The sequence below is a fragment of the Erythrolamprus reginae genome, chromosome 3, assembly GCF_031021105.1.
Source record: "Erythrolamprus reginae isolate rEryReg1 chromosome 3, rEryReg1.hap1, whole genome shotgun sequence".
In the NCBI taxonomy this organism is placed as follows: Eukaryota; Metazoa; Chordata; class Lepidosauria; order Squamata; family Dipsadidae; genus Erythrolamprus; species Erythrolamprus reginae.
The window spans coordinates 258,981,908-259,117,534 of record NC_091952.1 but is presented as its reverse complement, the minus strand read 5'-3'; the positions used below and the strand labels follow the sequence as shown (position 1 = coordinate 259,117,534).

General features: G+C 50.0%; 4 protein-coding genes and 1 long non-coding RNA gene across 24 annotated transcripts in view; 1 reads left to right on the top strand and 4 right to left on the bottom strand.

Moving 5' to 3' along the window:
• Positions 1-14,943: 14,943 nt before the first annotated feature.
• MAPK15 (mitogen-activated protein kinase 15) lies at positions 14,944-20,637 on the bottom strand. Its single transcript, XM_070748712.1, has 7 exons — positions 20,462-20,637; positions 20,283-20,381; positions 20,122-20,151; positions 18,552-18,642; positions 17,213-17,343; positions 15,396-15,559; positions 14,944-14,977 (listed from the first exon to the last, which is right to left on the bottom strand). Exons 1-7 carry the CDS (start codon positions 20,534-20,536, stop codon positions 14,944-14,946), a joined length of 624 nt encoding a protein of 207 aa, XP_070604813.1. The 5' UTR covers positions 20,537-20,637.
• A 622-nt stretch (positions 20,638-21,259) lies between these two features.
• Positions 21,260-56,535, bottom strand: FAM83H (family with sequence similarity 83 member H). Of its 2 annotated transcripts, none has more exons than XR_011558770.1 (6): positions 55,850-56,535; positions 44,758-45,227; positions 29,494-29,658; positions 28,535-28,659; positions 24,909-28,030; positions 21,260-21,962 (listed from the first exon to the last, which is right to left on the bottom strand). XR_011558770.1 is itself a non-coding variant. In XM_070748501.1 (6 exons), the coding sequence occupies exons 2-5, from the start codon at positions 45,211-45,213 to the stop codon at positions 25,411-25,413; spliced, it is 3,366 nt and encodes a 1,121-aa protein (XP_070604602.1). In that variant the 5' UTR covers positions 45,214-45,227; positions 55,850-56,534; the 3' UTR covers positions 21,260-21,962; positions 25,368-25,410. The 2 variants fall into 2 exon arrangements, 1 of the variants encoding a protein (XP_070604602.1); XM_070748501.1 differs by having other exon boundaries at positions 25,368-28,030; positions 55,850-56,534.
• Positions 56,536-60,648: 4,113 nt separating this feature from the next.
• Positions 60,649-63,045, bottom strand: LOC139165303 (uncharacterized). Its single transcript, XR_011558771.1, has 3 exons — positions 62,282-63,045; positions 61,239-61,417; positions 60,649-61,047 (listed from the first exon to the last, which is right to left on the bottom strand). It is a non-coding gene; the product is annotated as an uncharacterized lncRNA (long non-coding RNA).
• A 1,988-nt stretch (positions 63,046-65,033) lies between these two features.
• On the top strand, positions 65,034-112,445 carry IQANK1 (IQ motif and ankyrin repeat containing 1). Of its 3 annotated transcripts, none has more exons than XM_070748497.1 (16): positions 65,034-65,080; positions 65,595-65,680; positions 68,031-68,111; positions 73,025-73,158; positions 73,789-73,953; positions 76,760-76,951; positions 81,594-81,719; positions 97,370-97,509; positions 99,031-99,085; positions 99,248-99,340; positions 99,819-99,927; positions 100,315-100,411; positions 100,505-100,639; positions 100,890-101,018; positions 111,952-112,125; positions 112,303-112,445. In XM_070748497.1, exons 2-16 carry the CDS (start codon positions 65,602-65,604, stop codon positions 112,364-112,366), a joined length of 1,773 nt encoding a protein of 590 aa, XP_070604598.1. In that variant the 5' UTR covers positions 65,034-65,080; positions 65,595-65,601; the 3' UTR covers positions 112,367-112,445. The 3 variants fall into 3 exon arrangements, with proteins under 3 accessions (XP_070604598.1, XP_070604600.1, XP_070604601.1); XM_070748499.1 differs by having other exon boundaries at positions 111,952-112,169; XM_070748500.1 differs by lacking the exon at positions 68,031-68,111.
• Positions 112,446-119,749: 7,304 nt separating this feature from the next.
• SCRIB (scribble planar cell polarity protein) overlaps positions 119,750-135,627 on the bottom strand; it is a 37,875-nt gene continuing 21,997 nt past the window's right edge. For 5 of the 17 annotated variants that reach the window (XM_070748479.1, XM_070748488.1, XM_070748492.1 and 2 more), the window contains 12 exons: positions 125,707-125,763; positions 125,178-125,270; positions 124,898-125,038; positions 124,773-124,823; positions 124,524-124,689; positions 124,037-124,196; positions 123,406-123,594; positions 123,153-123,295; positions 123,005-123,042; positions 122,655-122,729; positions 121,056-121,110; positions 119,750-120,769 (listed from right to left, as the gene is read on the bottom strand). In XM_070748479.1, the coding sequence (XP_070604580.1) occupies positions 120,630-120,769; positions 121,056-121,110; positions 122,655-122,729; positions 123,005-123,042; positions 123,153-123,295; positions 123,406-123,594; positions 124,037-124,196; positions 124,524-124,689; positions 124,773-124,823; positions 124,898-125,038; positions 125,178-125,270; positions 125,707-125,763 (1,308 nt within the window). In that variant the 3' untranslated portion in view covers positions 119,750-120,629. The remainder of the gene's footprint in view (positions 120,770-121,055; positions 121,111-122,654; positions 122,730-123,004; positions 123,043-123,152; positions 123,296-123,405; positions 123,595-124,036; positions 124,197-124,523; positions 124,690-124,772; positions 124,824-124,897; positions 125,039-125,177; positions 125,271-125,706; positions 125,764-135,627) is intronic. The other 12 variants (XM_070748490.1, XM_070748496.1, XM_070748493.1 and 9 more) reach the window with 8 other exon arrangements.

Here is a 135,627-nt window from a genome sequence, read left to right as displayed (position 1 = left end):
CCTAATAAGAAGCATTGTGGAGTTTTTCCCTTGGTGAAGCTGCAGGGGAGGAAGAGAAGAGGCAGCTGGGTTCAAGCTAGCGCGCGTACACACACACACACACACACAACCTCATAGGTAGGAAAGCGAGGACAAATCAAGGGAAACATTTCTTCTTCACCCAGAGGGTCCTTGAGGGTTTAGTTTTTTATTATTTATTTATTTATTTTGTCCAATACACCAGGGGTCGACAAAGTTGTTCAGAATCTAGGAGCCAGCCAAAAAATTTAGGAGCCAGAATTTTTTTTAAGCAAACTTGGTTTTTTGCCGAGTCTCCACCTGACATCGCTTTCACCCCCTCTGTCTCCTCCTTCCTCTCTCATCTCTTTCCTTCCTCTCCCTCCCTTTCTCTCTTTCCTTTCTCTCCCTTTCTGTCTATCCTTTCTATCTCTCACCCCTTCTCCCTCTTTCATTCCCTTTCTCTCCCTCCCTTTCTCTCTCATTCCCTTTCTCTCCCTCTTTCCTTCCTATCTCTCTTTCTTTTTTCTCCCTCCTTCAAATCTTCTTTCTCTCCCCCTTCCTCCCTCTTTCCTTTCTCCCCCTCCCTTTCTCTTCCTTTTTCTCTATCCTTTCTGCTTCTTACTCTTTCTTTCTCTCCCTCCTTCATTCAAATCTATTCTCTCCTCCCTCCCTTTCTCTCCCTTTCTCTCTCTTTCCTTTCTCTCCCTCCCTTTCTCTTCCTTTTTCTCTATCCTTTCTACTTCTTACTCCTTTCTTTCTCTCCCTCCTTCATTCAATTTTCTCTCCCCCCCTTCCTCCCCTCTTTCCTTTCTCCCCCTCCCTTTCTCTTCCTTTTTCTCTATCCTTTCTGCTTCTTACTCTTTCTTTCTCCTCCCTCCTTCATTCAATTTTCTCTCCCTCCCTTACTCTCTCTTTCCTTTCTCTCCCTCCCTTGTTCTCCCCTGGGGCTGCCTGTGCCTGCCCTGCACCACCCAACACGGACGGGACAGCCCCCGGTCGTCGGTTCGTCGCCCCCCACCCCCCCACGGAGGGAGATCAGGCTGGCGAGGGCGGTAGAACTACGTCACCAGCCACTGGAGGGAGATTGGGCTGGCGGGGGCGGGCGAATCCACCTCCCCAGCCGCGCGGAGGGAAATCCGGTAGGCGGGCGGGTGGCCGCGGCTCCCTGCGCGCCCCTGGAAAAGCGTACAGGGAACGGTGCCCGGGGCCGCTTTAGCCGCCCCCCGCCCCCCCCCGCCATCTCCCCGCGACTGCCTGTGCCGCTGCAGCCGCGGCCCCCCCCCCCCCGCTCCCACCGCCAGTGCCCTCCCGCCGGGCTCCAAAGGACACTTGCCGATGACGACAGGGAACCTTCAGCTGGGCGGGCGCTGCCGTGCCGGTGCCTCCGACCTCCCGGTTCCTGCTCGATGCCGCGGTTTCTGGCGCTCTCCTGCTGGGCTCCAAAGAAGGAAGGCGGGAAAAAGGCGCGAAGAATGGAGCTCTCCTTCCTGCCTGCCTTCTTTGGGACCCAGCAGGAGAGCGCCAGAAACCGCGGCATCGGGCAGGAGCGGAGAGGTCAGAGGCACCGCAGCGCCCTGCCCAGGCGGCACACCGGTTGGGAAACGCTGACATACAGTACAGCAGGCAACATTTTCTAGGCGCCAGACAACATTTTCTAGGCGCCACTGGCGACCAGGCGCCTGGGTTTGTCGAACCTTGCAATACACAATACATATTGAAGAGAATAGACATGAAGAAAAGGATAGAAAAAAAGATATAAAAATAGAGGAGAAGATATATGAAAGGAAGAAAAGGTATATGATATATAAGGAGAGACAATTGGGCAGGGGACGGAAGGCACACTGGTGCACTTATGCTCGCCCCTTACTGACCTCTTAGGAACCTGGAGAGGTCAATCGTGGAGAGTCTAAGGGAGAAGTGTTGGGGATTAGGGGTTGACACTATTGAGTCCGGTAATGAGTTCCACGCTTCGACAACTCGATTGCTAAAGTCATATTTTTTACAGTCAAGTTTGGAGTGATTAATATTAAGTTTGAATCTGTTGCGTGCTCTTGTGTTGTTGCGGTTGAAGCTGAAGTAGTCATTGACAGGCAGGACATTGCAGCATATGATCTTGATGGGATTCCCTTCCAGAGGAGGCCATGACAGCTGTCAGCCTGGAGAGCTTCAAGGCAGGATGAGGCAGATTCAGGGATGCCGTGATGGTGATTGAAACGCATGTCCAAGTGCCGCCTCTATGTTGGTTGAGGCAGGCAGGGTTCCCTCGGGTCCCATTTGTTGGAGGTCCAGGGGAAGGGAGGGTTCTGCCTTCTCTTTCTGCTCAAGACCCCCAAGCAGGGCTGCCATCAGGAATTTTGGGGCCCCATACAGCCTAAGTGTCTGGGGCCCCCCCCTCCCCGCCATTTTAAAACTACTTTATTTTGCGACATACCAATTATGTATGAAATTTACCTTCTTTGGGGAGGGGTGAAAGGGGAGAGTAAGAGAGGAAGGAGTGAAAGAAGGGAATGAGGGAGGAAGGAGAAGAAAAGCAAGAAATGGAGGGAGGGAAGGAAGGAAAGAAAGAAAGGGGGAAGGGACAGGAACAGAGGAAGGAAGCAAGGAAACTTATGAAAGGGGAGAGTAAGAGAGGAAGGACTGAAGGAAGGGAGGGAGGGAAGAAGGTGGGAAGGAGAAAGAAAAGAAGAAATAGAGGAAGGGAAGGTAAAAGAGAGAAAGAAAAAGAGCAAGAAAGAAAGAAAGAAAGAAAGGGGGAAGGGACAGGAACAGAGGAAGGAAGCAAGGAAACTTATGAAAGGGGAGAGTAAGAGAGGAAGGACTGAAGGGAGGGAGGGATGGAAGAAGGTGGGAAGGAGAAAGAAAAGAAGAAATAGAGCAAGGGAAGGTAAAAGAGAGAAAGAAAAAGAGCAAGAAAGAAAGAAAGAAAGAAAGAAAGGGGGAAGGGACAGGAACAGAGGAAGGAAGCAAGGAAACTTATGAAAGGGGAGAGTAAGAGAGGAAGGACTGAAGGGAGGGAGGGATGGAAGAAGGTGGGAAGGAGAAAGAAAAGAAGAAATAGAGCAAGGGAAGGTAAAAGAGAGAAAGAAAAAGAGCAAGAAAGAAAGAAAGAAAATGAAAGAGAAATACAAATAGAGGGGGAATGAAAGAAATGGAAGGAGGGAAGGAAGGAGAGAAAGCAAAAGAAAGAAAGCAATAGAAAGAAAAAAGAATGAAAGAGCAAGAGAGCAAGAGAAAGAAAGAGAGAAAGAAAGAAAGAAAGAAAGAAAGGCAACTTCAAATAAAGGCTCACTGAGCATCTCTCCCTCTTTCTATCCCTCTTTCTTTCTCTCTCTTCCTTTCTATCTCTCCTCTTCCTTTATCTCCTCTCTCTCTCTCCCTCTCTCTCTCTTTCCCCCCTCTCTCCCCCCTCTTTCCCTCTCTCCCTCTCTTGCTATCTCTTCCCCCTCTCCCTCTCTCTTTCTCTCTCTCCCTCTCTTTCTCCCCCCTCTCTTTCTCCCTCTCCCTCTCCCTCTCTTTCTCTCTCTCCCCCTCTCACTTTCTCCCTCTCCCTCTCTCTCTCCCCCTCCTCTCTCCCTCTCTCTTTCTCTCTCTCCCTCTCTTGCTATCTCTTTCTCTCCCCCCTCTCTCCCTCTCTCTTTCTCTCTCTCCCTCTATCTCCCTCCTCTCTCCCTCTCTCTTTCTCTCTCCCTCTCTTGCTATCTCTTTCTCTCCCCCCTCTCTCCCTCTCTCTCTCTCCCTCCTCTCTCTTTCTCTCTCTCCCTCTCTTGCTATCTCTTTCTCTCCCCCCTCTCTCCCTCTCTCTTTCTCTCTCCCTCCTCTCTCCTCTCTCTTTCTCTCTCTCCCTCTCTTGCTATCTCTTTCTCTCCCCCCTCTCTCCCTCTCTCTTTCTCCCTCTCCCTCTCTCTTTCTCCCTCTCCCTCTCTCTCTCTCCCTCTCTCTTTCTCTCTCTCCCTCTCTTGCTATCTCTTTCTCTCCCCCCTCTCTCCCTCTCTCTTTCTCTCTCTCCCTCTCTTGCTATCTCTTTCTCTCCCCCCTCTCTCCCTCTCTCTTTCTCTCGGCGGCGGCAAGGTCGTCAGCTGTGAGGCGGAGCTCCGGAACGGAGCACTGACAGCGGCGGCTAGACATGTTGCTAGACGCCGTAAATGCTGTCCAGCCGCCGCGGTCAGTGCCTCTGTTCCAGAGCTCAGTCTCCGCCTCACAGCTGACCACTCTGTCACTGCCCCACGGCTACTACCCGCTGCCTGCGACTGCTGAGAGAAAGAGAGAGGGAGAGGGGCCTACTACTTGCTGCGGCTGTCGCTGCCGCCGCCATCACCCTCCCGCTGCGCGCCGCCCTTCCGCTGCTGCTACCCTCCCACCAGCCCCAAATCGGAGGAGGGGAGGGGAGGGAAAGGAGGAGCCACCCCGCCGTAGCGGCTTGTAGTAGAGGGGGGCAGCGGCGCGCCCAGCCGATCGGGCAGGTGTGTGTGTGTGTGTGAGTGAGTTGCGAGGAAGGGGCTGGAGCAGCGGCTGCATCGCCCAATGCCGCCGCCCCGGGAAAAGGTAGAGCCGCGTTAAGGTCCCGCAAAGCAGGGCCGAAGCGGCAGCCCAGAAGCCGGCATGTAGAAGCCCACGGAGAAATCCCACAACTTCCGCATTGACGCTCTCCTGGCTGAGGAGCCGGCGCGGCTGGTGCCCAGCGTCTCCCCGGAGAGCTCCGCCAGCAGCCCCGGCGCCTGCCTGCGCACCAAGACGCCTTCGCCCTGCGCCCCGCCGGGCTTGGTCCCCCTGCCTGCCGCCGCCTTTGTCCCCAAGCCCGGCTTGCTCAACCTGCCCCCGCCGGCCTCCCACGGCGGCTTGCCAGCCATCTACCCGCCTCTGCTTTATCCAATCCCGGCTCTGGCCGGCCAGCACGCCGCCTTCGCCTACCCCACGAGCCCCAAAGCTCACCTGCTGCAGCCGCCAGGGAAGCTCCAGCCGGGCGGGGCGCTGCAGTTGCCGGAAAACTTGAAAGGCGCTAAGAAGGAAGCTCAGCTTCCTCTTCTCACAACTTTTTGAACAATTAGGGCCCCCGGCCTTCTGGCGCCAAATTTGCACATGCGCAAAAGGGCCCGGTCTTGCGGGCCCTCTAATTGGTCAATTTCACCGGGCCCGGTACGGGGCTCCCAGTAATACCCATCTATCGGTGGCCCTGCCCCCAAGGGGGACAATCGGGGGGCCACTGTGGGACACAGAATGCTGGACTCGATGGGCTTTGGCCCAATTCAGCATGGCTCTTCTCACGTTCTTAAGTTCACCTGGCACTGATCATGGGAAGAGGGCCTGGCTTGGAAAGGAGCCCAAGAGCTCACCAGGAGTGACTAACGTGGGGAAAACCGCCGCTTCAGTTGTGGGGAAGGACTCTGCCACCAGGTCCCCCTGCCAGCCTCGTTAAGGGCACAGAGAGACGTCCTGGAGCTCACCATGCATAGAAACATAGAAACATAGAAGACTGACGGCAGAAAAAGACCTCCTGGTCCATCTCGTCTGCCCTTATACTATTTCCTGTATTTTATCTTAGGATGGATCTATGTTTATCCCAGGCAGGTTTCAATTCAGTTACTGTGGATTTACCAACCACGTCTGCTGGAAGTTTGTTCCAAGGATCTACTCCTCTTTCAGTCAAATAATATTTTCTCACGTTGCTTTTGATCTTTCCCCCAACTAACTTCAGATTGTGTCCCCTTGTTCTTGTGTTCACTTTCCTATTAAAAACACTTCCCTCCTGGACCTTATTTAACCCTTTAATATATTTAAATGTTTCGATCATGTCCCCCCTTTTCCTTCTGTCCTCCAGACTATACAGATTGAGTTCATTAAGTCTTTCCTGATACGTTTTATGCTTAAGACCTTCCACCATTCTTGTAGCCCGTCTTTGGACCCGTTCAATTTTGTCAATATCTTTTTGTAGGTGAGGTCTCCAGAACTGAACACAGTATTCCAAATGTGGTCTCACCAGCATTCTATATAGCAGGATCACAATCTCCCTCTTCCTGCTTGTTATACCTCTAGCTATGCAGCCAAGCATCCTACTTGCTTTTCCTACCGCCCGACCACACTGCTCACCCATTTTGAGACTGTCAGAAATCACTACCCCTAAATCCTTCTCTTCTGAAGTTTTTGCTAACACAGAACTGCCAATGCAATACTCAGATTTAGGATTCCTTTTTCCCCAAGTGCATTATTTTACATTTGGAAACATTAAACTGCAGTTTCCATTGCTTTGACCATTTATCTAGTAAAGCTAAATCATTCACCATATTACAGACCCCTCCAGGAATATCAACCTTATTGCACACTTTAGAGACATCAGCAAATAGGCAAACCTTCCCTACCAAACCTTCCCCTATGTCACTCATAAACATATTAAAAAGAATAGGACCCAGAACGGACCCTTGTGGCACACCGCTTGTAACCTGTCTCTGCTCAGAATACTCGCCATTAACAATAACTCTTTGATGTCTATGCTTCAGCCAGCTTGAAATCCACTGAACTATCCAGGGATTAAGTCCAATCTTCACTAATTTATCTATCAGCTCTTTATGTGGAACCGTATCAAAGGCTTTGCTGAAGTCCAGATAGGCAATATCCACGGCACCACCTTGATCCAACACCTTTGTGACATAGTGAAAGAAATCAATGAGATTAGTCTGACATGATTTGCCTTCAGTAAAGCCATGCTGATTTGGGTCCAATAAGTTATTTTTTTAAGGTGCTGATGTATCCTCTTTTTGAGTAGAGTCTCCATCATTTTAACTACAACTGATGTCAAGCTAACTGGCCTGTAGTTACCAGCTTCTTCTCTACTGCCCTTCTTGTGGATAGGCACAACACTGGCCATTCTCCAATCCTCAGGAACATCTCCTGTTAACAGGGATTGGTTAAAACAACTCAGACAGATCTGAGTTCTTTAAGAACTCTGGGGTGGATGCCATCTGGACCCATTGCCTTATTTATCTTTAATCGTTCAAGTTCTTCTAAGACATCGGCTTCTAAGATCACTGGAGCTGAATCCGTACAGCTGGAAGCAATGCTATATCCCTCTATAGTATTATTTTGTAAGGTGTCTTTTGAGAAAACTGAACAGAAGTAGCTATTGAAATGGTCAGCAATCTCCTTATTCCCATCAATGCATGTATTATTCCCGGTACTAAGCTTCGTGATGCTGCAGTTTTTCTTCTTCCTATCACTAATATATCTGAAGAAGGTTTTATCCCCCTTCTTTACAGATTTGGCAATTTCTTCCTCTTTTGAGGCTTTAGCAGCATATATTATCTGTTTCGCCTCCTTCTGTCTCATTTTATACACCTCCCTATCAGCTATACTTCCAGACTCTTTATACCTCCTATAGGCAGCCTTTTTTTCATTGACTATAGCCCTTACATCATTGCTAAACCATAGCGGTTTCTTCTTCCTTTTACCTTTAGTTATTTGCCTTACATACAGTCCAGTGGCTTTTAAGATGGCCTTTTTTAATACAGTCCACTGGGTGCTCGCTCCTGCCATTTTATCCCTCCCCTTTAATTCATTATTTAAATATTCCCCCATTGCATTAAAATTTGTTTTTCTGAAATCCAATACTTTGGTTGCAGTATAGGATTGCTCACAATCAGTTTTTACAGCAAACCGCAAACATAGATGGTCACTGCAACCTAAATTTTCTCCCACCTTGACCTCTGAAACCCAATTCCCATTCGTAAAAACTAAATCTAGAATATTCTCCCCTCTAGTTGGTGTCTTAACCAGCTGTGCCAGAGCTGCTCCTGTAAAGGCCTCTACTATATTCTTACTTTTGCATGTAAGGGCACTGGGGATATTCCAGTCAACATCAGGCATGTTGAAATCACCCATAACCACAATGTCTCCCTTTACTGCCATTTGGGTAATTTCATCCACCATCTTGTTGTCATATTCCTCAGATTGCCCTGGAGGCCTATAGACCACCCCAATTCTAATGACAGAACCGTCTTTATTTTGCATGCAAACCCAGAGGGTCTCCAGATCTTTACATGTGTTTTGAATTAGTATTGTTTTTAGATTTTCCTTAACATAAATGGCTACTCCACCTCCCCTTCTCTCTATTCTATCCTTCCTGTACAGTGTATATCCTGGTATGGATATTTCCCATTCATTAGAATCCTTAAACCATGTCTCAGTTATGGCAACCAGATCCAAATTATCTCTAGATATTATGGCCATTAACTCACAGAGCTTGTTGCTCAAGCTTCGAGCATTCGTGCACATTGCCCAAAGAACATTATTTTCATTATTAGTTTGCCCTTTATCATCAACAACTACATCTATTCTATTTACAGCTCCCTTTTCATAAGCTTCCAGAAACTGATTTATCCTCATTGGTCGGGGACAGAAATCCTCCACATCTGGTACATCTCTGTCCCCTTTACCTAGTTTAAATGCCTGTCCAAAAAAGTTCTGAATTCCTCACCGAGCACCTCGGTACCTCTGTATGATGGATGCAAACCATCCCTCTTAAACAACTCCCTATTAGACCACCTACTGACATCATGACTTACATAGCCAAAACCTTCAGCATTACACCACTGCCTTAACCACACATTAAACTCTCTGATACAAGTTGTTTTATCCTCCTGGCCACAAACTGGTAACACCTCTGAGAAAGTCACTGAATCAGTTATTTTACCCAGTCCACACTTAGACATTGAAAATCTCTTTTTACGACATTAACATTTCTCTGGCACAAATCAGGCCACATAAAGGAATACAGAGGCCAAATCCAGCCAAGTGCTCAAATAGTCCCAAAAATTGCATCGCACAGTGATTGTGGAGAAGGGGGCGGCGGTGTTGGTCACAAACGGCATAATCCATCCTTCCAAAATGATACAATGACCTGATTTGCTTCCCGGTTCCCAAAATGTTCCCAGCCATTCTAATATGGCTCAAGGCTTATGCGGCTCCCAGACTCTCCTGAATAGCCCACGGCCAGTCTGACCGTTTGGAAGAAGAGAAGAGGGCCTCCTGCTTGCCAGCCACCTGTTCAATGGTCCCCTCGGCAGATTCCCTCCTTTTCAACCCTTCCCTGCACCGCCCGCCCACTGCCCGCCCCTCTCGCTCCGCCTGGTGCGTTTCTGGGAATACGAAGGAAATGTCCAGGTGACTGACTATGAAGGCGCCTTAGCAGAACGGAAGCGACCGCCCACTTCTTCCTAGGGGTCACTGGGAGAGTCCATTCTGTAAATCGCACAGGCAGCTTTTGCTAACAGAAAATGTTGAGGTTTTTTTAATAAACACATACACAAAGGGCTTGCTTCCAATCTGAGCTGTCACTGCTCAGCAGTTATTGCTGCGACCAGGGAGTCATGAATTAACATATAAGCCTTTCGCCTCCCACCCTCCTCACGTGATGTAACCTGCCCATCACAAGAGCCTCACCCGACCCATCACAAGGCCACTGGCCACACAAAGCCCTTATAAGCAGCAGAAAACCACTGACCCTAAACGCTGGCGAAGATGTTACCTAGGCTGCTAAGGAAACATCTGGAAAGCACCCACCCACCTTCCCACAACCTTTGCCCTCATCCTACACCCCAGCTACAGATACCTGGATGGCACTATTGCAAATTAACATACTGTATAGCTAGGAGTCCTGTCACCCAACCTCCAACCCCCGCCGAGGGTTCCCAGGAAGCCTTCCGGTCAGGGGGCTGCTGCCCACCCTTGCTTGAAAACCTCCAGCGATGGAGCTGCCCTCTTTCCAGGAGGCAGCCTGCCCCACTGCGAAAGAGCCCCTTCTCTCTACAGTCCGTGAGGCTCCCACCTGCTGTTCTGCCCTCCCCCCGTCCCCCTGAGACAGACACCCCCCCCACCGGCCCTTGAAAGAAGGCCGCCATGTCTCTTCCCCCTAGCCTTCTCTTCTTTGGACTGCTTGCCTCCAGTTCTCCTGACTTTGACCACAGGTCCAGCCTCTGAGCCCCGAGCCCTCTTCTTGGTCACTCTCCCCCACCCTCCTTCCTTCTAGTTCTCCCGTCCAGGCCGGTCTGACTAGCGGACCTTAGAGTAGGAATACCTCGTCCCACACAGCTCAGGGTTATGCGCCTCTGCTGGTGGCACCTCGCAGGCTCAGGCTTAGTAGGCTGTCCAGAACACCCCCAGGCCCTTTAAAGTGGACATCACCCGAGGCGCTGGGCGGTGCTTGCCTTGCGCCCGCGTGCCTGTGTGTGCTTAGTTGTTCAAGGACGGGGCGTACCTTCACCGAACCGGCCCATTCCCCTCCTAAAACCCCTAAATTGGGGCTCATCCCCACACCCAATGGCAGCAAATTCCAGGACTCCCAACTCCCTTCTATCGGTTCTCGTGGCCTGGCTTCCAATGGTCATGGCTAGGCCCAGGCTATCCATCCCATGAGGGCAGGAGAGGAGAAGCCCAGTGTGGGATCCAAAATGGGCAAACATTAGTGGACATGTCTTGAGTCAGAGCTGGGGTGCGCAACAGCATAAGCTGGAAGACGGGTTGTACAAAACGAAAGTGCTTGGCAGAACAGAGAATGGGGGGTGGGAGACACAGGCCACACAAGAATTAGAATCCAGGAGCTTTTGTTTAAAATGCTGCTCTCTAAAATTCCCAGGAAAAAAGGCCAATGAGAAATAATTACATGAGATCAATGATAAGCTGCTTTTATCTTAAAAATCAAATCATTGTTTGTTCCTAGTAAGGCATTTAGGAAAATGACATGTGTGATTGAAGGATGCATTTCTATGTAATTTTGGGGTTTTTTCCTCTAAAGGAACATTCTGTTCCTACGGGTCATTGTATTTTTTGGAGTATAAGACGCACCCCCCACACACACTAAAAAGAGGGTGGAAATGTCAGTGCATCTTATACACCGAATACAGCATTTTTGGCCTCCTGAAAGTCTGCCCCCACACCCCTCCCCCCCCAAAATGGCCTGGTTTTTTTGCAAAAATGGGTTGCGCAGAGGGTTTGGGAGGTGTGCAGAGTGTCTCTGGAGGCTGGGGGAGACAAAAACACCCCAATTTGGCAAACAAACTGACTTTTTGCCTTCCCCCAGCCCCCAGGAGCACCCTGCAGGCCTCCCAAACCCTCTGCACAAAAAAACAGGTGGAAAACAGACAGATTTTCACCAAAATGGCGGTGTTTTTGCCTTCCCCCAGCCCCCAGGAGCACCCTGCAGGCCTCCCAAACCCTCTGCACAAAAAAACAGGTGGAAAACAGACAGATTTTCACCAAAATGGCGGTGTTTTTGCCTTCCCCCAGCCCCCAGGAACACCCTGCAGGCTTCCCGAACTACCTGCGTCCACCATTTTTTGCAAAACCAGGTGCAAAACCAACCAGGTGTATTGGTTTTTGCCAAAAAGAGGGGTGTGCGGAGGGTTTGGGAGAGTTACAGAGGACTCCTGGGGGCCGGAGAGGACAAAAACCGTTTTTCCTTGCTTGAAATCTTGGTGTGTCTTATAGTCCAAAAAATACGGCAATCAATTTGAAATGTCTGTACATGTTCAGGAAGAGGGAGGTGGTGATCCCGCTGTACAGAGAACTGGCGAGACCCCATTTGGAAGAATACTGTGTCCAGTTCTGGAGACCTCACCTACAAAAAGAGATGGATGAAATTGAACGGGTCCAAAGACGGGCTACGAAAAGGGTGGAAGGTCTGAAGCATCAAACTGATCAGGAAAGACTTCATGGACTCCATCTGTCTAGTCTGGAGGACAGAAGGGAAAGGGGGACACACGATCGATACATCAGGAGGGAAGTGAACCCAAGAACAAGAGGGCACAATCTGACGTGAGTTGGGGGAAAGATCAGAAGCGACGTGAGAAAATATGGTTTGACTGAAAGAGTAGTAGATGCTTGGAACAAACTTCCAGCAGACGTGGTTGGTAAATCCACAGTCTCTCAATTTAAACGCACCTGGGATAAACATAGATCCACCCTGAGATAAAATATACAGGAAAGAGTATAAGGGCAGACGAGATGGGCCAGGGGGTCTTTTTCTGCCGTCCGCCTTCTGTCTTTCTAGGGTTGTGTTACCTGCTGAGTGGCAGGTTCTGGCACCGCAGACAGGATGCCGACCGCCAGAGATCCAACCCGAATCAACCACTCAGTGCTGTTGCCCCTGCAACATCTCCCCCGGGCATATACAATTTATGAATGGTATGTATGTATGTGTGTGTGTTTAGAAATGGGTTTTTTTAAATGTTTTTAGTAGAAATTTAGATTTGTTGTAAATTGTCTTTTGCACTTTGTTGTGAGCCGCCCCGAGTCTGCGGAGAGGGACGGCATACAAATCTAAATAAACATAAACATAACATAAACATAATCGCAGCCCGCTCAAGCACCAACCACGAGGCAGCCTCTGACTGTGGCTCATCAGGGAAGAGAAGGCGGGACTTGCCAGAGAGGCCCCGCCCCGTCATGTTCCGGGCGTGGCAGGGGCAGTGAAAGCAGGCACCGCAGCCGGGGGTCAGCTCCGGGTAGCCCCCTGGGCCAGGCAGCCTCTTTGGTACGAGATGATCTCACAGGCAAGTTGCTGTGTGCACTGAGAGAGTGAACTGCCAAGCTCGACCCAGAGAGGAGCACACCCACCCACCAACGCACACTCACTCACTCGCACACACACACACAGACGCACTCACACCCATTGGACAGCTTGCGGAAACTATCCCGAAGGCTGCTTTTCCGAAAGGCCATTCAACTTCCTTGGCCTTTTTCCTTGAAAACATTTCACTGCTCATAGAAGAAAAGGCTTCACGGCCCGAGTGACGCTTGCTGGAACGGACCCAAAGCCCTTTCGGTCGGAACCGGTTTGGCTTATGTGACTTCCACTGGGACTCAAGAGGGGTGAGCCCAAGGCCCACGCGGCCACTCGAGTGTCGCAGGGACAGGACTCCCCACATGCCAGGCTGCCAATTGGCCACCCATAGGGAGGGGGCAGTGGGGGGAGTTTTGAGTTTTGGTGGAAGGTCTTAAGTATAAAACGTATCAGGAAAGACTTAATGAACTCAATCTGTAGAGTCTGGAGGACAGAAGGAAAAGGGGGGACATGATCGAAACATTTAAATATGTGAAAGGCTTAAATAAGGTCCAGGAGGGAAGTGTTTTTAATAGGAAAGTGAACACAAGAACAAGGGGACACAATCTGAGGTTAGTTGGGGGAAAGATCAAAAGCAACATGAGAAAATATTATTTTACTGAAAGAGTAGTAGATCCTTGGAACAAACTTCCAGCAGACGTGGTAGATAAATCCACAGTAACTGAACTTAAACATGCCTGGGATAAACATATATCCATCCTAAGATAAAATACAGAAAATAGTATAAGGGCAGACTAGATGGACCATGGGGTCTTTTTCTGCCGTCAGACTTCTATGTTTCTAAGGGACATTTTGAGAAAGGTCCATTTGGGAAGCAAACTGGAAGGCAAGGCCACAGGAGACGCGGAGAGGAGGGAGGGGGGGAACCAACCCACGACAAGGGAGAGCAAGGGAACCTTTCCAGGCCACCCCCCCCCCCTGCCAGAAGGCTGTGCTGCTGCCCATCGCCCTCCTCCCCTGGTTTGCTCCAGAGAGCCCGGGAGCAGCTTCCGAGCACCGATCGCTCGCTCAGCGGTTCTGGGTGGCGGCCTGCGATTCCTCTTGTTTTCGTTCAGTCTCTCTCTAGGATTTGGGATTTAGGAAACTGTTCTTTTTTATAGCCATTTAGATTTCTTTACACCTCGCTGCATTTATAAAGTTGTAATAATAATAATAATAATAATTTATTAGGTTTATATGCCGCCTCTCTCAGAATAATAATAATAATAATAATAATAATAATAATAAATAAAATAAAATAAAATCTGCACTTTGAGTTCCTCTTTAAAAGACTGCCATGTTAGAAGGTGGACATAACCAGAACATATCAGATTAATTTGGGAAATTAAAAAGCAGGGGGAAATGGGTGGCCCTCCCTTCAATGACAATCGAGGTACAAAAAGGATGCAGGGTTCCTTCGTGGTGCTTGTATCTTTTTGCATTATATTATATTATTTTGTAAGCCGCCCTGAGTCCTTCGGGATTGGGCGGCACTGAAGTTGAATGAATGAATGAATGAATGAATGAATGAATGAATGAATGAATGAATACAGAAGGAATTAGCATTGAAGTGGGATCCTAACAGTTAGATACACTTCTGACGGGCCCAGAATTCTTTCTACTAGGAATAATTAGAAGGAAATACCCACAAAATATTAAATACTACACATAGCAACAGTGGCCGGATTGCGTACGCACGATACTGGAATATGACTGTGGCAGAATTTTTTTGGGAACGTTAAGGAAAAAGGAGGTGGAGGATGAAGAAGTGGGAGAAGAGAAGCACATCAAAAGCAGAAAATAGACATTGAACCACGTCTGGTCTTGTTTGAGATTTGGAAGTTACTACAAGGGCAAAAAAGAAGGAGCGGGGAGTAAACTACCTGCCAAAGGGAGGAAAGGAAGGAAGGAAGGAAGGAAGGAAGGAAGGAAGGAAGGAAGGAAGGAAGGCAGCACATGCGCGTGCACTGCACAGGCCACAGAAAAAGGGGAACTGGATCTAGGCGAGATGGTTTTTCCTTGGAAATGAAACAGGGATAAGGAGGAAAGGGGAAAACGGGGGGCTTGTGGCGTCTCCTCCGGCCCTCACAAAGCCTCACTCACTCCACAAAACAACCCAAGAGATGGGTGTCGCTCAAGAGCTTGGATCGAAGAAGAAGAGGAGGAGGAGGAGGAAGAAGGGGACTTTTCCCCTGGAATCAGAGTTTGTGGCTTCCTGGATTGACCATTTGAAATTTGTGCAAACCTTGAGCCAATTTGAGGGTACAGCTTAGGAATTAGAGCAGCAAACCCCATAGCGGTTCTCCCCATTTTGGACCAGGAACAACCTGGCTGTTTCCTTGTTTCAAAACATCCCGTTAAGGGAGGAGCTGGTGGATCCATAGGTCACACCTGAAAAAGCGTTTTTAAAAATTAGCATATTTTCCAGGGCTGTGAGGTCTCTCGCTGCTGGAGGTTTTCCTGTTTTTTGAGTTTCCCCATAATTAAAGGATAACTCAGGAGCCGATAAACTCAAATATTAGCAAAATGCAGTTGGAGGCCTTTAAAGGAGTTGTTCAAAGCCCTTTTAAAAAAATTCTTCTTCTGTCATAATCTAACAAGCATTTAACATTATGAAACCGTAACTATAACTTCACTCTGACGCTGCTCCAGCTGGTTTAATCCCCCTTAACCCCTCAAGAAAGCTTGGGACTTTGGGTGTTGCCCTTCCATCCCTGGGGAGAAAGAGCAAAGAGGAAAGGAAACCACTCTCCCTCCTCCTCCTCCTCCTCCTCCTCCTCCTCCGATTCACCTGGATTCTACTCCTTACCATTTCGATGCAAGCAGGATCTCAGGGGCTCGGTACCAGCGAGTAGCAACGTACTCGGTCAGCGCAGGGTTGCCTTCCTCTTTTTCAATCTGGCCCAGGGAGCGAGCCAGTCCAAAGTCACACAACTTCACAAAGCAGTCCCTGTCCAGCAAGATGTTGGAAGGCTGGAAGTGAAGGGGGATGAAAAGAAGAGGGACATATGCAACCACTGACCCACCTGACCCACCCAGCTATGCCCAATTCTACTAAGAGGAGGTGAAAAAGGAACGTTTTGGAATAGCGGAGATCAAACATAAGAGTTTCTCCACAAAAAACTTTCCAGTTAATGAAATAAATGCATTTCAGGACCTCAATGCAGGACGTAGGACGTGTCTTTGGAGGGGAGGGTGGGTGGTACCTCGGAGAGGAGGGAAAAACGTGGCCCCTTTCCCTTGAAATAATAACTCATTGTCCAGTACTGTATATAAAATCTTCTTTTATAAAGCTTGCTTTAAACCTTAATTGCCAAGTGAAAGTTAATTTTCTGGAGTCTCTGCATGTAATGGCGTTGATGTTAGAGGGGAGACTGTCTGACCTTAGCCCCAAAGTATGTTCCTTCCCATTACTGGGCTGCATCCCACCCCCACCCCCATCCCAAAATACTCCCCTGGTGCCCAGGGGCAAAATTTCCTTTGCCCTTCTTGTATCTGTCTAGGATTTAGCCAAGAAAAGGGCCATGAAACCCAAGATCTAGGGCTGATCCTACTAATGAGCTTTCTTAGTCGTCAAACACAAATACAAATACAGTTTAAAGCAGCCTTTGCTGAACACCAGCTGTTAATTCAACTTCATTAACAGCCAGCAGAAGTCCACGAAATAATAACTCAATTCTGAGCAAAGGGTCTTGTGGATAACAGCAATCTTACGGTGGTTGGCGAAATCTTCGGGAAGAAAATGCTGAGAGAGAGAACAAGAGCTGACCAGACGTTTCTGCAGTCAAGATATGAAAGAATATGAAGTTGCTTCCTGCAAATTGGCTCCTTTTGGTTGGCTCACCCCTTAAATAGGCTCCTTCCTTAAACAGGCTAGGGGGAGTGGCCAATTGGCCCCAAGCCTTACTCCCAAGGAGACCTCCTCCTGAGGAGCCCTTGGCTGCATGCCCCTGCATTGACAATAGGCTCCTCCTCTTCGTCCTTGTCCCTGGTGGGGGCTTCTGGAGGCCCCGGCCAAAATCTCCACCTCTGGCACCAAGTCCTCTCCAGCCTCCCCGCTGTCCGACTTGGGTGCCAGCTTCACAGGCCACTGGACATCACCCCATCAGCCTCTTCCCTGTCGGAACCAGCTACCAGCTGCACGGGCTGCTGGCGGGCCATAGAACCAATAGAATTCCATTTTCTGTTCCTCATTCATAAAACTCTTCCTGGCAGAATGTCTGGCTATCTGAAAGGACTGTTTATCTCACCTGCCTGCACAATCAAGCAAACGGGGCATATACACTCTGGGTCCCACTGATTAAACAGGGTCACCTTGGAGTATCCAGGAAATGTACCTACTCTTACGATACTTGTCCTCTGGAACTGTTTCTCTCAGAGATTCTCACAAGATTCTCCACATTATGACTTTTAGGAAATTATTAAAAGCCTTGTTGTTCTCCAGGGCCCTGGGGGCAGTGGGGTTGTGGAGGTCCCTTAGTTGTGGTTGTTTGTGGCTGATGTTCTGTTCTTCTGGTGACCTGTGTGGGTTTTTTTAAGTCCTTTGTCTTTTTATTTTTAAGTGCCTAGAGTCATGAAGGAATTAGAGGGAGGGCTTAAAATTTAATAAATAAATAAAATAAATACCTTCTGGTCCCTGTGAATAACATTTCCTGAGTGGATAAACTTGGTGGCTTTCAAGAGCTGGTACAGGATGTAGCACTTGTGAATGTCTTTCAGCAAATTCCCCTTCTTGATCACTGCATGCAAGTCGGTCTCTGAAACAGGGGACGTAAAAGCAGCAGTGAATGTGTTGTATCGTCCTTGCGATACATAGACATTGTTCTAAGGGCGGCTGCAGGCCAAAACATTTCGCTAGCACCGTTTGTGCAGAACACACCACAAACATTGTGGAATGTGAGATCTGGCTTTGGTTTTCAAGGTTTCCTATTGACAGAGCATAAGTTCCCATTATAAACCCTAATCTGCTAAAAGATTCTTCTATATACTTCTATTGTTAACACATTTTAATTACCCTGAAATAACTGCAAATTGCTGAACAATTTAACCCACTCAAGACCCTGGCTTTGCAAATCATCTACGGAAAGGGGCAGCATACAAATCTAATGAATAATAATAATAATAATAATAATAATAATAATAATAATCTTCACAAGGTTATCTTCCATTCAAACTTTCATTTGAAATAGCATTTAAAGCCCTTCATGGCACTGGACCAGAATATCTCCGAGACCGCCTGCTGCCGCACGAATCCCAGCGACCGATTAGGTCCCACAGAGTGGGCCTTCTCCGGGTCCCGTCAACTAAACAATGTTGGTTGGCGGGCCCCAGGGGAAGAGCCTTCTCTGTGGCAGCCCCGACCCTCTGGAACCAACTCCCCCCGGAGATTAGAACTGCCCCTATTCTCCTTGCCTTTCGTAAGCTCCTTAAGACCCATCTGTGTCGTCAGGCATGGGGGAACTGAGACATCTCCCCCGGGCATATACAATTTATGAATGGTATGTGTGTATGTATGTGTGTTTAGAAAATGGGGTTTCTTTTAAATGTTTTTAGTAGAAATTTAGATTTGTTGTAAACTGTTTTTTCACTTTGTTGTGAGCCGCCCCGAGTCTGCGGAGAGGGGCGGCATACAAATCTAAATAAATAAAAATAAAATAAATAAAATAAATAAAATTTACAAATTTGCTTTTATTCATTTATCTGCTGCCTTTGAGGCAGTGTGGTTTCCTGGCAACTGACTAGCTCCTAGAATTTTATTCATTTATTACAATTATTTTATATCCCTCCTTTCAGGAAACAAGCCTCCCAAAGTGTTTACAACAACACAAATAACTGTAAATGAAAATGCAATAAAAAGTTTAAACAAGCAAACTTCTAGGGCTCGAATCCGGCTGGACAGACTCCTGTGGTGCTGGCTGCCTGCCTGCCTCCCTCCCTCTCTGGTGGGAAGCTGGGAAGAGCTCACCCATGGATTCGAAGACCAGGTAAATGTCCTTGTCATTCTGAGCCCGGATGACGTTCAGGAGCTGAATGATGTTCGGATGCCCTCCAAACTCCTGCAAGACATAAGACCCACACAGCCCTGGCCTAGGCTCCCATAAGACCCTCAGAGGAGCCCTGCTGAATGGGGCCAAGGCCCATCAAGAGCAGCCTTGTCCGTGGGGATCTTGAGCAGGAAGAGGAGGCCAGACCCTCCTTTCCCCAAGTGGGACCCAAGGGTCTCCTGCCTGCCTCAACCAACATAGGGGGGGCGGGGGCGGCGGCACTTGGACATCCCTTTCAATAACCAATCCCATCCTTCTGAGCTGGGGATCAGGGCCACCGTTACAAAGGGGTTCTTCTTCTTTTTCTAAGGCAGGCTCAACCTGGGTTTTGGGGGTGGTGGGGGTGGAGACCAATCACTAGACACCCCATGTAGGGCACCACAGGATTCTACTCTCTTTCTTTTCAACAGCTGGCCTGTTTCCCTCCAAATAAGACACCCCCAATAAAAAGCCCAATCGGGCCAAAGCCTGGAGTGCATGGCTACAAGGTCAAGAGCTTATTTCAGGGTTCAAAAAATATAAGACAGGGTCTTATTTCCTGGGAAACACAGTATCTGGGTCGGGTCACCCGCCGATTTAGAGCTGTACTTTCAATTTTATCTTTTGATTCCAGGCTGGCCAAGGGTGACCATCAGGTTCTGCCCCAGCCATGCTGGTGTGGGGGTGGGTGGGTGGGTGTCTTCCTGGATTGGCAGCTCCTGCCTGAAGAGCAGGCATCCCCAGGAAGGCCTTCACACAACTCTTTTCGTGCAGATGGGCAGGGTGGGCCTCCAGAGGTGCCCTAGCCACATTGCAGCTGGACTGACTGCAGCACACTCTACATGGGGCTGCTTTCCAAGACCAGCCAGAAGCTTTAACTGATTCAAAATATGGTGGCACAAACAATTGTGCCTCAATATGCCCACGGAACACTTCTGCTTTGCCAGGCCTTCGGCAAGGGACACCCCACTAGACTGCACCGTGTTCGCCCTTTATCATCTTTATCTTTTTTTGATTTTACTGAAATTTCATTTGATGCCTGCTGCCCAATTTCATTCAGCAGCAAAGAAGTTTAATTAATGATTGTCCTTATTGCAATCTGCGGCAAATAGGGCGTCTCTCGCTTTTGCAGAATGCAAATAAACAGTTAGCTTGGCCACTTCAACAGTTACCAACCAAGCAAGCCCTTCTAAGTCTTTTTTATATAGACTGTGGCCGACCGTTTATATAAAATCGATTATTTCTTACAAAGCTATAGAAACCCATACACAAATCCAAAAATGCTGATATATAGAACTGGCCAAAACACCTATTTAAAAAGATTGGCTGCTCTCGGGTGTCTGTCTTCTTCAACTATTTTGGGGGGGGGCAGCTTCCCAAGACAAAGGGCGAGGGCTGAGGGGGGACGGGGCGGGAGGGGGAGGCGTCGCCCGGAGCCCCCCTGGCTGACCCCAAAACAAGGCCCTTCCGCCTCCCCCCTCCCCAAACAAGGCCCTCGTGGCGGAGGCTCACCTGGAGGAACAGGATCTCCCGGAAGGTCCTCTGCAAGGCAAGAGCAGCAGAAGGCTCGCGAGGGGGGATTGAGGGAGGCGGGGGGGGTTCCACCGTGGGCCTCCCCAGCCCCTCCGAGCTCCACCCGCCCACCCCTCCTCCCCCCACCCCGCGGGCTCCACCTGGGCGTCGGTCCGGTTGCGGAAGGCGTCGAAGATCTTCTTGACCGCCACGCTGGCTCCCGTTCGGCGGTCCGTCGCCTTCCACACGATCCCGTAGGCCTGTCGGGAGGGGGGCGGGGATCAGCGAGGGGGCGGGGGGGGTTACGAGGGAAGCCCCCCTCTCCTCCCCGGGCGCGCACCCCCTTGCCCAGCCGCCGCTTGATCTCGTAGCGCCGCGCCACCGGCTCCTCCACTTCGGCCGGCGACCTGCTCATCCTCCGGCCCCGTTGCCGCTTGACGCGGTTGCCTTGGCGACGGCCGGTCCGCGCACGCGCCACCCTCCCCTCCCCCGCGGAAGCTCCCCTCCCCGAGGCCCCTCCCCTTCCGCCTTTCGGGTTCCGCCTCCGTCCCTCCCTCTGCCGGTTCCGTGTGGGCCTCCGTCCCCCCCTCCGGGTTTCCAGGCGGGGCCCGCACTCCGGTTTCCCCTCCGGGGGGCAGCCACGAAAGGGGCCCCGCCCCCCGCCCCGCCTTACCTGAGGCTGGAGCTTGGACCAACTGTCTGCCCTTGGTTGCTGTCATGCCCTTGGTTAAAAGGGCATTATAAATAAGCATTTACTATTATTATTAATTATTATTATTATTACTATTATTACTATTACTATTATTATTATTAGTGGTACACCTGGCCCCCTGGCTGGTGCTGATGAAGCAACCTCATGTTTATGCCTTAATCATGCAAACCAGGGAACAAAATCGTCCCAACCTGAGCCTCATGCAAAGGCAGCAATGCCTTGGTGTTTAGAATTTTGAACTAGGAAACAGACAACTGAATGAACTTTATAGATCCCACTGTTCAAAAACCCAGTAATTCACTACTGGTTCGCTATTGTCTGGCTCCACCCACGGCATCCTTTGTTTTCCTCAAGCTTAAAACTTGAAACTCTACCCATGCAAAATAAAACTTCATATACTTGACAATTAAGAAGCAATGACCAGAATTGTATGTACATTTGCATAGTTTATTCCAGTCACAGAATTTATAACTGCTTTAAGCAGAATTATCATCCCTCTAGACAACTGATAAATCCATTTCTCCCACCCACCCCATTTCTTCCCAAATAGTCTTAGATCAATTCTGCCGCCCCCTTTTCAAAGATTTAAGAACTGCCCAATTGAAAGCAGATGTCAAAGTAATGGACATGTTTTATGCGTAATCAGGAAGAAGACTTCAGCGACGGCCTGAGCAAGGGAAGTCTTCAGGTAACTTGTCTCTGGGTCCCGGCTCCTTGGCCGAAACCCCTGACTTTCACTCAGGACTTTAAAAGTCCTTATAACGTGGCAACTTTGTCTGTTACCCAAAGAATCCCAGCCAATAATCAGCACCAGACTGCTGAGACCACCCAGGGTGCCCTGAAACAGGTTGCGCCGGAGGTCCGACATCCTGTCCATGAGAGTCCGCTGATGTTTCTGGAAACTCCGACCAAGGTTCAGGGGACGCACGTGTTGGGCGAGACCTTAGGAAACCCTCGAAACCATTCAGCCCCCCTCGGAAGCCTCTCCAGGAAGGGGCAGGTTGTCTAGGACAGCTTTTCCAGGAAGATCCAGGGCTGGGCCTTCAGTGGCCGGTTCTGGGGGCTCATGGACAGGGTGAACTTCTCAAGGGGTTGAGATCCTCAATGAATTTGTCGTGCCTTCTTTGACCTAGTGTTGAAGTGGAGCAACAAAGGTCATTATAGCATAAAACCTATCACAATTGACTTAATGAACTCAAATCTGCATAGACTCTGGAGGGCAGAAGGGAAAGGGGGGACATGATCGAAACATTTAAATGTGTTAAAGGGTTAAATAAGGTTCAGGAGGGAAGTGAACAGAAGAACAAGGGGGCACAATCTGAGGTCAGTTGGGGGAAAGATCAGAAGCAACGTGAGAAGAAAGTATTATTTTACTGAAAGAGCAGACGTGGTTGGCCAGTCCATAGTCACTGAATGTAAACAGGTCTGGGATAGATCCATCCGAAGATAAAATACAGGAAATGGTATAAGGGCAGACTGGATGGACCAGGAGGTCTTTTTCTGCCGTCAATCTTCTATGTTTCTATGAGATCAGTTGGGGGGGGGGGGGGAGAGAGAAGGGGGAGGGGCGGGGGCAGGGAGAAATAGCAATAACTTAGGTTGCTCCCCATTTGGGAAGGTGGGGACAATGTTCACATGACACACCTCACTTGGAGACTGAATTAACACAGTCTTCTGGTCGGGAACAATGTATTGAACCACACTCTTAAAAACTAGATGTTAAGTCACAACAGAGTGGACAAAGGTGATGCCAGCTAATTTCCCTCGTGGGTCTTGCTAATACCACATGGGTCACTGGCATGAGTCAGATTCACAACTGTTTACCTTGACCACCTCCAGGGCTTTTCCATCCCTGTTTTGGAGACACCCGGGGACTCCTATTCGTGTGCCGAGACTCACTTCTGGCCAGTCCCATGAACTCCAAGGGCCAGCAAAAGAGAGTTAAATGGGTGTTCTTTAACATTCCTTTGCAGGGCTGTGTTCGTTCCTGGCCCTTGACCCTTGACCTAAGGAGAAAGCAGGCTGCGTGCTCTCTCGCCTGCACCAGAGCTCACTGGGAATGAGCCCGTGGGACTCCCCTCCCCAAGGAAGGAAACCGGGGAACCATCTCCCCACGCCCCACGTGGGAGGCTGGGGAGGGAGGTCCTGGGTGCGAGCAGCTCCTCCCATCCCTCCCTCCTCAGAGCTCTTCCTTCGAAGCTCAGCGGTGCTGCCCATCTGTGGACGGACGCTTCAAGGTGCTTTCCCTGCCCGAGGGGACATCCTTCCTCCTCCACCTCCTCAGCAGGACTCCTCTGGGGATGAACCCTCTTCCATCTCCCCCCAAGAAGAGGCGCTACCTGAGCTGGAGCCCTTTGGAGGACTGTGGGTGGTGGCTCGGTCTAGGCTCTAGGTTCTGGCCGAGAAGATGAGCTCCTGGGAGCCAAATGGGGAAAAAAACTCGGAACGCAAGCAGGTGCCCCCCCCCCCCCCTCACCTTCAACCCTTGCTGAGAATTGATGGGCAACAATTGTGGTCGCTACACGCTGGCTGGTGAGACCACATAACAAGGGCAAATGATTTCAGACCAAAATATCCAGAATACGGACAGGTTAGAAGACCTTCGGAGGAGAGTGATGTAACACAGGGAGGAGGAAGAGGAGGAAAAACAGGTGGTCAGGCACACGAAAGGGCATTTCAGGGAAGGCGGCTGGGTGGCTGGGGTGTCCCTTCCCACTTCCAATCCTATGGGTGTCAATAATAGCGGGAGATTTCAATTATCCTGATATCAGTGGGGATTTGCCAAATCAAATCCTGAATAAATCTGAGTAAACTTTTGCCCTGTTTTGCCAAGAGCTTCATTCATCAATCTGGCCCAAGACCCTCATTCACAAGAAAGTGGAGATAACTGAAACTTTAGGCAAAGTTACAAGGTTGTCTTTGAGTTTGTAGTACCTGGAAGAGGAACTGAAAAGATAAATTTTTGGAATGAATTATCCAAATTCCAAGGGAAGATAGTGAGACCCAATTACTTGAAGTCCTGAAGAAGTAAACAATCCAAGAAGGATGAGAAGAATTCTAAGAAATTCTCTAACGGACTGTCAGAATTAAGTCAACCAAAGAGAAACGGGGAAATCTGAGGAAGCCAGAAAGGACGTGCAGGAGTTATTTCAAATGCCAGAGAGAAAAAGAGATTCATACAGAACGTGGAAAGAGGAACAACAGACGTGTCAAAAAATAAAGCCCACCAGGTTGTAGGCCCCTCGTAAAGGGGAGCAGCTGAAAGCACTTTTGGGGGTGCAACCATTCAGCCAACGGTGAGTCCATTTTACAGTAGTTTCCCCCAGCCCTAAAGCTCCAGTGGGGGGGGGGGCAGGGTGGTGGTGGTTGAGGCTCGGAGCTCATTTTATCAAAGGTTTGGAGGAAAGAATTGAGTGGGTAGAAATCTTGGGAGAGAAGATGTGAAAAGATTTAGAGCAACACGAACACTGAGCTGAAATGAAGAGTTTAGAGTGGGAGCATTGCCGAGTTCTGCATCTTGGCGGGAAACACGTACGGCACAATTCTAGGGAAGACTTGATGACCGTACACGTGACCTTGGGGTTCTCATCAACCATACATGAGAAGCTGGGTGCATTTACAGCACCCCAAAAGTCCGAATCCCGAGAAGCAAAGGTCCCGCCCTGGCCAACCCCCTAGGTGGAGTCCTGGCTCCAGGGGGGATGGTGGGAGAGCTGGATAGGAGATGCACGAGGGCAGCCCCCCCCCCCCCCCCGATATCTGAAGGGCTGTCAGAGGGCAGGACCAGGACCAGCCTGCCCAAAGAACAAAGACAGCGGTCAGGGGGAAGCCAGGCTGGCCGGGGAGGCAAATTCTCCTTTACTGGAGGTCTTCCAGCAAGACGGTCATCTAGCCAAAAGATTCCCCCGCAACTTTCCTTCCTTACTCAAAGCCACCTGTCCAGAAGTCCCTTTCGCCCAGTGCGAGAAAACCACCTCAAGTCAACGTAAGAGGCTCGGTTACGGTTGGGTGATGACCTTGGGTGCCATTCACGCCGGTTTGGGCAGCACTCCTGTAATGAATGGGACCTGCTCACCTCTTTTGTTTTTCTCGGGTGGCTTCACCTCCCCTTCTGGATTCCTTAGTCCTGCCTCTCTTTCTTCCGCCCCCCCACCTCAAATTGACCTTCCCCATAAAGAAAGGGTCCAGTGGAATGGTGGGCAGGATGGCTGTCCTGAGCTGGGCCCCCAAGAATTGGGGTCTCAAATGGTACTTGTGGGAAAAGCAGCCGTGGTGACAACTGCCCCCTCTTTGTTCATCTTATTGGTGTGTTTTTCTCCCCTGCCCGGAGGGGGGGCGTGGTTCCTAGTTGTGGGACTAATCTCCAGCCCCTCCAAAAAAAATTATACTCTAGTGGGGTGCTGGCCTCTTAGTTTCCCCCGTGGCCATTTAATCCTGCTTGGTACCCCCCCTTCCCCTCTCCCCCAGCCCAGCTGTCCAGCTGCTAGAATGGGCTTGGGGATGGAAGGTCTGCCGAGGATGGGCAGCCACACACCTGGGTCTCAGGCAGGGCCTCCCCAGCAGCAGCCTCCTCAAAGTCATTTTTTGGTTTTGAAGGACCCCAAGAGTTTTGGCATGAACTTCCCCATCTTCTTGTCCTTGGCGTCTGCCTCGTATTCCTCCTCCCCGCCTTGCTCCTCCTTCTTGCAGAAGACCTCAAAGCGGCTGTAGACGCGCTTCTCCTTCCTCATGCTCTCCATCCTCTTCAGCAGGGAGTCCCGGTCCTCCGACGCCTCCCTCTGCAGGCCCCGCTTGTGGCTCCCAAAGCTTTCGGACCTGCCGATCCCCGTGTTCCTCTCGTCCCCTTTGCGGTCTAGGCTGGTGGTGGACCTGGACACCTCAGGGTTGCTGGCTGCCGGGAGCTGCCTGGCCACCACCTCTGCCCGGTTCTTCTGGCTGTGGGCTGAGATTTGCTCCAGAATGACCTTCGTGTCGTCTCGGAGGTTGCTGCTGTAGAGGACGTTGGCCGCGGAGGAGGGCAGTCGCGGCTGGGGCGCTGGGTTCGGCCGGAGGGCAGGCCCAGGGGCAGGCAGTTTGGGGGATTTCTCCTCTTCTATAACCTCCTGAGAATCGCACCTGGGCGCTCGCTTGAGGGGGGCTCCTGCGCTCAGCTTCTCTGGCTTCCAGCCCTCCAGGCCTGCTTCCTCCTCTGGTTTTTTCTCAGCCTTGGGGCTCAGCAGCTGCTTCAGCTTGAGGGACCCTCTCCTGAAAAACTCTCTGGGACTCTGTTCCTGCTTGCCGCTCTCTTCGTCGGGCTTGCTGAGAGAGCTGTCCGAGCCCTGGTTCCTGGAGGAGAGGGTGCCCACCGGGGCCGGTGCTGGCTTGGGGACTTCGGCTTCAGACCCGTCTCCTCCTCTGGCAGGGACGCTCTCCGTCCTGTCTGCTATGGCACATTTCGGAGTTTCTCCCACAAATATCAAGCTCTCCTTCTCTGGAGGGAGACCGGGTTGGTCAGCTGGGTAGAATCGAGAGGCCAGCTTCTCCGCCTTGTTGCCGCCGTGGAAGCCCGCAGGGTCGGTGGCTGAGGCAGAGGCTCCAAACGGCTCCCCCGACTCCGGGTGCAGCTTGTAAGGGCTGAAGGAGTCTTTGGAGTCCAGCACCCGGCTCTCCAGGATCTTGTACTGCACCGAGGTGGTGCCCTTTCTCCCCGCATTCTGGGACTCTTCCTGGAGAAAGGCAGACACGGCTTTGGTGTGGCTGAGGGTGGTGCTTTGTGAGTCCTTCCCCACCGACTTGTACTTTTCCAGCAGCTCGGCCACTTTGGAGACGGTGCCGGCTTTAATGGTTTCTGCCTCCTTGGTCATTTCGGTGGAGGTCTGCTCTTTGTGCACCATTTGGACCTTCTCAGCAGACGAGTTTGGCTGGTCCAGTTTGGCAGCACTGAAAATGAGAGAAGACCTAAGCCGCGAACTCCTCTGGATCAAGGGATTTATCCTGCTCCTGAAGGGGTCCTGCTTCACCACCGAGGTTTCTTCTGGCAATCTCTCGGTCCCGGAAATGTCTTTGGCATTCGGAAGTGGAAGCGGAGGCTTGAACGTGGGGAGGAGGTCACTGGGATACCTCGCGAGCGGTTCTGGAGGGCCTAGCCCCTCGTTGTGCCCCTCCGACTCCATGGGCATCGGGAGGCCGTCCTCCCCCGGGTCAGACTGGTACCCGCTGAGGTAGGAGGAGATCCTCCAGTTGCGCAGCCCTGCCCTGTTCTCCTGGACCTTCTTGTCCTGCTCCCCGTCGGGGCCCTGGTCATGCAGGAAGAGCCTCTGCTCCGTGCTCTGCTTCTGGGTTGGGGAGGTCTGGCACATGAACTTCTGCCCCATGTTCTGCCTCCGCAGGGACGGGAGGCCAAGGAGACCGTTCCCGCCGGGGTTCAGGTGATCAGAGCCGTGTCGCACCTCTTTGGAAGCGTTGGAAGGCACGTAGTCCAGCCGCAATGGATACCCGTCTTGGGGGAGACCGGATTCCAGTTCTGGACACCTAAATCCGTCTGCGTAATCTTCTGGCTCATTGAATCCCAGCCTGCCTCCTCGGATTCTTTCAAAGAGCCCCTGGGGCCTGTTTGCCCCATGGGGATGTTCAAACTGATACTGATAAAACTGATCTTTTTGAAAATGACTGGACTGAATTTTAAATTCGTCCAAATTGTTCATGTACAACTGCTTAGAAAACTGCTTGGTGGACTGAAAGTTCTCAAAGGTGCCTTCGGCAAAGCTGTGCCTTTTAAAGGAGTCCATTTCCAGCTGCTTGGAACGGAGGTACCCCCGGAGAGGGTCCGCCTGGCAGTTCTCCATCTCCATTTTTTTGGAGTACATGCGCATGGCTGAACCCTCCAAGGTGTGACGCATCATGTCGTCTCTCCTTAAAGACGACAGGAAGTACCTGTCCGGGTCTATCCGGTCCACGAAAGGTGAGAAGAGGCTGTCCTCTCGGGGGAGGAGCAGCTGAGGCTTCTTTGGGAAGAAGGGCATCATGTTGTTGTTGCCAAAGGGGGCCATGCCGTAGGGCCCCACCGGAGTCTCTGTCCTCACCAAGACGTTGGACGGAGGGACCAGCGGGTCGGACTGGGCGAAAAGGATGCGGAATTCCTCGTCGAAGCTGGCCACCAGCTCCCCCTGGAAGATATGAGCGATGCTCCGGTGGATCTTCTCAAAGGACCACATGAAGCTGCGAAGGAAGCAGGAGGAAGAATGAGTCTCTGGCATGAGCAGCCCACCGCGCTTAGCCCTGCCACGCCCTGGACCCCTCCAGGCAGAGACCCCACCCCTGGTTTCCCTGGGCCGTGGGGCCTCGAGGGTCCCAGGCTACATGGCCAGGTCTTACTTTCTTCTGAGGAAAGGGAAGTTGGAGGGCAGCCTTAAACACCCAAAGAGCCACAAAGGTCTAACCGTAGGCACCCCGTCCAATTCTGGAGCCCAGTTCCCCACCACCATCCCCACCGCTACCACAGAGTCCCCTCCTAGAGCGGCACCCTTTCTCCTCTGCTGACCGGAAGTCCGGTCCCCACCACCATAGAGTCTTCCGCTAGTGTGGCGTCCTTTTCCCTCTGCCTGTCCTAACCGAAAGCTCGGGAGCCGCAGCAGTAGGATGGAAGAGCCACGTGCGAGTTGCTGACCCGCTCTGTGTTCTTGTTAGTATGCCCACGATGAGGCCGCGCCCTCCCCCGCTCACCTATAGCTGCCACTCAGCACCACCATGCAGTCCACCAGCAAGAACTTCTCTTTCACGTGGCCCTTGAACGACATCCCCGTACGGCAGTAGTAGGTGGGGCCCGAGACTGTCCTCACGCGCAGGAACTGCAGAGGGAGAAAGAAGAGGTTGGTCAGCAGGTGCCCGACACCACGCTTCCGGTCCCACCTTCCCCCTCTTGGGCCTTCAAGCAGCCGTCCCGACAGCCTCCGACCCGCGCAAAGAGCCTTGAGCAGGGTGGAAGCTGGGTTGAGGGGGGGCTGGGGGGGAACCAGAACAGGATCAGCTGGGTTGAGGGGTGTGTGTGTGTGTGCGTGGAAAAGACCCCCGCCTGTCCCTAGGGGTCTCTCGTGTCAGTCCTTCCAGAGGGCAGCAGACGTTTGTGCTGTTGTTTCTGTGACACAGTTCTTAACCCTTGTATTTCTCCCCCTATGAGAAACTATTCCTGAAACTGGCACACGGCCAGAAAACCCTCTTGCAGGGTGGACGCAGGGTCACAAGGTCCATTGGAATGAGATAAGACGTTGCCCTGTTAACCCTGTGATCTCAAAGCACGCTTTCCTATTTCTATCAAATCACGATCTACTCGATCCAGTCTTCCGGGTTCACACAACACAGTGAACCAAACATTAGACAGAGGTGAGTCAGTGCCGATCGTAGGCTAGGTTGACATGTCATTAGCCGGCCTAGGTTGTACAACATCAGCCGCTGAGAGTCGGTGCTTTATTGCAGCAGGGCCACACAAAGACATCAGCAGCACAACAGGAGAATGAGGAGGGGGCCGCTTGGAGGTCTCCCAATCCATCCTTCTGCTCAAGCGGGACCAGGCTCCCTTGTCCCCATCAAAGAAGCTTCTCCTTTGGCCTTGCAGACCTCCAGTGGGCTGGCACCTTGTCCTGCCCTCTCCAACCCCCCCCCCAGGGACCCATTTGTGTGCTCACTTCCACAAAGTTGAGGTTCACTCTGCACTTGGCAGCCATGTCCAGGAAGAGCTGGGCGTGCATCTCGTCAAGCAGGATGTACACGGGAACTCTGCGCGCAGCCGCCTCCAGCACCTCGCTCAAGAGGTCCACATCGGTGAAAACGTCCATGACAATTGCAATCACCTGAGACAGGAGGAAAAAGCTCAGGTTACGACCCCCGCAGATAGACTGGCCGCCTCCAGGCGTGGCCTCCCCTTGAGTGGCACCCGGCCTCCCGGCCGTCCACTGCTCTCGTCTGAGTCAGTCCGCTTTGGACCAGAGGAGAGCAGCAGCCACACTGCGCGAGCTCCCTTTCCCCAAACCGGGGACCCCGAGTTTCCTCTGGCCGGCTTGTCAACCCACAGCCCCCGAGGATACCAGTTCTCCCTCCGTGGAGGCCCCGGGAATGTCCGTTTGGAGGGTCCAGGGGTGCGGAGGGGAGCCCCCGGCTGTGCCACACCGCCCTGCAGATCACTAAGACGCTCATGGCAGTTTTGCTGGAGAGGACAGTGACAATGCCTTCCAGGAGAAAGTGATCCAGGAGCAACCACAGCAACTGACCGGTATATCGTCCAGGGTCTGGGTATGGAAAGGGGATTAAGCCCTAACAAAATTCATAGGGAGCTAATGTGGATGCCAATGTGAATATTAAATACTTTTAACTTTGCTCAACTTTTACAAAAGAATTTGAGAGTTTTGTAAATGTGAATTTTGTAAATGTTCCAAACATTGTGCTCTATGGAGAATAAGTGTAGATTTTTATGCATAATATCATACTACAGGTAGTCTGCAACTTACAAGGAGAAGTTATATTTAGTGACTGAAACGGGTAGTGACTTATTTTGTGGGCATGGCTTCATGGTCGTGTGACTGGGTGGGCGTGGCCAACCCAATCCCAGCCTCCACATATCTATAATTCTGTAAAAATGTTGTTCACCTTTTTTTCAACTTTATCACCTGCATACTATAGATGAACTTTCATGGACCACTGAAAGGAGGAAGCGGCTCCCATGCTTTGCACAAGAATGAGGGGCAAGAGGCTTTTAAGGGGCTGCCAGAAAGACCGGGGGGGGGGGGGAGAGAGGGATGTATTTTCCAAAGCAAAACAAGAAGCAATGGATGGAAACTGATGAAACCAGCTCGCCCTCAACCGAATGTGCGTGGGTGCAGGGCCACCATTGCTGCCACGCTCCTGGACAGCCATGCTCAGGCTCGCAGGGGAAACTTGCCACTGCCCCCTAGCTTGGGAGCCAGCCAGGTGGGGGGGAGGGGGAGGCGGACAGAGGCTGTGACAACGGCATAGGCTGGCACTCGGGCCATACAGAGCCGCTCTGCCTGGGGGGCGCCGACCAGCAGCCGACCTTTCCCCAGGGAGGGCAGGGTTATCGTGCCCCCAGCTGCACCCTGCGATGCCTCTGCCTCCTCCGGAGGTGCTTCAGGAAGTGCCGGAGAGAGGGAGCCGGGACAGTGGTAACTTCCGCAGCTACGTGGCCGCAACGCTTGCTCCCTACCTTCCCTGCCATGCCCACAATTTTTATACTGAGGCGCTGGTCAGCAGGAAGGGGGAAGCTGGCTGGGCAAGATTTGCAGCCGCATGGCTACAAAGGTTGCTGGGCCAACTCCCTGTCTCCTTGCCGGCCAGCACTTCCTGAAGTGTTTCCTGAGCTGGTGGAGGCATCGCAGGGTGCGGCTGGGAGCATGCCAACCTCGCCCTAACTGAGCATCACCCGCCCGTCACCCATCGGCAGAGGCGCTCTTCGGGAGGCGCTGGCCGGCAGGGAGAGAGGGAGCCGGCCTGCCAACCTCTGTAGCCATGAAGCTGCAAATCTCAGAGGCGCTGGTGGGCAGGGAGAGGGGGAGCCAGGACAGTGGCAATCTCCGCAGCTACGTGGTTGCCAAGCTTGCCGAGCTGTCCCCCCCTTCCTCACAATGGCTGCAATGCCAGCGGCTTCGGGAGGGAGTGGGGAGCCGGCCGGACGGCAACCTTTGTAGCCACATAGCCGCCATGCTCACCGAGCTGCCCATTCCTGCTCCGGTTGCAACATCCGCAGCTTCGAGAGGCGCTGGTGGGTGGGGAGGGGGGGATGAGGCCAGCAGGGGGGGCTTAGCTGCATGTAGGCAGGAGGGCTCTGGGTGCGCGTGGTGAAGGCAAGGTGGGGCAAGTGGGCCTCAGCGGGGGCTGGTTCGGAGGCGTGGCCAGCCAGAGATGGGAGCCATGCCAAGTTTATTTTATTTATTTATTATTTATTTATTTATTTATTTATTACTTAGATTTGTATGCCGCCCCTCTCTGAAGACTTATTTATTTATTTATTCTTTGTCCAATATACAATACATATGGAAGAGAATAGACATTAAGTAATATATATAAAGATAGAAAGTAAAAAAGAAGAGAAGTAGATGGGAGGGAGAGAATATATATGATATAAGAGATAAGGAGAGAATATATATGATATTGTACTGTATATATACTGTATATATTGTACTGTATATATACTGTATATATATATAGATATATATATAGATATAGATATAGATATAGATATAGATAGATAGATAGATAGATAGATAGATAGATAGATAGGGAGAGAATATGTATGATATATAAGATAAGGGAAGACAATTGGACAGGGGACGATAGGCACATCAGTGCACTTCTAGTCACGGTTCTCCCAAACCAGTCCAAGCCGGTAGGAAGTCAGCACTGGTTTGATGGTACAACAGCAAAAAGTGACTCTGGACCATTTTTCGCGCCTACGACCGTCGCAACATCACCAGAGTCACAGGATCAAAATTCAGGCACTTGGCAATTGACTGACATTTGTGACAGCTGCAGGGTCCCAGGTTGTGTGACAAGCAAAGTCAATGGGAAAGCCAGATTCACCTAACAACCAGGTTACTAACTTAACAACTGTAGTGATTCACTTTAAAAGTATTTCACAGAAATTTTGGGGTCAATTGTGGTTGTACGTTGATGACTCCCCTTATAAATCACTGTGTAATTTTTATTCTCAAAATGTTTCTGAAGCACTAGCTAAGAATTCGAAGTCAATTTATGGGGACTGATAGTCCTGATCTTGTAGGCGTTTTTAAAAATATTTTATTTAGGGAAGTCTAAATGAGATGTATTTATAAAAACACAGAAGATTGACGGCAGAAAAAGACCTCCTGGTCCATCTAGTCTGCCCTTACACTATTTCCTGTATTGGGATGGATCTATGTTTATCCCAGGCATGTTTCAATTCAGTTAATAATAATTAATAATAATTTATTAGACTTGTATGCCGCCCCTCTCTGAAGACTTGGAGCGGCTCACAACATGGATTGACCTGGATTCCTGGATATACTTCCATGGATTCCTGTGGATTGGCCAACCACGTCTGCTGGAAGTTTGACCTATAAAGCCCAGAGCACAGAGTGGGTCTTCTCCGGGTCCCGTCAACTAAAGAATGTCGCTTGGCGGGACCCAGGGGAAGAGCCTTCTCTGTGGCGGCCCCGGCCCTCTGGAACCAACTCCCCCCAGAGATTAGAATTGCCCCCACCCTCCTCGCCTTTGTAAGCTCCTTAAAACCCACCTCTGCTGTCAGGCATGGGGGAATTGAGATACCCTTTCCCCCTAGGCCTTTACAATTGTATGCATGGTATGTCTGTATGTATGTTTGGTTTTTTATTATAATGGGTTTTAATTGTTTTTAGTATTGGATTATTGTTATACGCTGTCTTATTATTGCTGTTAGCCGCCCCGAGTCTCCGGAGAGGGGCAGCATACAAATCCAATAAATAAATAAATAAAATCTACTACTCTTTCAGTCAAATAATATTTTCTCATGTTGCTTCTGATCTTTCCCCCAACTAACTTCAGACTGTGCCCCCTTGTTCTTGTGTTCACTTTCCTATTAAAAACACTCCCTCCCGAATCTTATTTATTTGTTTGTTTGTTTGTTTATTAGATTTGTATGCCGCCCCTCTCCATAGACTCTTGAACATTTAACCCTACATTTAACCTTGAACCTATTTAAATGATTCGATCGTGTCCCCCCCTTTTCCCTTATGTCCTCCAGACTATACAGATGGAGTTCATGAAGTCTCTCCTGATACGTTTTATGCTTAATACCTTCCACCGTTTTTTTATTAAACATATTTTTATGCCATTCAACTCCCAAAGGACTTTGGGCGGCTTCCAACAGGTAAAAAATAGATACTAAAACGATAAAAACGTTTATTTAAAAGACACATACTCAAACTGACGTTCCTCATTCATGTCCGGATGACTTAGCCTCAGTGGTCTTCCTGGTCACTGGGAGGTAGGCGGCAGAAGGCCATCCCGGAGATAATCCGGTCTCAAGCCATGTAGGGCTTTATAGGTCATAACCAACACCTTGAATTTGTGTTCGGAAACCGCCCAGCAACCAGTGCAGCTCGTGGAGCATCGGTGTGATATGTGTGTACCTTGCTACTCCCATAATTGCTCCTGTGGCTGTGTTTTGCACCAGCTGAAGTCTCCGAACACTTTTCAAGGGTAGCCCCATGTAGAGCGCATTGCAGTAGTCGAGCCGAGAGGGCATGAGTGAGTGTGCGGAGGGCCTCCTGGTCCAGGTGGGGCTTCAACTGTTGCACAAGGTGAACCTGGGCAAAGGTGCCCCTAGCCAAAGCTGAGAGATGTTGGTTGAGTCTCAGCTGTGTGGATCTAGGTGGACACACAGAGGGGGCTATTGTTTCCCCACCTCCAGGACCAAAGATGGATGGCCGGTGTAGCCCTTTGGAGGCATTACCCATGGTCACTGGGTCTTTGGAGAGGGGCGGCATACAAATCAAATAATAATAATAATAATAATAATAATAATAATAATAATAATATTTGTTTGTTTGTTTATTTATTTAATTGGATTTGTATGCCGCCCCCCTCCGAGGACTCGGGGCATATATAAAAACAACAATAATGTAAATCCAATTAATACTACAATTTAAAAACAATTAAAAGAAAAACTTATCGACCAAACATTCAGCAATCATACTTAAAGCATTCAGTGGTCGGGGGGGGGATCTAAAAGTCCCAAGCCTGGTGGCAAAGATGAGTTTTTAAGCTCTTTCGGAAGGCAAGAACGGTGGGGGCAGTGCAAATCTCTGGGGGGAGTTGATTCCAGAGGGTCGGGGCTCCCACAGAGAAGGCTCTTCCCCTAGGTCCCGCCAGCTGACATTGTTTGGTCGAGGGGACCCTAAGGAGGTCAACTCTGTGGGACCTCACCGGTCTCTGGGATTCGTGCGGCATAAGGCGGTCTCGGAGATAATCTGGCCCTATGCCATGAAGGGCTTTATAGGTCATAACCAACACTTTGAATTGTACCCGGAAATGGATTGGTAGCCAATGCAGTCCGCAGAGTGATGGCGAGATGTGGGCATTTCTTGGTCACGCGGCTGCATTTTGGATGAATTGGAGTTTCCGAACACTCTTCAGAGGTAGCCCCATGTAGAGAGCATTGCAGTAGTCGAGCCTCGAGGTGATGAGGGCATAAGTGACTGTGAGCAAAGACTCCCTGTCCAAATAGGGCCGCAACTGGTGCACCAGGCAAACCTGGGCAAACGCCCTCCTCGCCACAGCCGAAAGATGGTGTTCTAAAGTTGTTGTTGTTATTATTATGATTATTATTATGATTATTATTATTATTGTGATGAAGCTTGAGATGAAGCTGTTAAGGGTTACAGGAAATCAAAACAATTATGAAATAATTTGGTTTTGCAATTGATGAGTACAGAATTAGATTTTTAATTTTATTTTGGTTTTTTACATGTAGCCAGCAATAAAATCCCAAAGGACACTCACTCCATGTGTCGCTATTGAGGCAGGGGGACGCGCGGGAGTGGTAACCTCTTTTTATTTCCTTAAGAGTTTTTCTGGGGTCACTTCCCCTAAAGAGCCTGGCAAGCAGTGGCATTGGCTGGACTTTCAAACTGACTGCAGCCTCTGTCCTCTTCTGTTTTATCTGTACCTGAAAATGTCCTGTATTTTTATTCCCACCCCACCCCTTTCTTGAAATTATAAGGAATATTTTAAACATTTAGGAATCCTACCCCTATCCTGAAAATCTGAGTTTTGTGTCATATGTTTCAATCTTTACAATGCATAAAATAGGGGATATTTGCAAGAGACGAGCTCCCTCGGCTAAGGACGGGAGACGAGCTCCTTGTGGGATGCCTCAGGGGTCGGTCCTCTCCCCCCTGCTATTTAATATCTACATGAAACCCCTGGGTGAGATCATCCGAGGGCATGGGGTCAGGTATCATCAGTATGCTGATGATACTCAGTTATACATTTCCACCCCGTGTCCAGTCAGCTAAGCAGTGGAAGTGATGTGCCAGTGCCTGGAGGCTGTTGGGGCCTGGATGGATATCAACAAGCTCAAACTCAACCCTGACAAGATGGAGTGGCTGTGGGTTCTGCCTCCCAAGGACAATTCCATCTGTCCGTCCATTACCCTGGGGGGAGGATTATTGCCCCCCTCGGAGAGGGTCCGCAACTTGGGCGTCCTCCTCGATTCACAGCTAACATTGGAGAACCATCTTTTGGCTTTCGTGAGGAGGGCAGAATGCGGCCACGAGAGCCATTGTGGGGTTACCTAGGTCCGCCCATGTCTCTCCAATACTCCGTGGCTTGCACTGGCTGCTGATCAGTTTCCGGTCATAATTCAAAGTGTTTTTAATGACCTTTAAAGCCCTACATGGCATCGGACCAGAATACCTCCAGGACCGTCTTCTGCCGCACGAATCCCAGCGGCCGATTAGGTCCCACAGAGTTTGCCTTCTCCGGTTCCTGTCAACTAAACCAGTGTTTCCCAACCTTGGCAACTTGAAGATATTTGGACTTCAACTCCCAGAATTCCCCAGCCAGCAAATGCTGGCTGGGGAATTCTGGGAATTGAAGTCCAGATATCTTCAAATTGCCACGGTTGGGAAACACTGAACTAAACAATGTCATCTGGCGGGCCCCAGGGGAAGAGCCTTCTCTGTGGTGGCCCCGGCCTTCTGGAATCAACTCCCCCCAGAGATTAGAACTGCCCCCACCCTCCTTGTCTTTTACAAACTACTTAAGACCCACCTATATCACCAGGCATGGGGAAATTGAGACATCTCCCCCAGGCTTTTTATAGTTTTATGTATGGAATGCGTGTGTTGAATGGTTTTTTTAAATGAGGGGTTTTAAGATATTTTTTAATATTAGATTTGTTTACATTGTCACACTGTTTTATTATTGTTGTGAGCTGCCCTGAGTCTTCAGAGAGGGGCAGGATACAAATCTAATAAATTATTAATTGTTGTTGTTGTTGTTGTTGTTGTTGTTATTATTATTATTATTATTATTATTATTATTATTCCTAAAAAAGCTCTCTGCAGCCATAGTTGAACCACTAAGCATAATCTCTGAAAAATCATTCCGGACTATGGTCACAAGCAACAGTCACCCCCATATTCAAAAAAAGAAATTCCAGTCTAGTTGAAAACTACAGACCAATCTCACTATGCTATGTCACATGCAAAGTCATGGAATCAATCATAAACCAATCAATTACTCTCCACCTATGTTCTGTTGTGCTCTCTGGTAGAATCCTCCCAAAAATTCACAGGTACAAATTTCACACACACACACATTTGAAAATTCAAAACAATGTTCTTTACAATGAAAATTCACTTAAACCAAGCCCTCTTTTGGTATAGCAAAGAGCCCTCGTCTCCAAACAAACTGGTAATTTATACAAGTCCCTTATCAGTCCTGTGATACTTAGCTTGCAGCTGTGAGGCAATTCACAGTCCTTCTTCTTTCACAAAGTGAAACACACTTTGCTCTGGTTTAGTTTCAAAGCGGGGAAAAATCAGCACACAAAGGTCGAAGTCAGTAAAGCAGTCACAAAACACAACAAACGATCAGATAATCCTCCACAATGGCCAAACCCACAGGCTGCTCTTTATAGCAGCCTCACTAATTACCACAGCCCCACCCAACCACAGGTGGCCTCATTTTCTTTGATAATAATCTCTCAGTTGTAGTTGCCTATGTATTGCTCTCTGCATGCATGGCTGTATCATTAACTCTTGTTCCGAATCCAAGGAGGAGCTAGATAATTGATCTCCTTCTGAGCTGTCTGCCACACTCTCCTCCTCCCTGTCACTCATGTCTTCTTGGTCAGAGGAGCCTTCATCATCAGATTCCACCGGGGGGGCAAAACAGGCCTGCAACATGTGGATGTCTCCCCCACATCCACAGTCCTTGGGGCAGGAGCTGGGCCAGAGCTGACCACAATAACCTAGAAACTAATAACTTACTCTCTAACAAACAATTTGGTTTCAGAAAAATTATCTTGCAACCTGCAACTCCTTCACTGCAAAAATATATGGACTACACATCTCAATCAGGGAAAATCTATAGATGCAATTTATATTGACTTCTGCAAAGCCTTTGACTCAGTGGTTCATAACAAACTACTTCTAAAACAAATTCTACGGCATCTCAGGATCCCTCCATAGTTGGATAACTGCGTTCCTATCAAACAGATAAGAAGTTGTCAAAATAGGGAGCGCCATATCTAACCTTGTTCCGGTTAAGAGCGGTGTCCCCCAAGGCAGCGTACTTGGACCAACACTCTTCATACTCTACATAAATGACCTTTGTGATCACATTACAAGCAATTGTGTTCTCTTCGCCGATGATGTAAAACTTTTGAACACCACCGATAACACAGGTACTGTCCCAAAAGACCTTGACTTTTTTTCCAAATGGTCAAACATCTGTCAACTCCAAACTTCAACCAACAAATGCTCTGTCCTACACATTGGTGAAAAGAATCAGAACACCAAATACAAGCTGAATAAACAAGACCTTACAGACGACCCTCACTCTGTCAAAGGACTTGGAATACTCTTATCCAATGACCTCAGTGCCAAAGCCCACTGCAACAACATCGCCAAAAAGGCTTCAAGAGTTGTGGACCTAATCCTACGAAGCTTCTGCTCCGGCAATCTCACCCTTTTAACCAGAGCATACGAAACTTTCAGCAGAACAATCCTTGAATACAGCTCCTCTGTCTGGAACCCACACTGCATTTCGGACATAAACACTCTAGAAAATGTCCAGAGATCCTTCACCCGAAGAGCCCTCCACTCCTCCACTCCTCCACTCCTCCACCCCTCCACTCCTCCACTCCTCCACTCCTCCACTCGCAACCGAATACCCTACGCAACTAGACTCACAATCCTAAATTTAGAAAACTTAGAACTACGTCGCCTTAAACACGACCTAAGCATAGCCCATACAATCATCTATTACAACATCATTTTTGTCAACGATTACTTCAGCTTCAGCCACAACAACACACAAGCACACAACAGATACAAACTTAATATAAACTGCTCCAAACTTGACTGCAGGGAAATACGATTTTAGTAACCGAGCAGTTGATGCCTGGAACTCACTACCAGACTCTGTAGTATCATCTCCTAACCCCCAAAACTTCACCCTTACACTGTCCGCTGTTGACCTCTCCCGATTCCTAAGAGGTCAGTGAGGGGCGTGCATAAGTGCACCACTGTGCCTTCCGTCCCCTGTCCTCATGTTTCTTTTTTTTTTTTTACTAGCATCATGTATATGAATATTATTGTCTAATGTTTCTTCTTATTTTTTCTTGTTACTAATATCATGTACAGTATATGAATATTATTATATCTTTACATACCTCCAATATGTACTTGACAAAACAAATAAAGTAAATAAAGTAAATAAATAAATAAATAGTTGAGTAGTGATCCATAAATAGAAATCTATTTTCTGGCAAAAGGTTGCAAAAAGACTAATTTTTAGGATATTCAGAGGAATTATTTTCCAAGAAAGAAAAACAAGTGGGATGAAGAGGAAGATGATTCATAAAAACAACGTTGGGAAGATCGTCCACTCCCTCCCAGATTGAGTTTGGTGCTGCCAGAAGACCTCCACCGTCTAGGGAGGCCTGGATGAGTCTCCCGGTTTCACAGCCCTCACTTCCAGGAAATTTATTTTATTTTATTTTATTTTTATTTGCTTGTTTGTTTTGTCCAAAAACACAATAATGCACAATGAAGGTTAGAGAGAACACACTCGAGTAAAATATATCAAGGAAAGAATAGAAGAGAAAATATAGGAATAAACGTACAGTATATCAATGAGGGAATAGAAGAAAAGTTAGAGGGATAGAAGAGAAGATATAGGAGATACGGGATAGACAGTAGGACACGGGACGGAAGGCACTCTGGTGCACTGATGCACACCCCTTACTGACCTCTTAGGAATCTGGAGAGGTCAACCATGGACAGTCTAAGGGTAAAATGTTGGGGGTTAGGGGATGACACCACAGAGTCCGGTAATGAGTTCCATGCTTCGACAACTCGATTACTAAAGTTGTATTTTTTTACAGTCAAGTTTGAAGCAGTTAATATTTAGCCTGAATCTATTGTGAGCTCTTGTGTTGTTTTGGTTGAAGCTGAAGTAGTCCTTGATAGGCAGGACGTTGCAGCATATGATCTTGTGGGCAATACTTAGATCATGTTTGAGATGTCGTAGTTCTAAGCTTTCTAGGCCCAGGATTGAAAGTCTAGTTCCGTAGGGTATAAAGATGAGCTGTATTCGAGGATGGGTCTGGCGAAGGTTTTGTAAGCTCTGGTAAGTAGTGTGAGATTGCCAGAGCAGAAACTGCGTAGGATTAGGTTAACAACTCTTGAAGCCTTCTTGGCAATGTAGTTGCAGTGGGCTTTGGCACTGAGGTCTTTCGTGATTAGTGATTCCTCCCACGCAGATCCTTCAGGGCCTGGGTTATGCTCAGGCTACATCCCGATGGGGCGATTAAGAGTCAAATGACCTGGAATAGTTTCCTGCAGCTTCATCCCCTGGTTTGGTCACAACTTTTGCATCAATAGGGAACCCGCATATTCCTTCTTGGAAACCATTTAGATCTAGAGTCATGGTGGCACATTAGTTAGAGTGAGGTGCTACAGGCAAACTCTGGCCACCGCCTGGAGTTGGTAATGTGAGGCCTTCCACAGGAGACTTTCCTCCAAGAGGACCTTTAGGGATGATCTTGGAGGAAAGTCAGGATGCTTTAACCTTATAAGGTTATGAAAACTTTAACCTTAGACTGTCTACAGTTGACCTCGTCCCATTCCCAGAGGGTCTGCAAGGGGTGTGCGTAAGTGCTCCATCGCGCCTACTCTGTCCGGTTGTCCAGATCTGCCTCTACGCCTACTTGCCTTTGTTTATGTTTATACCATACCTATTATCTTGTACACGTTCTGACAGACAAATGAATAAATAGAAATGTAGTCCACATGACTCATTTTCTAAGCAGAGTATAATATGGAACTTTGTCAGAGGCCTCACTTAAATCAAGAATTGTGATGATTCAGTAAAACGAGGAAGGAAGGAAGGAAATGTCACAGCATTCCAAACAACCACTGTAGAAGATGGTTTGTGACAAATCTATGATTTGGCACAAACCTATAAATTGTGCATGATGCAACAATAAATTGTAGAATACTTTTAAAAACAAAACAAGATTCTCTAGCATTTCACACAATAAAAGAAAAATAAGCTTCTCCAGAAATACAAATGAACTGAAAATCAAAACGAAGAAGCGGCAAGAAACTGTCACATGGAAACATAGAAGTCTGACGGCAGAAAAAGACCCCATGGTCCATCTAGTCTGCCCTTATACTATTTTCTGTATTTTATCTTACAATGGATATATGTTTATCCCAGACATGTTTAAATTCAGTTACTGTGGATTTACCAACCACGTCTGCTGGAAGTTTGTTCCAAGGATCTACTACTCTTTCAGTGAAATAATATTTTCTCATGTTCCTTTTGATCTTTCCCCCAACTAACTTCAGATTGTGTCCCCTTGTTCTTGTGTTCACTTTCCTATTAAAAACACTTCCCTCCTGAACCTTATTTAACCCTTAAATGTTTCGATCATGTCCCCCCTTTTCCTTCTGTCCTCCAGACTATACAGATTGAGTTCATTAAGTCTTTCCTGATACATTTTATGCTTAAGACCTTCCACCATTCTTGTAGCCCGTCTTTGGACCCGTTCAATTTTGTCAATATCTTTTTGTAGGTGAGGTCTCCAGAACTGAACACAGTATTCCAAATGTGGTCTCACCAGCATTCTATATAGCGGGATCACAATCTCCCTCTTCCTGCTTGTTATACCTCTAGCTATGCAGCCAAGCATCCTACTTGATTTTCCTACCGCCTGACCACACTGCTCACCCATTTTGAGACTGTCAGAAATCACTACCCCTAAATCCTTCTCTTCTGAAGCTTTTGCTAATACAGAACTGTCAATACAATACTCTGATTGAGGATTCCTTTTCCCCAAGTGCATTATTTTACATTTGGAAACATTAAACTGCAGTTTCCATTGCTTTGACCATTTATCTAGTAAAACTAAATCATTTAGCATATTACAGACACCTCCAGGAATATCAACCCTATTGCACACTTTAGAGTCATCGGCAAATAGGCAAACCTTCCCTACCAAACCTTCCCCTATGTCACTCATAAACATATTAAAAAGAATAGGACCCAGAACGGACCCTTGTGGCACACCGCTTGTAACCTGTCTCTGCTCAGAATACTCGCCATTAACAATAACTCTTTGATGTCTACGCTTCAGCCAGCTGCAAATCCACTGAACTATCCAGGGATTAAGTCCAATCTTCACTAATTTATCTATCAGTTCTTTATGTGGAACCATATCAAAGGCTTTGCTGAAGTCCAGATAGGCAATATCCACGGCACCACCTTGATCCAACACCTTTGTGACATAGTCAAAGAAATCAATGAGATTAGTCTGACGTGATTTGCCTTCAGTAAAGCCATGCTGATTTGGGTCCAATAAGTTATTGTTTTTTAGGTGCTGATTTATCCTCTTTTTGAGTAGAGTCTCCATCATTTTAACAATAACTGATGTCAAGCTAACTGGCCTGTAGTTACCAGCTTCTTCTCTACTGCCCTTCTTGTGGATAGGCACAACACTGGCCATTCTCCAATCCTCAGGGACATCTCCTGTTAACAGGGATTGGTTAAACAACTCAGTCAGGGGGGTAGCAATGACAGCTCTGAGTTAGAAACATAGAAACATAGAAGTCTGACGGCAGAAAAAGACCTCCTGGTCCATCTAGTCTGCCCTTATACTATTTTCTGTATTTTATCTTAGGATGGATATATGTTCATCCCAGGCATGTTTAAATTCAGTTACTGTGGATTTATCTACCACGTCTGCTGGAAGTTTGTTCCAAGGATCTACTACTCTTTCAGTAAAATAATATTTTCTCATGTTGCTTTTGATCTTTCCCCCAACTAACTTCAGATTGTGACCCCTTGTTCTTGTGTTCACTTTCCTATTAAAAACACTTCCCTCCTGAACCTTATTTAACCCTTTAATATATTTAAATGTTTCGATCATGTACCCCCTTTTCCTTCTGCCCTCCAGACTATACAGATTGAGTTCATTAAGTCTTTCCTGATACGTTTTATGCTTAAGACCTTCCACCATTCTTGTAGCCCGTCTTTGGACCCGTTCAATTTAAGAACTCTGGGGTGGATGCCATTTGGACCCATTGCCTTATTTATCTTTAATCGTTCAAGTTCTTCTAAGACATCGGCTTCTAAGATCACTGGAGCTGAATCCGTACAGCTGGAAGCAATGCTATATTCCTCTATAGTATTATTTTGTAAGGTGTCTTTTGAGAAAACTGAACAGAAGTAGCTATTGAAATGGTCAGCAATCTCCTTATTCCCATCAATGCATGTATTATTCCCAGTACTAAGCTTCGTGATGCTGCAGTTTTTCTTCTTCCTATCACTAATATATCTGAAGAAGGTTTTATCCCCCTTCTTTAAAGATTTGGCAAGTTCTTCCTCTTTTGAGGCTTTAGCAGCATATATTATCTGTTTCGCCTCCTTCTGTCTCATATTATACACCTCTCAATCAGCTATACTTCCAGACTCTTTATACCTCCTATAGGCAGCCTTTTTTTCATTGACTATAGCCCTTACATCATTGCTAAACCATAGCGGTTTCTTCTTCCTTTTACCTTTAGTTATTTGTCTTACATACAGTCCTGTGGCTTTTAAGATGGCCTTTTTTAATACAGTCCACTGGGTGCTCGCTCCTGCCATTTTATCCCTCCCCTTTAATTCATTATTTAAATATTCCCCCATTGCATTAAAATTTGTTTTTCTGAAATCCAATACTTTGGTTGCAGTATAGGATTGCTCACAATGAGTTTTTACATCAAACCACAAGCATAGGTGGTCACTGCAACCTAAATTTTCTCCCACCTTGACCTCTGAAACCCAATTCCCATTCGTAAAAACTAAATCTAGAATATTCTCCCCTCTAGTTGGTGTCTTAACCAGCTGTGCCAGAGCTGCTCCTGTAAAGGCCTCTACTATATTCTTAGTTTTGCATGTCAGGGCACTGGGGATATTCCAGTCAACATCAGGCATGTTGAAATCACCCATAACCACAATATCTCCCTTTACTGCCATTTGGGTAATTTCATCCACCATCTTGTTGTCATATTCCTCAGATTGCCCTGGAGGCCTATAGACCACCCCAATTCTAATGACAGAACCGTCTTTATTTTGCATGCAAACCGAGAGGGTCTCCAGATCTTTACATGTGTTTTGAATTAGTATTGTTTTTAGATTTTCCTTAACATAAATGGCTACTCCACCTCCCCTTCTCTCTATTCTATCCTTCCTGTACAGTGTATATCCTGGTATGGATATTTCCCATTCATTGAAGTCCTTAAACCATGTCTCAGTTATGGCAACCAGATCCAAATTATCTCTAGATATTAAGGTCATTAATTCACAGAGCTTGTTGCTCAAGCTTCGAGCATTCGTGCACATTACTCGAAGAACATTGTTTTCATTATTAGTTGACTTATTAACCATTGACTTATTCTTGCTGGTATCGGAGCCGAGAGCATCCGTGGGAATCAGCAACCTGCCCTCCTGTTACCCTACTGAGGTCGGAATCGATACACAACACACACAAACAATTCTGGGGCCACTGAAATAAAAAGGTCATTATCTGGAGGCCAGAGCCGACTGTCTTGCCCGCTTCTCCTCCTCCCGCCTAGGACCTCTGGCCACCACCGCCTCCCCTGCCTTCCCCAGCCCCAACCGCCCGGCTCTGCCCTCCACTCTCCTACCTGCTGTGCAGCCCGAATCATTCGGCGCGCCTCCTCCTTAATGCTGGGGTTATCTGGGGGTGGGGGCTGCACCAAAGTAGTCACTTCCGTCCCCCGGAAGCCAAAGACCATTGGCCAGCCCAGGTCCAGCTCTGGAACAGCCAGGTCAGAGTTCATGGGCCAGTAAGTGCCCGAGGAGCCGTCCGTGTCTGCCTCTGGCGGGCTGGAGTCCGTGCTGCCCCCTGCCTCCTGACAGGCGTACTGCGGCTTCTGCAGGTGCTGCGTGATGTGCTCGACCTCGGAGGGGCAGAGGAAGTCCGGGGCCGCCTCCTCCGCCAGGAACCGGTGGTAGCTCTCCTGACCTTCCTCCGCCAGCAGGTCCAGCGCCAGGCGGTAGTACTCCTTGTAGTGGGGTGGCAGGTAGTTGGGGTCCAGAGGGTTGTCCCCTTGGGAGGAGCTCTGCGACCGGCGAGCCATGATGGCTGAAGCCTCTGTGGGGGGGGAGGGAAAGGAGAGGCTGGTTGGTTGCATCAGTGCATCCCACCCCCCACCTGCCCCCACCAGAGGGCTGGGCCAAGCAGCATCCCTTCGTCTCCACCCGGTCCCCCTCCCCAGGGACTCTCCCACCCAGGAAGCCCACCGGCAAGAGGCTCCCTCTCTGGTTCTGGGGCAATTTCCGCCCCCCACCAACGCCCCCCACCAACGCCCATCCAGGTGCCTGAAGGGAGGCAGCTCCACCCGGTCCCCCTCCCCAGGGACTCCCCCACCCAGGAAGATCACCGACAAGAGGTTCCCTCTCTGGTTCTGGGGCAATTTCCGCCCCCCACCAACGCCCCCCACCAACGTCCATCCAGGTGCCTGAAGGGAGGCAGCTCCACCCGGTCCCCCTCCCCAGGGACTCCCCCACCCAGGAAGCCCACCGGCAAGAGGTTCCCTCTCTGGTTCTGGGGCAATTTCCGCCCCCCACCAACGCCCCCCACCAACGCCCATCCAGGTGCCTGAAGGGAGGCAGCTCCACCCGGTCCCCCTCCCCAGGGACTCTCCCACCCAGGAAGCCCACTGGCAAGAGGCTCCCTCTCTGGTTCTGGGGCAATTTACGCCCCCCCACCAACGCCCCCCACCAACGCCCATCCAGGTGGCTGAAGGGAGGCAGCTCCACCCGGTCCCCCTCCCCAGGGACTCTCCCACCCAGGAAGCCCACTGGCAAGAGGCTCCCTCTCTGGTTCTGGGGCAATTTCCGCCCCCCACCAACGCCCCCCACCAACGCCCATCCAGGTGGCTGAAGGGAGGCAGCTCCACCCGGTCCCCCTCCCCAGGGACTCTCCCACCCAGGAAGCCCACCGGCAAGAGGTTCCCTCTCTGGTTCTGGGGCAATTTCCGCCCCCCACCAACGCCCATCCAGGTGGCTGAAGGGAGGCAGCTCCACCCGGTCCCCCTCCCCAGGGACTCTCCCACCCAGGAAGCCCACCGGCAAGAGGTTCCCTCTCTGGTTCTGGGGCAATTTCCGCCCCCCACCAACGCCCATCCAGGTGGCTGAAGGGAGGCAGCTCCACCCGGTCCCCCTCCCCAGGGACTCTCCCACCCAGGAAGCCCACTGGCAAGAGGCTCCCTCTCTGGTTCTGGGGCAATTTCCGCCCCCCACCAACGCCCATCCAGGTGCCTGAAGGGAGGCAGCTCCAGCAGGAGCCCCCTCAGAGAGGGAGGAGTGGGACAGTTTAACAATTCTATTTAATCATTTAAAATAAAGAAATAAAGATTTTAATTTTGTCGTGTCCCTGCTTTTGCGTCCTTTCTTTAACGATTCCATTCCACCATTTCTTTTTCCGTTCTTGCCCTGGGGCAAGTCGTCCCAGCAGGGGGGCCAGGGGGAGCTCCCCCAAAGAGAGTTGGCTGCAGCAAATTGCCAGAGACCCCGAGTGGCCAGTTGTGCCCTTCGCACCTGCCTTTCTCTCTCTCCAGTTGCCGGTGGGCGCGTGGAGCAGCCAACCCACCCACCTGCCTGCTGAGGCCCCGGGGTGGCTCTCACCCCCCTGCGGCCCCCTCTTGCACTGGCTGAGCTCAGTGGGCATTCCAACTTTTGAGCCAGGCAATTTTGCTTCCTTTGTGGATCAAACCCTGGAAGCTCCAACTGCCCCAGGAGCTGCTGATCCAGTTCTACAGAGGAATCATTGAGCCTGTCATCTGCACCTCCATCACTGTCTGGTTCGGTTCTGCAACCCAACAGGACCGACACAGAACTTCAGAGGAGAATCAGAACTGCAGAACAAAACAATGGCTGCCAACCTGCCTCCCACTGAGGTCCGTGAACATATATACTGACCCCCCTCGCATCCTGGACACGAACTGTTTTGACTCCCACCCTCAAAATGTCGCTACAGAGCAGTGATGGCGAACCTTTTTTTCCTTGGGTGCCGAAAGTGTGTGCCCACACCTGCAATTCAATGCCTTGGGAGGGTGAAAACAGATTCCCCCACCCCCTCTGGAGGCTGGACATTGCTTGTTTCCCAGTAGGCTCGTGTTTCACCCTCCCCAGACTCCAGAGGCTTCCCTGGAGCCAAGGGAGGGCAAAAAATGCCCTCCCCCACCCCCCTCCCCCGGACATTCTCTGGAAGCCAAAAAATGTCCTCTCAGAGGCTTTGTATGCAGCTGAGCGAGGGCAACGGCTCGTGTGCCAGCAGTGCCATAGCTTCACCATCACTGCTATAAGCACTGCACATCAGAACAACTAGGCAGAAGAACAGATTATTCCCGAACGCCATCACTCTGCTAAACAAATAATCCCCTCAACACTGTCAAACTATTAATCTTCTCATGGTTCCCGTCAGCCGTCTCCTCCCACAAATGACTGTATGAATGTGACTTTGTGGCTTGTATCCTTACAATTTGTATTGACTGGTTCCTAATATTTCATTATTTATTTGTATTTAATGATTGTACCTTATGATTCTTGACAAGTGTCTCTTTTCTTTTATATACACCGAGAGCATCTGCACCAAAGACAAATTGGCCAATATAATAATTCTATTCTATTATTTTGTTCTTTTCTGTGCAGAGGAAGAATATTTATGGGTGAGTGTTGCCGGGAAGGCCTGAATTGGGATAGGCAGATTTATTTATTTATTTATTTATTTGATTTGTATGCCACCCCTCTCTGCGGACCAGGTGAAAATTGCCACTGAGCAAAGAGGGCATTGTGCGGTTTTTGCACCATGGGGATCTCTTAAGTTACTATTTTAAGAGACAAAGGAGGTTCAATTCCAGCAAGCCCCCAAATTGGGAGGCAGCAGGGAAACCCTGGGCAGAAGCAAAGACTGCTACAGCGCCATCTTGAGATAAAAGGAAATGGCAGCTGTCAATCAGGAAGTTGGAGGTGCAGGAGCCCCTCTGACCCTCCCCGCTCCCCATCCGTTTCTCAAGGCAGGGCCTGGCAACGGAGACTTTTCTTCGAATGTGGGGATGGAAACCCAGGACTCTCTTCTGATCAACAGCAGGACGGTGGGTGCTGCCCCCCTCCCCCCAACTCGGGGCTGTTCCTGGAGGGGGGGGGGACTCAGAAATCCCTCTGGGCTGAGCTGTGATTTGAGTGTTTATTCTGACTGCCAGGGGCTCCCTGTGCAAATCCTGTTTAATTAGCATAGGATTCGATCCATGTGATTCAATCCCAGCGACCGGTTAGGTCCCAAAGAGTGGTCTTCTCCGGGTCCCATCAACTAAACAATGCCGCTTGGCGGGACCCAGGGGAAGAGCCTTCTCTGTGGCGGCCCCGGCCCTCTGGAACGAACTCCCTCCAGAGATTAGAATTGCCTCCACCCTCCTTGCCTTTCGTAAGCTCCTTAAAACCCACCTCTGCCGCCAGGCATGGGGGAATTGAGATGCTCTTTCCCCCTGGGCCCTTTACAATTTCATGTATGGTATGTCTGTATGTATGTTTGGTTTTTTATATTAATGGGTTTTTAATCATTTTTAGTATTTATTGGATTATTATTGTACATTGTTTTATTATTGCTGTTAGCCGCCCCGAGTCTCCAGAGAGGGGCGGCATACAAATCCAATCAATCAACCAACCAACCAATCAATCAATCAATCAATGAATGTGTAAACACTGCACCACTAGGCCAGGTGTGCTGTGCGCCTGTCAGGAAACGTCGGTGCCAAAGGACACATCAGCCGCTCCCGGGTTGCACGGGCCACTTTGGGCAGACGACAGCGGCTGAGCACAAGTCAAGCCGGCCCTGCAGATCCTGGGAGACGGGAACCCCTGGCTGGGCAGCCTCCCATCTTACCACAGCTGCGGCACTTACCACAGGTGTGGCATGGGGTAGGTGCCAGAGGCCGCAGGGGAGTGACACACGGGAACGTCTCGGCGGTGCAGAGAAAGCGGGCGTGCCTCCTCACACGCCTAAAATGGGCAGACCAGGGAGGCTGGCAAAGAGCAACGTCAGAAGACCCGGGGGCTGCCCACCCCACCCCCACCCGCCTCCTGTTTGACCCACGAGCCTTTGGTGGAAGCTGGTTCGTCCACTGCTCTCTCTCTCTCTCTGGGAAATGATACTTTCCACTTCCCTCCCGCCAGTTTGAGGTTAAATCCCTGTGGTTGTCGATTCTTGCTGAATATGGTAAATAACGTCTTCTCGACCCTCATTTGCATCCTCAATATATTTAACGGTTTCAGTCCCGTCCCCTTCTGTCCTCCAGGCTGCACGTATTCAGCTTCTCCGACACCTCCTGGTATGTTTTGTCTGCGTCTCTGGGCTCGTCCAGTCTTGCCACTATCTTTTCTGAAGGTGTTTTTCCAGAACTGGACACACGGTATTGCAAAGGAGGTCTCACTAAAGCGCTACACAGCGAGGTGAGGGCCGCCTTCTCCTCCCTGCTGGGAGCCCCCTGGCGTGAGGATGCCTCCCAGAGGTCAGTTGGCCTTCCCAGCTCTCTGCCCAGTTTGGAGTGGCCTGCCGGGAGCCCCTCTTTCCCTTCTGTTGTATCCCCCGAGCCCTGCCGGAGGAGCCTTGTAGTTAGAAACCCTTGCCAAATCATTTTTCATCTTATGAATACCCCTGGGAATAACAATTCTATCACACACCTTTGTGTCTTTGTCAGCCTCATCTGCTTCTGAGAAGACTGAGCACAAGCGTTTGTTTAGGAGGTTTATGGTAGCCGTGGAATCCTCCCCAAGCTCCACGTTTGTTAAATTCAGCTCTCTTAAAGTCTAGCACATTAGCTTGAATTTGTTCTATTGCTTGTATCTGCTGAATTCTATGTTGAGTTCCAATATGACACAGTCACACACACACACAGACAGACAGACTTCTCCCAATTTCAACCCTTTCGGTTATTTTATCCCTGTTAGTAAGATTTAAGCTCAGTATAGCTGACCCTCTAGCGACCTTCTCCTCCTTTTGGGACACAAAGTTGTCTGCTGTGTTTGTCATGAGCCTGTTTGATCTCCCACTAAGTGCAGAGTTTGATGTCAGGAGAGTTTGTTTATTTATTTATTTATTTGAGTTGGAAGGGACCTTGCAGGTCATCTAGTCCAACCCCCGAAAAGCAGGAGTCCCTACACCATTCCAGACAAATGTCCATCCAATCTCCCCCTGTAGGTCACAAGTGTTGGAGCTCTCACCACCTCCATTGGCAAGCTGTTCCACTGGTTGATCGCTGTCACCATCACAAAGTTTCTCCTCACTTCCAGGTTGAAACTCTCCTTGGTCAGTTTCCCTCCTTTACGCCTCACTTGGCTTTCCGGTGCCATAGAGAACAGTCTGTCCTCTGGGGTGTTCGCTACTCCCACCAGCTGGGTAGTAGAAGGCTTGGTAGTAGAAGGCTTGGCTGCCTAGCTAGAGGTAGAACAAGCAGGAAGAGGGATTGTGATCCCACTGTATAGAGCACTGGTAAGACCACATTTGGAATAATCCTGTGTCCAGTTCTGGAGACCTCACCTACAAAAAGAGATGGATCAACTTGAACGGGTCCAAAGACAGGCTACAAGAATGGTGGAAGGTCTTAAGCATAAAACGTATCAGGAAAGACTTAATGAACTCAATCTGTAGAGTCTGGAGGACAGAAGGAAAAGAAGGGGGGGCAATATCGAAACATTTAAATGTGTTAAAGGGTTAAATAAGGTTCAGGCGGGAAGTGTTTTTAATAGGAAAGTGAACACAAGAACAAGGGGACACAATCTGAGGTTAGTTGGGGGAAAGATCAGAAGTAACGTGAAAAAATATTATTTGACTGAAAGGATAGTAGATGCTTGGAACAAACTTCCAGCAGACGTGGTTGGTAAATCCACAGTAACTGAATTAAAACATGCCTGGGATAAACATAGATCCATCCTAAGATAAAATACAGGTAATAGTATAAGGGCAGACGAGATGGACCAGGAGGTCTTTTTCTGCCGTCAATCTTCTATGTTTCTATCCTATCATCTACAAACTTGGTTAGTTCTCCTGCTATTCCCTCATCTTGGTCATTTATGAAGATATTAAAGAGTAGTGGGCCTAGGATGGAACCTTGTTGTACCCCAATGCTTACTTCTCTCCATGTGGACCTGGATCGATTGAGGGCTACTCGCTGGGTACGTTTGTTCAGCCAGTTGTTAATCCATCTGGTTGTGTAGCTGTCTATTCCATTTTTTTCTAGCTTATGCATAGCAATAGCATTTAGACTTATATACCGCTTCTTGGTGCTTTTACAGCCCCCTCTACGCGGTTGACAGAATCAGCCTCTTGCCCCCAAACAATCTGGGTCCTCATTTGACCCACCTGGGAAGGATGAAAGGCCGAGTCAACCTGGAGCCGGTGGTGAGATTTGAACTGCTGAACTACAGCTAGCAGTTAGCTGAAGTAGCCTGCAGTGCTGCACTCTAACCACTGCGTTGCCCTGGCTCTTAATGAAGAAGTCGGTTGTGCTCTACTTTGTCAAATACTTTGCTGAAGTCCAGGTCTATTGTGTTCATTGGGTTTCGCTGGTCTACGAATTTGGTTGCAGTGTTGGAGAATGAAGTGAGGTTGGTTTGGCATAACGTATTCTTGACAAATCTGTGTTGGCTGTTGGTTATTACTTGGTGATGGGAGATCTACCTTTTAATTGATTGTTCCCATATTTTCCCAGGTATTGATGTTAGGCTGATTATAGGTGGAGACCACATCAGCTCTTTCCCAGTCCCCAAGTAGTTCCCCTATGTCCCAGGATTTGTGGATGATAGGATGAGTGGTTCTTTTAGAACTCTGGGGTGTAGTCCATCTGGTCCTGGTGCTTTGTATTTGCAGTATATTTGCCGTATCTGCAAGTATATAGGTGTTGCACTAACAGAGGAATAGAATCAAGATCATGTGCTGTATTAGTATCAGTTTAAAACCACACCTGGAATCCTGCATCCAGTTTTGGTCGCCATATTATAAAAAGGATGTTGGGACTCTGGAAAGAGTGCAGAAAAGAGGAAGAAAGATAATTAGGGGATCGGAAGCTAAAACATATGAAGAATGGTGGCAGGAACTGAGGTTGTCTAGTTCAATGTAAAGGCCGATTAGAGGGTGAAATGACAGCAGCGTTGGAGGGGCTGCCGCAAAGAAGAGAGAGAGGAGGCTCAGCCTGTTTTCCAAAGCACCGTAACGCAAGACAAAAAACAGTGGATGGAAGTTAATTGAGGAAAGAAGCAGCCGAGAACGAAGGAGAAATTTCCTCACAGTGAGAACAAGGAACCAGTGGGACAGAAGTTGCCTCCTGGGGGCTCCGTTCGGGGAGGCCTTCAGAAAGAGAGTGGACAGCCCCTGGTCTGGAATGGTGCAGGGGCTCCTGCCTGTGCAGAGGTCACTAGGAGGCCCCCAAGGTCCCTTCCAACTTTGTTCTTCTGTTGCGCATCCGTTGATGGCCAGAATATCCAGGAATTCTCTGGAGTTTTTGGACTTGGCTTGGGAGTTTCCAAGTTGAGATCATGGCTCCGTCTGTCCTGACGTTGTGGAGCGAAAGAGTTTCCATCCTGTCTTCTGACCGCTTGTTGGGGTCCACGGAGGAGTTCTGGCTGCTGCTTCAACGCAGTGACTGTTGTGGTCTTTATGACACTGAGTGGCAGAGGACTCCTGATGTTCTTCTTTTGGGGCTGCTGGGTATTTTGCTTTACTTGGGATGTTCTGGAAGGTTGTAGCTGGTTTCCGTGCTGAGTCCATGGGATTGTAATTGGTGGTTTCTGATGTGTGGCAGGGTCACCATTTCGGCCACCTTCGTTGCTTGTGCTCAGGCACTCTTTGGTCGGAAGCTGCCTGGAGAGCCGTTGTGTCACGAGGTGTGTAGATGATCTGTTTCCTTTTCCTGCTGTTCAGGGTTGCTGCAAGGTGTTTGTGCTTGTTTAAATAGAGTTCTTCCTTAATGCTTGTGTGTTGGTGTGTTTCTGTTAAGCTCCAGACCAAAATTTCATAGCAATCTCTTCCTATTATCACTTTATCATAAATGTACTGATTCAACGTTGGAGAATTTACATTGGTCCATAACCATAGCCATTGCTCTGCTATACTGCTCAAAAAAAATAAAGAGGGCACTCAAAGAACCCACCCTAGATCTGAATGAATGAAGTATTCTCACGGAATCCTTTGTTCTGTACACAGTTGAATGTGCTGACAACAAAATGAAATTGATTGTCCATCAGTGTTGCTTCCTAAGTGGACAGTTGGATTTCACAGAAGTTTGATCCCTTTATTTTTTTGAGCAGTATATTTTAACCCATAAAATTAATTAATATCTTTTCACATCAGTGATAAGTTATACATCAAAATGTATATAAATGGCCACACCTTTAGTTTCCGTCAAAGCGTCTGTGAGATAAACATGTCCCACCCAATTCTTCATTAGCAGAGATTTATCCCGTAAATAATACTTGCTCTTAAAGATTCCAAATATGCTAAGATTACATTTTTAGATTCTTACAATTAAACTAACTCCATCCATAAATTGTACTTTGGCACACTTCTCAACAATTTCCCAATTGATTTTATGACCTGTAGCATTAGCAAATATATAATAATATTTTATATTTAACTATTATGTTCTGGTATTGTTCACAGATACAGAATCTCCATATTCAAACATCGTTTAATTACATATAGAATCTGTATTTAAAAGAGAAAAAAATCTGCACAAAAATATAAGCAAGTAACATTATTAAGGAAAACCCCCAACACAGAGAATGGGGAAATGTATATATTTAGGTAAACAGAAGAAAAAGAATGAAAGGACTTGACAATGGTCGAAAGGAAACGGCCTGCAATCTCCCCTCTCTAAAGATCACAAGACGGTTTCAAGCACTGAAATAAAAGGGATTCGGTTGCTGTCGCCCAGGCTGGAGAAGGAGCCACAGAAGGCCACGTTGAAGGCCACACAGGGCAGCGTGGAGCCCCTTCGTCTATTTATTTTACTTTTCCAATTTGTAGGCCGCCCAACCCCCGAAGGACTCCCCCCTGAAACTCTCTCCTCCTGCAACAGCCCCCCCCAGGACTGGCCAAGCCCCCCAGCGATGCTCCAGGCTGCTCACAGGGAAGGGCCAAGGATCCTCTTCTGGGGAAGGGCCGGAGGAGATAATTCACCTGGGAAAAGTGCAGGACTAAAAGTGGAAACAGGACCTCAGCCATCTACTCAATGAACAGCAGTTACGGCCCCATTTGTGTTTTGTTTTTTTAAATCCAAGCTCCAGATGTCCACTACATAACAAGGATGACCCTGGTGGCTTTGGCCCTTCTCAAGCTCAGCACTTACTGGGCTGCCCCTCCGTTTCCAGGCCGGCCTGGCCCAGTATCCCCAGGCAGCCACTGTGGCCCCGGGTGGCCCCCGCCTGCCCCCCCCCCGTGCAGCACACCCACACTTCCTGCCCCAGCCCGCCCGGGAGGGCCTGTCGCTGCCTGCTTCTGCCTCAGCAGCCCTCTTCTTCCCAGCCTGCCTGCCTCGCCCGGCTGAACCGGCTCGCCCGCTTCAGCCGCACCCAGCAAAGAGGCCCGCGGAAGCAGCCAAGGAGAAGCCTCCTCTTCCTCCTCCTCCTCCCCTGGCCGGACTCCAGCACCAAAGCCAGAGGGCAGCTGCGCGCCCTCCCGCAAGGGGGCTCCTGGGAGTGGGTGCGAGGAAGGGCTCTGCCAGGCTCCACGTGGGGGCTGCCTGAGAACTGCAGAGATCTGCGGAATTAGCAGGAGTGGGGGGCTCCCCAAAACTCCCAAGCCCCCCCCCCGTCTCCTGCCTTGGGTGGGCTGTGCAGGAACAGGGGCTGACGACAGCCTCTCCCCTCCGCCTGGTCAGCATCGGGGCCACTCGTCCCGCTCTCCCAGGGCCTTGGAAGCAGGGCAGAGCTGCCAACATTCAGCCCCAGGGTTGAAAGCTCCCCCTCCCCCTCTTCTCCTGGGAAACCCTCTGGCTGCCTCTCCCACAGCGCACACCCAAGCCGGGCTCCATTTTGTAGATGGTGTCAGTCCATAGGTCAACCCAGCAGGAGAGTTAACTCAGAACCCAGCGGAAGTTTCCCCAGATGGCATCCAAGCACCAGGCCGGCTCCCTGCCGCGGACTTTCCAGCGGGCTCCCTGAGGTCAGCCCGGCAAGTGGCGCTGGGACTCGCTCCAAGGCCAGAGAGAGGCACCCAGCACTCCCTTGGCAGGCGCGCTTCGCTTCACGAGGCTCCACCAGCGGCTTGCCTGTTGCAGCACGTCCTTCCTGGCTGCTGCCGGCAGAGCGAGCGCTGCGAACGCATGGACGGGGAAGGGGGGGAGAGAAGCAGCCGCTCCCCTGGACCGCCGGCCATCTGCATGGGGCGCTCAGGCCACTCCGGGTCAGCGCCCTCCAGCCGGCCACACCGGGCGGACCAGGAAGCCGGGTCCTGACTCCTGGGGCGCTCGCCCACCGCCCGGCCGAGTTCAGGGGCTTCTGCCCGCCGGCCCCTCCCCGCCCACTTCCGAACTCCGCCAGGCACCACGCTCGCCCAAGTCCCAGCCTCGCCCCCGGCGCCCTCCGGGGTCGTCCGCGCCCAAGGCTCCCTGCCGCGGGAGGAGGGGGATTGGCCAGCCGGACGCGAGGCGAGGCGCTGCGCGGGGGAGGAGCGACCCTATTCGGCTGCCCCTCGATCTAGGCTTGCGAACGCACCCTTACCTTCCTGGGGACTCGGGCCGGCCGGCGGCTGCTCCTGCTAGACAGGTGGCGGGCTGGCCGCTGCTGCTGCTGCCGCCGCGCTGCGAGGCTGTGGGGTTGGCCAGCGCTCGACGGGATCGTCCCCACCTACCCGCGGCGCTCCCGGCGCCTGATTCACCTCGGAGCGAGTGCGAAGCTCCGCCCAGGGCAGCCACGGGGGGGGGGAGGGGGGGAGCGCAGCGGAGCGAACTCGGTCGGCCGGCGGCGAGAAAGCCGGAAGGCGCTCCCGTTCGCTCTCAACATTCCTGGCGCGCCTCCGCCTCCCCCGCCCAGCCCGGCCCACGGCAGCGTCGCGGAGCCCGGCGGCCGCGAAAGTCCACCGGCAGAAGTGGGGGGGGGGGTGTCCTGTCCCGGCGCCCAGCCGGTGGGCGCTCCGAAAGACGGCCGCCCGGACCCTCGCCGCCCCCGACAGAGGCCGAAGGCAGGCGGACGGGGGTCCGGCGGGCGGGCGAGGGGAGCGTGGTGAGGCGCCCCCCCCCTCCGCCCCGCTGTTCGGCGGGCTCCGCGGTCACGACTCCCGGGGCGGCCCGGTGCCGGTGGCGGGAGGCCCCTCCGGAGAGGCAATTGCGCCTGCGGGCTCGGCCACCGGGGGCTGAGAGCAGGGCGGCCTCGGCGGGTTTGCTCGGGGGAGAGGCGGGACAGCCGTAAGGCCCAGCTGGAAGTCTGGGCGGAGGCCCGGCCGCGGCTCCTCCCTTCGCCTTCCTGTCGCACCTGGACTGGCGCGGCAGGCGAGCGGCTCGGAGTCTTCTGACCCGACGGCGGTGGCGCCGGTCTCCCAGTCACCCCGCTTCGTGGTGGTCCGTTTCTATGGCGAGCGAGCCGGATTTCTGAATCCAAGCATGGAGTCACGCGATTGGAAGGGTCCCTAAAGGTCTTCTGGTGACTATGGCAGGAGTCCTCCGTCTTTCTTCTAACTTTCATTGTAGATTTAGCCTCGGACCTCTCACCATCTCCGTCTCTCTCCTCCACCGGTTTTCCCCCCCAGTTCTTCAGCCTTTTTCTGACAGTGTTGCAATCAGGACCAGTTGTATTTGGGCCAGAAACTCACTATCTCCTCCAGCTGTTTATCAGAGCCATCGGCCTGGATTTTAAAGGGTCAAGGGTTAGGTTTGTGCTGCAGGCACACGCTCCACTGCCAATTCTCACTCCAGTTCTGTTTCAACGTGTGTCCTGCCGCAGTAAATAAAGACCTGTTGTCCTGAAGCCACTTCTGTCCGCTTCATCCATTCACCATATCCAACACTGGCAACGAAGGTGGGATTGGAAGTCAGATAGGCCAGAAAAGAGCTGACAACCTCTCAATCCAGCCTGGGACAGTAAGTCTTCGACAAGCGGCCTTTCTAAAGCCCCAATTCAGGCAACGTGATGACACACACCCTGCCGAGTCACTGGGACACCTACACAACTCACTTTGAATGATTCATGGAAGCAAACGGCCTCCTTGGGCTACCAGACAACCGTAAACGAGGTGTGGCACAGAAGTATTTGAGAGGGCCCAGGCACCCACCAAACAGATGCCGGTTCTGACGGTCACCTAGTCCACCCTACAGGCAATGCTCAAGACCCAATTTGTCCTGAAACCCTCCAAATTGGTGTGGTGGCATGCCTTCAATCCGCAGAACCAGAAGGAGGGGGACTCCATTAATGAATATGTTGCTGCACTGGTCAAGGCTGCTGCCCATTGTGAGTTCCACGATCTAGACGAGGCCAGGGCAGCCGAAGCATCTACTAGGTTGAGTGAGGCACCACAGCAGCCAAGCAACCTGAAAGACCCACAAGAGATAGTTGGTGTGCATCTCGAGCATTCGGCACAAGACTTCTCACCTGGCAGCAATGTGGAGTTTTGCCGCCTTTGAGGCAAAAAGCACAAACGCACCCGATGACAGACTTCCACCATGTGCCAGCTGCGGAGGGCACCATCACCACACCAACTGCCAGTAATGTGAGGCCATCTGTCAATGATGCAACCATCGTGGTCATCTAGCAAAACCCTGCTGTACCAAGCTGCCTTCACCACAGGCAACACAAGCACCAGGCAAGCCTGGGGATGCCGAGCAGCCTCAACACAGTGGTTCGCAGCCACGAAGGAGAACCGACTGGGCCAGCGCGACTGAGGTCTGGCAGACAACAATCCGATAAGCAACCCCGCCACACCAAAAGGAGCTGTGAGTCGCCATCATAGAAACATAGAAGTCTAACGGCAGAAAAAGACCTCATGGTCCATCTAGTCTGCCCTTATACTATTTTCTGTATTTTATCTTAGGATGGATATATGTTTATCCCAGGCATGTTTAAATTCAGTTACTGTGGATTTATCTACCACGTCTGCTGGAAGTTTGTTCCAAGGATCTACTACTCTTTCAGTAAAATAATATTTTCTCATGTTGCTTTTGATCTTTCCCCCAACTAACTTCAGATTGTGTCCCCTTGTTCTTGTGTTCACTTTCCTATTAAAAACACTTCCCTCCTGGACCTTATTTAACCCTTTAATATATTTAAATGTTTCGATCATGTCCCCCCTTTTCCTTCTGTCCTCCAGACTATACAGATTGAGTTCATTAAGTCTTTCCTGATACATTTTATGCTTAAGACCTTCCACCATTCTTGTAGCCCGTCTTTGGACCCGTTCAATTTTGTCAATATCTTTTTGTAGGTGAGGTCTCCAGAACTGAACACAGTATTCCAAATGTGGTCTCACCAGCATTCTATATAGCGGGATCACAATCTCCCTCTTCCTGCTTGTTATACCTCTAGCTATGCAGCCAAGCATCCTACTTGATTTTCCTACCGCCTGACCACACTGCTCACCCATTTTGAGACTGTCAGAAATCACTACCCCTAAATCCTTTTCTTTTGAAGTATTTGCTAACACAGAACTGCCAATACAATACTCAGATTGAGGATTCCTTTTCCCCAAGTGCATTATTTTACATTTGGAAACATTAAACTGCAGTTTCCATTGCTTTGACCATTTATCTAGTAAAGCTAAATCATTTACCATATTACAGACGCCTCCAGGAATATCAACCCTATTGCACACTTTAGAGTCATTGGCAAATAGGCAAACCTTCCCTACCAAACTTTCCCCTATGTCACTCACAAACATATTAAAAAGAATAGGACCCAGAACAGACCCTTGTGGCACACCGCTTGTAACCTGACTCTGCTCAGAATACTCGCCATTAACAATACCTCTTTGATGTCTATGCTTCAGCCAGCTGCAAATCCATTGAACTATCCAGGGATTAAGTCCAATCTTCACTAATTTATCTATCAGCTCTTTATGTGGAACCGTATCAAAGGCTTTGCTGAAGTCCAGGTCGGCAATATCCACGGCACCACCTTCATCCAACACCTTTGTGACATAGTCAAAGAAATCAATGAGATTAGTCTGACATGATTTGCCTTCAGTAAAGCCATGCTGATTTGGGTCCAATAAGTTATTGTTTTTTAGGTGCTGATTTATCCTCTTTTTGAGTAGAGTCTCCATCATTTTAACTACAACTTATGTGAAACTAACTGGCCTGTAGTTACCAGCTTCTTCTCTACTGCCCTTCTTGTGGATAGGCACAACACTGGCCATTCTCCAATCCTCAGGAATTTCTCCTGTTAACAAGGATTGGTTAAAAAAATCAGTCAGGGGGGTAGTAATGACAGATCTGAGTTCTTTAAGAACTCTGTGGTGGATGCCATCTGGACCCATTGCCTTATTTATCTTTAATCGATCAAGTTCTTCTAAGACATCGGCTTCTAAGATCACTGGAGCTGAATCCGTACAGCTGGAAGCAATGATATATCCCTCTATAGTATTATTTTGTAAGGTGTCTTTTGAGAAAACTGAACAGAAGTAGCTATTGAAATGGTCAGCGATCTCCTTATTCCCATTAATGCATGTTTTATTCCCGGTACTAAGCTTCGTGATGCCACAGTTTTTCTTCTTCTTATCACTAATATATCTGAAGAAGGTTTTATCCCCCTTCTTTACAGATTTGGCAATTTCTTCCTCTTTTGAGGCTTTAGCAGCATATATTATCTGTTTCGCCTCCTTCTGTCTCATTTTATACACCTCCCTATCAGCTATACTTCCAGACTCTTTATACCTCCTATAGGCAGCCTTTTTTTCATTGACTATAGCCCTTACATCATTGCTAAACCATAGCGGTTTCTTCTTCCTTTTACCTTTAGTTATTTGCCTTACATACAGTACAGTGGCTTTTAAGATGGCCTTTTTTAATACAGTCCACTGGGTGCTCGCTCCTGCCATTTTATCCCTCCCCTTTAATTCATTATCTAAATATTCCCCCATTGCATTAAAATTTGTTTTTCTGAAATCCAATACTTTGGTTGCATTATAGGATTGCTCACAATGAGTTTTTACATCAAACCACAAACATAGATGGTCACTGCAACCTAAATTTTCTCCCACCTTGACATCTGAAACCCAATTCCCATTCGTAAAAACTAAATCTAGAATATTCTACCCTCTAGTTGATGTCTTAACCAGCTGTGTCAGAGCTGCTCCTGTAAAGGCCTCTACTATATTCTTACTTTTGCATGTATGGGCACTGGGGATATTCCAGTCAACATCAGGCATGTTAAAATCACCCATAACCACAATATCTCCCTTTACTGCCATTTGGGTAATTTCATCCACCATCTTGTTGTCATATTCCTCAGATTGCCCTGGAGGCCTATAGACCACCCCAATTCTAATGACAGAACCGTCTTTATTTTGCATGCAAACCCAGAGGGTCTCCAGATCTTTACACGTATTTTGAATTAGTGTTGTTTTTAGACTTTCTTTAACATAAATGGCTACTCCACCTCCCCTTCTCTCTATTCTATCCTTCCTATACAGTGTATATCCTGGTATACAGTGTATATCCTGCACAAGAGGTCACCACGCAGCGTGGAGATCGGCACAGGGTCACTTCTCACCATCCTATCCTGGGCCAAACTGAACAAGCAATCCCAAGGATCCAGAAGTGTACCGTGTCCCTTTCCCAAGAGAGACAGTCCAGTATTAGAGTATTTCCTCGTCCAATCACATTGAGGACTGAGCCTGTCAATCAAAATAGCATGATATACATATCCGGCCACGATGTAATATCTCCAGTTTGAGACGAAGCCGGAAAGACAAGACTCGACGTGGAAGATTCCTGGGAAGAAAGAAAGAAAGAAAGAAAGAAAGAACTCACACCGAGGATATGATAAATGATACACCGACTGCAAAAAATCCCCTGGTGTTTCATTGAATAAAAACGCAGAACTAAAATGAACATGGAACAATAAGAGTAGCATAATTCCTCATAACAACCAAGGGTGGGACTGAAGGCTGACTCCGACTTACCAGAAGGGGCCTTCAGGCAATGACCGTTGAGACAGCCTTCAGACAGGGACATAGCAAAGCTAGTATAAAGTCCCTAGGATGGGGAAGTGTGTATCCCGCTGGACCTCTAGGTGTGATTGTCCCACCTGTTGCAGAACCTGGCGACCAAATGCCGAATCTGCTGAAGTAAAGGTGCCAATCTGTAATGACAAATAAATTGAGTTGGGGAGGCCCAGGTAGCTGCAGATCTAGGGAGGCCTGGGTGGACCACGCTGCTGAAGAGCAGGAGTTGTGGTGACTTTTGCTGAATGTTTGCTGGTTTTGCAAAGTTGCCCTCTGCTCATTCTGCACCCTCCTCCTCGGGGGTTTCAGCTCAGCATGGGTGCCTTGTCTTTTTTTCATATTTATTTAGCATGTTGTTTTGTTGATTGATTGACTGTGTGCCTGTTTTTTATATATACTGTTTTTTATAAGATTATTAATTTAAATTGGAACTGGATGGGTGGGCATTGGATTTGGTATTGTGTACTGTACTGTTTTTTATTATTGTTGTGAGCCGCCCCGAGTTTGCGGAGAGGGGCGGCATATAAATCCAATAAACCTAAACCTAATAAACCTAAACAGGATTATAAAGCTTCCAAACTCAATTGTCTTTCTGGTTTACTCTCAAATATTGCAGAAATTGTACTCCAGCTTTCATTCAGGCTACTTAGAATAAGGAGGTTTTTCTGGCAGGAAAAGTTATTCCTCTTTGCTCTAATTCCAAAAATAGAGGCTGCATATTTGCTAAATGCTCCTCCATTGAATCTCCTGGCTGCAGAGAAGCTCTGAATAGCTTTCTTGATAGTTGTACTTCTTTCTTTCTTTCTTTCTTTCTTTCTTTCTCATTCATTCATTCATTCGATTGATTTTTATGCCGCCCTTCTCCTTAGACTCAGGGCGGCTTACAACATGTTAGCAATAGCACTTTTAAAAAAAACACAGAGCCAGCCTATTGCTCCCCCATTGCCCCCCCCCATTGCCCCCCCCTACACACACACAATGCAGGTCCTCATTTGACCCACCTCGGAAGGATGGAAGGCTGAGTCAACTTTGAGCCGGTGATGAGATTTGAACCGCTGATCTACAGTCAGCTTCAGTGGCCTGCAGTACTGCACGCCACCTGCTGCGCCACCCTGGCTCTTACATGCAGAAACGTTAACATGGGCTGCTCTCAATCTCTGCCAAACGTCTTTTGCAGTTTTCAGATTTGCTGCTGCCATAAATTGCTCATTTTGGAAACTCAAAATAATATATGCCATTGCCTTGTCGTGGTTTTTAATTCTTCTTCAGGATTGAACTGCCTTTAAGTTCAATAGGAGCCAATAGTAGTAAAATTCCTTCTGGAGGAGAGGTAATTACAAAAATCTTGGACTGTGAAGAGATGAATAGATTGACAATGAAAATTAAAAACAAGGAAGATACAGAATATTATAATGAATGGGTGAAATTTTATGATTGGATGGAAAATGAGTATGTATAGAAGTTAGAATGATTAAAGGGGAAGAAAATGAGAATAAAAGGTGATACTCAAGTGACAAAATTTGATTCTGGGGAGGCAGCCTTGGAAAAGCAGTATGTACCTAGGACAGTGATGGCGAACCCATGGCCCGGATGCCACAGGTGGCCCGTGGAGCCATATCTGCTGGCATGCAAGCCGTTGCCCTAGCTCAGCTCCAACGTGCATGTGTGTGCCGGCCGGCTGAATTTTGGCTTGCACAGAGGCTCCGGGAGGGATGTTTTTGGCTTTCAGGGAACCTCCCGGAGGGTGGAGCAGCATGTTTTTACCTCTCCCGGCTCCAGGGAAGCCTTTGGAGGTTGGAGAGAGCGACACACGAGTCTACTGGACCCACCAGAAGTTGGGAAACAGGCCCTTTCCGGCCTCCAGAGGGCATCCTGTTTGCGCCCTCCCCAGGCTCTGAATTCTGGGTGTGGGCACTTGCTCCTGTGCACGCTCTTTTGGCACCCGAGGAAGAAAAGGTTCGTTTGCCAAGTTTAGAAGGGGACACAAGTCCAGAAGGGGAGGGGTCTCTGGCACCAACCCCCTCCGGAGATCCGCACTGGCCCCACCCTCCGGAAAGCCTTGGAAACCTGGCTTTGCCGGCAGGCCTGGAGGGGGCCGTGAGCAATGACAGACCAAAAGTGCAAATGTTTTTACTAGGGGATTTTATGTTGTTTTTATGTGATTTTATTTTTACTGATTGCACGCTGCCCAGAACCCGAAAGGAGTTGGGCGGCTCACAAATCTAATCAATTCAATTAAATTAAGGGACACTGGTAAATAAAAGATGATGGGCATATGTCATCCGTCTGTTAAATATAAGGTGAATGATGGTTAGAATCCCTCGGGTCCAGAGGGAGGAAGAGGAAGGAGAAAGAGGGGGAAGGGAGTGCAAGGAAAGGAGGAAAAACAGACAGAAAAATAGTATAAATAGGTGCAAAAATAGGATATTGTTTTATAATAGATTGGATGGAAATGTACAACTATGTATGTTCTGATGAAATACGCACAGACGTGGAAATTGTGGAGGGGAACAAAATGGATCCTCACGCAGGAGGCACAAAACTCTGCCCAAAGGTTTATTCCGCGGAGGGAGGGACGTTTTAGGGGCGAGTGAAGGAAGCCGCTGTGAACACTGGAAGGAGAGAGTCTACAAGGGGGGGGGAGGCCCAGGTTGGTGCAAAGATCTGGCAGAGGCCTCGGGAGCAGGACAAAAGGCCCCTTGTGGGGTACGTGGAGGGGAACGTGGGGCGTCCAGGAGGCCAGGATGTCCGTGCCCCCCACTTCAACTCCGGGCCTCATCCACAGAGGTGCCTCCAGTCGGGTGACACTTGTGTGCAAGTCCAGAGCCCCCCCCCCCCCCCCCCAACAAGGAAGAGTCTGGAAACAAAGCCCTGGGAGCAACCTATGGAAAACAGGGTGGTTATGGGGCTGGAACGGCTGTCGCCATGGGTCTGGATGGTGGCTGGGCTCCTTCTCTATTGCCCCAGCGGAGGCGGGAGGGAGCGGAGCCTGTGGGGAGGAAGGTCCGTGGAGGGGCAGTGAGTGGGGGGACGCAGCCCACAGGAAAGGCTCCCAGGGACACTCGGGCCTCCCTCCTTGGCTGGAGCCTTGGAAACAGGAGATTCACGTGTCAAGAGACCTTGCACCCCTTGGAGCCAACTTTGAGCGGGGGGGGGGGGGGGGCTGGACTGGATGATCTCGGAGGACCCTCCAATCCTAGGATTCTTTGGTGGGTTCCTAGAGGGAAGTTGGGGGGTGGGAGGAGGAGGAGGGAAGAAAGGAGCTAAAGCCCTGAAGCCTTCAGCTCCTTTCTTGAGAGGGGGGGCGCTTGGAGCCCAGCCAAAACACAGAGCTGGAATGCCGCCCCATGAGACACCCCCCCCCCCAATACTGTAGGCAGCCCCCTCTGGCAGGCAGCGCTCGGGTGGCCGGTTCACAGGAGTCCGCGGAAACTGCTCCGGCTGAAGGCGCGCGCGGCGTGGGTGTCCCCGGCCGGAGGGCTCAGCCGCCTTTCCCGGTCTGTCCGGCGGGCTGCTCGGGTGAGACGGTGGTGCCCGAAGGACCGGCCCCTGCGCTTCGGACTGCGGACCGCTCGGCCAACGCCTTCCCGGCTTTCCCCCACGCGAACTCTTTGCCGCCGGGACCAGGGCGCGCGGAGCCCAACAAGCCCCGAGTGGGAAGCGGCCCCGCTCTGCCTGCAGCCGGGCGGCGCGCTCACTCAGCCCCGCCTGCGGCCAGAGGACGGGCGGGTGGGCGCGCCGGTTGCCGGGCGACGGCGGCAAGCGCGGGCGAGAGCCTGGCCGGCAGGAAGCCTCCCCAGGTGAGTGGCCCTCGAGCGGAGCCGCCGCGCTTTGCCGCCGCGCATCGGGGGCCTTCTCTGGTACAGGCACACACACGCACCCCGCCACAGGCAGAAGAGCCCCCGCCGCCACGCTCGCTGGCTCGGGCTCCGGGACTTGGCAGGAGGCGGAGAGGGAGCCCGTCCCGAGGGAGGGAGGGACCCGTCCCGGCTTCCTCGCAGGAGGCGCCCAAGGCTGCCCTCCGCCTTCCTTCCCTCCCGCCCGCCCCCCCCCCCCCCGCCTGCCTCAGGCTCAGCGGGGCGGGAGGGAGGCCGCCCAAAGCCCCCCGGGCTGAAGGGTGCCAGCGCCGGACTCCGCCCATCCGTCCTGGAAACTGGGTCGCCGGCGGTCCCGGTTGGAGCTGCCCATCAGGCTGGCCGGTAGAGGGCCGGGGCAACGTCCCTTTCAGGAGGCGCGGCTTTCTTCCCCTCCCCACTTGCCTTCTTTCCCTCTCCCCCCCCTCCCTTTCCCCCCCCCCCCGCCGCCCCCGTTTAGGAGCACGATGAGTTCCAAGAAAGCTGCGGGGAGAAATCCGGTGAAAAAGGGATCCAAGCCCTCCGGAGGAGCCTCGGGGAAGCCAGGTAGCAGAGGGGGGGGGGGGGCAGGACGAGGGGGGGGCAGAGAGCTGCAGATACGGGAAAACAGAAGAGGTTATTTATTATTGTTGTTGTTGCTGTTAGTATTATTTAATTATTATTATTATTATTATTATTATTATTATTATTATTATTATTATTATTATTATTATCACCATCATCATTTAAAAGAAAAGGGAAGTGGCCCTGGGCGGAAGTGCTGCCAAGGAGCAAGTCAGCTTTGGCCTCCACCCTCTGACTGGCGGGCGTCTTTGTGGGTGAGAGAGGGGGGGCGGCTTAGCCCTTTGAAGGTTGGGCCTGGGCCTGGAGCTCAGTTAGCGGAGTTCAGCCGCCAGGCCCTCCTCCTCCTCCAGACCAGCTCCAAGGCCGGGCCCCCCGAGAGCCAGCCGACTGGGCCGAAGGTGGCCTTTCCCTCGGAACGCCCCTGAGGCCTGCCCTCCCCTCCCGTCTGCAGCTGGGAAGCAATGCCCGTCGGGGACCTGAGAGTCAGGGCCCCAAAGACCCCGGGGGCCCTTGCCCCCTAGAGTCTGCGTGGCTGGCCAGGTGGCTTCTGGCCGGCAGCCCTCACAACCCCTCGCAGTTTGGGGCCAAGTAGAGGTCGTCCTCAGCTTACGACTGCAGCTCAGCCCCAAATTTCCATCACTGAGCAAGGCAGTTGTTAAGTGAATTTTGCCCCATGATGGTTAAATTAACGTGGCTTCCTCGTCGACTTTGCATGTCAGAAGGTTGGTTGGTTGCCTGGTTTATTGTTTGTTTGTTTGTTTGTTTGTTTAAATTTGTATGCCGCCCCTCTCCGTAGACTCAGGGCGGCTAACAACAATAATAAAAACAGCATATAACAAATCTAATATTTAAAATAACCAAAAAAAAACCCTTATTAAAAACCAAACAAGCACACACACACACAAACATACCATGTATAAATTGTGTAGGCCTAGGGGGAAAGGATATCTCAGTTCCCCCATGCCTGATGACAGAGGTGGGTTTTAAGGAGCTTACAAAGGCGAGGAGGGTGGGGGCAAATCTGATCTCTGGAAGGAGTTGGTTCCAGAGGGACGGGACCGCCACATAGAAGGCTTTTCCCCTGGGTCCCGCCAATCAACATTGTTTAGTTGACGGGACCCGGAGAAGGCCAACAACTCTGTGGGACCTAACTGGTCGCTGGGATTCGTGCGGCAGAAGGCGGTCCTGGAGATATTCTGGTCCGATGCCATGAAGGGCTTTATAGGTCATAACCAACACTTTGAATTGTGACCGGAAACTGATCGGCAACCAATGCAGACTGCGGAGTGTTGGTGTAACATGGGCATACCTTGGGAAGCCCATGATTGCTCTCACAGCTGCATTCTGCACGATCTGAAGTTTCTGAACGCTCTTCAAAGGTAGCCCCATGTAGAGAGCATTACAGTAGTCGAGCCTCAAGGTGATGAGGGCATGAGTGACTGTGAGCAGTGACTCCCGGTACAAATAGGGCCGTAACTGGTGCAACAGGCGAACCTGGGCAAACGCCCCCCCCCCTCGCCACAGCTGAAAGATGTTTCTCTAATGAGAGCTGTGGATCGAGGAGGATGCCAAGGTTGCAAAAGGGACAGACTCAGTTGCCAAGAGCCTGCACTTGTGCCACGTGGCCACGTGGATGCTGTGGTGATCACAATGTGAAAAACAGTTGTGGATCAGTTCTTTCACGGCCACTGTAACTTTGAATGGTCAATAAGTGATTCGTTGCAAGCTGAGAACTGCCTCTAGTTGCTGGCCCCCTCGAGACCTTAAAGATGGAATGACGCCTCTTGGCAGTTTTGTTATTTTTTCTGCGTGTGATTTTATTTTATTTATTAATATAATCTTTATTAGCAGCCTAAAGTTCCATTTAGTAACCTGGCTGACCATTTATAGTGATGTCCAATAACAAAGAACCTAAGAACATAATGTAAGAGCCCTGCTGAATGGGGCCAAAGCCCCTCGAGTCCAGCGCTCTGTGTCCCCCAGTGCGCCCCCCCAATTGTCCCCTTTGGGGATCTTGAGCAGAAAGAGAAGCCATCAAGGGGACCCCAGGGGAACCCTGCCTGCCTCAACCAACACAGAGGCAGCACTTGGACATCCGCTTCAATCGCCACCTGTGATACACTCGCCATCCATGAACCTGTCAAAGAAACAATCAAGAAGTCTGAAGAGTTTGGGGAGATGTGAGAGTTTGGGGAACGACTGCACAGAGACCCACACACACACACCCTATAAGGCCCCCTGAGCCTCCGGTGGCTGGACTCTATTTGTGAGAGTGGCGGGTGATGACGTCCAGTTCACCTTTGGACTTTTTCTCCCCCCGCGACCTTTCCAGACCACCAAACAGGTGGGAAAGAGGCAGCCCAAGCAGACGACACTGTCTACCGCCAGGAGACCCCCAGCAGCCACCCCACAGGTAGGTGGTCTTGCCTTGGCCCCTGTCCCATCCGTATATGGAGATGGAAATGGATGAGATCCGGACAAAATATATATATATATATTTTAAAAGCTCACACTCTCGTAATCTCCAGGTTAGACAACTGCAGTGGGGCTGCCCTTGAAGATTTTTCAGACATTTTCTGAAACTGCAGCAGAATGTGGTGGCGCAGGCGGCAACCAGAGCCAGGTGCCCGGCCCACGTCACCCCACCACGAGCTACAGTGGTTACGGGCATATTTCCAGGTTTTACCACCGACCCAAAGTGCCTGTAAAGGCTCCCTATGAAGCCCTGGATGGCTCGGGTGCCCCGGGAGGGGTCGCCTTTCCCTCCAGGGCTTCTGCCCGTGCGGTGAGGCCAGGCGGGATGGGCCTGCTGACCATCCAAGAACGTCAGAAGGGGAGCGTTGTGGAGCCTCCTCCCTGCGGAGACCAGAATCCTGGGAGCCTTCCGTAGCCACCGGCCTCTACTTCCAAGCCCGGGGTACCACGTGCGCCCAGGGAGTGGGTGGGCCCGTCTTTGGCACCTTCTCCTGGCCAGACCACAGTCCTTAATGGCCGTGACTTTCTCCAGAGTTTCTGCAGCCCCTTGTAGGAGGGCAAGACTTTCTAAGCCGGTTCATCACCAGCCGCTGATGGGCCCAGATTGGTTTCACAAGGAAGTGATGATTGTAACTGCAAACTTCAGAGTGCTGGTCAGTGGCAGTGGCCAGTACTGAGAAGACCATCCTATTATTGCACTCTGAGATTTAAACATTGGCATTGGACCTTTTTAGAACTAAACCAGCTGCTTTTTCTTTTCTTTTGGATCTGTCAGCTAATCAATCATTCCGATGCTATTTTTTCTTCTATGTCTTTATGTTTTATGTTTTAGTTAATCTTAAGGGGGGTAAATTATACATGCCTATGGGTGGTGGAATGAATGGGATTGTTTTATTAGTATTTTAATTAACTTATATTTTAATTAATTATTATTGGGGGGTTAATGATGGATGCTTATGATTATTGGGGTGGATTGAATGGGGGTAGGTGGGATGGATGGGGTGGATGGGATGGGTGGGTGGGATTATGGTATGGATGAGGTGAATGGATACGGTATGAATGAAAGGTTTGGCACACCTGATGCTGGAGAGGCAGGAGGGGAGGGGGCACCTTTCTCTGGGGTGAGAGAGGGTCAGAATATTCCGGTCTTGCTGGGGAGAGGCAGATATGGTGGGAGCCATGGAGCTAGCTGTTCCATAGGAAGGAGGGATCACTGTTTAATAGCAATCCCCTCTTCCAGCTCCGTGAGCTCAACCCAGAGTACTGGTGATGAGTGTAATTCTGGCCATGGGCACAGGCTACTGCTACTCAATGCCAGGTCGGTGGTAAATAAAGCTCTCCTCATCCGGGAATTGATCCTGGATGAGGAGGACGACCTGGCATGTGTGACTGAAACCTGGCTGGGCCCAGAGGGAGAAGTTCCTCTCTCTGAAATTTGCCCAGCCGGGTTTCGGGTATGGCATCAGCCTCGACCCCATGGAAGGGGGGGGAGTGGCTATAATAACCAGGGAGAGTTTTTGGCTGCGTAGACTCACTGCTCCAGAGATTGTGGGTTGTGGGTCCCTCCTGGTGAAGTTGGACTTAGGGGTTCAGGTGGGCTTGTTAATCAAGTACCTGCCTCCCAGCTGTGTGTCAATAGGCCTGCCTGTGCTGCTTGAGGAGGTAGCCGGGCTGGCGGTGTGGTTCTCCAGACTTATTGTCTTGGGGGACTTTAACTTACCGTCGCTCGGCAAAACCTCTGGGCTAGCGCAGGAGTTCATGGCCACCATGAAAGCCATGGACCTGACTCAAGTAGTACAGGGTCCAACTCACAAGGGGGGGGCACGCACCTGACATGGTATTCCTCTCTGAGCAACTGAGCAATGGTCTGAGACTAAGGGGCTTAGAAGTGTTGCCTTTGTCATGGTCAGACCATTTTTTACTGCAGCTTGATTTCCTGGCTCCAATCCTCCCCCGCAGGGAGGTGGAACCGATTAAATGGTTCTGCCCCAGACACCTGATGGATCCAGAGGGCTTTCAGAGGGCGCTTGGGGTTTTAACAGATTCACTCGTCCACAGCTCGGCAGAGTCTCTTGCTGTGGTCTGGAATAGGGCTGCAGCGGAGGCTCTTGACTGAATTGCACTGTTGTGACCTCTTTGTGGCACTAGACCCTGTAGAGCTCCATGGTTCAACGAGGAGCTCCAGGAGTTGAAATGCCAGAAGAGACGTCTAGAGAAGCGATGTAGGAAGAGTAAATCTGAATCCGACCAAACACTTGTAAGAGCTCATATTAAGACTTACAAAGTGGCACTCAAGGAGGCAAGATGCGGGGAAGGATTGGAGCCAGGAAGTCAAGCTGCAATAGAAAATGGTCTGACCATGACAAAGGCAACACTTCTAAGCCCCTTAGTTTCAGACCATTGCTCAGTTGCTCAGTTGGGTGAGATCATCCAAGGACATGGGGTGAGGTATCATCAATATGCCGATGATACCCAGCTTTACATCTCCACCCCATGCCCAGTCAACAAAGCGGTGGAAGTGATGTGCCGGTGCCTGGAGGCTGTTGGGGCCTGGATGGGTGTCAACAGACTCAAGCTCAACCCGGATAAGACGGAGTGGCTGTGGGTTATGCCTCCCAAAGACAATCCCATCTGTCCGTCCATCACCCTGGGGGGGGAATCATTGACCCCCTCAGAGAGGGTCCGCAACTTGGGCGTCCTCCTCGATCCACAGCTCACATTAGAGAACCACCTTTCAGCTGTGGCGAGGGGGGTGTTTGCCCAGGTTCGCCTGGTGCACCAGTTGCGGCCCTATCTGGACCGGGACTCATTGCTCACAGTCACTCATGCCCTCATCACCTCGAGGTTCGACTACTGTAATGCTCTCTACATGGGGCTACCTTTGAAAAGTGTTCGGAAACTTCAGATCGTGCAGAATGCAGCTGCGAGAGCAGTCATGGGCCTACCCAGGTATGCCCATGTTTCACCATCACTCCGCAGTCTGCATTGGCTGCCGATCAGTTTCCGGTCACAATTCAAAGTGTTGGTTATGATCTTTAAAGCCCTTCATGGCACTGGACCAGAATATCTCCGAGACCGCCTTCTGCCGCACGAATCCCAGCGACCGATTCGGTCCCACAGAGTGGGCCTCCTCCGGGTCCCGTCAACTAAACAATGCCGGTTGGCGGGCCCCAGGGGGAGAGCCTTCTCTGTGGCGGCACCGGCCCTCTGGAACCAACTCCCCCCGGAGATCAGAACTGCCCCTACTCTTCCTGCCTTCCGTAAACTCCTCAAAACCCACCTTTGCCGTCAGGCATGGGGAAACTAAACATCTCCCCCTGGGCACGTTGAAGTTATATATGGTATGCCTGTATGTGTGTATGTTAGTATAGGGGATTTTCTTAAACTTATAATATTTTAATTAATTGGATTGTATTGGATTGTTTTTCACTTGTTGTGAGCCGCCCCGAGTCTTCCGAGAGGGGCGGCATACAAATCCAAATAATAAATAAATAATAAATGTCGGGTACGTGCCCCACCCTCATGAGTCGGACCCTGTACTACTTGAGTCAGGTCCATGGCTGAACCCCTAAGTCCAACTTCACCAGGAGGGACTGACAACCCGCAATCTCAGGAGCAATGAGTCTACGTAGGCAGAGGTTCTCCTTGGCTATAATAGCCACTCCTCCCCCCCCTTCCCTGGGGTCGAGGCTGATGTGATACCTGAAACCCGGCTGGGCAAATTTCCGAGAGGAACTCCTCCCTCTGGGCCCAGCCTGGTTTCAGTCACACATGCCAGTTCGGCCTCCTCATCCAGGATCAAATCCCGGATGAGGAGAGCTTTATTTACCACCGACCTGGCATTGAGTAGCAGCAGCTTGAGCCCAGGGCCCCAATTACACTCGTCACCAGTGCCCTGGGTTGAGCTCATGGGACCAGAATAAGGGATCGCTTTAAAGCAGCAATCTCTTCTTCCTCCAGAATGGCTAGTCCCGTGACTCCCGCCATATCTACCTCTCCCCAGCAAGACCGGGATATTCTGGCCCTCTGCCACCCCAGAGATCGGTGCCCCCTTCCCTCCTGCCTCTCCATCGCCAGGTGGGCTAAATTCTCCCTTCATACTGTTCCCATCATTCAAATACATATCATCCCATTCACCCCACTCATTGATTTCATACAAATCAACCCTCCCACCCCAATCTTCCAACCTTGACCCTGCCCCCATCCATTCATTTCATATCTATCATTCCCACCATTCCACCCTTCCCATTCATCCATCCTTAAAAGCCCCACAATAAATTAGTTAAAAATAATTAATTGAAAAAGAATTAATATAAAGCTAATAAACAAACAAACACGAACATAGCCATGTTTCTGAAAACCACTGGCTGGCAAAGAGGGTCTTGTTTTTAGAAGACACCTCCGGAAGGCCTCTTTACCTGCTGCCGAGCTGGGGAGGGGCAGGGCAGGGGTTGTGCCCCAACTGCGAGGCCCCCTTGGCAGAACCCACCCAGGGCAACCCCAGATGTGACTCGCCAAGGCCCAGGCCCTGTCCTCTGGCCAGGCTGCATTTGAGGCTAGGGAGGGAACCCCAAGGCCAGTATTGGCTGAGAGCGCATCGTGGACCTGGATCTCTGTACTCCTTGCCCATAAGTGTGGGGCAGGGGTGCCTGGCCTTGGGACACCCAGTGAGCCCCCCAGTGAGGACCCTCTGGATCCGAAGGCTGACTTTCAGGCGCCCAGTTCAGCCCATTCCCTGAAGCCAGCCCCCTTCCCTAACCTTCCGTGGAGGAAACGAGGGCTAGCGAGGGCCCCCAGCCAGGGACCTCCCTCGATGGCCCTGGGGTCCTCCTTTCTGCCTCTCCCCTCCAGGCCTGAGTCGTGAGGCAAAAGCCGCGATCACTCTGCAGTGCGCCTTCCGTAGGATCCTGGCCTGCCGGGAGAAGGAGCGAAGGCTGAAGGAGCGACGGGAATATGAGGAGCTAATGGAGCGTCTCCAAAAGGAGGTGAGGGGCAGGAGAACCCGTTCTTTCGCAAGTGCTGGCTGGCAGATGGCAGAATTGGAGGTGGGGGGGAGCTACATGACAGAGGGGGGTGGGTGCTGAACCGCAGCCATCTTTGTGGGCTAGGGAGGCAAATTTTATTGGACCCTCTGCCCTGTCCAATTCAATAGCAAGAAAAGTCATGTTTTACATTTAAGCCAGAAAAACCAAATGCACAGGTAGAGAATAGGAGGCACCTGGCTGAACAGGTGTAACTGTGAGAGGCATCTAGGTGTTAAGTGGGCCCAGCCAGGGGTGTCCTGCAGCTGCCCCCCCCCACCACCAACGTGGCCCTGGGATGCACCAACAGAGGGAGAGCAGAGAAATCACCCAAAGGCTTTTGGTTCTGGTCCCCTTCGCCTGGTGAGACCCAGCACCCAGTCCCAGTTGCCGCGATGCAGCGAAAGAGGGCCTAGGCTCTCTGGCCATGGGGACGTGGGGCCTGGAGGCTGAACGGTGGGGTGAAGGGCAGCAGGGACTCCGGGGGTGGGGGTGGTCCAGTCAACAAAGGAAAGAGCGCTGCCCCCTCTCCCAGTGTGGGCCGGGCCTGTGGGCAGCCTGACCTCCTGGCCCTGAAGGGGTTTCCCTCCGCAGGCCTTTGTCGCTCTGGTGAGGAGGGAGCAGGAGGAGGCTGAGCGGGCGCGGAGGAAAGAAGAGGAAGAGAAGAGGAGGCAGCGAGAGGAGCAGCAGCGGAGGAGACGGATGCTGGAGGCCGCCTTCGAAGGAGACGTGGAGGAGATGAAGGCCGTTCTGAAGGAGGTAAAAGAAAAAGGAGCTTGTGGGGGGCCCTGCTGCTGGCTCTGTACCCCAACCAGCAGCAGGTTGGAAGCAGGGGATGATGCCCCTTGCCTGTTTTCTCCCCCTCCCCTTCCGTGTGTGTGTGTGTGTGTGCTCGCCATGCCTGTTTTCTCCCCCTCCCCTTGCCTGTTTTCTCCCCCTCCCCTTGCCTGTTTTCTCCCCCTCCCCTTCCGTGTGTGAGTGTGTGTGTGTGTGTGCTCGCCATGCCTGTTTTCTCCCCCTCCCCTTGCCTGTTTTCTCCCCCTCCCCTTCCGTGTGTGAGTGTGTGTGTGTGTGTGTGTGCCCCTTGCCTGTTTTCTCCCCCTCCCCTTCCGTGTGTGTGTGTGTGTGTGTGTGTGCTCGCCATGCCTGTTTTCTCCCCCTCCCCTTGCCTGTTTTCTCCCCCTCCCCTTCCGTGTGTGAGTGTGTGTGTGTGTGTGTGTGTGTGCCCCTTGCCTGTTTTTGACGTACTTTCAAGCAATAAGCCTCATGTGCCTCAAGAGCCTTTAAAGATTTAACTCCTTATCCATCGCTTCCTGCCAAGCTACCTGGTCCACCTTTGTCGGAAACAGCTTAATTTCGTTTTAGTTAGACGGTTCCACATTAACCTGGCATTCAATGCCTGCTTGACATCTATCAGGTGGAACGGCCTGTCAGCAGAGGCTGTGAATGCCCCAACTCTGGACATTTTCAGGAGGGGGTTGGGCTGCCATCTGGCTGGGGTGCTGTAGGATTTCCTGCTGAGCAAGAGGTTGGACTTGATGGCCTGCAGGGTCCCTTTCAACTCTAATAAACACATAAATAAACAAACTGGCTCATATTTATGAAAGGTGGACGTCTCTCCCTCCTCGACCTCCTGGGCAGTTCGGTACAAGTGGCTGGAGTATCTCCTATGTCATCCGCAGGACTGCGTGTTGATGATTCCTGGACGGAGGATTCTCCCACTGTCCTATCGTCAGTTCTACTCTTACCAGGACCATTAGGAAACATTGGAGCCTCAACAATAACACTACCTTTGTTTTATTTCATTTATCGCTTGTGTTGGAAGGGACCCCGTGGGTCTTCTAGTCCAGCCTCCTGCTGGTGCAAACGATGGCATATCTTTTTTTCCCTCGGGGGCCGAAAGCACATGTCCATGGGCTACTACACACATAACTCACTGCCTGAGCACTGCGAAATGCTCCCCTGCCCTCCTGGAGGCTGTCAGGAGGCCTAAAACAGACAATCCCCCCCCCCCCCGGCCCCAGAGGCAAAAATGCCCTCCCCTATCCCCCCCCTGTAGACTTTCCGGAACTGAAAATACCATCCCAGAGCTTCAGGCAAGCCCAAAATCCGCTGGTCAGCATGCAGATTCACATTGGAGCTGGGCTAGGACAATGGCTCGTGTGCCAGCAGATATAGTTCCACGTGCCACCTGTGGTGCCCATGCCATAGGTTCGCCACCACTGCCCTATACCACCCCAGATATATGGCGGTCCAGTCTCTTCTTGAGGGTCTCCAGTATTGGGGCATTCACGACTTCCGCAGGCAGGCCGTTCCACCGGTTGATCGCTCTCGCCGTCAGAAAGTTGTTCCTTATGTCCAGGTTGAATCTCTCCTTGGTCAGCTTCCATCTGTTGCTCCTGGTCTGGTCCCCTGGTGTTGACCCCTCCTCACTGTGGCGGCCCCTCAAGTATTTGAAGATTGCTATCATGTCCCCCCTGACCCTCCTCTTCACTAGACCATCCATGCCCAGTTCCTGCAACCTCCCCTCGCACATCTTGGTTTCCAGTCCCTTCATCCTTCTGCACTTTCTCTAGAGTTTCAATGTCCTTTTTGTAGCGTGGAGCCCAAAATTGAATGCAGGACTCTAGGTGTGGTCTTGACCAGGGTACCTTATATTCCTGTTCTAGCTTACTCCATCCAACAGGCTCAAAGAATTTAGCAATGGCACTACAATATCCTCTTACGAGGAAGGAAAAGGCCCCAATCCCCTCCACAAGGCCCACCTGGGGATGGAGCTCAAAGGAGAGGCAGTTGGGAGGGGCCTTGGCTGGGAACAAACGCTGAACTCATATAGTGTCGAGAGTTGTGGCCTGCATTCCTGGCATTCCTCCCGAGTGTTTAAGTACCGCCACCGTGCGTCTCTGCGCTGGTCTTTCTGGAATTGTGTCCGTGAGCCATTATCTTGCCCTGCTGGAGTGACCGATTGCAGTTATTCTGCTTGCAGTGTTTGGACTTTATTATGGGTGGCCAGAAACTGCTACAGGTTTCTGCTGCTACAGGGACATTGGGGGCAAAGTTGGGGGACAATGAAGTACTGGCTCTCTTGCTTTTGTGCCACGCCCCGGATCACCCCAGTTGGGTGTTTGGAATTAGAACGCTGGTTCAAACGTTAAGAGAGCCTGCCTCCTCTCCTGAGTCTCACCCCTCACACCGGGGTCTCCTTCACAAGGCCACTGTCACATGGGGGCTCCCCGCTCACTGGTGCCAGGCTCCCCCGGGCACTATCTTTCTGTGTGCGTGTGTTGGTGGTGGGGCCCATGCCAGGATTGCTGGCGCAGAGGACTCGTGGAGCACTGGGGATTCTTGGGGACAGAGACGTGGGGGGGAGGGAGCCTTCCACTGGTGTGACAGTGCCCCCGTGAGGGGGGCTGGGTGGGGGAGTTGGGTGCGGAGAGGGGCGGCATACAAATCTAAGTAATAAATAAATAAATAAATCAGCCGGGGCCAAGACTCCACCGCGCCTTGCGGTGCAGAGCGGTCAGTGTTCTCCTCTGGGACCAACCCGCCTGCTTGCCCTTTCCAGGTGGCGGATCTGGACACCAAGACTGGCATGGGGACAGATGAGAAGGGGAGGGCCGTCCGGCTGCAGCATCTCCTCAACATGGTGGACTGCACCGACGCCAACGGCAACACCCCGCTCTCCGAGGCCTCTGGAGGGGGCCACCCCGAAGCCATCCAGATGCTGATAGAAAATGGAGGCCACCCCAACAGCAGGGTGAGGTGGGGGAGGGGGAGGGGCATGGGATGGGGAGGGGGAGGGGCAGTGCCTCCCCTGGGGGGGTCTGTGACCTCGGTGTTAGAGGGGGAGGGGCTGCTTCTGGGAAGAGAAAAGGGCCTCGGGCGTGAGGAAGAAAGGGACTCTCCCTGGGGGTGGATTATTGACCCCCTCAGAGAGGGTCCGCAACTTGGGCGTCCTCCTCGATCCACAGCTCTCATTAGAGAAACATCTTTCAGCTGTGGCGAGGGGGGCGTTTGCCCAGGTTCACCTGGTGCGCCAGTTGCGGCCCTATTTGGACCGGGAGTCACTGCTCACAGTCACTCATGCCCTCATCACCTCGAGGCTCGACTACTGTAATGCTCTCTACATGGGGCTACCTTTGAAAAGTGTTCGGAAACTTCAGATCGTGCATAATGCAGCTGCGAGAGCTATCATGGGCTTTCCTAAATATGCCCATGTCACACCAACACTCCGCAGTCTGCATTGGTTGCCGATCAGTTTCCGATCACAATTCAAAGTGTTGGTTATGACCTATAAAGCCCTTCATGGCATCGGACCAGATTATCTCAGGGACCGCCTTCTGCTGCACGAATCCCAGCGACCAGATAGGTCCCACAGAGTGGGTCTTCTCCGGGTCCCGTCGACTAAACAATGTCGCTTGGCGGGACCCAGGGGAAGAGCCTTCTCTGTGGCGGCCCCGACCCTCTGGAACCAGCTCCCCCCAGAGATTAGAATTGCCCCCACCCTCCTTGCCTTTCGTAAGCTCCTTAAAACCCACCTCTGCCGCCAGGCATGGGGGAATTGAGATAATCTTTCCCCCTAGGCCTTTACAATTTTATGCATGGTACTGTATATCTGTATGTATGTTTGGTTTTTATAATAATGGGTTTTTAACCCATTTTAGTATTGGATTATTATTATATGCTGTTTTATTACTGTTGTTAGCCGCCCCGAGTCTACGGAGAGGGGCGGCATACAAATCCAATAAATGAATAAATGAATAAATAAATAAATAAATAAGATTGGGGGGGGGACATGGGGGCGCCTGCAGGAGCTTTCAGGACCCAGAGCCCTTGGCAGCAGGTGCCCCCCACTCCGCCCCCCCCACTGTCTCCCCTGCTTCTCCCGAGGACAAGAGCAAATAAAGCAGCTCTGAGCTGTGCTGCCGGTTCTGTGTAGTCCTTGCACTTGGGTTTCTAACACGCACGCACAACACACACACACACACACACACATTCTCTTCCAGGTAAGACCCTGCCTAACTTAAATGGCAAAGAATTTTTTTTATTTTTTTTCTCTCCAATCACAGTACAATAAAAATTATAACAACAACATCAAATTGTTTTACAATAAATCAATTTCAGGAAGTTACAGAATACAATGCTACCACCTTCACTTTTGACATCTGAATAAAAATAGCTGCCCAATTTTTTAATGCTATAGAAATATACTATTAGCTAAGACTGCATTTAAGCTGTTCCGAATTCTAGTATCTCACATTGAATAGGCTGAAATGTTTCAAATCTCTCCTAATTGCTTCCATATCAATTTTCATATATAATCAATACCCTTTACAAATAGTTAACACCTATTAATAAAATACCCTTAAAAAAACTTTTGAAAAATTCATACAGAAGCGTAGTCCGAGGGGAAAAAATAAACCCAATAATATCACCAAATATTGCCTAATTAATCCAATTACCAACCTAATTACTAATTGCTTTATATAAAAAATTAAAAATGAAAAGGATAGAATCAAAATAAAATTAAATCTATAAAAAATAAAATGAAGTTAAGTCTCTAAAGAAATTAAGAAATAAAAAAACGTAAGACAGAGAATAGAAAATTACGCTAAATAGAAAAGATAAATATAGGTGTAAAGATGCAGCAGGATAAAAAAAGAAAGCTAGAAGGAAAAAAAGGGAAAAAAAACGCAAACCAAAAAAAAGAAAGTTGCAAAGTTTTAAAATTGCTTTATAAAAAAGAACATACCCAACAGAATCCTCCAACCCAAACAAAGGAAAGGAAAGAAAGATTTCCTTGATAACCCACTGGGGTCAACTTTTATATATAAAGCTGCATGTCCAGCAGAATCTCATGCCCTCGTCTAAGTTGTTGGTCCCAGTGAATAAAAAATAAAATTCCCCTTCCCTTATCCTGACCCAACTTATAACCTTTCAAAAATTAATAATATGCTCTTCCTAATTTGTGATCCAGATTGTCTGAAATTTAAATATCTAAGGTTATTTTATCCATCATTGTTCATAAAAAAATTTTAAAGGGAAGGAAGAAAGCCCTCCAACATCCAACCGGGATCTAATTATAAGTATAGCGCTGTATGTCCAGCTAAATTTTTTAGGCCCTACTCTAACTTTATCGCTGCAAACCCAGCGGAATTCTCATGTCCCATTCTGTTTAAATTGATCCCAATAGGTAATAGGAAAAGCTTCCCCTTCTTCGATCCATATTTTGGATAGTTTTAAATCAATAAAGTAAGTAACATATTTTCATTACAAGACAGCTTAAACCAAAGATCAGTTCATTTCTTATCAAAGTAAATTCATTCCATTATTTCATTATTAATTCCATTTTCAACACCTGTTTCTTATATTCTTGCCATCAAATCCATATATTTCCATACACACATGTGATTCTGATAAATCCTAAGTTCTAGATTTAATTTTAATTTTCCCAAATATTAAATTTTTCTCCATGAAGCATTTTCAATTTTTGCAAACTTTTAAAATTGCTTTGTATATATATTAAAAAATCCTTAGAAAATAACTTATTCCATGAATCAGTTCATTTTTATCTAGATAAATTCATTCCATTCTTAATTCATTTTTAATACTTATTTCATGCACGTTATATCTTATATCTTATAAAAATCTTATAGAATCAATTAGCTGTTCCTAAAGTTTAAGATCATTTTCTTATATTCTTGCCATCGCTTAGCATACTTCACTCCTCTTCTCCATTCAGATCATGTATTTCCATATAAACATGTGTTTCTTTTATATCCAAAGTTCTAGATTTAAATTTAAGTTTTCCCAAATAGTAAAAAAAAAATTAAGAAAAAGGTCTAATAAAATATTTTATAAAAAGAAACAAATACAAAGAGTCTGTCAAAGCCTCATTATAACTAGTAACATATAACACACAGAAAGCTTTTTACTTATTAAATAATTCCCCTTTCCTCAAAAACAAAATACATCCCCTCTAAAATTATTTTAAAAAACCCTTTTTTTAGGCTGTGCATAACGACCCTTTTCCCTCCTGGTGTTAATACTATCAAATCCATATTATTATCAAGTAAATTGCATATCGATAGTTTTTTCCCATATATAATAAGCCTGTTAATAAATTCAATAATTTTAATATAGTTAAACATTTAAGAATATAATGCCTCTTATCAAGTAATATGCCCATGATTCTAATAGATTCCTTTCTTCTAAAAATAGGGTCTTTTCTTCTTCTTTGCTTAAGATGATACTGTAAAAATTAAATTAAATGTAAAATTTCCATGTCCTGCTCCAGACCTTCTCCGTGTGTATCTCAAAAGTCTATGTGGACTTATTCTGTTAGAAAGGCTAGAAAAGTCAGAAAAGGTTCTTGCTTAGTTGCTCTGCAGATCTTTCCCATTCCTCTCCGTGAAGATGTTATTCAAATCTTCTTCAAATCTTCACATTGCATTTACTTCCCAAATCCCAAATCGCAATTCCAAGATGGAAAACCAGCTCCCAAAGCCACACAACAGCCACACAACAACCCCAAGATGACACGTCACTTCCTCATAGGCAAAAGGGACAATTTCGAAGGGAAAGCAAAAATACACCATAACCCTAATAAACACCACATCTCATCTGATCCAAGCTCCATCTTGAACAAGAAGAATGTCAATGAGGCACTTTTGCTAGTCCATGCTCTCGCTGTGTGCCTCCACTCACAAGCAGCCGCTGTGGTCTATTTCCGGCTTCTCTATAGTCGTGGCCGTTTGGCTCCTCCACCCTTTTGAGCAGGTACGGAAATCGCTCAGAGACGTCATGGATCAGTTCAGGGAGAGGGTTCAGCAGCATGCCAATAATTGTTGGAGATGACACCGCAACCCTACCTCAGGCTTGGGAGCTGCGAGAGGTTGGAAAGGGGGCAAAAATGCAAGCCAAACCTGCATCCCAGCAGGAAGAAGAAGGTGTGGGTCTCCCTGCCCCCTTCCAAAAGCGGGCTTTCACTTCATTCTAGAGACAAGGCTAGGCCCCCCCTGAATGAGCAGGCATGTGACCTTCTATCCAGCCAGAAAGGTCTGTCCCAGCTCAGCTGGTGCAACACTCAGGGCTGTTCCAGTGGCAGGAGGCCTATGCCAGAGAGAGGCCTCACGTAGTGGGGTGGATTTGGTTTACGTGGGTCACCCTTGATAATCATTCAGAAGTTGCCCTGGGAGCAGAACCCACCTATTGGATACCAGAGATTTTCCAGGTATAGCTCAGGAAGATAGCATTAACTCCTACCTGACTTGGCACCCAGGTAGCCTCAGGATGCCCCCTTTGGTACTACATCTCACCCAGTACAGTTCACCTAACAAGTGATTCCTCCCTCCCTCCCTCCTTCCCTCCCTCCCTCCCTTCCCTCCCTCCCTCCTTAGGGTGCCTTTAATCGGACTCCTTTGTACCGAGCAGCCTTCGGGGGACACTTAGCAGCAGTGGAACTGCTTCTCCAGCACGGGGCTGACCCTCGACTCTATGCCGATGATGGCAACACACCGGAGCAGGTATGCCTCGACTTCTTGCCCTCAAGGAACTCCTCCTCCTCCTCCTCCTCCTCCCTGCTGTAACCCTGGGGGTGCAGCTGCCTTGCATGAAAAGGCCCCATTGGCTGATTCTTTACAGGTAAGCATGTTATGCGAAGCATAAAAAGTAGTAAGCCAGAGTAATGGAAAGGTGATCACCTTTTGGGTATAAAGTTTTCATTTTTCTCCACCATAGAATAAAAACAATGCATAACCACGAAACTACCACAATGTTTATAATCAAACATATACAAAAAAAGTTCTTTTTCTTATTAATCATTCAATGGAGGCGCTTATATCTCTTTCTCATCTAAAAATTCTAAAAACTGATAAAACATTGTTTTTCTAAGTCTTAAAATGATTTTAACTTCAATGACTGTGTCATTATATCTTTATATCTTAAAATATTAGTCCAATCTAATTTGTTGGGGTACATAAATACTTCTATTGTCGAAATCCAAAATGGTACTTTTGAGTAGTGTTTCACTTTCACCTTTTCCAAATTGCCACTAACGAGTTCCTTAAAATATGTCTCTAGAAGTAACTGTATTTTCTTCTTCTCATACCATATAAAGGTGTACCATCCTATTTGTAAATCATGTCCTTCTAACACCAATATTTTTTATTTCTAAGTGAAGTCCAGTCTTTTATCTTTTTTTAAAAAAATATATAAATTTTTATTTACAAATGTAAATACATAAAACAATACAAAGACAATAATCATACTAACAAAAACAGGAAAAAAACAGAAAAAACAAAACAAAACAATACATCAATTGGAATAAACGTAATAAAATATGGACAAGTGCACAGCAAGACTGTATAATGATCTGAACTGTGTATATTCTCTTTAGCCAGGTTATAGCTAACTTTAAAATTTCTATATAACTTATATAATTTACAAAAAATGAGAGAAAATATATATATATATATATATATATATATATATATATATATATATATATATATTTGTTTTTGTAAATTTTCACGGGTATATGTATGTAGATTGTTCTGAGTTCGGGTTTTGCCCTGTGTAATGTTTTGCATGTCTATGCGACGTTTCGGTGAAATCACATTCACCATCATCAGGCTGGAGTTCCAATCTTTGTGTTTTTGCAAATGAATATTAGCAACTGACATTTCTTCTTAGCATGTAGTGTGGGGGTGGAGATTTGCTTTGAATGTAGCAAATAGATTGGGTGACTATGCTTCCGTGATCTGATTGGTTGGTGTAATCATGGTTATAGAAGGAATGGCATGAAGATTATGAAGTGTTTTGTTTAAGTCTGATTTCCAAATATAAAATTCTAAAATCATAATAATTAAAGGATTGACATATTGATTATAATGAAGTGTTTATTTTGTTTAAGGCTGGTTTCCAAATCTCTGGCAGGCGCGAGGTATCATCCCTTTTATTTAAACAAAAGGACCTCTTTTCAATTTCAATAGCTTCTAGAGAGATTCTTTTATATAAATTCTCTGTTTTGTGGAGTAATTTAGTTTTTTCAAAGTCAATTTCGTGCCCTGTTTTTTTAATGTGCTGGACAAGGGAGGAGGTCTTCTCCTGTTTCTTGACTGCATTCATATGTTCTGCCATGCGCTGGCTCACTCTTCGGTTAGTTTGTCCAATGTATGTGGCTGCACATGTTTTGCAAGGGATTTCATAGATACCTTGGTATTCTAATTGGATTTTATCTTTGGGGCTCCTTAGGATATTAGATATTTTTTGGTTAGTGCAAAATGAGGTTTTGATGTTATGTTTTTGTAGAATTTTACTAATTTTATCCGTGGTGCCTTTGATGTAAGGAAGGATGGTGGTGCCATTGTCCTGTTCTTGATCTTGTTTTTTGGGGGGTGTCTCTTTATTGATTAGGTTTGTTATTGTTTTCTCTTTGAATCCATTAGAAATTAGTACATCTTTGAGTTTGTTCAATTCAGTTTTTAAGTGCTCATGGTCAGCTAAGCGTTTGGTTCTGGTGATGAGAGTTTTGGCCACTGAGGTGATTTGTGCGGGGTGGTGGTGTGAGTGTGCATTTAGATAACGGTTGGTATGGGTTTTCTTTTGGTAGATAGTATGTCCTAGGCTGCCATTGGGTTTTTTATAGACCAGTACATCTAGAAAGGGAAGTTGATCATTGATTTCTGTTTCCATAGTAAACTGTATTTTGGGGTGTAGGCTGTTGAGATGAGTGAGGAAATTGTCTAGTTTTTCTTTACCATGTGGCCAAATTACAAAGGTATCATCAACATATCTCAGCCAAAGTTTGGGTTTGTATTTGGCTTGCTCTAAAGCATTATTTTCGAAATATTCCATATAGAGGTTGGCTATGACAGGTGATAGAGGTGATCCCATGGGGGCTCCCTCTATTTGTTTATATCTTTGTTCATTATAGATGAAGTATGTATTGGTCAGGCAGTGGTTGGTAAGGTCTAGGATATATTTGGGGGGTTTGTGTTTGTCTTGGATAGCTGTCAAGGCTTCTGTAATAGGTATTTGTGTGAACAGGGACACGACATCGAAACTTACAAGTAGGTCATCGGGTTGTAGGTTTTGTTTTTTAATTATTTGTATAAAGTGGGATGAATTTTGAACATATGAGGTAATAGTTTCTGTATATGGTTGAAGGTATTTGGCTAAAAATTTGGCAAGGTTTTGTAGAGGGGAGCCTATAGAACTGACTATTGGCCTGAGAGGTATTCCTTCTTTGTGTATTTTTGGAAGGCCATAGAGTTTTGGACATATGGAAGATTTTTCTCTGGGGATGATTTTTTGCTGGATTTCTTCGCTGATGGGAGAGGCCTTGATTTTAGATTTGGTGGTTTTTTCTAGGTAGGTGGTAGGATCTGTGCTTAGGAGTTTGTAGGCTGGGTTTTTTAGTAGATTTGTCATTTTTTCCTTGTATTCTGCTGTGTTCATTACTATAGTGGAGTTTCCTTTATCAGCTGGGAGAATTATTATATCCTGGTTTTTCTTTAGATTGATAAGTGCCTCTCTTTCTTCCTGCTGTATGTTGCTTTTTGGAGGTTTACTAGAGCACAGAATATTAGTGACTTGGAGTCTGATTTTGTTAGCAGTATCTGGGTTGATTTTATGTAAAGTTGTTTCAATTCCACATATGATATTTTCAGTTGGTATTCGTCTTGGAGTTATTGCAAAATTAAATCCTTTTGAAAGAATATTGGTTTCTGTAGTGGTGAGTATCTTGTCTGATATGTTATGTACTGTTTTGGTCATAAGTTGTTGTGGAGGGCTGGGTTTTTGCTGTACCTCTAGTATTTGGAGTTTCTTATTATGTGTGTCTGTTTTGTATTGGGTTTCTGTTTCTGCCCTCCAGATTGATATTTGTTTGAATTTATCCCAGAGTAAAGGGTGTATTTGGTTACTGATTTTAAGGTGAAGAGAGAGTAGACTTTTGTTGATTTCATCAAGTATGAATCTTTTTTTGTGGAGTTCATTTGCTAATATTCATTTGCAAAAACACAAAGATTGGAACTCCAGCCTGATGATGGTGAATGTGATTTCACCGAAACGTCGCATAGACATGCAAAACATTACACAGGGCAAAACCCGAACTCAGAACAATCTACATATATATATATATATATATGACGGTCTTGGTATATTCGGGTTTCTTCCCGTGTAGGATTTGGAAATTTCTGGCGACGTTTCGATGAGGTCTCACTCATCATCTTCAGGCTGGTGTTTCTGTCCTTTTTCTCAGGCGAAGACTTCGCCTGAGAAAAAGGACAGAAACACCAGCCTGAAGATGATGAGTGAGACCTCATCGAAACGTCGCCAGAAATTTCCAAATCCTACACGGGAAGAAACCCGAATATACCAAGACCGTCATACCTGTACCCGTGAAAATCTACGAAAACATATATATATATATATATATATATATATATATATATATATATATATATATATGTAACATGAGAAACAAATGTTGGTCTTAATTAATAATTCAGATCGTGCAGAATGCAGCTGCGAGAGCAGTCATGGGCTTCCCTAGGTATGCCCATGTTACACCAACACTCCGCAGTCTGCATTGGTTGCCGATCAGTTTCCGGTCACAATTCAAAGTGTTGGTTATGACCTATAAAGCCCTTCATGGCATCGGGCCAGAATATCTCTGGGACCGCCTTCTGCCGCACGAATCCCAGCGACCGATTAGGTCCCACAGAGTTGGCCTTCTCTGGGTCCCGTCAACTAAACAATGCCGTTTGGCGGGACCCAGGGGAAGAGCCTTCTCTGTGGCGGAAGTTCGGGTTTGGCGTTCGGCTTCGGGAGGCTGCTGGAAAGCCGCCCGGCTGATTTAAAAGGTGACCGCCGGGCTGGGGGGCTTCCCAGCAACCTCCCGAACCCCGAACTTTTGCCGAACTTCCGGGTTCGGGGTTCGGGGGGTTGCTGGGAAGCCCCCCAGCCCGGCGGTCACCTTTTAAAACAGCCGGGGGCTTTCCAGCAGCCTCCCGAACTCCGAACCCGGAAGTTCGGGTTTGGCGTTCGTAACTCGAAAAAAGTTCGTAAGAAGAGGCAAATTTTTTCTGAACCCCGGGTTCGTATCACGAGTTGTTCGTAAGACGAGGGGTTCGTATCTTGAGGTACCACTGTATATGATTTTTGTTTAACTCTTGGCGAATGATTCCTAATAAAAAGCATTGTCGTGTTTTATCTAAGTTTACCTCTAAAATTTCATCTATCCATTTCCCAATTTTTTTCCAGAAGAGCTGAGCTTTTTCACATTGCCACCATAGGTGGTAATATGATCCATAATCTTTTTGACACTTCCACTTGTTAATTTAAGCTGGTTTGGTGGGAGTAATATGCCATCTATAATACATTTTGATTAAATTTTCTTTATAATAGTATAAGGTAGACTAGATGGATGAAGAGGTCTTTTTCTGCCATCAGTCTTCTATGTTTCTATGTTTCTATAATTCCTGCTCCATATTAATTGCCATTCTTCCATTTTTATCTCAGACTTAAAATTTAGGTTCCATTTATCTATATTGATTTTTGTTTCAGATAAATTTGTTTTATTAATTAATAAACAACTATAGAAAATTTTAATTAGTTTTTCTGGTGAGCCCAATAATAATTTATCTAGTAGTTTCTCTTTCTCAATACCTAATGTGTTTTTGTCTTTGGGGAGTCTCGATTGAATCTGTAGGTTTTCCCACCGTTCTATATCAAAGTCTTCAGCTTCCATTTCTAACCTTGTTTTTACTTCTCCACTAGATTTGCTTATATCTTTGTATCTTATTGTGCTGCTTCTATGTAAATTTTTTAGCTTGAGGGTTTCTATCTCTCCAGGTATCTTTAAGTTTGAATTCTTTAATTAATTCTAAAAAGGAAATTGGTAAGGGGTTTTTTGTTTTTGTAATCCACCGTTTTTATAGTCGTATCTTCTATTAATTATTCCATTGAAATTTTCCATCAAACATATATTTTCTTTTGCGAATTCTCTAATTTTATTTTGCAGTTTTTTATAGAATTTATCTAGGCCTTCATTAGGCGCATATACATTAACCAAAGTTATAGCTTCCTGATTTTTTTGAATTTCCACCATTAATATCCTCTCGTCTCTATCCTTGTATTTTAATGTTGCCTTAATATTTATATTTATATAGATCACTCCTCTTTTTTTTTTATTGGGCTAGTGATGTAAATAAATTTCTCTCTGTAGACTCGGGGCGGCATACAAATCTAATAAATTGAATTGAACTGAAAAATTGTTCCGACCAATCTTCTTTCCCGCTGTAAGATTTTTTTCCCCAGACCACCACTTAAGAAAGTGGGAAAGAATGACAGCAGCGTTCCTTCTTCCTCCTAATGGTTCTCCTGCTACAGAAAAAAATCCCAGAGAAGGACCCAGTGTTTTGATTAATCTCAGTTTTTCTTTTGTCCTCTGGCCCAAACATTCTGCTGTGAGGGTGAATCGCTAAAAGGGGTGTTTAAATTATCTCGGGCACAAATGATCTCGCCGCTTTTCCTCCTCATCTGAGGTACCATGACCACTGGAGTAATCTTCTCCTCCCTCTGTTCCTTGTGGCTCTCCATCTGCTCCGCTTTCTCCTCCTTTTGCTCCTTGTGGCTCTCCATCTGCTCCGCTTTCTCCTCCTTTTGCTCCTTGTGGCTCTCCATCTGCTCCGCTTTCTCCTCCTTTTGCTCCTTGTGGCTCTCCATCTGCTCCGCTTTCTCCTCCTTTTGCTCCTTGTGGCTCTCCATCTGCTCCGCTTTCTCCTCCTTTTGCTCCTTGTGGCTCTCCATCTGCTCCGCTTTCTCCTCCTTTTGCTCCTTGTGGCTCTCCATCTGCTCCTCTTTCTCCTCCTTTTGCTCCTTGTGGCTCTTCATCTGCTCTGCTTTCTCCTCCTTTTGCTCCTTGTGGCTCTCCATCTGCTCCGCTTTCTCCTCCTTTTGCTCCTTGTGGCTCTCCATCTGCTCCGCTTTCTCCTCCTTTTGCTCCTTGTGGCTCTCCATCTGCTCCACTTTCTCCTCCCTCTGCTCCTTGTGGCTCTCCATCTGCTCCGCTTTCTCCTCCTTTTGCTCCATCTGCTCCACTTTCTCCTCCTTTTGCTCCATCTGCTCCGCTTTCTCCTCCTTTTGCTCCTTGTGGCTCTCCATCTGCTCCGCTTTCTCCTCTTTTGCTCCTTGTGGCTCTCCATCTGCTCCACTTTCTCCTCCTTTTGCTCCTTGTGGCTCTCCATCTGCTCCGCTTTCTCTTCCTTTTGCTCCTTGCGGCTCTCCATCTGCTCCGCTTTCTCCTCCTTTTGCTCCTTGTGGCTCTCCATCTGCTCCGCTTTCTCCTCCTTTTGCTCCTTGTGGCTCTCCATCTGCTCCGGTTTCTCCTCCTTTTGCTCATTGTGGCTCTCCATCTGCTCCGCTTTCTCTTCCTTTTGCTCCTTGTGGCTCTCCATCTGCTCCGCTTTCTTTTCCTTTTGCTCCTTGTGGCTCTCCATCTGCTCCGCTTTCTCCTCCTTTTGCTCCTTCTGGCTCTCCATCTGCTCCGCTTTCTCCTCCTTTTGCTCCTTGTGGCTCTTCATCTGCTCTGCTTTCTCCTCCTTTTGCTCCTTGTGGCTCTCCATCTGCTCCGCTTTCTCCTCCTTTTGCTCCTTGTGGCTCTCCATCTGCTCCACTTTCTCCTCCTTTTACTCCTTGTGGCTCTCCATCTGCTCCACTTTCTCCTCCCTCTGCTCCTTGTGGCTCTCCATCTGCTCCGCTATCTCCTCCTTTTGCTCCATCTGCTCCACTTTCTCCTCCTTTTGCTCCATCTGCTCTGCTTTCTCCTCCTTTTGCTCCTTGTGGCTCTCCATCTGCTCCGCTTTCTCCTCCTTTTGCTCCTTGTGGCTCTCCATCTGCTCCGCTTTCTCCTCCTTTTGCTCCTTGTGGCTCTCCATCTGCTCCGCTTTCTCCTCCTTTTGCTCCTTGTGGCTCTCCATCTGCTACGCTTTCTCCTCCTTTTGCTCCTTGTGGTTCTCCATCTGCTCCGCTTTCTCCTCCTTTTGCTCCTTGTGGCTCTCCATCTGCTCCGCTTTCTCCTCCTTTTGCTCCTTGTGGCTCTCCATCTGCTCCTCTTTCTCCTCCTTTTGCTCCTTGTGGCTCTCCATCTGCTCCGCTTTCTCCTCCTTTTGCTCCTTGTGGTTCTCCATCTGCTCTGCTTTCTCCTCCTTTTGCTCCTTGTGGCTCTCTATCTGCTCCGCTTTCTCCTCCTTTTGCTCCTTGTAGCTCTCCATCTGCTCCACTTTCTCCTCCTTTTGCTCCTTGTGGCTCTCCATCTGCTCCGGTTTCTCCTCCTTTTGCTCATTGTGGCTCTCCATCTGCTGCGCTTTCTCCTCCTTTTGCTCCTTGTGGCACTCCATCTGTTCCGCTTTCTCTTTCCTCTGCTCCTTGTGGCTCTCCATCTGCTCCACTTTCTCCTCCTTTTGCTCCTTGTGGCTCTCCAACTGCTCCGCTTTCTCCTTTTTTTGCTCCTTGTGGCTCCATCTGCTCCGCTTTCTCCTCCTTTTGCTCCTTGTGGCTCTCCATCTGCTCTGCTTTCTCCTCCTTTTGCTCCTTGCGGCTCTCCATCTGCTCCGCTTTCTCCTCCTTTTGCTCCTTGCGGCTCTCCATCTGCTCCGCTTTCTCCTCCTTTTGCTCCTTGTGGCTCTCCATCTGCTCTGGTTTCTCCTCCTTTTGCTCCTTGCGGCTCTCCATCTGCTCCGCTTTCTCCTCCTTTTGCTCCTTGTGGCTCTCCATCTGCTCTGGTTTCTCCTCCTTTTGCTTCTTGTGGTACTCCATCTGCTCTGCTTTCTCCTCCTTTTGCTCCTTGTGGCTCTCCATCTGCTCCGCTTTCTCCTCCTTTTGCTCCTTGTGGCTCTCCATCTGCTCCGCTTTCTCCTCCTTTTGCTCCTTGTGGCTCTCCATCTGCTCCGGTTTCTCCTCCTTTTGCTCCTTGTGGCACTCCATCTGCTCTGCTTTCTCTTCCCTCTGCTCCTTGTGGCTCTCCATCTGCTCCGCTTTCTCCTCCTTTTGCTCCTTGTGGCTCTCCATCTGCTCCGCTTTCTCCTCCTTTTGCTCCTTGTGGCTCTCCAACTGCTCCGCTTTCTCCTCCTTTTGCTCCTTGTGGCTCTCCATCTGCTCCGCTTTCTCCTCCTTTTCTCCTTGTGGCTCTCCATCTGCTCCGCTTTCTCCTCCTTTTGCTCCTTGTGGCTCTCCATCTGCTCCGCTTTCTCCTCCTTTTGCTCCTTGTGGCACTCCATCTGCTCCGCTTTCTCTTTCCTCTGCTCCTTGTGGCTCTCCATCTGCTCCACTTTCTCCTCCTTTTGCTCTTTGTGGCTCTCCAACTGCTCCGCTTTCTCCTTCTTTTGCTCCTTGTGGCTCTCCATCTGCTCCGCTTTCTCCTCCTTTTGCTCCTTGTGGCTCTCCATCTGCTCTGCTTTCTCCTCCTTTTGCTCCTTGCGGCTCTCCATCTGCTCCGCTTTCTCCTCCTTTTGCTCCTTGCGGCTCTCCATCTGCTCCGCTTTCTCCTCCTTTTGCTCCTTGCGGCTCTCCATCTGCTCTGGTTTCTCCTCCTTTTGCTTCTTGTGGTTCTCCAACTGCTCCGCTTTCTCCTCCTTTTGCTCCTTGTGGTTCTCCATCTGCTCTGCTTTCTCCTCCTTTTGATCTTTGTGGCTCTCCGTCTGCTCCGCTTTCTCCTCCTTTTGCTCCTTGTGGCTCTCCATCTGCTCCACTTTCTCCTCCTTTTGCTCCTTGTGGCTCTCCATCTGCTCCGCTTTCTCCTCCTTTTGCTCCTTGTGGCTCTCCATCTGCTCTGCTTTCTCCTCCTTTTGCTCCTTGTGGCTCTCCAACTGCTCCGCTTTCTCCTTCTTTTGCTCCTTGTGGCTCCCCAACTGCTCCGCTTTTTCCTCCTTTTGATCTTTGTGGCTCTCCATCTGCTCCGCTTTCTCCTCCTTTTGCTCCTTGTGGCTCTCCATCTGCTCCGCTTTCTCCTCCTTTTGCTCCTTGTGGCTCTCCATCTGCTCCGCTTTCTCCTCCTTTTGCTCCTTGTGGCTCTCCATCTGCTCCACTTTCTCCTCCTTTTGCTCCTTGTGGCTCTCCATCTGCTCTGGTTTCTCCTCCTTTTGTTCCTTGTGGTTCTCCATCTGCTCCGCTTTCTCCTCCCTCTGCTCCTTGTGGCTCTCCATTCTGCTCCACTTTCTCCTCCTTTTGCTCCTTGTGGCTCTCCATCTGCTCCGCTTTCTCCTCCTTTTGCTCCTTGTGGCTCTCCATCTGCTCTGCTTTTTCCTCCTTTTGATCTTTGTGGCTCTCCATCTGCTCCGCTTTCTCCTCCTTTTGCTCCTTGTGACTCTCCATCTGCTCCGCTTTCTCCTCCTTTTGCTCCTTGTGACTCTCCATCTGCTCCGCTTTCTCCTCCTTTTGCTCCTTGTGGCTCTCCATCTGCTCCGCTTTCTCCTCCTTTTGCTCCTTGCGGCTCTCCATCTGCTCCGCTTTCTCCTCCTTTTGCTCCTTGTGGCTCTCCATCTGCTCTGGTTTCTCCTCCTTTTGCTCCTTGCGGCTCTCCATCTGCTCCGCTTTCTCCTCCTTTTGCTCCTTGTGGCTCTCCATCTGCTCTGGTTTCTCCTCCTTTTGCTTCTTGTGGTACTCCATCTGCTCTGCTTTCTCCTCCTTTTGCTCCTTGTGGCTCTCCATCTGCTCCGCTTTCTCCTCCTTTTGCTCCTTGTGGCTCTCCATCTGCTCCGCTTTCTCCTCCTTTTGCTCCTTGTGGCTCTCCATCTGCTCCGGTTTCTCCTCCTTTTGCTCCTTGTGGCACTCCATCTGCTCTGCTTTCTCTTCCCTCTGCTCCTTGTGGCTCTCCATCTGCTCCGCTTTCTCCTCCTTTTGCTCCTTGTGGCTCTCCATCTGCTCCGCTTTCTCCTCCTTTTGCTCCTTGTGGCTCTCCAACTGCTCCGCTTTCTCCTCCTTTTGCTCCTTGTGGCTCTCCATCTGCTCCGCTTTCTCCTCCTTTTCTCCTTGTGGCTCTCCATCTGCTCCGCTTTCTCCTCCTTTTGCTCCTTGTGGCTCTCCATCTGCTCCGCTTTCTCCTCCTTTTGCTCCTTGTGGCACTCCATCTGCTCCGCTTTCTCTTTCCTCTGCTCCTTGTGGCTCTCCATCTGCTCCACTTTCTCCTCCTTTTGCTCTTTGTGGCTCTCCAACTGCTCCGCTTTCTCCTTCTTTTGCTCCTTGTGGCTCTCCAACTGCTCCGTTTTCTCCTCCTTTTGCTCCTTGTGGCTCTCCATCTGCTCCGGTTTCTCCTCCTTTTGCTCCTTGTGGCTCTCCATCTGCTGCGCTTTCTCCTCCTTTTGCTCCTTGTGGCACTCCATCTGCTCTGCTTTCTCTTCCCTCTGCTCCTTGTGGCTCTCCATCTGCTCCGGTTTCTCCCCCTTTTGCTCCTTGTGGCTCTCCATCTGCTCCGGTTTCTCCTCCTTTTGCTCCTTGTGGCACTCCATCTGCTCTGCTTTCTCTTCCCTCTGCTCCTTGTGGCTCTCCATCTGCTCCGTTTTCTCCTCCTTTTGCTCCTTGTGGCTCTCCATCTGCTCCGCTTTCTCCTCCTTTTGCTCCTTGTGGCTCTCCAACTGCTCCGCTTTCTCCTCCTTTTGCTCCTTGTGGCTCTCCATCTGGTCTGCTTTCTCCTCCTTTTGCTTCTTTGTGGCTCTCCATCTGCTCCGCTTTCTCCTCCTTTTGCTCCTTGTGGCTCTCCATCTGCTCCGTTTTCTCCTCCTTTTGCTCCTTGTGGCTCTCCATCTGCTCCACTTTCTCCTCCTTTTGCTCCTTGTGGCTCTCCATCTGCTCCGCTTTCTCCTCCTTTTGCTCCTTGTGGCTCTCCAACTGCTCCGCTTTCTCCTCCTTTTGCTCCTTGTGGCTCTCCATCTGCTCCGCTTTCTCCTCCTTTTCTCCTTGTGGCTCTCCATCTGCTCCGCTTTCTCCTCCTTTTGCTCCTTGTGGCTCTCCATCTGCTCCGCTTTCTCTTTCCTCTGCTCCTTGTGGCTCTCCATCTGCTCCACTTTCTCCTCCTTTTGCTCTTTGTGGCTCTCCAACTGCTCCGCTTTCTCCTCCTTTTGCTCCTTGTGGCTCTCCATCTGCTCCGTTTTCTCCTCCTTTTGCTCCTTGTGGCTCTCCATCTGCTCCACTTTCTCCTCCTTTTGCTCCTTGTGGCTCTCCATCTGCTCCGCTTTCTCCTCCTTTTGCTCCTTGTGGCTCTCCAACTGCTCCGCTTTCTCCTCCTTTTGCTCCTTGTGGCTCTCCATCTGCTCCGCTTTCTCCTCCTTTTCTCCTTGTGGCTCTCCATCTGCTCCGCTTTCTCCTCCTTTTGCTCCTTGTGGCGCTCCATCTGCTCTGCTTTCTCCTCCTTTTGCTCCTTGTGGCTCTCTATCTGCTCTGCTTTCTCCTCCTTTTGCTCCTTGTGGCTCTCCATCTGCTCCGCTTTGTCTTCCTTTTGCTCCTTGCAGCTCTCCATCTGCTCTGCTTTCTCTTCCTTTTGCTCCTTGTGGCTCTCCATCTGCTCCGCTTTCTCCTCCTTTTGCTTCTTGTGGCTCTCCATCTGCCCCGCTTTCTCCTCCTTTTGCTCCTTGTGGCTCTCCATCTGCTCTGCTTTCTCCTCCTTTTGATCTTTGTGGCTCTCCAACTGCTCCGTTTTCTCCTCCTTTTGCTCCTTGTGGCTCTCCATCTGCTCCGGTTTCTCCTCCTTTTGCTCCTTGTGGCTCTCCATCTGCTGCGCTTTCTCCTCCTTTTGCTCCTTGTGGCACTCCATCTGCTCTGCTTTCTCTTCCCTCTGCTCCTTGTGGCTCTCCATCTGCTCCGGTTTCTCCCCCTTTTGCTTGTGGCACTCCATCTGCTCTGCTTTCTCTTCCCTCTGCTCCTTGTGGCTCTCCATCTGCTCCGCTTTCTCCTCCTTTTGCTCCTTGTGGCTCTCCATCTGCCCCACTTTCTCCTCCTTTTGCTCCTTGTGGCTCTCCATCTGCTCTGCTTTCTCTTCCCTCTGCTCCTTGTGGCTCTCCATCTGCTCCGCTTTCTCCTCCTTTTGCTCCTTGTGGCTCTCCATCTGCTCCACTTTCTCCTCCTTTTGCTCCTTGTGGCTCTCCATCTGCTCTGGTTTCTCCTCCTTTTGCTCCTTGTGGTTCTCCCTCTGCTCCGCTTTCTCCTTCCTCTGCCGGATCCATGCCCAGAGGAGGAGGACAGTGACCAGGAGGGGGAGGACCAGGCAGACGGGGGAGAGGAACGTCAGGAAGAGGAGGAGGGAGAGCAGCCTGAGACCCCCGGCGGGGGCCTCTCCCCAGCTAGTAGCCTGGATTCATTGGATGAAGATGCACAGGCTATAATAGACATGAGGCAGAGACGTGCAGCTCAAAGAAGGGTCCAATTAGAAAGGTATTTCCATCTCTGAATTGGCAACAGCTGGGTTTTGGTGTGGTTCTCCTCAGCAGGGTTGAAAAGGCAGGCCCGCCCTTATAGTCTTGTGGAGAGTTATCAACTGGGAGTCCTGTGACCTTGCTTCGATTCTTGGCGTCTCTGATCTTGGCTTGTGGCCTAGAAGGCTGAAAGACTTGGGGGAGGCGTGGGTTTTATTATCTCCAGTGTTGTTTTTGCCAGCAAGAATCCTGTTTTATTGCCTGGCCTTCGTGAAACCTCTGTGAAGCTTCATCGTGTTCCTGTCTGTAAGAACAGTTTTTGTTACCTGTGTTTGCTTTCCAGTATATAAACTGCCTTTGCTTTTTACCAGTGTGTCTGGATACTCTTTTAGGTTGGTGTCGGCGTCTGGGGGGACCCAGACAGAACAGTCACAATTCAAAGTGTTGGTTATGACCTATAAAGCCCTTCATGGCACCGGACCAGAATATCTCCAGGACCGCCTTCGGCTGCACGAATCCCAGCAACCAGTTAGGTCCTACAGAGTTGGTTTTCTCCTGGTCCCATTGACGAAACAATGTCGTCTGGTGGGACCCAGGGGAAGAGCCTTCTCTGTGGCGGCCCCGGGCCTCTGGAACCAACTCCCCCCGGATATCAGAGTTGCCCCCACCCTCCTTGCCTTTCGTAAGCTCCTTAAAACCCACCTCTGTCGTCAGGCATGGGGGAATTGAAATTTTCCCTTCCCCCTAGGCTTATAGAATTTATACATGGTATGTTTGTGTGTATGATTGGTGTTATAACAAGGGTTTTTAGCTGTTTTAGTATTGGATTGTCACATGCTGTTTTTTACCACTGTTGTTAGCCGCCCCGAGTCCACCGAGAGGGGCAGCATACAAATCCAATAAATAAATAGATGATAGATAGATAGATAGATAGATAGATAGATGTAGGTAGGTAGGTAGGTAGGTAGATAGAGATAGATAGAAACATAGAAACATATAGAAGACTGACGGCAGAAAAAGACCTCATGATCCATCTAGTCTGCCCTTATACTATTTTTGTATTTTATCTTAGGATGGATATATGTTTATCCCAGGCATGTTTAAATTCAGTTACTGTGGATTTACCAACCATGTCTGCTGGAAGTTTGTTCCAAGGATCTACTACTCTTTCAGTAAAATAATATTTTCTCATTTTGCTTTTGATCCTTCCCCCAATTAACTTCAGATTGTGTCCCCTTGTTCTTGTCTTCACTTTCCTATTAAAAACACTTCCCTCCTGAACCTTATTTAACCCTTTGACATATTTAAATGTTTTGATCATGTCCCCCCTTTTCCTTCTGTCCTCCAGACTAGACAGATGGAGTTCATGAAGTCTTTCCTGATACGATTTATGCTTAAGACCTTCCACCATTCTTGTAGCCCGTCTTTGGACCTGTTCAATTTTGTCAATATCTTTTTGTAGATGAGGTCTCCAGAACCGGACACAGTATTATTCCAAATGTGGTCTCACCAGCGCTCTATATAGCAGGATCATAATCTCCCTCTTCCTGCTTGTTATACCTCTAGCTATGCAGCCAAGCATCCTACTTGCTTTCCCTATCGCCTGACTGCACTGCACCCATTTTGAGACTGTCAGAAATCACTACCCCTAAATCCTTTTCTTCTGAAGTTTTATTTAATACAGAACTGCCAATACAATACTCAGATTGAGGATTCCTTTTCCCCAAGTGCATTATTTTACATTTGGAAACATTAAACTGCAGTTTCCATTGCTTTGACCATTTTTCTAGTAAAGCTAAATCATTTACCATATTACAGATGCCTCCAGGAATATCAACCCTATTGCACATTTTAGAGTCATCGGCAAATAGGCAAACCTTCCCTACCAAACCTTCCCCTATGTCACTCCCCTATGTCACTCACGAGTCCTTCAGAGGTCACCCATCAGGGCCTCTGATGCCCTCTCGACGCTCTCACCTGGCCTGAATCCCAACTGAAAAATGAATCTGCTTTATTGGAGCCTTTGAAAGGAGGCTGGGAGTTCAGCACCCCCTTTGAAACGTTCCCTAAAATGTATGCTGTTTGATTGGGTCTGGGGAGGCCTTCCAAGAAGGGAGAAACCCCCCACCCCCACCCCTCCTGCAAAAAGTCATTAAGCCACAACCAGGAAGGGCCCTGGCCTGGGTGCAGGAGCTGGGTGCTTGGGCGCTTGGAGCAGGCAAAGGCCATCGACCCACTTCCTCGGGATGGGTCAGCTCAGACTCCTGCAGACGAGGCCCCACAGCAGCATCTCCCCAGGGCCTGCCCTGCTGGGGTGAAGCCTAGTTGCATAACCCTGTCCAAAATAGTCCCTGTAGACTTTCCCGAGGTCCAGGCTTAGCCAGAAGGAAGCTGGCCACCTGAAGCAGAGCCACTGCCCGTTGCCCGTTGAGGCAATAAGAGCAGAACAATAAACCCCCCTGGCCACTTGCTGCTGCCACAAGGCACGTCCCAAGAAAGGCTTCGGGTTCAAGGGCAGCAGATGGACGTCCCCAAGGCCGCTTCCCTGGAGGCTTTCAATGAGCAAAGCGCCTGAATTGAATGCGCCCCACACGGGTGAGCGGACGACCTGCATGTGGGTGTGAGACTCCCCAAAGGCCGCGCCAAGGGCCTGGCAAAGGTCCTCTGCTCCCCAGAAGGAACGGCCCCGTTCATCCCTAGTGGTCAAGAATGCTAGCTTTGCTGGTGGAGGGCTCAGGATGTGGCCTTCTGCTGTCCCTCCCAAGGTGGCTTCTCTGGACAGTGTGGTGGCTATCCTGAGGGCCTGGGACGTCAGTCTGACAGACACCATGCTCCAAAAGATGGAGGCCGAGCAGCAGCGGAGAGCCCAGCAGAAGCAGAAGCACAAGGAGGCCGAAGTGCGCCAGTGAGTGCCTTCCTCCCCTCCCCCTCTCCACCCCTGCTGCACCGCTCGAGGGGGACCAGCGTCTGGGGGCTCCTCGGGACAGCCTCACGGAGCAGGCATCATGTCTCCCAGGGCCATTCGCCGCTGCTGCGGCTGCCCACGAGGCTCAGGTCTCCCTCCAAAATCACTCTGCAGTTGGCCTGGTGGAGCAGGGGAGCTGGCTGACCACCCTTAGGCCCAAGCAAGTCTCAAAATTCCTGCTACCAATTCTCCAGAACCTGCTGAATTTCACCCCTAGCAAAATGCCCCAGGACCTAAAGACGCTGCCCTCTGGGTGGGTGTGGCTGGGAGGGGATTTTAGTCCTGGTGCCTCCCAAGAGCCTTTTGCGGCTTTGACACCCCCCGTTCCCTCAGGGCCTGGTGAAGCAGGGCCTCCCACCTCCTCCTCCTCCTTCAAATTGGACCCGTGGAACTGGGCCCTGTGCGTTGCAAATGCCAATTGTGTATGACTGAGGAGTGACCGAGAAAGCGTTGGGGGCAGAGTCCCCTGATCCTCACCTCAGGCCAGGGGTGCAGATGGATCTCCTGGGCTGTTCCTGTGAGATGGTTCCTTGGGGGAGGGAGGACCTTGGAACACTGCACCCACCCACAAAGCTAGGCAGCCATGCCTTAGTCTCTCGGCAGATGGAGGGACCCCCTGGGATGGGTGACCCACCGTACGTGCCCTGCACATCCAACGACTCCTGCGGTGGAGGTGTGACGGAGGGCTGATGAGCGTCAGGGGCTTCCTGGGCTCAGGAACGAGGTTGCAAGAAGGCTCCACCACTTGGGAGGGCCTCTGTGGCCATCCTTTCCTGAAGGAAAGCGCACCCCACACTCCTGGAGCAATGTTGGGAGTGGGGGCGGTGCTATTGCCGTTCAGCCAGTGCCGCCACAGCAGCCACTTCCTCGGGACAGCTGCCAGCACAGCGGCCCTGGGCTGTGACCCGAGTTGCGCTGGGCAGGCCCTGGGATGAGTCCCCCTTGGAGCCCTGGCTGGTGACTGATGCCGCCTCCTGTCATGCTTTCTCTCCCCCCCTCCCCGCCTGCAGTTCAGAACTGTGGAAACTGAGGGTAAATAGCAGGAGAGTTCCTCCCCTCTCCCTCTTTTTCTCCCCCATCTCTTTCCATCTATTTCTATGTTGTTTTAGTGCAGTGTTTTCGGAGAGGGGCGGCATACAAATCCAAATAATAAATAATAAATAAATCTATGGCGCTGCTTTTATTTGTGAGCAAGCTTTGCTGGGTTTGGGCAAAGCAAGTAAAGCAAAGACACAAGACGGTGCAGTCCCCCGTCTTACAACGTGTGTTGTGTGTGGGGTGTGGACAGCATCACTCAAAGAAGCCTTGAGGGACCCTGGAGGTCCAGGAGCTCTTTGCTCTTCAGGGCAAGAGGACTTGGCCCTTCGGAGAAGCAGAAAGACCCGGCAGTGGGGGGGGGGAGAGAAATGTCCTCCTCACAAGAAGCTTGAAGTGGCCCCTGATGCCTCTTGGTGCCCACAGGACAGCCGAAACCGCGGAGCAGCTGGCCGCGGAGCATGAGAGGTGCAGCAAAGAGGTGAGCACCAACACCTCCGCCATCCCAGGGAGCCTCTGTGGTCCACCATCCCAATGGGGGAGGGGTCGTCCTGGGTCTCCCTGTGGCCTTGACCTTGACCCCCGGTGGGATGGCTTTGCCCACTTCAACCATGCCGGGCACACGACCTGTCTCCTTTTGCAGCTGCAGCAGGCCTACGCAGAGCTCAACCGGCGGATAACGGAGCACGACAAGTGCCAGCGGAAACAGATGGGGAACGCAGAGCTGACCCTGCACGTGAGCGCCACTCCCCTTCCTCCATGGGGCATTCAGGAGGCTATTCGGGGAGCCAATTCAGGGAGCCAAATGCCAGGCTGTGGTTCTCTGCCAGGGCACAGCAAGACTTCGCCTGCAGTGTAGGGCCGGCTGGGCAGCCCTCTGCATTTGCCAAGGAGCTGGGTGATGGGGCGCAGGTGTCCGGGTGCCAGTCAGCCCATCTGCAGGTCCCCACAGTAATTCAGAAGATGGACTGGATTGCTGTGGCCATTTCTCTCTTGGGGGAGATGCCTGCCAATGCAAGGACAGTTAAGTGCCCACTGTGGACAGGGCACCCTGGATGTCAAGTAACATATTCCCTGGGCAGCGCCAGGGGAGCTGAGTGAGGCTGACAGCCAGCCCCATTTTGCTCTTTGGGTCATTTTGCCCGGGCAAGGGAAGGCCCTCTCTTGGGCCAGGCTCGCCTGTCCTTTCTAGCCAGAGGTATTTCCTAGGACAGGCCATTGCCGATGCAGAAGGGCTGGTGGAGAAGCTGCGCATGGCTGCGGAGGAGGCCGAGGAGAAGCTGTCCACGGCCCGCCTGAAACTGCGAGAGCAAGTGCAGGAGGGTCAGTGAAGCGGCTGGTGGCGGTTGCAAGGGTCCAGGCCGTCCGCCCAGCTCCCCCAGAGAGGTTCCAGGGCTTGGGCTGGGCTGCCTCAGCCACGCAGCAGTCCTTCACAGGGGCTCCCCACCCCTCCTAGGCCAGGATCCTTCTTGAACAGAAGTGACCCTGCCCCGAAGGAGAGAGAGGGGCCCTTCCTTGCCCTGGCTGAGTTCAGGAAGGGGGAGGAGGGGACGGATCCTGCCAGGTGTGGAGCCGGTTGGTTCTGCAAGCCTGGCAGGCGCTGGGGAGACGGCCCCAAGGAATAGGACAGTGCTGCACTGCCGGGCTTCCCTCCTGCTATGGAAGGCGACCGTTTGGCTGGGCCCTCACTACTCCACTCTGCTTTCGCAGGATCGCCCTCCGAGATTCCGGGTCTCAAGTGCTCCGTGCAGGAGCTGGACGATGTGCTGATGAAAGACGTGGGTGGGAAAATGAAGGCCGATGGGCGGTGAGTGGTGGAGGGAACCTCCCTGGCAGCCCTCCCTAGGAAGCAGGGCAGATGGCCAGTCCCAGATCCAGCTCTCTCCTTCCCTCCATCCAGGTGGCCCCTGATTATCGACCCCTCTGGGCAAGCAGCAATTTTCCTGCGCTACCGTGACACCAACTACCTGAACACTGCCAATCCCGCCGACATGGCCGTGGAGGTCGTTCGCCTGGCTTTGCTGGGCTCTCTGCGGTAGGGCTGCGCTGTGTGTGTGGGGGAGGCTTCTTCCCTCTCATGGAGCACTGATCCAGGCGTAGTGTGGCAGGAGAGCAGCAGGGGAGTAGGTGTGCCAGGAATGATGACCCAGATGGGCAGGGGGAGCTGGGTTCTGGTGAGAAGCCTGGGGGTGCATGGGGTGGGAGGCCAATGGCTAGTGATGTCCATGAGAGACAACTTTCTCTATTTCTCCACCCCCCCCTGGCTCTGTTCCACTCACCACCAGCTATGGGAAGCCCCTGGTCTTTGACATGATGGAATTGGACATGTTTGACACAATGAAAAAGCAGCTGGAACGGCTGGAGTCGGGCCTCACTCAGGTGCTGCTGAACAAGAAGATCCTGGACGGTGAAAGGTGAGCTCTTTCATTACGCACCACCAACCCAGAGCCCTCTCGGCTGCCTGAGAACCCACCAATAGGGTGGTTGGAGTGGGGTGCAGTAAATGGACCTCGGGCTTCTGGGATGAGGCGGGGCAGCTGTGAACATTCCTAGGTTGCCTGCAATGGACATCGGTCTGAGGCCTCCTGGGGCCATTAGGGGCCACGGCTCTTCTGAGACACGCGGAGTTGCAACGTCTATGGCTGGTGTGATTCTGGCCCCTGGCACTCAGAAGAGTCTCGGAAAGGAGGGCAACCATCCCCTTGGGTCAATTGAAATCCTTTGGCCCAGTAAGCCCAGAGATGCGCTATGCCATGGGGGCTGCATTCATGCAACATGGCCAAAGAATCAAACCACTTAATGGATTTACAAGAACTTCATAGGGGAACCAGCTGGGCTGAGCTGGCATTGCACACTAGGGAACAGAAAATTCAAACCATGAGAAGAGGGGCAGGGCCAATGGCTGCGACGGGGTGGGTTTAGGAGGTCCACTATGTTGCGCTGGTCTACTGATTTGGTTATGGTGTTGAAAAAGGATATGAGATTGGTTTGGCATGATTTGTTTCTGACAAACCCGTGTTGGCTGTTGGATATTATCCTGTTTGTTTCCAGGTAGTGGCAAAGCTGTTTTTTAATTATTTTCTCCAGTATTTTTCCAGGTGTTGAAGTCAGACTAATAGGTCTGTAGTTGTCTGGATCCGTCTTTTTACCTTTTTTGTGGATGGGAACTACATCAGCTCGTTTCCAGTCATCTGGTAGGTCTCTAGTGGCCCAAGATTTTTGGTAGATGAGGAGAAGAAGTTCCACTATGGTGTCTGCCAGTTCTTTTAGGACTCTGGGGTGAAGTCCATTAGGTCCCGGTGATTTGTACTCATTGAGCTCCCACAAGTAGTCCCTAGTAGTAGCTTTATCTGCATTGAGTTTGATTCCGGGGTTGTTTATTGCAGTTAAGTTGTAGCTTGCTTGGTTGGTTTCTTTATGTGTGAAGACTGATGTAAAGTAGGCATTGAGCAGCTGTGCTTTATCTCTGTTGTCTGTGATTTCATTACCATCTTTATATTTTAGTATAGTGACTGTTTCCTTGATTTTCTTCTTGTTGTTTATGTGATGTGATGTGGTCGGTCGCAGTCGGTGTTGAGCTTTTGCTGTTCTTATTTTTTGTTTGCAGGTTCTGGCTGTTTGCTGATATTCCACCTTAGTTATGAGTCCTTCTTGTATTGGCAGTTCTGTGTTAGCAAATACTTCAAAAGAAAAGGATTTAGGGGTAATGATTTCTGACAGTCTCAAAATGGGTGAACAGTGCAGTCAGGCGGTAGGGAAAGCAAGTAGGATGCTTGGCTGCATAGCTAGAGGTATAACAAGCAGGAAGAGGGAGATTATGATCCCGCTATATAGAATGCTGGTGAGACCACATTTGGAATACTGTGTTCAGTTCTGGAGACCTCACCTACAAAAAGATATAGACAAAATTGAACGGGTCCAAAGACGGGCTACAAGAATGGTGGAAGGTCTTAAGCATAAAACGTATCAGGAAAGACTTAATGAACTCAATCTGTATAGTCTGGAGGACAGAAGGAAAAGGGGGGACATGATCGAAACATTTAAATATATTAAAGGGTTAAATAAGGCTTAGGAGGGAAGTGTTTTTAATAGGAAAGTGAACACAAGAACAAGGGGACACAATCTGAAGTTAGTTGGGGGAAAGATCAAAAGCAACATGAGAAAATATTATTTTACTGAAAGAGTAGTAGATCCTTGGAACAAACTTCCAGCAGACATGGTAGATAAATCCACAGTAACTGAATTTAAACATGCCTGGGATAAACATATATCCATCCTAAGATAAAATACAGAAAATAGTATAAGGGCAGACTAGATGGACCATGAGGTCTTTTTCTGCCGTCAGACTTCTATGTTTCTATGTAGGCCTGAAGGGGGGTATGGCCACGGAAGCTAGGGACCCAGCCTAGGGAGAGCCAGACCCCTGGGCGGCGCTCTCGGAGAGGCCCTGTGGAGGTAGAGAGGTGCAGGCTGTACCCTCGGAGGGTAGAAGCCTGATCTGTCTTCTTCAATGTCTGTAGGAAAAGGAAACAAAAAGAGAAGATTACTCTATGTTTCTATGTTTATTCATGTTAAACACAGAAACATAAAAAATAACACTTTGTATGAGAGAGAAAAACTCTAGTCCCTTCACTAGGACTGAGTTTTTAAGACTGAGCTATTGGGGGTGGCTACAGGGCGGAGCTAATTGGTCTAATTTAATTCAGTCCCTAACCAATCAGGCTGAAGTATCACCCATGTTGGACTCTCCGCAGCAGTGCATTGGAGAACTTGGTTTTTTCTCTTTCCCTGGGAATGACATTGTTTTGATATTTTGAAAAAAGTAGAGGATATATGTATGATTAATCTTTAAGACTAAACAATTTTCTTTGAAGGGCAATTAGAATAAGTCAAAGGTAAAGAAATATTTAAGAAATAAGGATGCACTACAATTGAAAATAAGCACTTTGGCTTTTTTTTTTTTTTTTGAAAAATACTTTATTTATTTACAAGAATAATTAAAAACAGGGAGGGGGATTGGGGGGAGGGGGGACAGAATAAAAGGTTGGGGGTAGGGTAGGGTAGGGGGGGGAGAATTCAAAAACAAAACATATTATAATAGAATTGTAATACAAGTGAGTTATAGTACACAAGTGTTTTAGAAAAAGCGTAATAACTCTTATTTTCTTAATCTTACTATTTATATTTGGAAGTAACTCAAATATAGTGTTCCTTAGTATACATATATTGACATTAAAGTTTTAGTTGTAAAGAGGTGGAATAAAGAAAAAGAGAAAGGGAGAAAAGAAAAGAAAAAAGGAATATAAAAAAAGAAAAGAAAGAAAGAGAGAAGAGTCTGCATTTAATGCAGACGTTTTTATGGACGACTTTTGTTTAATTGTGGGGTGGGGAGTATGTGGGTGATATGATGGGTGTGTATAAAGATTGATTATTTTGAAAGTAGTCAGTATGTTTGTAATGTGTGTTAAGTTAGTTAGAAAACAGATAAAAAGAGATTTGATATATTTTCTTGTTGCAAATTTGATTAGTTTTTGGTGCTTCTTTTCTAATTTATTTTAATATTAATTTAAGTGTTGAAGGTAGTTTTGGGTATGGTAATGTATAAACTTTACAATAAAAATTTTTTGTATTTTTTCTGAGAAACCCATTTATGCCAACTTTCCCATGCTACGTAATATTCTGAGTCATTTTTGTTTTGTGCTTCCATTGCTATTTTGGACATTTCAGCACATTCGTTAATTTTCGTAATTATTGTAAAGAAAGAAGGTACTTGGTCGGATTTCCAAAGAGAGGCATATGATATTCTGGCAGCAGTTATTATTTGTAGTATAAGGTATTTTTGTGTCTTAGTAAGATTTTGTCTGAATATCCCCAAAAGATAGAGCTCAGGTTTGAGTGGTAATTTGATTGACATGACTTGGTCGATTAGGGATTGAATTGTTGTCCAGTATTTTTGTGCAATTGGGCATGTCCACCATGTGTGGTAGTAGGTTCCAGGTTTGATCTTGCACTTCCAGCAGGTCGGTAAGAAGTTGGGAAACATTTTGGATATTCTTGCTGGGGGCAAATGCCAACGATAAAACATTTTAATTTGGTTCTCCTTATAGGACATTGCAGTTGTCATTTTATAGTTTGATGTCCATGTTTTCTCCCACTCAATTAAGTTAATCGTATATCCAAAATTCTGAGCCCAAGCTATCATACAACATTTCACTTGCTCTTCGGGATTTTCTTGAATTAGTAAGTAGTTGTACAATTTTGAAATCATTTTTGTAGAAGGGCCGAAAAGAATCGTGTCTAATACATTATTATTTTGAAATCCAAATTGCTTTTTGTGTTGTTCATATTTTAGTTTAATTTGTAAATATGTTAACCAGTCTATATTAATTCCTTGATTGTTCAATTGTTGTTTAGAAATAAGAGCGTCTGATTCATCAAGTAGTTGTTGGTATCTCAGAGTTTTGGAGTACGAGAAAAGATTGGGAAAAGTTATTATTTCATTGGGGGATATCCATTTTGGTATTGAGGTGTAGTAATTTTTTTTTATAGTAAACCAGATTGTTATTAGTGTTTTACGTAAGTAATGATTTTTAAAGTATTTGGGTATTTTGTGGTAGTCTGCTGTCAAGAAAGTATGCCACCCAGCAAGAAGATCAAATCCTTCCAGAGTTAAGAGTCTTGTGTTTTGGAATGTAATCCAATTTTTAATCATGGTTAAAATGGTAGCTTGATAATACATGTAAAAATCTGGAAGTCCAAGTCCACCTCTGGATCTAAGGTCTTGAAGGTTTTTCAATTTTATTCTGGCCTTCTTCTTGGTCCAAATAAACTTCTTTACTTGTTTGTGGAGAATATTAAAAAAAGTTTTATTCAAATTTATTGGAGCAACCTGAAATAGGTAAAGAAACCTTGGAAGAATGTTTGATTTTATAGCAGCTATTTTTCCCATAATAGATAAGTTTAATTTTGACCATCTGTTAAGATCTTGTTGTATTTCTTTAGCTAATCGTTCATAATTGTCTTTTTTGATCGTAGCATAATTCGAAGTCATCCAAATTCCTAAATATTTAATTTTTTTTGTGGTCTTTATTTTAATTAATTCTTCCAAGGTAAGTATCTCTTTTGGTATCATATTTTTTGTCAAAATTTGTGTTTTGTTTTTATTGATTTGTAGGCCAGATATTTCACCAAATTTATAAATTTCGTCAAATAGAATGGGTGCTGTTCGGATTGGATCTTGTAGGATGAATACAATGTCATCCGCAAAGGCCTGCAGTTTGTAATGTTCTTTTTTAATCATAATACCGTGAATTTGTGAGTTGTTTCTTATAGTCTTGAGAAAGGTCTCGATGGCCAGAATAAAAATAAGTGGGGACAGAGGACATCCTTGGCGTACACCCTTAGTTATAGTGATTGTGTTAGTAATATCATTGTTAAAAAGAATTTTGACCGATTGAATAGAGTAAATAGTTTTGATTAGATTGAAAAATTTGGAGCCAAAATTCATGAATTTAATTTGATTTATAAGATAATGCCATTGAAGACTATCAAAAGCTTTTTTGAGATCCATAAATATTAATGCAGCTGCTTTATCATAGTTTTTGTCATAGTATTCCAAGGCATTTAATATAGTTCTTGTGTTTGTGGAAATATTTCTTCCCGGAAGGAATCCGTTTTGGTCAGAATGAATAATTTTGTTTAATATATTTTTTAGTCTGTCCGCAATTATTGATGCAAATATTTTATAGTCAGTGTTAAGTAATGCAATCGGTCTATAATTCTCCAAATGGTGTCTGTTTTCAATGTCTTTAGGGATAAGGGTTATATAGGATTCAAACCAGGACGCGGGCAGTTTTGCATGTGAGAGCGCATTGTTATAGATGTCTAAGAGTATGGGAGCCATTATATCCATATGAAATTTATAAAATTCAGATGGGATTCCGTCTGGTCCTGGGGTTTTATTGTTTTTTTGTTTGTTTATTGCAGCCTCAATATCCGAAATAGAAATTGGTTTGTTTAGAAGAGTTCTTTGGTCATCTGTTATCATAGTTGTTTGTTCATTTGTTTGTAAATATTTTGATATTAAATCGGCATCCAAATTTGAGACTTGGTAGAGTTGTTGATAAAAGTTTTGAATAATTTGTTTTTTTTCAGAATTGGTCGTTTTCAGTTGTCCAAAAGGATCAACTAAAGTATCTATGTTTCTATCGGATTTTTGGTGAGCTAATTTGAGAGAGAGCCAACGTCCTGGTTTATTGGCCGCTTCAAAATATGTTTGTTTCGCATTTTTAACCTTTTGGGCAATATGTTGTTGTGTTATTAAATTTATTTGATGTTTGATCGTATTTATTTCTAATAGGGTTATGTTATTTTTAGGATCATTGCAGAGTAGCTTTTCTGCTTCTTGAAGAGAGATGTTTAGTTTTTGGAGTTGTGCATATTTTTCTTTGTTTTTGTTTGCTGTATATGAGATGTACACACCGCGTATATATGCTTTAGTGGCGTCCCACGCTATTTCGTTGGGTATCTCGCCATTAAAGTTAATTTGAATGAAAGGGGGGATATCATTCTGTATTTTATGTTGAAATTGTTTTTGGTTTATCACTGTTGAGTACATTGACCATCTATGCGGAATATTGTAAGTGTTGTCTTTTATTGTGAGTAGGAGGGGATTGTGGTCTGCCCAAGTTGCATTGAGTATTTGAACATCAATTATTTGATTTATTATTTCTATATTAGACCAAGCCATGTCAATACGTGAGCAGGTTCGATGGGGGGGAGAGAAAAAGGTATATTGTATAGATTTAGGGTAAAAGTATCTCCAAATGTCTTTTAAGGCATATTCATAAATTATTTGTTGAAAAGTAGAGGGAATGATGTTACGGGTACGGCACTTGGAGTTACCTTTATAATCCTTATTTACATCAACTATTGCGTTGAAGTCTCCAATTATCACAAAATTGTTTAAATCTAATTCTAATATTTTTTTGTGTAAATTTTTAAAATAGGAAGATTGTCTAACAGATGGTGCATATATTGATATTATATTTATTGTTCTTTTATTTTGTAGGGTTATTTGCACAATTAGTAATTGACCATTTTCATCGGTGTATATTAATGTTGGAGAATAAATTTTTTTAACATATAGAACTATGCCTCTCTTTTTTTCGGAAGCGGAAGCACAAAAGAATTCAAACTCAGATTTAATTTTAGGGTTGGGAATAGCTAAAAGAGTAGTATCTTCATTTTTAATGTGGGTTTCTTGTAGTGAGATTACATCATAGTTGTTTTCAAATAGTTTATGGAATATTTTTTGTCTCTTTTTATATGAGTTCAGACCATTTATGTTTGTTGAAAATAGTGTGATTTGAGGTTGTTTATTGTTGTGGTGTTGGTTCCTTAAATTTCTCCTTTCTTGCCTCAGCTCTTGCCCGGGTGACTGGTCCGTGTTTGCTTGACTCATCATTTTGACTTTGTAGTTCTTGATCATTATTTATCTGATTGTCATCAAGGGTAGCTTCTTCATTCCGGGGAGTGTCTCTAGTGTCGAATTCTTTAAGGGCAGATTGATCCATCTTCAAGATGTGGGCATAGAAGTCTCTTGCATCTTCAGGAGTGGAAATTTTATATTTTTTATCCAGAAGTGTAATCGTCATTCCTTCTGGAATCATCCACCTAAACTGTATAGATTCTTTATTTAATTTAGTGGCTAGCGTTTGATAGGGTTTGCGTTTCTCCCTTACTCGCTTCGGGATTTGGCGTAAGATTACTATGTCTCGACCTTGATGAGTAGCTGGATTATCCTTAGAGGCATTATAAATTTCGTCTCTGAGTTTCCTTTTGAGAAAACGTACGTGGACCTCTCGTGGGAGTCTGTTTCGTCTAGCGTATGAAGTTGTAAGCCGGTATACCTCGTCCATTTGTGCTAAAATTTCGTCCGTTGGTTTATCAATAATTTTAGATATTATTGTCGCCACCGTGTAAGGAAGGTCTTGTTGATCATTTTCTGTGATATTTTGGAAACGCAAAAAAAAGGCTGATTTCTCAAGCTCCAGGTTCATAAGGGACTCTTCCAGGGATTTATTGTTGTATTCTGCCTTTGCTTCTGAAAACTGGAATTTGGTCTCCATCCTGTTGGTTAATTCTTCGATATTGTTTATTTTTTCTGTGTTCTTGGTGATTGTTTCACAGACAACTTCCATTTGGTCTTCCAATTTAGTCGTTCGCTCCTCAAGACAACCCGCATGTTCCTGAATTTTCTTGATGTCTTGCTTCATTTCTCCCATCGTTCCCTTTATGGATTCGAAATTAATATCTAGTGTGTCTTGCATTTTGTTCATCTTCTCCAGTAAGGCATTTAGTGATATGTTAGGAATTTCTTGTGTTTGTTGTTGGAGAGATGCTTTGTCTGACAAATCCGCTGAGCGTTGCTGGGTTGAATTTGGTGTTGCAGGCTGATTGGGGTTTTTCTTCCAAGATTTCATAAGGGTTGGTTGATTTGAAGCAGACATTTTGTATTAAGGAGAAGTCGTTAGAACAGTATATAAATGGTGTGTATGTTATAGTAAAGAGATGTATGTGGTGTAAAGAAGTATATGTAATGTTGTCGGAAGTAATAAGGTTAGAGTAATTAAGATGATATAGAAAGTTGCAATATGTGTAGTAAAGATTTTTGTTTTTGTTTTTGTTTTTAAAGATACAATTAGTAGAGAGCTGTTAAAAGAATATCAGAATTTGTTACAGTTAAGAAGTAACAAGGGAAAGACAGTTTATATTTAGGGTTCAAGTTATCAATAAAATAGCATTTAGATCAATATGACTCCAGTAATAATATCTCAATGTATGGAAAAGAAAAGGGAGGGAAGAAGAAGTGGGAGAAAATAATAGTTCAGTAGTACAATTATTCAATATTCAATATGAGGGGAAAAACAGTCAATCAATCGGGGGATTACTCTATTAAGGAATTAAATCAGTTGATTAAGTCAGTTGATTAGATCAGATAAATCTTAAACATTAATTTACTATAAGTTATAAAATAAAAGAAAAAAGGTCCTGTTACTATTTGGTATTTAAAGTTAGTTAAGGATAAATAACAATAAAGTCTAAGGTTTAGTATTAGTCAAGATAATCTATCAGTATATTCTAGCTAAGTATAGTACAGTCTATCTTAATATAATATAATACAATATAATTTATATAAATAGTTCTAAATAGTTATAAATAGTTCAGCAAGTAGAGTAAGTATAGTATTACACAATTGGATAAAGAAGTTTTGCCGGTATATATAGTCCAAAGATAGTCCAAAGATATCAAAATAAGATTTAAGTAAATTAAGTAAGTTAAGAAGAATTCAATCCAAATCAATCCAAATCAAAGGGTTCGTGATTCGACAACAGTATGGTGCTATTGAGTTAATCCAATTCAGTACAGTTCAATTCCGTTATATTGAGAGTTTGATAGAAGGATATTGCTGGGGTATAAATTCAATGAGTAAAGTCAATGGTTTCAACTTTTGTTTGTAGTTAATGAAATAAATTTAATGACAAAGTTCCAGGAAGGATGAGAAATAAAAGAGACAGTCGAGGATTAGCAAGTTGTCCAAAAGTCCGGATCTATGAACGTCCAAAATTCAAGTGTCCTAATATCAAATTGTCAAATTGTCCAAGTTGTTTAAATTCCAAGTATCCAAAAGTAATCCAATATATGTAAAGATGTCCAAAAAGAAAAGGAGTAATACTAGTGAGAATTAAGAGAGAGAAAAAAAAAAGCAAAAATATCTATCTATGCAAAGTTTATTTATTTAATATTAAAGGAGGGAGGTGAAAAGTAATAAAAATTAAGGCAAAATTGGGGCAAAATTAAGGCAAAAAGGGTATGGAAAGTAAGGTAAATGGTAGGTAAAAAAAAATTTGGGTCGGGGTTTTCCGGTTGCTGTTTTAACTCTAATCTGCTTATTTTTTTTATATTTTTTTCCAACTAATCAAGATGTTATTTCAAAGACAAATAGCAAAAATATCCTTGTTGAGGGGGGTTTGAACTTTCTCCTACCTTCAAAGCACGTTACTTAAACCTTCTCTCCCTGCGAGAATTTAAAGTGTAGCTGATAGTTCTAGGGCAAGTCAAAATCACAGATAGACGTGGCGAAAATTCATTTTAAAAACCTTCAAGTAAATTCCGCCGAGTCATCGTCGCCATCTTTGCCAGGATCGTAACACTCACAAATCGAAGTCGCCGCCTCTCGTTCTTCAGACTCAAAAAAAAGGGAGTCGAGATGTCTCTTTCGCAGGGAGTAATCCAACACGTAATCCACAGATCCAAAAACCGTTCTCAGTCCTTCTGCAGCAAGCAATAACACCCCCAAAAGTATTTGTCGTTACCGCGGCTTCCAAAATAAAGCAGAGCGCAGCGCTTCCGGATCGGCAAAAAAAAGCTGATCTCTTTGGTTGATGATTTGGAGGATCTCCCGTCCCCCGGGGGGGGGGTCCGCCGAACACCCCCGGGTGCACGGAAACTTCCCCTCAAAGACCTTGGGCTCTACGGGTCCGCGGTCGCCCGATAGGGCAATCAATCAACGCAAAAGGCCAGATGAAACCCGGAGGACCGGGAAACACACAGCGACAGCACCGCACCACAACCGGAAGTCAAGCACTTTGGCTTATATGTAATAAAATTTAATAGATGAGTGAAAGCCATTAAATGAGATGTAATAACAAATAGCACTGTAAGTTTGAATAAGGATATTTAAAAAGTTTATATTGAAGTTTTCCAGGTGATAAAAGTAAAGGAGGCAGCATTTGTTGGATGATAAATACCGAAAATAAATTTAAATTTATTTATTGTATTGAAGATTGAAGGTATATGAAATTGTATTTTCTATAAGTGGAGAAAAATAAAACAGTCTTTCCAATTTAAAGCTTCGTTGTGAGCAATTGCTTTTCTCCATTTCGGGTCATTTCGATCTTCTCCCCATAGCTTTCCTTTCGTTGGAATCCTCCCAGCTTTGTAGTGCTGCGAACCCCACCCACCGACCGAAACCAGGCACATCCCGGCCCCTGGAACGCCCTGGAGGAGGGGGTGGGAGGACGAGTGTCCTGTCGGTCTTGGAGCTCATCTACCCCCAATGTCCTCTCTTGTCCTTTGAGGCTTTGATTGATGGGCTGACCCATCACTACCCCATTGGAGGAAGGGGAGCACCCCACTCGAGTTCTCCACCCTCACCCAGTCCCTTGGGGAGACAGGTGGTCTAAGGGAGGGGCTGTCCTGGACAGGACATTCCCTACCCGAGAGGCTTGTCCTCACTCTGCCCGAAATGACCTGGCCAAATCCCTTCTCTCCTGTCTTGGACAGGTATCGCTCCTTGCTGAGGCCAACAGACGGACCCGAATATGCAGAGACGGAATTTCAAGCTGCTCGCATGGAGAAGTTCAGGCTCTTCGTGGTCACCAAGCGCCACCAGCCCCCTGAAGAGCTGCTTCAGATCTTCCTTCCCGTCCAAGTCCTCCTGTCTGGAACGGCCAGGCGGTAGGCACAGCATGGCAGCACCCGCTTCAACAGCACCCCAAGGGGTGCGTGCTTGTCCTGCAGTGACCCCATGGCAGGCAGGCAGGTGGGAGGGCGGGCAGGGGGGCAGTGCCCACCCCCTGGTGCAGTAGCAGCAGCAGAAGAGGCTTCCCCCGACTACCCTCGACTCTTTTTCAGAAAGCGGACCTTCAGAAGACCCCCCGCCCTTCCCCAAGTGAATCCTGCCAGGCCTATGCGCTGATTGGGAGGGAGGAGCCTTTCCTGACCATCCCTCCATCCCAGAGGACGGACGCCAGCATCAATAAAGAGTTGTTCCTTGACCAGCCTTTCTAACCCCTCAATACAGTTCCTCCTGTTGTGGTGACCCCCAACCATACGTCTAGTGCCAATTCTCCCAACAGAGCTTTAAGCTGATTGGCAGGAAGGCCAGAGGGCCACCTCTGCACCTCAATGGTTGGATTGTAAACATATGTCCCAAGGCGCCAGAATAGCTGCTTTAGTTCCTAATACCAGGGGAAATTTCTCTCTCACCCCCCGGATCTTCTTAGGCGGCCCGTGAAACGGTCGTTTGACCCACTGTTTTAAAAAGTCCCAAGGTGGCTTCTCTCTGAGCCTTGCCTCCCCCGCCCCCCCCCCCGCCTGACCTCTGGAACTTCTCCCTCCCAGGACGGTCCCTGTGCCACCCCATGGTGGGCAATTGGCTCCGCCCACCTGCCGCTCCCCCCAAGCTCCCCCCGCACGAATCCCAGCGGCCAGTTAGGTCCCACAGAGTGGGTCTTCTCCGGGTCCCGTCAACGAAACAATGCCACTTGGCGGGACCCAGGAGAAGAGCCTTCTCTGTGGCGGCCCCGGCCCTCTGGAACCAACTCCCCCCAGAGATTAGAATTGCCCCTACTCTCCTTGCCTTTCGTAAGCTACTCAAAACCCACCTCTGCCGCCAGGCATGGGGGAATTAAGACTTCTTCTCCCCCTAGGCTGATACAACTGTATGTATGGTATGTTTGTACGTATGTTGTTTTTATATATTAGGGGTCTTAAGTTAGTTTTTTAGTATTGGATTTTTTACTGTACATTGTTCATGATTGTTGTTAGCCGCCCCGAGTTTTCGGAGAGGGGCGGCATATAAATCCAATAAATGAAATGAAATGAAATGAAGCCCCCATCAGTCATACAATGCTGCTCCTCTAACCACAAAGGACAACCCCCATCTTTGGGTCCAGTGAGAGCGCCAATGAGGTCATCATGGCTTAATCCAGGGGCCCAATTTACTGACCTTGGTAAGACAACAGCAGCCTGGCTGAGCCCTCTTCCTTGGGGGGTGGGAGTGCTTCCCCAGATGTGGAGTGTGCCTGCTGGGTATGGCTAGACTGCATATGATGGGTTTGGGTGGGGGTGAGGAAGCCCCTCCCCAGCATCTGGCTGAAGCTGGCGGGGGGTCAAGGTCAGCTGCACCTTTCGCCAAGCAGGCTGACTTCGGTTTCCTCTGGCGGAAAGAGCAGCAAGTGCCTGGTCCCGCCTTCTCTGTAAGGACGCAGCTGAAGAGGCAGTCAGGGTGACATGTGCGGCTGACCCCCAACCCCCCCCAAGGCAGAACAGACACAGCCATTTCCGCAGGTCCCAGAGGTGGACGGATGGGCTCATGCGCACTCCCAGCCGCAGGGCAGCCGCTTCCTGTCTTGGGAACCTCTTCCACCGAGGGGCTCAGGCCCCGAGGGCTGCATCCAGAGGAATTGTCCCTTCTGAGGGAGCTGCACTTCCAGCCTCTTCTGCAGGGTCTCTGGAGCCCCACTGGGCCCATTTGTGGCCCTTGCAATCCAAGGACGGAGCAGAGCGCTCAGCGAGCACCACCGGGCGAAGGATGGTGGGGCTGCAAATTGCTCCTTCCTGAAGGGAGAAAGGGGCCACTTGCTGGGTTTAGCTTGGAGGGCCAGCGGGGGAGGTGGGAAGGCTTACTTAACACCCCCCCCGAAAGGAAGGCCCGGAGGCCTGGGCAGTGGGAGGCGGGAAGTGGCTGCAGGTCACAGGATGGCTGGCCCAGGCACAGGAGGGAGAGGGTGGGGGGACCTCTCCCCAAAGGGACTTCCTTGGGCTTGGTTAATGTTTTCATTTACTGATATCCTGCCTTTATTATACCTTTTTTTAAAAAAACAACAACACAACAAATAGAATGATACCTCGTCTTACGAACTTAATTCGTTCCATGACGAGGTTCGTAAGCAGAAAAGTTCGTAAGATGAAACAATGTTTCCCATAGGAATCAATGTAAAAGCAAATAATGCGTGCAAACCCATTAGGAAAATCCAAACTTTTAAGGCTTAAAAAAAAGCTGCAGGTGGACAAAGTGAAGGCTAGCGGAGTGGAGACGGACAGTGAGAAGCAAGGAATGGAGGTCCTAACAAAGGCTAACACTGCCCCAAACTGCTCCCAAAATCACTCCTCCAGACGTTTCCTACGCTGCCCCAAATCTCTCCCAAAATCACCCCTCCAAAAGCTTCTTACGCTGCTCCAAATTGCCTCCAAAAATCACCCCTCCAAAAGCTTCCTACACTGCCCCAAATCACTCCAAAAATCACCCCTCCAGCCACTTCCTATGCCACCCCAAATCGCCTCTGAAATCACCCCTTCAAACGCTTCCTATGCCACCCAAATCGAGGTCCTAACGAAGGCAAATGGAGTGAAGAAAGGCAGCAAGGAGAAACGAGGCATTTTGAAAGGAGGTGATTTTGGACGACTTTGGAAGTGATTTGGGGCGGTGTAGGAAGCTTTTGGAGGGGTGATTGTGGGAGTGATTTGGGGTGGCGTAAGAAGAGGCGATTTTGGCAGCAAGATGGGGCAAAGGAAGCGGTAGGCTAGGGGGGATTTTGGCAGCGGGATGGGGCGTCTGCAGGGCGCCCGGTATCGGAGGGGCCATCGGAATAAGTGGACTTACAAGGAAGGAGGAGACCGAGTCGGAGCCAGAGATTGAAACTCATTTTACTGAGACCACATGGAGTCTGTACTAAAACCATGTAAGACTGTAGAGGGACTGGAGACTGGGAGCAGAGGAGGAAAAGTGATTGTGGATCCAGAGAAAGAACTGAGAGTGCCAGCCAGTGGCAGTGGCTGGCACCAAAGATCCCAAGATCCTGAAAAACAATATACGTGGACTTCTCTTTGGTCATTGAATTTTTCTCTCCAGAACTCACTCTTTAGAACTGGTGCTGTATTGCTGACCTGATGGAATATCATCTTAATTATTTCCTATATTTTTTGCACTCTACAACTTTAGCACTTTATAACTTTAACGATTTTTTAAATAATTATGTTATTCTATTAAGATCTTGAGAATAACTTAGTGTTAATTGGTATCCTATTTTAATGTACCGTAATTGATTTTTATATTGTTTTTTAATTGAATCTATATTGAATTTTTAATAATTAATATTTTACCTAATTTTAGAAGGGGTTTTTAAAACTAATGAATTATTGGGGTGGGTATGATGATATGTATGAAATGAATGATTGTTATGAGTGGGCTGGGTGGGACTCTGGTATGGATGAAATAAATGGAAATGGTATGAATGATTTGATTAGCCTACCTGACACTGGAGAGGCAGGAGGGGAGGGGGCACCGATATCGGAGGTGGTAGAGGGTCGGAATATTCCGGTCCTGCTGGGGAGAGGCAGATATGGCGGGGGCCACAGAGCTAGCCATTCCAGGGGAATGAGAGATCGTTGCTTAATAACGATCCCTTGTTCCGGCTCTGTGAACCCAATCCTGGGTGCTGGTGATGAGTGTAATTCTGGCCCTGGGCTCAAGCTGCTGCTACTCAATGCCAGGTCGGTGGTAAATAAAGCTCTCCTCATCCGGGATCTGATCCTGGATGAGGAGGCCGACCTGGCATGTGTTACTGAAACCTGGCTGGGCTCAGAGGGAGGAGTTCCTCTCTCTGAAATTTGCCCAGCCGGGTTTCAGATATGGCATCAGTCTCGACCCCAGGGAAGGGGGGGAGGAGTGGCTATTATAGCCAGGGAGAGCCTTGGCTTGCGTAGACTCGTTGCTCCAGAGATTGCGGGCTGCGAGTCCCTCCTGGTGAAGTTGGACTTAGGGGTCTAGGTGGGCTTGTTTCTCACGTACCTGCCTCGCAGCTGCGTGTCACAAGCCCTGCCTGTGCTACTCGAGGAGGTAGCCGGGTTGGCGGTGGGGTTCCCCAGACTTATTGTCCTGGGGGACTTTAACCTGCCATCGCTCGGTGAAACCTCTGGATTGGCACAGGAGTTCATGGCCACCATGACAGCCATGGACCTGACCCAAGTAGTACAGGGTCCGACTCATGAGGGGGGGCATTCCTCTCTGAGCAACTGAGTAATGGTCTGAGACTAAGGGGCTTAGAAGTGTTGCCTTTGTCATGGTCAGACCATTTTCTACTGCGGCTCGACTTCCTGGCTCCAATCCTCCCCCGCAGGGAGGCGGAACCAATGAAGATGTTCCGCCCCAGACGCCTGATGGATCCAGAGGGCTTTCAGAAGGCGCTTGGGGTTATTCCAGATACATTCGTACACAGTTCGGCAGAGTCTCTGGCTGAGGCCTGGAACAAGGCTGCAGCGGAGGCTCTTGACCGAATTGCGCCGTTGCAACCTCTCCGCAGCACTAGACCCCGTAGAGCTCCATGGTTCAACGAGGAGCTCCGGGAGTTGAAACGCCAGAAGAGACGTCTAGAGAAGCGATGGAGGAAGAGTAAGTCCGAATCTGATCGAACACTTGTAAGAGCACATGTTAAGACTTACAAAGTGGCGCTCAAGGCGGCAAGATACGCGTACCATGCCGCCTTGATTGCATCAGCGGAATCCCGCCCGGCCACTCTGTTTAGGGTGACCCACTCCCTTCTTAATCAGGGGGGAGTTGGGGAGCCCTTGCAGAGTAGTGCCGATGATTTTAACGTTTTTCGCTGATAAAATCGCTCGGATCCGAGCGGACCTCGACTCCAATTGGAATACAGAGTCGACTGACAATGAGTCAGTTGAGGTGACTGGGGCACGTACTTGTCCACCTGTCTGGGGAGAGTTTGATCTGGTGACACCTGATGAAGTGGACAAGGCCATTGGAGCTGTGAGTTCCGCCACCTGTTTACTGGATCCGTGTCCCTCCTGGCTGGTTTCGGCCAGCAGGGAGGTGACACGGAGCTGGGTCCAGGAGATTGTCAACACTTCTTTGGGGAGGGGGTCCTTCCCGGATCCCTACAAGGAGGCACTTGTGCACCCCCTCCTCAAGAAGCCTTCCCTGGACCCAGCCATTCTCAACAACTATCGACCAGTCTCCAACCTTCCCTTTATGGGGAAGGTTGTTGAGAAGGTGGTGTCGCTCCAGCTCCAGTGGTCCTTGGAAGAAGCCGATTATCTAGGTCCTCAGCAGTCAGGATTCAGGCCCGGCTACAGCACGGAAACTGCTTTGGTCGCGCTGATGGATGATCTCTGGCGGGCCCGGGACAGAGGTTTATCCTCTGTCCTGGTGCTTCTTGACCTCTCAGCGGCTTTCGATACCATCGACCATGGTATCCTTCTGCGCCGGCTGGAGGGGTTGGGAGTGGGAGGCACTGTCCTTCAGTGGTTCTCTTCCTACCTCTCTGGTCGGTCGCAGTCGGTGTTAGTGGAGGGTCAGAGGTCGACCTCTAGGTTACTCCCTTGTGGGGTGCCTCAGGGGTCGGTCCTCTCCCCCCTACTATTTAATATCTACATGAAACCGCTGGGTGAGATCATCCAAGGGCATGGGGTGAGGTATCATCAGTATGCAGATGATACCCAGCTTTACATCTCCACCCCTTGTCCAGTCAGCGAAGCAGTGGAAGTGATGTGCCGGTGGCTATAGACTGTTGAGGTCTGGATGGGTGTCAACAGACTCAACCCGGATAAGACGGAGTGGCTGTGGGTTTTGCCTCCCAAGGACAATTCCATCTGTCCGTCCATCACCCTTGGGGGGGGAGTCACTAATACCCTCAGAGAGGGTTCGCAACTTGGGCGTCCTCCTCGATCCACAGCTCACATTAGAGAAACATCTTTCGGCTGTGGCGAGGGGGGCGTTTGCCCAGGTTCACCTGGTGCGCCAGTTGCGGCCCTATCTGGACCGGGAGTCACTGCTCACAGTCACTCATGCCCTCATCACCTCGAGGCTCGACTACTGTAATGCTCTCTACATGGGGCTACCTTTGAAAAGTATTCGGAAACTTCAGATCGTGCAGAATGCAGCTGCGAGAGCTATCATGGGCTTTCCTAAATATGCCCATGTCACACCAACACTACGCAGTCTGCATTGGTTGCCGATCAGTTTCCGGTCACAATTCAAAGTGTTGGTTATGACCTATAAAGCCCTTCATGGCATCGGACCAGAATATCTCCGGGACCGCCTTCTGCAGCACGAATCCCAGCGACCAGTTAGGTCCCTCTCCAGGTCCCGTCAACTAAACAATGTCGTTTGGCGGGACCCAGGGGAAGAGCCTTCTCTGTGGCGGCCCCGACCCTTTGGAACCAACTCCCCCCAGATATCAGAGTTGCCCCCACCCTCCTAGCCTTTCGTAAGCTCCTTAAAACCCACCTCTGTCGTCAGGCATGGGGGAATTGACATGTTCCTTCCCCCTAGGCTTATAAAATTTATGCATGGTACGCTAGTGTGTATGATTGGTCTTAATTTGTGGTGTTTTTTAAAGTAATTTAAATATTGGATTTGTCTTACATTGTATTGCTATTGCTGTGAGCCGCCCCGAGTCTGCGGAGAGGGGCGGCATACAAATCTGATTAAACTTGAAACTTGAGTAGAGGACTAGAGGGGAAAGTGGTAGGGAAATGGAGCACCTCTGGCCTTCCCTGCCTCAGGACTGCAGGTGCATGCAAAAGGAGGCGGGGAATCCCGGTGGGGGCAGTCACAAGGCAGTAAGAGAGCGCAGGCACCCAGGCTCGGGTTCGTAAGGTGAAAATGGTTCTTAAGGAGAGGCAAACAAATCTTAAACACCGGATTCGTATCTCAAAAAGTTTGTATGAAGAGGTGTTCGTAAGACGAGGTATCACTGTATAACCCAAGGCATGGAAAACTTCCAACACTCCCCCCGCCCCCTATTTCCCCCATAATAACAACCACCCTGTGAGGTGGGCTGGGCTGAGATCGAGCAAGCCCGTCCAAGGCCGCCCACTTAGTTTCCGTGGCTTAGCTGGGACTGCTCCTCAGCTGGGTGCCTAAACCCCTGGCCCAACGCCCCCCCCCAGCTGGGATGGGAGGGGGTGGCCAGTCTTGCCCCCCGGAACGCTCTGGGAATGGCAGGCCGGCCAAGGCTGAAGAGGGCCGGGCCGGGGACTCCTCCCAGAAAGAGACCTCCTGGCCTCCTGCACGCTGGGGTCCTGGTGGGGCCAGTGGAGGAAGGGTCAGTGCCGACGCCTGACCTCTTCTGCCCAAACATAGCCATGAAGCCCAGGTGCCTCACGCACGCGCGCACGCACACAGAGCGCACGTTTCTGCCCCCGTTTGAGTCTCAATCTCTGCTGCTCTCTGCAATCTCTCCTGAAAGGCAGCCCCTCCCCAATTGGCCTCATTTTTGGGGGGAGGGGGGAGCAGATGGGGGAAGGGGCGGCTGAGCGGAGGAAGGATCCGGGGCTCCTCTAAAAGGTAAAGTAAACTTTATTGTCCTTGAACCACAAAATAGATCTCTTTGGTTGTACAAATGTCACTAGTTACAGTCCTGATCTCACCCCCGCCCCCCTCGGAGCTACCCTGGGGGAGGAGAGGTGGATCACAGCCCAGCACCTATAAGTTAGTTAGCCACAGAAACCCCCACCCCCGCTGCCTGATCAGTCCCCAGTGGCTCATTAGAAGCAAATGCTAAAATTAGTTTAAAAACAAAGCTCTAACGGGGGAGGGGTCGTCAGCCGGAGGGAGAGGGGAGGAGACAACTGCCTTCCTAGAGCCACGGGGGGCTGAGCAATGCCCCCTCCCACCCTGTGGGAGGGTCCCTCCAGAGTTCCTGGTGCCCCCCTTTCCCAGGCGGCCCCTGCAGCTCCATCGGCTGGGCTGGGGGGGCAGTGTCAATCTTGGAGACCCCACCAAGGCCACTCTGTCCCAGCCCCCGAAACCTCTGCCTCGCCACCCCCAATGCCACCCCCTGCCCTTCCTACTCAGCTTCCGCCTTCTCTATCCTGCCTGGCACAGCAGCACCCAGGTCCTCCCCTGCCCCACCAGCAGGTGGTGCTACTGGGACCCCCAGGGAAGGTGGGGGCAGCACGGGGCCCCCACTGCTGGTCTGCTACGTCCGGCAGATTTTCAGCAACGACGCCAGCCAAGGCCACGTGGAAGCACCTTCGTGGCCGTCCTCCACCCGCTATTTACAGACACCACAACCCCTGCGTTCCCCTCGCCCCCCAACGCTCTCTGTCTCTCTCTGGTCACAACCGGCCCCAGTGCATTGGAGGAGGTCCCTCCGGGGGCCGCACTCCACCCCCTCGGCCTGGCCGTGTGTGTCCGTACATCTCCAGTGACGGGCGGGTTATGTCGGGACGGCGGCTTCCCAGCTGTGTTGAGCCTGCTGGAGGTTGCGCTCGTCGCCAAAGAGGCCCAGCTCCTGGCCGGCAGAGGCCCCTCCGTGGGTCCCCAAGGGCTCCGGGCTCCCTCCGTGGTCCTGGCGCCCTGAGGGAGGGGCAAGGAGAGGTCAGCCCGCTCTTCGCCCCCCGGGGCCCCCTCCCTCCCCAGGTGGAAGACTCTGCAGGAGCCCCCTCCCCTCCGCATCTGGACCAGGGCCTGCAGGTGAGGAGGGTGGTGGTTGGGAAGTGGTGGTGGTGGTGGTCCTTGGTGCTGAGATGGGGAACCTTCAGTCACGGACAGTCCGTGCTGTCTTCCGGAACAGGCCAAGTGTGTGTTTTCGGGGGTGGTGGTGGTTTCAGGCCTTCCCCCTCCTGTCCATCCGTCCACCCACCTGAGATGCTGCCGAGGCTGCCAAGACACTTACAGGAGTCTCGCCCATCTGGAGTCTGCAAGGACACAGGAGGATTAGCGCCCCCAACCCCGGAAGCCCCCCACCCCACCTGCCACCCTCTTGCTGGAGGCGCCCAAAGGGAGGGGAGGGTTCAGGGGGGGCTCCTGGCACAGGGCAGCGAGGGCCGGCCTGTGCAGACAGGGGGGGGGGTCAAGGGGAGCTGCCGGGTGCCCCCCAATCTGCTTTTACGGCTGGAGCCAGACCCCCCTCCTCCGCCTGGCTGCCCCCCCCTGCCCTCATCATGGAGCAGCACGGAGGGGGGGAGGCAGCGGGAGAGAAAGAGAGAACGGAAAGGAAACGGAGCTGGAAGCTGCCGTGGCCCCCAGGCCCCCTCCCTCCTCAGCCCACCCACAACTCTGGGCTCTTCCTCACGCCTGGGCCAGCAGGCCATCTAGCCCCCCCCCATGCCTCCTCCCGAATTGGCAGGGACGGAGAGGGACGCCAGCAGTGTTGGAGCTGCACTCAGAAGCCATTTGGGGGGGGAGCGGAATGGGGCCTGCCTGGTGTAGAGGGTTGGTAGGCAGAGCGGACGCTGAGTTCGAGTTCTGCCCTGGCCTCCAAGCCAGCTGGGGAACCCGGGCCCACTTCCGACCACCTCCACAGAGCGGCAGCAGCAGGAGGAGGGTGTTTCAGGACAGGGACTGGTGGCCCTCCCCCACCAGCAGAAGAGCAGCGCCCCTCCCCGTCCTGCTCCTCCTTGCCCCCCCCACCTCTGGAGAACCCACCAGGGCTCAAAGGAGCCCCTCCCCGGCCTGTGGCCACTGCCCCAACTGCCTCTGGTGCTGGGAGGGGGGCTCAGGAGACCCCCCCCCTGCATCCAGACAGAAGGAAGAAGGAAGGAAGGCAGCCCACCTGCCTCTGAATCCGGCTGGTGCAGCCCAGCCCCCCCCCCCCAGCTTCCTCCCAGCCAAGCTGGCTTTATAAGGGGTGGTGGGGGAGGGGGTGAATGTCACCTGATTGGCAGACTGCCCCCCCCACGCAGCAGCAGAATTCAATGAGACCCCCGGGGGAGGGGTCTTTCTAGCTGCTCGATTCAGGGAGGGGGAGGGGGAGGGGGAGTCGAAGGAGAGGAGACCACCTGGAGGTCAGGCTGGGCCGGCCCTTCGGAGCCTCTTTGTGAACGGCCTGGATGGAGCCCGGAGGGGGGGGGGGCTGCAGACCCCTCTGGCCCAGAAACTCTGCAGGGAGGGTCTGGCTGGCCAGGTCTCCGCAGGGGGCCCAAGGGAAGGGGGGGGTTCTTGCTGGAGGTTCTCGCCCCCCCAACCCGCCCCCCCTCCTCCCTGGGGGGAAACGGGGCCCTTCGGAGCCTCTTCTGGAAGGGAAAGATCAGCCTCTCTCTGCCTGGGTGTGAAGGCCTGGAGAGGAGCAGGGCCATGGGAGGGGTCCGGAATGGGCAAGGGGGGCAGGGAGCCACTTGTGGGGGGTGGAGCAAGGGCCCCTTATGGGCTCTGGGCTATTGGGGGCGCAGAGGGGGACGGAGGTTCCAGGCGAAGGAGGGGAGGGGCTTCCTGACCACGCCCCACTCCATGCAAATTGTACCTGGACTTCACATACGGGTTTGGAGGAGGGGATGGCCGCAAATTCCCTGTAGAGGAACCTCCTTTCAGGCAGAGACTGGAGGGGCCAGTGGGGAGGGGGGGAGGCCGGGGGGGGGGGGAAAGCAGAGGCACAGAGAGAGAGAGAGAGAGAGAGAGAGAGAACAAGAGTGACCGGGGCCTCTGCCCACTGGCTCCAGCTGCTCTGGGCCCGAGTACCCCAGAGGGCAAGGGAAGCCCCTCCCCCTGGCTGCAAAGCCCTCTATGGGTGGGGAGCCCCCCGGGCCATGCCGCACCTCGGAACCCCCTCCCCACCCGAAAAAGCCGCTCCCCCGCTGCGTCCGCACTTCCTACCAGCCGCCCTGGAGAAACTGCCACCCGGGAAGGTCCATCTGCAAAAGGGGGGGTGGGGGGCGGAGGAGCTTCAGAGACAGTTCTGCCCCCTCCCTCCCTCCCTCCCCTGCAGTGCCCAAAAGGGGGAAAGGGGGGGCAGAAGGCGCACCCTCCAAGGGCGTGGGGGAGGGCGTGGGGGCCGGGGAGGGTGACTCGGCCAGCTGCTCCAAGGGCCCCCCACGCTTCTTGCTCTCCCTGGACTTGGCGATGACCATCTGGGCCTTCAGGGCGTCCTGCTCCAGAGACTTCATCCTGGCATGAGAAGGGGGAGGAGGAGGAGGGAGGGCCGCCAGTTGGGGGCGCCAAGGGTCCCACCACTGGGCCAGCCCCTCCGGCCCCTCGCCGCCCCCCCCGGCACCTACCGTGCTGCCCGCCACATGGCCCGCTTCTCCGCCTCCAGGGCCCGGCGCTCGGCTGGGGAGAGCTCCTTCTCCGGGGCGGCCAGCAGCTCCGGGCTCTGGACACGCAAGCGCTCCTGATGCCGCCGTTCGGCTTTGGCGGTCCGGACCGGCACCCCAGGCTCCCCCCCTCTGGCGCAGGAGGGACTCGCCCTGTCCGAGGGAGAACGCCACCACCGCTCAGCCCCCCCTCCTTCCCCCCACTTACCCACCCACCCGGAGGAGGAGGGGGGGCTGCCCCCTGGGTCTCTTGGGGGTCCAGAAGCCTGGAAGGAAGGCTGGCTACAGGCAGGGCCCCCCAGAGGCCTTCTGTACGCGCCCCCCCACGGCACCTCCACGAAGTCCAGAAAAGGTTTCCAGGATGGCCCCACCCCAGTGAGAGGCAGAGAAGGCGGGTGGGCCCCTGGACCAGGCACGGCCCTCAGGTGTGTGCTGCCTCTCGTGCTGGAGCAATCTGGAAGAGGGCCTCTCTGCCCCACGGCCTCCAGGGGGAGAGCCGCCCACTCCTGCTGTGGGGCCCCCCTCCAGGCCTTGCCCTGCCCTGCCCTCCCCCCTGTGGGTCTGGCAGCTGGTGCTTCTGAGCCACTGAGCTCACCAGGCGCTTGGGAGGAGGCTGCTGCCGTTCTGCTTCTCGACTCTGTATTCAACGCCTTCGATGAAGATGCTGGAGGGGGGGGGCTGGCTTAGCGCCCCCTCTTCCTCCTCCTCCTCCTCCTCCAGCAGCTGAACCCTCTTCTGTTGGAGTTTCCGAGCTGCTGAGAAAGAGACCGTGTGTGTGTGTGTGTGTGAAAACAGGGACCCCCAGCCCCTTGGAATAGGAGGCGCCCAGAGATTTCCCCAAGGAGCGGGGTGGGGACGGAGGCTGCCAGCCAATGGACACACAATCGCAACGGAGGAGCTGGCCTCCTCAGGCCAAACAGGATCCGCGGGCTTCCCTCCGTCCAGCTGCAGGGGCCTGGCGCGTGCCCAGAAGCCCCCAGCAGCCCCCACCCCCCAGCCAAGACCTGCCTTTCCCAGGGGAACTCCCAGGGAGTGGGAGAGGCTCCACTCTGGGAGCAGCCGGCCCCCTCCGCGGACCCCACCTTCCTCCTCCTTCATCTTCCTCAGGTCTTCCTCCCCGACCAGATTGACTCGCTTCAGGGGCTTCGCGGCAGGGGGTGGCGGCTGCTTCAGCTCCAGCTCAAAGTACTTCTGCCGCTCGCGGAAGCTCCGCTGCTCGGGGCTGTGTGGGCCGCCTGGCCACGGGCTCTGCAGGGGAGGGCCACGGGGGAGTCAGCCAGGAGGAGGCGCCCTGGCCTGAGCCCGCCGCTCCCACTGCCCGCGCAGCTCACCTCGGAAGAGACGGGGGGTGCCTCCTGGGGGCTCCTCTGGCCCGGTGGCTCCTGGGGGGAGGGGGATACGGGATGAGCACAGCACAGGCCACAGACCCCCCTCCCCCAGGCCCGGCCTGCCTCACCTCCGGCTCCAGTGGCAGCTGCGATCCCGGGACGGCAGCCAAGGCCTTGTAGGCCTGCTTGGCGCTGAGAGGGAGGTCCTCGCTTGGCGAGAGGGGCCCAGATGGCCGAGGCTGTGGGCAGAACCAGGGGAAGGCACCTGACTGGCCGAGGAGGGCCACCGGGGCTCAGGATGACTGCTCCAGAGCCTGCCCCACTGTCCCTGTGCACTGTCCCTCCACGTGCACCAGGCTAGGCCCCCCCGCTACCCCGAGACGGCGAGGGGCAGGCAGGGCCACTCACCAGGCCATTGGGGCTGAAGGGCAGCTCAGGCGGCTGAAGAGGGCTGGGACTGCCCTGCAGGCGGGAGACCGGCTGAATCCTCCCGGGCTTGGTCTGCAGCAGGCAGAGGGAGAAGCGGGTCAGAGGGCGGCCTGGTCTTTTGCCCAGCATCGAGCTGCCCGGGACACCCACCACAGCTGAGGGCAGGCAGAGGCAGTGGGGCCACCACGCGGGGGCACCGAGAGCCAATCCAGGAGACGGATGGGCCACCACCCAACAGGCCACGTTCCTGCCTCTGGATTCCAGGACTGACCGCTCAGGCCCTGGAAGGCTCCCCCCGCACACTGACCCCTTGAGGTCATAAAAGAGGGGCAGGAGACAGAGCAGCGGCCAAGGGGCACTTACAAAACGCCTCTCTTTGCCCACCAGGCAGAAACGCTGGGACGGGGACGGGCTCTGGAGAACGGCCAGGCCAGAGTAGGAAGCAGAGGGGAGAGAGGGGGGGCGCTGACCCTGGCACAGACCGGGCCTGGCCCCAGAGACCCCCTACCTGCTGATTGACGGGAGGCTCTCGCTGGGCGGACTCGGCTTCCCCAACCGACAGACCCTGCAAGAGAAGAAGGAGGCGGCCATGAGGAACCCCCCCTCCAACTGCGGGGGGAGGAAGCTGCTCCCCCTTGGAGAGACCTCAGAGTGGGCACAGCTCCCCAAACCAGTTGCCTAGCCAGGACGGGGCTGTGCTGATTTGTAAAAAAGGACACTACGGTAACCAGGGTGCACTTGCTCCCGGGCCCTGCAATTCTGAACATCTGTGAAATGACCGGTCGTAAGACCGAGGACTGTCTGGTCAGGTCTTATAATGGCCATAATATCTAGAGATAATTTGGATCTGGTTGCCATAACTGAGACATGGTTTAAGGATTCTAATGAATGGGAATTATCCATACCAGGATATACACTGTACAGTAGTCCCTCACCTATCGCGGGTGTTACGTTCCCGACACGGCCGCGATAGGTGAAATCCGCGATGGGGAATTTATCGACTGATAGTACTTTAGGGGGGACGCTCCCTGCTCCCTTTCTCCTCCTTCCCACCAGCTCCGGATCCCTGGAGGCGAGCAATGGCCGGCTAACCTCCCCCCCCCCACTACTACTTACTCTGCGCTTGAGGAAAAGAAGGGGAGGGGGGCAAAAGAATCGCCGCCCCCGAGCATTCCCAACCCACTGCTATTCTTTGCAGCAGTTCGGCCAAACGTTGTCTTTTTTGCCTTGCCCCGGCTGGAAAGTCCCTGGTGAACTGCCCCGGCTGGTTCTTTTTTTCTCTCTCTCTCTTTTCCCCCCCCTCCACCCGCCCAGCACTTCCTCTCCCGCCCTCGAGCCCAGTCTGGAATCCCCACCGTGTCACGTTCCTTTCTTTGCTCGCGCTCCCTTGTTCACGCGCTGCCGGGAGCTCTTTCTACAACCCCAAGCCGCCAACCACTAAGCACGCCTCCAAAGACTGCCTTCTCGGCACTGGCGAGGCGGGTTGAACGAGGGGACGGGCCTCCGCCGGAGCTCAGTCCCCGCCCCGCTCATCATTCGCCCAGCCGCGGGCTGGTTGGCTTGTCCTGCCCTTCCAAACGTCTAAGCGCTGTATCTGTGCCAACGTTGACTTCAAAACCCGCAATGAAGTGAAGCCGTGGTAGGTGAAGCACGATATAGCAAGGGACTACTGTACAGGAAGGATAGAATAGAGAGAAGGGGAGGTGGAGTAGCCATTTATGTTAAAGAAAGTCTAAAAACAACACTAATTCAAAACACGTGTAAGGATCTGGAGACCCTCTGGGTTTGCATGCAAAATAAAGACGGTTCTGTCATTAGAATTGGGGTGGTCTATAGGCCTCCAGGGCAATCTGAGGAATATGACAACAAGATGGTGGATGAGATTACCCAAATGGCAGTAAAGGGAGATATTGTGGTTATGGGTGATTTCAACATGCCTGATGTTGACTGGAATATCCCCAGTGCCCTTACATGCAAAAGTAAGAATATAGTAGAGGCCTTTACAGGAGCAGCTCTGGCACAGCTGGTTAAGACACCAACTAGAGGGGAGAATATTCTAGATTTAATCTTTACGAATGGGAATTGGGTTTCAGATGTCAAGGTGGGAGAAAATTTAGGTTGCAGTGACCATCTATGTTTGTGGTTTGATGTAAAAACTCATTGTGAGCAATCTTATAATGCAACCAAAGTATTGGATTTCAGAAAAACAAATTTTAATGCAATGGGGGAATATTTAGATAATGAATTAAAGGGGAGGGATAAAATGGCAGGAGCGAGCACCCAGTGGACTGTATTAAAAAAGGCCATCTTAAAAGCCACTGGACTGTATGTAAGACAAATAACTAAAGGTAAAAGGAAGAAGAAACCGCTATGGTTTAGCAATGATGTAAGGGCTTTAGTCAATGAAAAAAAGGCTGCCTATAGGAGGTATAAAGAGTCTGGAAGTATAGCTGATAGGGAGGTGTATAAAATGAGACAGAAGGAGGCGAAACAGATAATATATGCTGCTAAAGCCTCAAAAGAGGAAGAAATTGCCAAATCTGTAAAGAAGGGGGATAAAACCTTCTTCAGATATATTAGTGATAGGAAGAAAAAAAACTGCGGCATCACGAAGCTTAGTACCGGGAATAATACATGCATTGATGGGAATAAGGAGATTGCTGACCATTTCAATAGCTACTTCTGTTCAGTTTTCTCAAAAGACACCTTACAAAATAATACTATAGAGGGACATAGCATTGCTTCCAGCTGTACGGATTCAGCTCCAGTGATCTTAGAAGCCGATGTCTTAGAAGAACTTGATCGATTAAAGATAAATAAGGCAATGGGTCCAGATGGCATCCACCCCAGAGTTCTTAAAGAACTCAGATCTGTCATTGCTACCCCCCTGACTGATTTGTTTAACCAATCCCTGTTAACAGGAGATGTTCCTGAGGATTGGAGAATGGCCAGTGTTGTGCCTATCCACAAGAAGGGCAGTAGAGAAGAAGCTGGTAACTACAGGCCAGTTAGCTTGACATCAGTTGTAGTTAAAATGATGGAGACTCTACTCAAAAAGAGGATACATCAGCACCTTAAAAAAATAACTTATTGGACCCAAATCAGCATGAGGGCAAATCATGTCAGACAGGGGGAGAGGGAGACAGAGAGGCGGGAGAGAAAGGGGGAGAGAATAAGAGAGGAAGGAGAAGGAGGGGGAGAGGGAGAGAGAGAGAGGCGGGAGAAAGGAAGAGGAGAGGGAGAGTGAGAGAATAAGAGGGGAAGGAGGAGGGGGAGAGGGAGAGAAAGGAAGAGGAGAGGGAGAGGGAGAGAATAAGAGAGGAAGGAGGAGGGGGAGAGGGATAGAGAGAGAGGCGGGAGAAAGGAAGAGGGGAGGGAGAGAGAATAAGAGAGGAAGGAGGAGGGGGAGAGGGAGAGAGAGAGAGGGAGAGGCGGGAGAAAGGAAGAGGAGAGGGAGAGGGAGGGAGAGAGAATAAGAGAGGAAGGAGGAGGGGGAGAGGGAGAGAGAGAGAGGGAGAGGCGGGAGAAAGGAAGAGGAGAGGGAGAGGGAAAGAATAAGAGAGGAAGGAGGAGGGGGAGAGGGAGAGAGGCGGGAGAAAGGAAGAGGAGAGGGAGAGGGAGGGAGAGAGAATAAGAGAGGAAGGAGATGGAGGGGGAGAGGGAGAGGCGGGAGAGAAAGGAAGAGGAGAGGGAGAGGGAGGGAGAGAGAATAAGAGAGGAAGGAGGAGGGGGAGAGGGAGAGGCGGGAGAGAAAGGAAGAGGAGAGGGAGAGGGAGGGAGAGAGAATAAGAGAGGAAGGAGGAGGGGGAGAGGGAGAGGCAGGAGAGAAAGGAAGAGGAGAGGGAGAGGGAGGGAGAGAGAATAAGAGAGGAAGGAGGAGGGGGAGAGGGAGAGGCGGGAGAGAAAGGAAGAGGAGAGGGAGAGGGAGGGAGAGAGAATAAGAGAGGAAGGAGGAGGGGGAGAGGGAGAGGCGGGAGAGAAAGGAAGAGGAGAGGGAGAGGGAGGGAGAGAGAATAAGAGAGGAAGGAGGAGGGGGAGAGGCGGGAGAGAAAGGAAGAGGAGAGGGAGAGGGAGAGGGAAAGAATAAGAGAGGAAGGAGATGGAGGGAGAGAGAGAGAGGCGGGAGAAAGGAAGAGGAGAGGGAGAGGGAGGGAGAGAGAATAAGAGAGGAAGGAGATGGAGGGGAGAGGGAGAGGCGGGAGAGAAAGGAAGAGGAGAGGGAGAGGGAGGGAGAGAGAATAAGAGAGGAAGGAGGAGGGGGAGAGGGAGAGGCGGGAGAAAGGAAGAGGAGAGGGAGGGAGAGAGAATAAGAGAGGAAGGAGATGGAGGGGAGAGGGAGAGGCGGGAGAAAGGAAGAGGAGAGGGAGGGAGAGAGAATAAGAGAGGAAGGAGGAGGGGGAGAGGGAGAGGCGGGAGAAAGGAAGAGGAGAGGGAGGGAGAGAGAATAAGAGAGGAAGGAGGAGGGGGAGAGGGAGAGAGAGAGAGGGAGAGGCGGGAGAAAGGAAGAGGAGAGGGAGAGGGAAAGAATAAGAGAGGAAGGAGGAGGGGGAGAGGGAGAGGGAGAGAGGCGGGAGAAAGGAAGAGGAGAGGGAGAGAGAATAAGAGAGGAAGGAGGAGGGGGAGGCGGGAGAGAAAGGAAGAGGAGAGGCAAGGGGAGAGAATAAGAGAGGAAGGAGGAGGAGAGGGAGAGGGAGAGAATAAGAGAGGAAGGAGGAGGGGGAGAGGGAGAGAATAAGAGAGGAAGGAGGAGGAGAGGGAGAGAATAAGAGAGGAAGGAGGAGGGGGAGAGGGAGAGAGAGAGAGGCGGGGGAAAGGAAGAGGGGAGGGAGAGAGAATAAGAGAGGAAGGAGGAGGGGGAGGCGGGAGAGAAAGGAAGAGAGGGAGAGGGAGGGAGAGTGAATAAGAGAGGAAAGAGAAGGAGAGGGAGAGGGAGAGAGAGAGAGGCGGGAGAAATGAAGAGGAGAGGGAAAGGGAGAGAATAAGAGAGGAAGGAGGAGGGGAGAGGGAGAGAGAGAGAGGCGGGAGAAAGGAAGAGGAGAGGGAGAGGGAGAGAATAAGAGAGGAAGGAGGAGGAGGGGGAGAGGGAGAGAATAAGAGAGGAAGGAGGAGGGGGAGGCGGGAGAAAAAGGAAGAGGAGAGGGAGGGAGAGAGAATAAGAGAGGAAGGAGGAGGGGGAGGCGGGAGAGAAAGGAAGAGAGGGAGAGGGAGGGAGAGTGAATAAGAGAGGAAAGAGAAGGAGAGGGAGAGAGAGATGCGGGAGAAAGGAAGAGGAGAGGGAAGGGGAGAGAATAAGAGAGGAAGGAGGAGGGGGAGGCGGGTGGAGAGAATAAGAGAGGAGGGAGAGGGAGAGAGAGGCGGGAGAAAGGAAGAGGAAAGGGAAGGGGAGAGAATAAGAGAGGAAGGAGGAGGGGGAGAGGGATAGAGAGAGAGGCGGGAGAAAGGAAGAGGGGAGGGACAGAGAATAAGAGAGGAAGGAGGAGGGGGAGGCGGGAGAGAAAGGAAGAGGAGAGGGAGGGGGAGAGAATAAGAGAGGAAGGAGAAGGAGGGGGAGGGGGAGAGAGGCGGGAGAGAAAGGAAGAGGAGAGGGAGGGAGAGAGAATAAGAGAGGAAGGAGGAGGGGGAGGCGGGAGAGAAAGGAAGAGAGGGAGAGGGAGGGAGAGTGAATAAGAGAGGAAAGAGAAGGAGAGGGAGAGAGAGATGCGGGAGAAAGGAAGAGGAGAGGGAAGGGGAGAGAATAAGAGAGGAAGGAGGAGGGGGAGGCGGGTGGAGAGAATAAGAGAGGAGGGAGAGGGAGAGAGAGGCGGGAGAAAGGAAGAGGAAAGGGAAGGGGAGAGAATAAGAGAGGAAGGAGGAGGGGGAGAGGGATAGAGAGAGAGGCGGGAGAAAGGAAGAGGGGAGGGAGAGAGAATAAGAGAGGAAGGAGGAGGGGGAGGCGGGAGAGAAAGGAACAGGAGAGGGAGGGGGAGAGAATAAGAGAGGAAGGAGAAGGAGGGGGAGGGGGAGAGAGGCGGGAGAGAAAGGAAGAGGAGAGAAGAAGAGAGGAGGGGGAGAGGGAGAGAGGTGGGAAAGGAAGAGAGAATAAGAGGAAGGAGGAGAGGGAGAGAGAGGGGCAGGAGAGAAAGGAAGAGAGGGAGAGGGAGGGAGAGAGAGAGAATAAGAGAGGAAGGAGGAGGGGGAGAGGCGGGAGAAAGGAAGAGGAGAGGGAAGGGGAGAGAATAAGAGAGGAAGGAGGAGGGGGAGGCGGGAGAGAAAGGAAGAGGAGAGGGAAGGGGAGAGAATAAGAGAGGAAGGAGAAGGAGAGGGATAGAGAGAGAGGCGGGAGAAAGGAAGAGGGGAGGGAGAGAGAATAAGAGAGGAAGGAGGGGGAGAGGGATAGAGAGAGAGGCGGGAGAAAGGAAGAGGGGAGGGAGAGAGAATAAGAGAGGAAGGAGGAGGGGGAGGCGGGAGAGAAAGGAAGAGGAGAGGGAGGGGGAGAGAATAAGAGAGGAAGGAGGGGGAGAGAGGCGGGAGAGAAAGGAAGAGGAGAGAATAAGAGGAAGGAGGAGAGGGAGAGAGAGGGGCGGGAGAGAAAGGTAAGAGGAGCGGGAGAGGGGAGGGAGAGAGAATAAGAGAGGAAGGAGGAGGGGGAGGCGGGAGAGAAAGGAAGAGGAGAGGGACAGGGAGGGGGAGAGGGAGAGGCGGGAGAAAGGAAGAGGAGAGGGAAGGGGAGAGAATAAGAGAGGAAGGAGAAGGAGGGGGAGGGGGAGAGAGAGAGAGGCGGGAGAAAGGAAGAGGCGAGGGAGAGAGAATAAGAGAGGAAGGAGGAGGGGGAGGCGGGAGAGAAAGGAAGAGGAGAGGGAAGGGGAGAGAATAAGAGAGGAAGGAAGAGGAGAGGGAGAGGGAGAGGCGGGAGAAAGGAAGAGGAGAGGGAAGGGGAGAGAATAAGAGAGGAGGGAGAGGGAGAGAGAGAGAGAGGCGGGAGAAAGGAAGAGGAGAGGGAGAGAGAATAAGAGAGGAAGGAGAAGGAGGGGGAGGGGGAGGGAGAGAGAGGTGGGAGAGAAAGGAAGAGTAGAGAAGAAGAGAGGAAGGAGGAGGGGGAGGCGGGAGAGAAAGGAAGAGGAGAGGGAGAGGGAGGGGGAGAGGCGGGAGAAAGGAAGAGAGGGAGAGGGAGGGGGAGAGGGAGAGGCGGGAGAAAGGAAGAGGAGAGGGAAGGGGAGAGAATAAGAGAGGAAGGAGAAGGAGGGGGAGGGGGAGAGAGAGAGGCGGGAGAAAGGAAGAGGAGAGGGAGAGAGAATAAGAGAGGAAGGAGAAGGAGGGGGAGGGGGAGGGAGAGAGAGGTGGGAGAGAAAGGAAGAGTAGAGAAGAAGAGAGGAAGGAGGAGGGGGAGGCGGGAGAGAAAGGAAGAGGAGAGGGAAGGGGAGAGAATAAGAGAGGAAGGAGAAGGAGGGGGAGGGGGAGAGAGAGAGAGGCGGGAGAAAGGAAGAGGGGAGGGAGAGAGAATAAGAGAGGAAGGAGGAGGGGGAGGCGGGAGAGAAAGGAAGAGGAGAGGGAGGGGGAGAGAATAAGAGAGGAAGGAGAAGGAGAGGGAGAGGGAGAGAGAGAGAGGCGGGAGAAAGGAAGAGGAGAGGGAAGGGGAGAGAATAAGAGAGGAAGGAGGAGGGGGAGAGGGATAGAGAGAGAGGCGGGAGAAAGGAAGAGGGGAGGGAGAGAGAATAAGAGAGGAAGGAGGAGGGGGAGGCGGGAGAGAAAGGAAGAGGAGAGGGAGGGGGAGAGAATAAGAGAGGAAGGAGGGGGAGGGGGAGAGAGGCGGGAGAGAAAGGAAGAGGAGAGAATAAGAGGAAGGAGGAGAGGGAGAGAGAGGGGCGGGAGAGAAAGGTAAGAGGAGCGGGAGAGGGGAGGGAGAGAGAATAAGAGAGGAAGGAGGAGGGGGAGGCGGGAGAGAAAGGAAGAGGAGAGGGAGAGGGAGGGGGAGAGGGAGAGGCGGGAGAAAGGAAGAGGAGAGGGAAGGGGAGAGAATAAGAGAGGAAGGAGAAGGAGGGGGAGGGGGAGAGAGAGAGAGGCGGGAGAAAGGAAGAGGCGAGGGAGAGAGAATAAGAGAGGAAGGAGGAGGGGGAGGCGGGAGAGAAAGGAAGAGGAGAGGGAAGGGGAGAGAATAAGAGAGGAAGGAAGAGGAGAGGGAGAGGGAGAGGGGGGAGAAAGGAAGAGGAGAGGGAAGGGGAGAGAATAAGAGAGGAGGGAGAGGGAGAGAGAGAGAGAGGCGGGAGAAAGGAAGAGGAGAGGGAGAGAGAATAAGAGAGGAAGGAGAAGGAGGGGGAGGGGGAGGGAGAGAGAGGTGGGAGAGAAAGGAAGAGTAGAGAAGAAGAGAGGAAGGAGGAGGGGGAGGCGGGAGAAAGGAAGAGGGGAGGGAGAGAGAATAAGAGAGGAAGGAGGTGGGGGAGGCGGGAGAGAAAGGAAGAGGAGAGGGAAGGGGAGAGAATAAGAGAGGAAGGAAATGGAGGGGGAGAGGGAGAGGCGGGAGAAAGGAAGAGGAGAGGGAAGGGGAGAGAATAAGAGAGGAGGGAGAGGGAGAGAGAGAGAGAGGCGGGAGAAAGGAAGAGGAGAGGGAGAGAGAATAAGAGAGGAAGGAGAAGGAGGGGGAGGGGGAGGGAGAGAGAGGTGGGAGAGAAAGGAAGAGTAGAGAAGAAGAGAGGAAGGAGGAGGGGGAGGCGGGAGAGAAAGGAAGAGGAGAGGGAGAGAGGAGGGGGAGAGGGAGAGAGGCGGGAGAAAGGAAGAGGAGAGTGAGGGAGAGAGAATAAGAGAGGAAGGAGAAGGAGGGGGAGGGGGAGAGAGAGAGAGGCGGGAGAAAGGAAGAGGGGAGGGAGAGAGAATAAGAGAGGAAGGAGGAGGGGGAGGCGGGAGAGAAAGGAAGAGGAGAGGGAAGGGGAGAGAATAAGAGAGGAAGAGGAGAGGGAGAGGGAGGGGGAGAGAATAAGAGAGGAAGGAGATGGAGGGGGAGAGGGAGAGGCGGGAGAAAGGAAGAGGAGAGGGAGGGGGAGAGAATAAGAGAGGAGGGAGAGGGAGAGAGAGAGAGAGGCGGGAGAAAGGAAGAGGAGAGGGAAGGGGAGAGAATAAGAGAGGAAGGAGAAGGAGGGGGAGGGGGAGAGAGAGAGAGGCGGGAGAAAGGAAGAGGAGAGGGAAGGGGAGAGAATAAGAGAGGAAGGAGAAGGAGGGGGAGGGGGAGAGAGAGAGAGGTGGGAGAGAAAGGAAGAGGAGAGAAGAAGAGAGGAAGGAGGGGGAGAGGGAGACTGAAAACATCTGTCAGTCTTGGACGTCAGGGGGAGGGAGGTAAAGGGGGAGAGTGAAAAGGGAGGGGGAGAGGGGAGAGAAAGGTTTAAGGAGGGCAAGGGAGAGCGGGGGGGGAAGGATAAGAGAGCACAGAGAAGGAAAGGAGAGAAAAGATAGAAACCTAGAAGATGGACGGCAGAAGAAGACCCCCTGGTCCATCTCGTCTGCCCTTATACTATTTCCTGTATTTTATCTGAGGATGGATCTATGTTTATCCCAGGCATGTTTAAATTCAGTTACTGTGGATTTATCTACCACATCTGCTGGAAGTTTGTTCCAAGCACCTGCTACTCTTTCAGTCAAATTATATTTTCTCCCGTTGCTTCTGATGTTCCCCCCAACTCACCTCAGGTTCTGCCCCCTTGTCCCTGTGTTCCCTCCTGAACCTTATTTAACCCATTAACGTATTTAAATGTTTTGATCATGTCCCCCCTTTCCCTTCTGTCCTCCAGACTGCGGCTTAGGCTTAAGACCTTCCACCATTTTTGCAGCCCCTCTTTGGACCCCCTCAATTTGATCCGTCTCTTTTTGTAGGTGAGGTCTCCAGAACTGGACACGGTATTATTCCAAATGGGGTCTCACCAGCGCTCTATACAGCGGGGTCAGTCTCCCTCTTCCTGCTTGTGATACCTCTAGCTATGCTGCCAACCATTCTACTTTCTTTCTCTACCGCCCGATCGCACGGTTCACCCACTTGGAGACTGTCAGAAATCACGACCCCTAAATCCTTCTCTTCTGAAGTCTTTGCTAGCGCAGAACTGCCCATACAATCCTCAGATGGAGGATTCCTTTTCCTTTTACATTTGGAAACATTAAACTGCAGTTTCCATTGCTTTGACCACTTATCTAGTAAAGCTAAATCATTTGCCGCATTACAGAGGCCTCCAGGAATATGAACCCCATTGCACTTTAGAGGAAGAGGGAGGGAGAGGGGGAAAGAGGGGGAGAGAGAGACGGGAGTCCACCAAGTTCTACTGTTCTGAAAGCACCGCCGGATGCTGCCCGCCTGCCCCGTGTCCGAGGAGGACGCTTAACCCATGGGGAGGTCCAGCTGGGGAAGAAGCCACTGAGCAGGGACTGCCAAGGAGGGGGGTTGGGAGGGAGAGATGCCCCCAAGAGGGAAGGG

Coding starts and splice junctions, on each gene's coding strand:
- MAPK15 (XM_070748712.1), bottom strand. CDS start 20,536: ATGAGCAGGTCGCCGGCCGAAGTGGAGGAGCCGGTGGCGCGGCGCTAC. Junction 17,344..18,551: donor CCTGGTCTTCGAATCCATGG/GTGAGCTCTTCC, acceptor CCCCTGTTTCAG/AGACCGACTTGCATGCAGTG. Junction 14,978..15,395: donor ATCCTGCTTGCATCGAAATG/GTAAGGAGTAGA, acceptor ACGCTTTTTCAG/GTGTGACCTATGGATCCACC.
- FAM83H (XM_070748501.1), bottom strand. CDS start 45,213: ATGGCTCGCCGGTCGCAGAGCTCCTCCCAAGGGGACAACCCTCTGGAC. Junction 28,660..29,493: donor TGAACCTCAACTTTGTGGAA/GTGAGCACACAA, acceptor CTCCCTCTGCAG/TTCCTGCGCGTGAGGACAGT. Junction 28,031..28,534: donor GTGCTGAGTGGCAGCTATAG/GTGAGCGGGGGA, acceptor CTTCCTTCGCAG/CTTCATGTGGTCCTTTGAGA.
- IQANK1 (XM_070748497.1), top strand. CDS start 65,602: ATGAGTTCCAAGAAAGCTGCGGGGAGAAATCCGGTGAAAAAGGGATCC. Junction 81,720..97,369: donor ATGGCAACACACCGGAGCAG/GTATGCCTCGAC, acceptor GTCCCTCCCAAG/GTGGCTTCTCTGGACAGTGT. Junction 100,412..100,504: donor AAAATGAAGGCCGATGGGCG/GTGAGTGGTGGA, acceptor CCCTCCATCCAG/GTGGCCCCTGATTATCGACC.